Source organism: Symphalangus syndactylus, chromosome 4 (assembly GCF_028878055.3).
Source record: "Symphalangus syndactylus isolate Jambi chromosome 4, NHGRI_mSymSyn1-v2.1_pri, whole genome shotgun sequence".
Taxonomy (NCBI): Eukaryota; Metazoa; Chordata; class Mammalia; order Primates; family Hylobatidae; genus Symphalangus; species Symphalangus syndactylus.
This window is the reverse complement of record NC_072426.2, coordinates 144,867,546-145,011,724: the sequence shown is the minus strand read 5'-3', so window position 1 is coordinate 145,011,724 and position 144,179 is coordinate 144,867,546. Positions and strand designations below refer to the sequence as shown.

Genomic DNA, 144,179 nt, shown 5'->3' with positions numbered 1-144,179 from the left:
ACTGGGGTTATTTCTATTTAAATGCTTGGTAGAGTTGTCCAGTAAAATCATCTGACCAGAAGATTTTTTGGAGGTAATTTCAAAATTATGATTTAATTTCCTTAAGATTTAGAAGGCTACAAAAATTATCTGTTTCATATTGTGTGAGTTTCATTAGTCCCCCATTATTCATGGGGAAAACATTCTATGCTGCAAGTTGATGCCTGAAACTACAGATAGTACTGGACCAAATATATACTGCATGTTTTCTATCTAATAACCTAGACAGCTACTAAGGGACTAGTGGGTAAGTAACCTATATAGCATAGGTATGCTAGACAAAGGCATGATTCACGTCCTGGGTGGGATGATGTGGGACTGACTGTGCAAGATTTTGTTTTGCAACTCAGAAAGGTGTACAATTTAGAACTTATGAATTGTTTATTTTATTAATTACCCACTTAATATTTTGGGACTGTGGCTGATCGTGGGCAACTGAAACTAAAGAAATCAACACCACTGTATTTTAGTTCGTGGTTTATGAGGAAGTCTAAATTGGCAAATTCCTGCAGTAGAAACATTATTATTCTTTTGATTTCTGCAGGTTCTGTGCTGATATTTGCTGTTTCATTCCTAGTATTGATAATTTGTATTTTTATTTACTTCATCAGTCTTGATGGAGGCTCTTTCATTTTATTGATATTTTAAAAGAACCAGCTATGTATTCATTGATTTTTTTACTGTTTTCAATTTTATTAGTCTCAACCCTTACCTTTAATATTTCTTTTAATAGTATGTATCTCTTAAATTACTTGACTGCAGGTTTTTTGTACATTAATGGATTATAAATTCATTTAAATTGGGAACCATATTTTTAAACGTTTTATGTTTCCTCAGAACTTAGTCCAGTGTTATGCATGCAAAGAAACTTGATACATATTTTGATGTATGATTTATAAAATAAATAGCTAATTAATCAGTAATTTTTGGAAATTCTATATATTCATAAATTTTGTTTGATGACAATTAAAAAGGGTACATCTCACTTAGACTAACACTTTTTTAATCATTTAGTTCTTCTCTAAGGCAATTTTTAAATTAATAAACTATTTTAGAACAATTTTAGGCTTACAGAAAAACTGAGCAGAAAGGTTCAGAGGGCTCCCACATGCCACCTCTTACCACACACGTAATTTACAGTACAATTAGGATCTTGCATGAAGGTGGTTCATTTATTCAATTGGTGAATGAACATGTTGCTTTCTGTTTTTTAAATTTACATGCATAACGAATTATTTTATTCATAATATTTTCAACTTGCTTTTGTTTCTCAACACTAGATGTTAGAAATTCATCTATGCTAAAATAAGTAGATTTAGTGTATTTATTTTAACAATTGTGTAGTAGTTAAAATATATCCCCAATTTGTTTATCCACTACCAATGAATAAACATTTTGATGGTATTTTAAAGTAAAAAAAAAAAAAAAAAAAAAAGGAACATGTGTATATTACTATTAACTGAAGTCCATTGTTTGCTTTAGAGTTGACTCTGTGTTATCCCTTTTTATGAGTTTTAACACATGTATAATGCATATATGCACTTTTCAGTATAGTTAAGAATAGTTTCATTGGCCCCAAAATTCACTGTTTCCACCAATTCATGTCTCTCCATCCCTCCAAATCCCTTATAACCAGTGATCTTTTTACTCTCTCTGTAATTTGGGCATTTTCCAAAATGTCATATAGGCAATGGGACCATACAATATGTGGCCTTTCCAGATTGACTTCTTGCACATGGGAACATGCATTTAAAGTTCCTCCTTGTTTTTTTGTGGCTTAATAGCTCATTTGTTTTTATTGATGAACAATATTCCATTTTATGGATAGACCAAAAATTGTTAGTCATTCATCTTGAAAGGACAAGTTGGTTACTTCCAAATTTAGGCAATGATAAATGCAGCTGATTTAAACATTCTTATGCAGGCTTTGTGTGGGCATACATTTTCAACTACATTTATCCTTTGGACAAATACCAAAGAATGTGATTACTGGGTTGTATGGTAAGGCTGTATGTTTAGCTTTGTAAGAAACTGCCAAATGTTCTTCCAAAGTGGCTATACCACTTTGTATTCTCATGAGCAATGAATGAGACTTCCGGTTGCTCCACATTTTGCTAGCATTTGGTTTTGCTGGTGTCTTGCATTTTCACTACTCTAATAGGTGTGTTGTAATATCTCATTGTGTGATTTTTAAAAATTTTATTTCCGTAGTTTTTTGGGAACAGGTGGTTTTTGGTTACATGGAAAAGTTCTTTAATGGTGATTTCTGAGATTTTGGTGCAACCCTCACTTGAGCAGTGTACATGTTACCCAATGTGTAGTCTTTTATCCCTCACCCACCTGCCACCCTTCCCTCAGGTCTCCAAAGTCTATTATGTCATTCTTATGCCTTCGTGTCCTCATTGCTTAGCCTCCACTTTTAAGTGAGAACATACAATATTTGATTTTCCATTCCTGACTTACTTCACTTAGAATAATGGCCTCTAGCGCTATCCAAGTTGCTGTGAATGCCATAATTTCATTTCTTTTTATAACTGAGTAGTATTCCACATTTTCTTTATCCACTTGTTGGTTGATGGGCATTTAGGCTGTTTCCATATTTTTGTGATTGCCAATTATGCTGCTATAAATATGCATGTACAAGTGTCTTTTCCATACAATGACTTCTTTTCCTCCAGGTAGATAACCAGTAGTGGGATTTCTGGATAAAATGACAGTTCTACATTTAGTTCTTTAAGGAATCTCCATGCTGTTCTCCATAGTGGTACTAGTTTACATTCCCACCAGCAGTGTAAAAGTATCCCCTTTTCACCACATCCACACAAACATCTATTATTTTTTGATTTTTTAATTATGACCATTCTTGCAGGAGTAAGGTGGTATCTCATTATGATTTTAATTTGGATTTCCTTGCTAATTAGTTATGTTGAGCATTTTTTCATGTTTGTTTTTCATTTGTATATCTTCTTTTGAGAATTGTCTACTAGTGTACTTTGCCAACTTTTTGATGGGATTATAAGTTTTTTCTTGCCGATTTGTTTGAATTCCTTGTAGATTTGGGATATTAGTCCCTTTGTCAGATTCATAGTTTGCAAATATTTTCTGCCACTCTGTGGGTTGTCTGTTTACTCTGCTGATTATTTCCTTTGCTGCACAGAACTTTTTAGTTTAAGTAGGTCCCATCTCTTTAATTTTGTTTTTGTTGCATTTGCTTTTGGGTTCTTGGTCATGAACTCTTTGCCTAAGCCAATGAGTAGAAAAGTTTTTCTGATGTTATATTCTAGAATTTTTATGTTGTCATGCCTTATATTTGAGTATTTGATACACCTTGAGTTGATTTTTTTATAATGTGAAGGATGAGGATCCAGTTTTATTCTTCTACATGTGGCTTTACAGTTATCTCCACACCATTTGTTGAATAGAGTGACCTTTCCCTACTTACTGTTTCTGTTTACTTTGTTGAAGATCAGTTGTCTGTAAGTATTTGGCTTTATTTCTGGATTCTTTATTCTGTTCCATTGGTTTACATGACTATTTGCATACCAATACCATACTGTTTTGGTAACTGTAGCCTTTATGTAAAGTTTGAGTCAGGCAATGTGAAGCCTCCAGATTTGTTTTTTGTTGTTTTTGTTTTGTTTTGTTTTACTTAGCATTGCTTTCATTACACGGGCTCTTCTTTGGTTCACATAAATTTTAGAATTTTTTTTTCTAGTTTTGTGAAGAATGATGATGGTACTTTGAAGGAAATTGCATTGAATGTGTAAATTCCTTTGGGCAGCACAGTTATTTTCGTAATATTGATTCTACCCTTCAATGAGCATGGAGTGTATTTCCATTTGTTTGTGTCATTGATGATTTCTTTCAGCAGTATTTTGTAGTTTTCCTTGTAGAGATCTTTCACGTCCTTGGTTAGGTATATTCATAAGTATGTTTTAGGTTTTTGTTTGTTTTTGCAGCTCTTGTAAAGGTATTGAGTTCTTGATTTGATTCTCAACTTGATCCTTATTGGTGTATGGCAGTGCTAATGATTTGTGTACATTGATTTTGTATCCTGAAATTTTATTGAATTAATTTATCAGATCTAGAACTTTTTGGATAAATCTTTAGGGTTTCTAGATATACAATCATATCATTTGCAAACAGGAGAAGTTTGACTTCCTTTTTACCTATTTGAATGCACTTTATTTCTTTCTTTTGCCTGACTGCTCTGGCTAGGACTTCAGTACTATATTGAATAGAAGTGGCGAACAAAAAACCAAACACCGCATGTTCTCACTCATAGGTGAGAATTTAACCAAGAGAACACTTGGACACAGGAAGGGGAACATCACACACCGGGGCCTGTGGTGGGGTGGGGGGAGGGGGGAAGGATAGCATTAGGAGATATACCTAATGCAAATGACGAGTTAATGGGTGCAGCACACCAACATGGCACATGTATACATATGTAACAAACCTGCACGTTGTGTACATGTACCCTAGAACTTAAAGTATAATAAAAATATAAATAAATAAATAAATAAATAAAAAGTAATAAACCACACACACACGAAAAAAAGAAATGGCAAAAGTGAGGATTCTTGTCTGTTCCAGTTCTCAGGGGGAATACTTTCAATTTTTCCCCATTCAGTATAATGTTAGCCGTGGGTTTGTCCTAGATGGCATTTATTACCTTGAGGTATGTCCTTCTATGGCGGTTGTCCTGAGGGTTTTAATCATGAAGGGATGCTGGATTTTGTCAAGTGCTGTTTCTATATCTATTGAGATGATCATATGATGTTTGTTTTTAAGTTTGTTTATGTGATGTATCACATTTATTGACTTGTGTGGGTTAAAACACCCCTGCATCCCTGGTATGACACCCACTTGATCATGGTGTATTACCTTTTTGATATGCTGTTGAACTTGGTTAGATCATGTTTAGTTAAGGAATTTTGCATCTATATTCAAAGGGATATTGGTCTATGGTGTTCTTCTTTTGTTATCTCCTTTCTTGGTTTTGGTATTAGGGTGATACTGGCTTCATGCAATAATTTAGGGAGAATTCCCTCTTTCTCTCTCTTTTGAAATAGTTTTATTAAGATGAGTATCAATTCTATTTTGAAAGCCTGATAGAATTCGGCTCTGAATCCATCTGGTCCTAGAATTTTGTTGTTGTTGTTGTTGGCAATTTTTTTTATTACTGTTTCAAACTTACTACCTGTTATTTGTCTGTTCAGAGTTTCTACTTCTTCATGATTTAGTCTAGGAGGATTGTATATTTCCAGGAATTTATCCATCTCCATCAGATTTTCTAGTTTGTGCACATAAAGATGTTTATAGTATCCTTAAATTATCTTTTGTATTTCTATGGTCTTGGTTGTAATGTCTCTCATTTTGTTTCTATTTGACTTTATATGGATCTTCTTTCTTCTTTTCCTGGATCTTGCTAATGGTCTGTCAATTTTGTTTAACTTTTCAAAGAAACAGCTTTTTATTTCATTTATTTTTGTATTGTTATTTTTGTTTTAATTTCATTTAGCTCTGCTCTGATCTTTGCTATTTCTTTTCTTCTGCTGGGTTTGGGTTTGGTTTGTTCTTGTTTCTCTAGTTCCTTGAGGTGTGACCTGAGATTGTCTATTTCTTTCAGAAGTGAAAGGCTTTTTGATGTAGGCATTTAATGCTATAAGCTTTCCTCTTAGCAGTGCTTTTGTTGTATCCCAGAGGTTTTGACAAGTTGTGTCACTATTATTGTTCAATTCAAATAATTTTTTTAAATTTTCTTCTGGACTTTGTTGTTGACCCCAAATCATTTAAGAGCATCATATATTTCTATAGTTTTGAGAGTCCTTTTTAAAGTTAATTTCCAGGTTTGTTCTATTGTGGTCTGAAAGGACACTTGATATAATTTAAATTTTCTTAAATTTATTGATACTTGTTTAGTGACCTATCATATAGTCTATCTTGGAGAATGTTTTATGCACTGATTAAGATTGTATATTCTATAATGGTTGGGTAGAATGTTGTGTAAATATGTTAAGTCCATTTATTCTAGGGTATGCTTTAAGTCCATTTTTTCTTTGCTGACTTTCTGTCTTGATGACCTGTCTAGTGCTGTCAGTGGAGCACTGAAGTCTACCTCATTATTGTGTTGCCATCTTCTCATTTCTTAGGTCTAGTAGTCATTGTTTTATAAATTTGGGAACTCCAGTGTTAGGTGCATATATATTTAGGATTGTGATATTTTCCTGTTTGATTAATCCACGTATCATGATTCCTCTGATGAATCTGGACAAAGTAAATTAAAAGTCTTTTGAAAAGGAATTATTGTTCTAGATGCCATTAAGAACATTCATGATTCATAGAAAGAGGATAAAATATCAACATTAACAGCAGTTTTAAATAAATTGATTCTAACCCTCATGAATGCCTTTGATAGGTTCAAGACTTCAGGCAAGGAAGTAACTGCAGATGGGGTGGAAATAGTAAGAGAACTAGAATTAGAATTGTAGCCTTGAGGTGTGACTGAATTACTGCAATCTCATGCTAAAACTTGAACAGATAAGGAATTGCTTTATATGAAAGAGCAAAGAAAGCAGTTTCCTGAGATGGAATCTGCTGGTGAAGATGCTATGAATTTTGTTGAAATGGCAAAGAAAGTACTTAGAATATTACATAAAGTTAATAAAACAGTAGCAGAGTTTGAGAGAAGAATTAGGAAGAAGTTCTATTGTGGACAAAATCCTATCAAACAGTGTCACATACTGCAGAGTAATCTTTCATGAAAGAAAAAATCAATTGATAAGGCGAACTTCATTGTTGTTTTATTTAAGAAATTTCCACAGCCACCCGAATATTCAGCAACCAACTCTCTGATTAGTCAGCAGCCATGAACATTGAGGCATGACCATCTGCCAGCAAAAATATTGTGACTTGCCAAAAGCTCAAATGATGATTTGCATTTTTAGCAATAATATTTTATTAATTAAGGTATATAGTAGTTTAGACATAATGCGTTCACACAGTTAATAGACTCAGTATAGTGTACACATACACATAATATTTATATGCTCTATGAAACAAAATATTTATGTGACTCACTTTATTGTGATATTTGCTTTATTATGGTGGTCTGAAATCAAACCCTCAATATCTCTGAGGTATGCCTATTCTTAGTTTGAGAAGTATTTTTGTTGATTCTTTGGAATTTTCTACATATACATTCACAGTATCTGCAGAAAAACTTTATTTTTCCCTTCCCAAACCATTTGCCTCATTTTCCTTTTCTTTTCTTATTGCATTAGCTAAAACTTCTAGTATGATTCTGAACAGAAACGGTAAATGAAACAACCTTGCTTTGCTTCTGATGTTAGTGAAAATGCTTCCATTTTTATACCATTAATTATAACATTATCTTTAGTTTCTTTGTAGTTATTTTATATGAAATTGACAAAGTTCTTCTTCATTGTTACATTCCTGAGAGTTGTTATCGGGAATGGGTGTTCAATTTGTCTAATACACTGTACACTGTCTGCATCTATAGATATGATTGTATAACTTTTTCGTTATTAGCCTATTGATGTTCTAGATAACATTGATTTTTGAATATTTAACCACCTTTGCACATCTAAAATATATCCCACTTAATTGCGGTGTATAATTCTTTTTAGGTGTACATTGTTATAGTCAATATCCTAATATTTTGTTAAGAATTTTTGCTTCTGTGTTCATGAAAAATATTGGTCTGTAGTTTTCCTGTTTAAAATATTTTTATCCGTTTTTGACATTAAATTAATGTTAGTCTTATGAAATTAGGAAGTATTCCTTCTGCTTCTATTTTCTGGAAGGACTTATAAAAAGTTAATATAATTTCTTCCTTAAATGATAAGTAGAATTCATCAGTTAGCCCATCTGGACCTGAGGTATTTAATAATAATTGTTTCAAATTCTTTATTAGCTATTAGCCTGTTTAGATAATTTATTCCTCTTTCTGTGAGATTTGTAGATTGTATTTCCAGGTTTATTAGTCCATTCACATGCTATAAATAGCTAACTAAGACTGGGTAATTTATGAAAAAAAAAAGATTTATACAGTTCCACAGGCTGTATAGGAAGCATGGCTGGGAGGCCTCAAGAAACTTATAATCATGGAGGAGGGCAAAGGGGAAGCGAGCACATTTTACCATGGTGGAGCAGAAAAGAGACAGGGAAGGGGAAGTGCTACACACTTTTAAACAATAAGATCTTGTCTGAATTCACTCACTGTGATGAGAACAGCAAGGTGGAAATCCACCCTTATGATCCAGCTTCCCACTAGGTCTCTTTCCCAATATTGGGAATTGCAATCTGACATGAGATTTGGATGGGGACACAAAGGCAAACCATATCATTCCACCACTAGTGCCTCCCAAATCTCGTATCCTTCTCACATTTCAAAACAGAATCATGCCTTCTCAAGAGTCCCTCAAAGTCTTTACTCATTCCAGCATTAACTTAAATGTCCAAGTCCGATGTCTCATCTGAGAAAAGGCAAGTCCCTTCTGCCTATGAGCCTATTAAACAAAAAAAAAGGCTTTGGTCAAATTCTCCCATTACAAGAGGGAGAAATCAGCCAAAACAAAAGGTCTACAGGCCCCATGAAAGTCTGAAACCCAACAGAGCTTAAAGCTCCAAAATAATCTCCTTTGACTCCATGTCTCACATCCAGGTTACAATGATACAAGCAGTGGGCTCCTAAGGTCTTGGGCAGCTCCACCCCTGTGGCTCTACAGGATACAGCCCCCACTTCTAGTTTCACAGGCTGGCATTGAGTGCCTACAGCTTTTTCAGGCACATAGTGCAACTTGTCAGTGGATCTATCATTCTGGGGTCTGGAGGATGATGGCCCTCTTCTCACAACTCCACTAGGCAGTACCCCAGTGGGGGCTTTATGTGGGGCTCCAACCCCATATTTCCCCTCTGCACTGTCCTAGTAGAGTTTCTCCATGAGGGCTCTACCCGTGCAGCATTTTCTGCCTGTACATTCAGGCATTTCCATACCTCCTCTGAAATCTTTGTAGAGGTTCTCAAACCTCAATTCTTGCCTTCTGTGCACCTGCAGGCCCAACACCACATGGAGGCCACCACGGCCTGGGGTTTGAGCTTTCTGAAGCAATAGTCTGAGCTGTACCTTGGCCTCTTTTAACCATGGCTGGAGCTGGAGTAGCTAGGACACAGGATACCATGTCCCAAGGCTGCACAGAATAGTAGGGCCTTGGGCCTAGCACAGAAACCATTTTTCCCTCCTAGGCCTCCAGGCCTTTGATAGGAGACGTGGCCACGAAGGTATCTGAAATGCCATGGAAGCACTTTATCTTTTCCCCCTTGTCTGGGCTATTAACATTTGGTTCTTCTTTACTTATGCAAATTTCTGCAGCTGGGTTGAATTTCTCCTCAGATTTTCTTTTTCCTACCACATGGTTGGGCTGCAAATTTTCCAAACTTTTATGTTCTGCTTCATTTTAAAATATAAGTTCTAGTTTCCGATCATTTATTTGTTTATTCAGATGTGCTTATCTTGATATGCCAGGCCATCTCTTAAATTCTTTGCTGTTTAGAAATTTCAAGATATGCTAGACCATAGCTTGAATGCTTTGCTGCTTAGAAATTTCTTCTGTCAGGTTTCCTAAATCATCTGTCCCAAGTTCAAAGACCCACAGATCTCTAGAGCAGGAGCACAATGTTGCCAGTCTCTTTGCTAAAGCATAACACGAGTGACCTTTTCCTCACTTTCCAGTAAGTTGTATCATCTCTATTGGAGAACACCTCAGCCTGGACTTCACTGTATATATCACTATGAGCATTTTCGTCACAATCATTCAACAATGAAACAGTTTGAAACTTTCCCTCATCTTCCTTCTTCTTCTGATCCCTCCAAACTGTTCCAGCCTCTGCCCATTACCCAGTTCCAAAGTCACTTCCACATTTTCAGGTATCTTTATAGTAATGCCCCAATCCTGGTGCCATTTTTTTTTTATATTAGTCCATTTTTACACTGCTATAAAGAACTACCTGAGACTGAGTAATTTATAAAAAGATGTTTAATTGACATTTCCTCAGGTTGTACAGGAAGCATAGCTGAGAGGCCTCAGGAAACTTATAATCATGGCAGAAGGGTGAAGGGAAAGCAAGCATATCTTACCATGGTGGAGCAGGACAGAGAGAGAGTGAAGGGGGAAGTGTCACACACTTTTAAATGACAAGATTTATGAGAATTCACTCACTATCATGAGAACAGCAAGGGGAAAATCCACCCACATGATTGAATCACCTTCCACCTGCCCCCTTTCATAACATTGGGAATTACAATCCAACATGAGATTTGGGTGGGGACAGAGAGACAAATCATGTCACCAGGAATTGTTCTTTTTCATGAAATTTGTCAGCTTAGAGTTTTCCATGTTTATTATTAGTTTATGATCCATGGGACTTATAGTGATTGTTGGGGTTTTCTTCTAATAGCAATTTTTGTCCTTGCTCTTGCTTTAACTTTATTTCTTTTATGTTTTTTGGAATAGCCTAGCTAGATTTTTATCATTGTATTCATCTTTTTAGAGAATCAACTTTGGGATTCATTAATTTTCTCTACTGATTTCCTGTTTTCCATTTAGTTGGCTACTGGTCAAATTTTTATTATTTCTTTTATTCTTACATTTGATTTAATTTGCTTCACTTTTTCTAGTTTTCTGAAGACAAGTTCAATGTAACTATTATCCTTATTCTTCTATAGCAACGTAATTTTCTTTCTGGTTTCTTTCAAACTTTTCCTTTGTGTTGGATTTTCTGCGGTTTGAATAAAATATGCCTAGGTGTAATTTTTTATTGTTTATCATGTTTGATGTTTTCTGAGCTTCTTGTATCTGCTGTTTTGTATCTGTCAACAATTTTGGGAAATTCTCAGCCATTATTGCTGCAAATATTTTCTGTTCCTTATTTCTGTTTCCTTTTCTCTGCTATTCCCATTATGCATATATTACAACTTTTGTAATTATCCCATAGGTCTTGGATTTTCTATTTCATTTTTCTTTTATCTTTTCTCTCTTTGCTTTTCAGTTTGGGAAATTTCTATTAACATATTTTGAAGCTCACTGATTCTTTCTTCATCTGTGACAATTCTACTGATGAGTCCATCAAAGCCATCCTTCATTTATGTACATTGCTTTTGTATTCTATTATTTCCTTTTACTTTTTTCTTAGGTTTATTGGAGGCAAAAATCACCAATAATATTTATATTACCTATATGTTCTTGCATGGTGTCTGCTTTTTCCATGATATCTTTTAGTATATTAAAGACAATTATTTTAAACTTATGGTTTTATAATAACAAAGTCTCTGCTATATTGAAGTATGATTCTGACTCTTGATTTGTCTGTTTAAACTGTGTTTTGTCTTTTAGTAAGCCTTGTAATTTTTTGTTGATAGCTGAATATGACTTATCAGGAGAAAGGAACTGAATTAAAGAGGACATTAGAGTGTAATTTTATTTTTATTTAGCTAGTGGTTATGCTTGTTTACTGTTTATTTTATCTGTCAATAGCAGAGGCTAAAGCTTTCCTCTAATGTTTTTCTTTTTACCTCTTCTGTTGGCTTTAGTTTCCCCTAGAGACCCCTATTTAGTAGTATCTGAGACTTGCAGTTCTTTGCATTGTAATCCCCCGTTATTATTCCAGAGCTTTATTGGTGTGGAAGGAAAGGCAGTGTTCTGTAGTCCTATGATTAGCTTTCAGTCTGTTAGTGACAATTGGCCCTTGGAATGTGACCTTTGCTACTCCTTCTAGGCATCTCCACCACCCTGAGATGAGACAGAAGGATTGGAAGGGTCTGACATTGTGTATTTTCCTTCCCTCAAGTCAGTTAAGCTCTGATAATTTCCATGTGGGTTAGACTTTGGCAACATAGTTTACGATAAATGCAGGTTTTGCTAAGGAGAAGAGAAGGCTTTGTACCTTTTTCAAAATGACCACTTTTATTCCTCTTCCTACCAGAAACACTGGGGAACTTTTCTTTGAAAATATAAATGGGCTCCCAGAAGTAAAAGATACAAAACTGTGGTATCCCCCTTAATGCAATATCCCTACCCTGGGAATTTTTTAACTCTCAAGCTCTTCCACACTGAGCTTCCAACAGCAATTTGCCAGTCAGAGTTTATATTACATCTTAATGCTGGACCCAGCAGCTGGCTTCTGCTCCCAGGAAGCTACAATTTTTCGATATTTGCCTGTTTTATTCAATTTGTGACCTCAACTTTACAAAGAATCTAAGAAGAGCTGTTGTTTTTCTGTTTGTTGATACTTTTTTCTTTTTGGGATGAGAGTGATGAGTTTCAGGTTCTTCATTTGTTGGAATGAAAACTAAGCCACATTTTCAATACAGAAACTATTCTTTTGAGAAAATTATTTCCTAGTAAAAATAATTATTCAATATAAAAATTTTGAGATGTAGAAAAATATAACAATGAAAGTAAGAATTTTTCATTATTATGTTACATTGATAAAAATGCAGTTACTTTTTGTACATAGTTTCTGTTTGTCTTTTTCTTTACATATCAGTGTAATCACAAGGTTATTCTTTTATAACTTGTTTCTTTTTATTTCATAATATACCTTCTGTTTCCAAAACATGACTTTAAACAACTACATACTAACCCCTCATATGGCTATCATAGAATTCTATTTAACAAAATACCTATTGTTGAACCTTTATATCATTCCATTTTTGCACTATTACAAGTTGGTGGGCAATGAATAGACTTGCAAATGCTCTAACAATCTCTGATTATTTCCTTACAGTGAATTCTCAATACAAAAGAATTTGTGGGTTAAAGGGAATATATACTTTTAAAGGTTTTCATTATCTTTGCTAAATCATTTTCTAGTAAAGTTTTGCTATTTATACTCCAAAAATATGTGGCTGTAAATATCAATTTGTTTGCAAACACATCTGAATCTGGTCAATGAGGCCAAATGTACTGAATTACCAGGTGAGGAATCTACTTAGAGATAATAGATTGGGCATCTCCTTCTACATTATGCCCTATTTATCTGTCATTGATGTACCTGAAACACATTACTGGCCCTTGCCCAAACCAATTTTCAGCAAGGATGTAAGACCAACATGATTTGTTTAGGTCATCTCAATTGTTTCTTCCAAGATTAAATATGGGATCTGCTTTCTGTGAAACGTATGACCACACAAAGAAAGTGAGTGACTACACAGGATTAGTGTTGGGTGAAATAAGGAAGAGAGGAAAGGACGTGTTGGGTGGCACTGATTTGTGTGCTTTACACTATTTGTCACCTCTGCAAAATAGTTCTTTGTAAGGTACAAGTTCTTTACAACATTGTCTTCCAGTGGTGAAATTGACCATTTCTAATGAGATGAGCTTTTATTCTCTTGACTAGAAAATGCAATCATGATATGGATGAGTTGGAAAATATATATGTGATTTATAAATGTGTTTTAACATATAAATAAAAGTGGATTAAAAATAATTTATATAATAAAATATTTTTTCTTAACAGTGAAAGCATGGTTAGTAGATCACTAGGTTGTGTTCGTAGCCCACAACAAATCTTAGTTATAATGAATGGAATGTCTATTGCATCAATAATTGTCACAAACATGTATCAATTGTTTGTTAAACAATTTATTTGTGCACCAAAAATAAAATTCTAAGTCCCAAAACCTACTGAATGGACCCCTCTCTCAGCTGTGGGCACTCCAAAATAAACCTGAAAAACTAGTTCAGGCCATGAGGGGAAAGGAGGGTTGGAAATGCCTCATTATACCCTCTTCCCTTTGGAATTCGTGAGCAAGTGACCAGCATTAACATTAAAATAAGATCTTAGGACTGACAAAACAGACTCTTTGTAGGAATAATATATCAACTTCCAAGCTGACTCTAGTATAGCATCACATGACAGCAGGCCCTGAAAGAAACTGTAGTATTTTACTTCAAAATATATTTCCTTGACATATTTTGAAATGGCCCTGTGAAGCTGTTTCTTGTGGGGAAAAATCGACATCTTGTAGAGAACACTCTTCCCTTCCCAGATCTTTCCCTGATCCAGGAGATATTTGACAGTGTGGCATTGTTTTCAGTCTGATAGAAGACATATACCACCTATTCTCTCTGAAGTCTGTTACCTGAAGGATTTATCTACATAATGAGAACCTTGGTCTCTACAATCCCTTATCTTAAACTCGTTATTTCTTTTTATTAATTCCAGGTCTTTAGATAATAACTTAACTCTTTCAACCAATTGGCAATCAGAAAATATTTGAATGTAGCTATGACCTGGAAGCTTCCACTGCAAGTTGTCCTGCCTTTCTGGACAGGACCATTGTACACCTTACATGTATTGATTGATGTCTGCCTGTAACTTCTGTCCCTCTCAAATGTACAAAAATCAAGCTGTATGCCAACCACCTTCGGCACATATTCTCAGAACCTCTTGAGACTGTTCCTCGAGCCCTGGTAACTCATTTGTGTTAGAATTAATCCTTTCAAATATTTTACAGAGTTTGACTCTTTTTTGTCAACAACTTTAATTCATTATCATCATCTTTTATGTTATTATTATTACTTTTTTTTTGAGACAGAGTCTCGCTCTATTGCCCAGGCTGGAGTGCAGTGGCGCAATCTCTGCTCACTGCAAGCTCTGCCTCCTGGGTTCGCGCCATTCTCCTGCCTCAGCCTCCTGAGTGTTTGGGACTACAGGCGGCTGCCGCCATGCCAGGCTAATTTTTTTGTATGTTTTTAGTAGAGAAGGGGTTTCTCCATGTTAACCAGGATGGTCTCAATCTCCTGATCTTGTGATCCGCCCGCCTCGGCCTCCCAAAGTGCTGGGATTACAGGCATGAACCACCGCGCCTGGCCCATCTTTATTTTTATAAAAAATTTAGTTGCCTTTTTGAAAAGATTATCTCAAAGTTTCACAGATTTTATCTTATATTACAAAATGGAAAACAGCTGAGAACCACAACTGATAAGAAATTTTGCAACCTCTCCTCCTGTGAGGATGGGATTCAACCCAGCCTTTTTTGAAACTTCTGCTTTCCCATTTCTCTGTTTTCATAAATTTGATTCACATTTTACTGAGTCTAGGGAATTTTTAAAACTTATAAAAAAACACTGTGTCAACTTGGATTTGAGTTGCTATAAAACTTCAATGGGTCTGATCCTTTTATTTCACCTCTCTAAATATAAAGCAAAACAAAAATATAGTGCAATGCAATGGCACTTTAGTTAGCATACATTTTTATCTCATTTAATTTTATTGCAATTTTTTGAACACTCTAAATTTTATAGAGCAATTAAACTATGTTCTCAGTCAGGAAAAAAATACACACATAAAAGAGCAATAAGCTAAGTAGTAATTTCCAGATACCAGACTCATTTTTACTACTACTTATTCACACTGACTGTGTGTTTGTTCTGTAAAATAAGATGTAGCTCCTGCTGCAAACGAAAATTGATTTTTGTTTGTCAAAGAAATGTTAATATTTTTGTTATAACAGAGAATGAGAGAGCAGCTTTATCAGATCAATTAATGAATTAAATTGATTGTGAATTTAAATGATCTTTTACCATTATTTTTCATTTGAATTCCTGCTGATTTTGCAACATAGAACATTAAATCAGATTTAATAAAATACATCATTATTAACAATGTCTTTAAGTGAAAATATAGTAATACCTAAGAAATCTAATCAAATATTGAATCGGTTGGAATTGATTTTGTCTTGTAATATACTTGATAAAACCTTCAGAGATTACTAAGTAGATGAAAGTATTAAAATTATTTTAATCTATAATTTAAACATGTTAGTATGAATTCTATATGTATAACTACAGACATTTATATGAAACCAGCACAAACATTTCCAGTGATTTCTTTTTCAAAAAAATTCCAGCAAAATTACCAGGATGTCTTTTGTATGATATATGGAATTATACATAAAATATGTATGCATTTATTTATAGAAATAGATAAATCAAAGTTACAATTATCATCTACATAAAAATTCAGATCTCCTTGAAAATCAATGAGAATTATTATTTTATATCATTATTACTATCAACTGGAAACATATTTTAAAAATTTGTGTATTTGAAGCTGGGAGAGAGGAGACTAGTGAAATTTTTCTGTTTCCAAAGTATAACTACGTAAGTACCTATTTTTGTAGCCTTCTTTCCAAAACACTTTGACTTTTTTTCATAAAATGAATACAGTGTAAAGTTTCTTTCATCAAAGGTCAGTATTATAAATACTATAATCAGTTTGGCACAACAATAAATAATGTCTGATTAAAGCTAAGCCCACACTCAAACAAAATGCATTAGAAAAATACCTAATATAAGTTTTCTTGAAATATATTTGTCTATTTTCCCAGAAATTAGAAGGAAGGAATTCAGTTGTGCGATATCTAGTAAAATGTCTAACCTTATTTTAAAAGAAGTGTCTAATATTATTATAATAAAGTAAAACATTTAAGAAAATTTTAATACTATCAAATTTTCAAGTAAAATATATTTTTTGAAAACCCCAGTTGCAACTATGATTTGTCCATTTTCCCATTGCTGATAAATACATACTGGAGCCCAGTCAATTTACCAAAGAAAGAGGTTTAATGGACTCACAGCTCCACATGGCTGGGAGGCTTCACAATCATGGCAGAAGGAAGGAGGAGAAAGTCACATCTTACATGGATGGCAGCAGGCAAAGAGAGAGAGCTTGTGCATGGAAACTCGTTTTTAAAACCATCAGATCTTGTGGGACTTATTCACTATCAAGAGAACAGCATGGTAAAGACCCACCCTTATGATTCAATTATCTCCCACCAGGTTCCTCTTACAACACTTGGGAATTATGGGAGCTACAAGATGAGATTTGGGTGGGTCACAGAGGCAAACCATATCATTCTGACTCTGGTCCCTCCCAAATCTCATGTCTTTCCAACAAATCATATTTTTAAATCAACCTTTCCAACAGTCCCCCAAAGTCTCAACTCATTTCAGCATTAACTCAAAAGTCCACAGTCCAAAGTCTCATCTGAGACAAGACAAATCCTGCTCACCTATGAACCTGTAAAATCAAAAGCAAGTTAGTTATTTCTTAGATACAATGGGGATACAGGCATTGGGTAAATACAGCCATTCCAAATGGGAGAAACTGGCCAAAACAGAGGGGCTAGAGGCCCCATGAAAGTCCAAAATCCAGCAGTCCAGTCAAATCTTAAAGTTCTAAAATGATCTCCTTTGACTCCATGTCTCACATCAAGGTGATGCTGATGCAAGAGATGGGTTCCCATGGTCTTGGGCACCTCCACTCCTGTGGCTTTGCAGGGTACAGCCTCATTCCCAGCTGCTTTCATGGACTAGCACTGAGGGTCTGTGGCTTTTCCAAACACACGGTGCAAGCTGTCAGTGGATCTACCATTCTGGGGTTTGGAGGATGGTGGCCCTCTTCTCACAGCTCCACTAGGCAGTGCCCCAATAGGGACTCTGTGTGAGGACTCCAAGCCTACATTTCCTTTCTGTGCTGCCACAGCAGAAATTCTCTATGAGGACCCTGCCCCTACAGCAAACTTCTGCTTGGGCATCCAGGCATTTCTATATACCTTCTGAAATCTAGGTGGAGCATCCCAAACCTCAATTCTTAACTTCTGTGCACTCATAGGCTCAACACCACATGGAAGCTGCCAAGGCTTGGGGCTTGCACCCTCTGAAGCCATGGACCAAGCTCTAAATTAGCGCTTTTCAGCCATGGCGAAGCTGCTGGGACATAGGGCACCAATTCCCTAGGCTGCACACAGCACACTAGTCCCTAGGCTGCACACAGCACAGGGACCTTGGTCCCGGCCCACAAAACCACTTTTTCCTCCTAGGCCTCCAGGACTATGATGGGAGGGGCTGCCATGAAGTCCTCTGATGATACCCTGGAGATATTTACCCCATTGCCTTCAGGCACAACAGTTGGCTCCTCATTACCTCAGCAAATTCCTGCAGCAGGCTTGAATTTCTTCTCAGAAAATGGGATTTTCTTTTCTATTGCATTGTCAGGCTTCAAATTTTCTGAACATTTGTGCTCTGTTTCCCTTATAGAACTGAATGCCTTTAACAGCACCCACGTCACATCTTGAATGCTTTGCTGCTTAGAAATTTCTTCTGCCAGATACCCTAAATTATCTCTCTCAAGTTCAAAATTCCACAGATCCCTAGGGGAGGGGTGAAATGCCACCAGTCTTTTGCTAAAACATAACAAGAGTCACCTTTGCTCCAGTTCCCAACAAGTTCCTCATTTCCATCTGAGACCACCTCAGCCTGGACTCTATTGTCCATATTACCATCAGGATTTTGGGCAAAGCCATTCAACAAGTATCTAGGGGGTTCCAAACTTTCCCACATTTTTCTATCTTCTGAGCCCTCCAAACTGTTCCAACCTCTGTTACCCTATTCCAAAGTCACTTCCACATTTTTGGGTATCTTTTGAGCAGTGCCTCACTCTACTAGTACCAATTTACTTTGTTAGTCCATTTTCACATTGCTGATAAAGACATATCCAAGACTGGACAATTTATAAAAGAAAGAGGTTTAATGGACTCACAGTTCCACATGGCTGGGAAGACATCACAATCATAGCAAAGGCAAGGAGGAACAAGTCACGCCTTACATGGATGGAGCAGCCAAAGAGAGAGAGAGCTTGTGCAGAGAAATTCTCATTTTTAAAACCACCAGATCTTGTGAGACTTATTAACTCTCAGGAGAAGAGCAAGGGAAAGACCCACCCCCATGATTCAGTTATTTTCCACTGAGTCCCTCCCACAACATTTGAGAATTATGGGAGCTACAAAATGAGATTTGGGTGGGGACACAGAGCCAAACCATATCAAACTACAAACCTCAATTTTAGAGACATCTACTCCTGTACATTTGCATTCTTACAGATGGTTGAGTCTGTAATTATAATTAATATTTTTATACATATATTTTTAAATTTATCAACATAAATATTTGTTTTCCCCCTGCTATAAAAGAAAAAAATTACCTCAATATCTTCACCTTCCTTTATTCTCTTTCAAGATTTGTTATTTTTAAAGTCTCTGTCAGTTTTCTTTTAAACATTAATTTCCAGTTGTAAACCACTATTTCCACTCCATAAATTTAAGAAGTAGACTTTCTTTTTCTCATTTTTTTAAATATGAAAAACTTCCCAATTGCCTTCTTTCCTTTATCTAACTTCTTTTTTTTTTTTTAACTTTTAAGTTCAGGGGTACAAGTACATGTTTGTTACATAGGTTAGCTTGTGTCAAGGGGGTTGTTTATATATTATTTCATCCCCAAGGTATTAAGCCTAGTATGCATTAGTTATTTTCCTAATCCTCTCTCTTCTCCCAACCTCCAACCTTTTAGAGGCCCCAATGTGTATTGTTCCCTTCTATGCGTACACGTATTCTCATCATTTAGGTACTACTTACAAGTGAAAACATGAGATATTTGGTTTTCTGTCCCTGTGTTAGTTTGCTAAGGATATTGGCCTACAGCTCCATCCATGTCCCTGAAAATGACATGATTTTATTCTTTTTCATGGCTGCATAGTATTCCATGATGTATATGTACCACATTTTCTCTATCCAGTTTATTATTGATGGGCATTTAGGTGGATTCCATGTCTTTGCTATTGTGAATAGTACTACAATGAATGTATGTGTGCATGCATCTTTATAATAGAATAATTTATATTTCTTTGGGTATATACCCAGTAATGGGACTGCTGAGTAAAATGATATTTGTGGACCGCTTGTTTTCCTCAATGGCTGAACTACTTTATACTTCCACTAACAGTGTACAAGCATTCCTTTTTCCCCACAACCTTGCCAGTATCTGCTATTTTTTGCCTTTTTAATAATCGCCATTCTGACTGGTGTGAGATGGTATCTCATTGTGCTTTTGATTTGCATTTCTCTAATGATCAGTGATGTTGAGCTTCTTTCCATGTGATTGTTTACATATGTGTATGTCTGTTTTTGAAAAGTGTCTGTTCATATCCTTTGCCTACTTTTTTATGGGGCTGTTTGTTTGTTTCTTGTAAATTTATTTAAGTTCTGATGATATCCAGTGACCAGAATTTTTACATTTTAAGGTCTATAGTATTTGAAATCTGGACACTATAGTTTTTCCAACTTTTTCTAGTTGGTGATTAGGAATATCTTAATAATATAAAGGGCATTTATATTTATGATTACTTAAATATTAGCCTTTACAGAATTAGTGAATCTGATTATATCTATTAAAAAGGGAACATAATAATGGGATTAATCCCTCCAAATCCCAAAGGGATTCAGGAAGAGGAAGACCAGTGGTTACAGAAATAATAGAGCCTGGGCACAGCAGCTCATGCCTGTAACCCTAGCATTTTGGGAGGCTGAGGTGGGTGAATCACTTGAACTCAGCAGTTCAAGACTGGCCCAGGCAACATAGTAAGGCCTCATCTCTTCTACAAATACAAAAAAATTAGGTAGGCATGTTGGTTCTTGCTTGTAGTCCTAGCTGGTTTCTAGGCTGAAGCAGGAGGATCCCTTGAACCTGAGAGGTCAAAGCTTCAGTGAACCGAGATCATGCCACTGCTCAATGCTTCAGTGAACCGAGATCATGCCACTGCACTCCAGACTGGGCAACAAAGTGAGGCCCTGTCTAAACAAACAACCAAAAAAAAAAAAAAAAAGAAATGAGAAGAACCCTGGAAAGCTTTAGATATAATTCAATAATTCAGATTACCATTGAGTAGCATTTTTTTACTAGCAATGTAAGAGTAAAATGTAGCTAATGTAGGACACATGTGATAGTTTTAAAAGTCTCATAATATTGTAAAAGAGATAAACATAGTTAGAAATATACAGGTCTTACATTGAATTACTAGTCTTGTTATAGTATGTCTCAAATTAAAAAGTCTTAATAAAAAACATGCAACATTGTAAATTCCTCACTTAACTTATTCAATTAACTCTACTCAATATGGAGTCAAGAAATATGGTTTTTAGAATATGGAGTAGAGAGATATGTTTTTTAGAAGATACTGGATCTTTGATTTTTTTCTTCCAATTTTTATTTGGGATTCAAGGGGTACATGTGCAGTTTTGTTACATGGATAAATTGTGTGTCATGGAGGTTTAGTGTACAAATTATTTTGTCACTCAGGTAATAAGCATAGTAATCAATAGGTAGCTTGTTGATCCTTACCCTCCTCCCAACTTCCACCCTCAAGGATGCCCTGGTGTCTATTGCTACCCTCTTTGTGTTCATGAGTATTTCATGTTTAGCTCCCAATTATAGGTATTTGGTTTTTGATTCCTGCATTAATTTGCTTAGGATGATGGGCTCCAGGTCCATCCATGCTGCTTCAAAGAACATGTTCTCATTCTTTTTTTATGCCTATGTAGCATCCTGTGGTGTATATGTACCACATTTTCTTTATCCAGTACACCTTTCATGGGCATTTACTGTTGATTCCATGTCTTTGCTATTAGGAGTAGTGTGTGCATGTGTCTTTATGGTAGAACAATTTATTTTCCTTTGGTTATATACCTAGTAATAGGATTGCTGGATTGAATAGTAGCTCTGTTTTAAGTACTTTGAGGAATCTTCAAACTGCATTCCACAGTGGTTAAACTGGTTTACATTCCAGAAGCAATGTTTAAATATTCCCTTTCCTTCAAAGCCTCACCAGTATCCTCTATTTTTTGACTTTTTAATAGTAACTACCCTGAGTGGTGTGAGATGGTATTTCGTTGTGGTTTTGATTTGCATTTCTCTAGTGATTAGTGATATTGAACAGCTTTTCATATGCTTGTTGGCTGTATGTATATCTTCCTTCACAAAATATCTGTTCATGTCTTTTGTTCATTTTTTAATGGAGTTGTTTACTATTTGCTTGTTGATTTATGTTTTATATAAATTCTGGATATTAGACCTTTGCCAGACGCATAGTTTGCAAATATTTTCTCTCATTCTGTAAGTTGTCTGTTTACTTGTTGATAGTTTCTTTTGTTGTGCAGAAGCTTTTTAGTTTAATTAGATCCCATTTGTCAATTTTTGTTTTTGTTGCAATTGCTTTTGGTGTCTTTTTCATAAAATTTTCATCAGGGCCTATGTCCAGAATGGTATTTCCTATGTTATCTTCTAGAGTGTTTATAGTTTCAGATTTACATTTGTCTTTAATCCATCTTGAGTTGATTTTTGTATACAGTGAAAATAAAGGTTTCAGTTTCAGTCTTCTGCATATAGCTAGTGAGTTATCTCACCATCATTTATCGAATAAGGAGTCCTTTCCTCATTACTTGTTTTTGTTGATTTCATCAAAGATCAGGTAATTGCAGATGTGTGGCTTTATTACTGGGTTATCTAATCTGTTCCATTTATCTATGTGTCTATTTTTATTTATATTTTATACCAGTGTCATGCTGTTTTAGTTACTGTAGCCTTGGAGTAGAGTTTGAAGTTGGGTCATGTGATGCCTTTGGCTTTGTTCTTTTTACTTAGGATTGCTTTGGCTCTTGGGGCTCTTTTTTGGTTCCATGTGAAACTTAGGACAGATTTTTCTTATTCTTTGTAAAATGTCCTTGGTAGTTTGAGGGAAATATCATTTAATCTATAAATTGCTTTGGACACCACAGCCATTTAACGATGTTGATTCTTCTTATCTGTGAGCATGGAATTTTTTTCATTTGTTTGTGTTGTCTTTGATTTCTTTCTGCAGTATTTTATAAATTTTGTTGTAGAGCTCTTTCATTCCATGTTTAGATGTGTTTCTAGGTATTTTATGTTTTGGGGGTCTAATATAAATGAGATTGCATTATTGATTTGGTTCTCAGATTGGATGTGGTCAATGTATAGAAATGCTACTGATATTTACACATTGATTTTATATCCTGAATCTTTACTGAAATAGTTTAACAGATTTAGAACCTTTTGAGCAGAGACTATGTGGTTTTTAGGTATTCTAGAGATTATATTATCTGCAAAGAGATCTATTTTGACTTTCTCTCTTTCCGTTTGAAGGCCTTTTATTTCTTCCTCTTGCCTAATTGCTCTGAGAAGGACTTCCAGTACTATGTTGAATAGGAATGGTAACAGTGTGGATCCTTCTCATATTCCAGTTCTCAAGAAGAATGCTTGCTCCTTTCACATGTTTGGTATGACATTGATTGTGGGTTTGTCATAGATGGCTCTTATTATTTTGTGGTATGTTCCTTCAATACCTACTTTATCGAGGGTGTTTAGCATTAATATATTGAATTTTGTTGAAAGTCTTATCTGCATCTGTTGAGATAATTATGTGGTGTTTGTTTTTAGTTCTGTTTATGTTGAATCAATCTTGCATCCCAGGATTACAGCCTACTTGACTGTGAAGGATTAGCTTTTTGCTGTGCTCCTGGATTTGGGCTGCTAGTATGTTGTTGAGGATTTTTGCATCTATTTTCATGAGGTATGTTGGCCTGAAGTTTTGTTCTTGTTGTTTTTCTGCCCGATTTTTGTATCTGAATAATGCTGTCCTCAGAGACTGAGTTAAGGCAGAGTCCCTACTCCTCAATTTTTTGGTATAGTTTCAATATTATTGATACTAATTCTTCTTCATATGTTTGGTGGAATTCAGTTTGAATCTGTCTAGTACGGGGCTTTTTTTTTTTTTTTGGCTTTTTATTGCTTAGTCAATTTTGGAGCCAATTATTGGTCTGTTTAGAGTTTCAATTTCTTTCTGGTTCAATCTTGGGAGGTTGTGTGTTTCCAGGAATTTACCCATTTCCTCTAGGTTTTCTAGTTTCTGTGCATAGAGGTGTTCATAATAGTCTCTGAGGGGTTGTTTTCTTTTGTATTTCTGTAATGTTGGTGGTAATGTCCCCTTTGTCATTTCTGATTGTGTTTATTTCAATTTTCTTTCTTTTTTCTTTATTAGTTTAGCCAGTAGTCCATCAATTTTATTCTTTCAGGGAAGCAACTTTTAGTTTCTTTGTTCTTTTATGTGGTTTTTCACATCTCAATTTCATTATATCCAGCTACAATTTGGTTATTTTCTTCTGCTAGCTTTGGAATTGGTTTGCTGGTTTGCTCTTCTTTTTCTAATTCCTTTAGGTGTGATATTAGTTTTTTTAATTTGATACCTTTCTAACTTTTTGATGTGAGCATTTAGTGCTATAAATTTTCTTCATAATACAGCTTTAGTTGTGTCCCAGAAATTCTGATATATTGTATCTTTGTTCTCATTATTGTTAAAGAATTTCTTGATTTCATTATTCATAATTCCTTAATTTCATTGTTTACCCAAAAGTCATTCAGGAGAAAGTTAATTTCCATTTAATTGTATCATTTTGAGAGATCTTGTAAGTACTGATTTCTATTTTTATTGCACTGTCTTCTGAGATTGTGGTTAGCATAATTTAATTTTTAAAAATTTTTGATAATTGTTTTATGGCTAATTGTGTGGTTGATTTAAGAGTATGTACCATGTACAGATGAGAACAATGTATATTCTGAATGTAAAAAGAGACCAAACCAACACATCATTGGCATTCTTGAAACATGGGAAAAAGAGCAAGCAATTTGGAAAATATGCTTGAGGACATTGTTCAGAATGTTTATTCTGTTGTTGTTGGGTGCACTGTTTTGTAAATGTCTGTTAGGTCCATTTGGTCAAATGTTGAGCTCAGGTCCTGAATATCTTTTTAGCTTTCTGTCTCAATGATCTGTCTAGTACTGTCAGTGGGGTGTTGAGGTTCCTGTATTAGTCCAAGAACTACCTAAGATTGGGTAATTTATGCAGAAAAAGAGGTTTAATTGACTTACAGTTCTTAAGGCTTAACAGGAAGCATGACTGGGAAGCCTGAGTAAAGTTGTAATCATGGTGGAAGGTGAAGGGAAAGCAAGAACCTTCTTCACATGGTGACAGAAGAGAGAGCAAGCAGGGGGGAAGTGCCACACTTTCAAACCATCAGATCTCATGAGAATTCACTATCACGAGAAAAGCAAGGGGAAAAGCTGCCCCCATGATCTAATCACCTCCCACCAGGCCCCTCCCTCAATTTGACATGAGATTTGGGTGGGGACAAAAATCCAAACCATATCAGTCTCCCACTATTAATGTGTGGTTATCTAAGCTTATTCCTAGGTCTCTAATAACTTGCTTTGTGAATCTGGATGTTCCAGTGTTGGGTACACATATATTTAGAATACTTAAGTCCCCTTGTTGAATTCGGCCTTTTACCATTAAGTAATGACCTTCTTTGTCTTTTTTCATCATTGTTGCTTTAAATTCTGTTTTATCTGAAATTAGAAAGGCAACCCCTGCTGTGATGGTTAGCATCTAGTGTCAACTTGATTGGATTGAGGGATACAAAGTATTAATCCTGGTTGTGTCTATGTGGGTGCTGCTGAAAAGAGATTAACATTTGAGTCAGTGGGCTGGGGAAGGCAGATCCACCCTTAATCTTGTGGGCACAATCTAATCAGCTGCTAGTTAATATAAAGCAGGCAGTAAAACATGAAAAAGAGAGACATCTTAGTATACATCTTTCTCCCATGCTGGATGCTTCCTGCCGTGAACCTTGAACTCCAAGTTCTTCAGTTTTGGAACTCAGACTGGCTCTCCTTGCTCCTCAGCTTGCAGCTAATCACAACTATAGCTAAAACATTCACAGGCTACATGCTCCCATGAGGCCAGATACCATTCTGAGGCACTACAGTAATTATAAATCTACTATCAACCATCCCATATGTTGAAACTGACCTTGTACAATGAATCTGAGGTGGATTCTTAGTTGACAAAGCCACCCTTACACAGTTTTTCACCTCCCATTTTATCTGACCCTTCATCATTACAGCTCTAGCAGCTGTTCACCTTTTATTCCTACATGAAACAGGGTCTAACAACCCTTCAGGGATTTCATCTGACCCTGACAAAATTACCTTCCACCCCTACCACACAACCAAAGATATTATAGGTTTAATCTTTCTCCTCCTCCTTCTAATAACTCTAGTACTATTTTTGCCTGACCTCCTGAGTGACCCAGATAGCTACGCTTAAGCCAACCCCCTCAACACCCCACCCCACATTAAGCCAGAGTGGTACTTTTTGTTTGTCTACACAATCTTATGATCCATCCCTAACAAATTAGGGGGCGTACTGGCCCTTGTATCCTCCATTCTCATTCTAGCAGTTATTCCTGTATTTCACACTTCTAAACAACAAAGCATAATATTCTGACCATTAAGTCAATGACTATTCTGAATCTGAATTCTGAATTCTGAATGTCTATTTCGGGACCTTATGATCATGTATGTTAATACTTAATAAACTCCATATATATGTATATATCTCTCCTATTAGTTCTGTCCCTCTAAGAGAACCCTGACTAATACAGATTTTGGTACCGGGGTGGTTCTAGATGGAGTTCTTTCATTGGTTTTGGGGTTTCTGCAGTTGACTGTTTAATATGATTGGACCCAAAAATACTAACTACTCTACTTCTAATAGTATGGAGAACATTGATAGTCCTTGGCATGAACTGTTTAGAGAGTTATGCAAAATAATGCATTTGACACTCCTGTTTCACTGCTCTTGAGGGGCAAAGAATTTAGTGACTCCATACATAATACCTTTGACCATTTGTGGAGAACTAAGGGACATAATGAAGCTGGTTGGTTGCTTCTAATTTCAATGGACAAAGTGATGAAAGAAAATGATGAACCCAAGGATTCTGTCTCAAGGCTTCAGAAGCAGATACTGAACCTCAAATCTGCTAAGATTGCCCTGAGTGACAGTCTTATCTCCTGTAGAGAAAGAGATGGATTTGTGGAAAAAGAGACAAACTCTTATCATGAGAGTGGCTGACCTGAACGAAAGACGCATGCACAGCCTCACCAGGTGTCTACTGTTAAAGCGAGGGCATTCATTGGAAAAGAATGGGACCCTGAAACTTGGAATGGGGATGTGTGGGAGGACCCTGATGAAGCTGCGGATACTGAGTTTGTAAACTCTGATGAATCTTCTTTGCCAGGAGGAACATCCCCATCCCCAGTAGTGGCAACATCCCCTCCCTAACTCATGCTGCCATCAGCCTTTCCATCTTTGTCTGAGAAGAAAAACCCTGCACTGCCTCAGGCAACAGTGACGGCCTCTCCAAAGGCAATTGCCAGGCAAGATAATGTTGATTCTCCTCAGAAGTCACACCCAACACCTCTGTTTGCTTCTGACCTGTAACTAGACTAAAGTCCCGGTGGGCCCCCAGAGGTGAGGTTAAGAGTGTGACTACATTCAAAAAGAATTGTTTGAGTTCTCTAATTTATATAAACAGCAATCTGGAGAACAGGCATGGGAATGGATATTAAGGTCAATGGGAAAGTACAACAGCCAAATCCAGGCAGGACTACAAATATTCCAGACCCTTCAGACCAGGCTGAAATGGCTGAAATAACAAACATACAAACCTTCAGGAATGAAGGTTTGGGTCACTCCACCAGGAAGAAAACCACGACCTGCTGAGGTGCTTGCTGAAGGCAAAGGGGATACAGAATGGGTAGTAGAAGAAGGTAGTCATCAGTACCAGCTATGACCACATGACCAGCTGCAGAAACAAGGACTGTAATTGTCGTGAGCATTTCCTCCTTCTTTTGTTAAAAACATGTTTGTGCATGTGTACACTTGTACTAAGGAAATAGCTTCATTATTTCCTTTTCCTTTATCATGTGACATAAGATTTATTGACTTCATATCAGCATTTAAGTATTGTAAACTTTATGTAACAGTATTTGGGTTGGGGATTGGTGCATTTCCCCTTGTATGAAGGATAGTTGTATTATGTTAAGCATAATTATGACCTCAATATTGTCTTTATTTGAAGATTATGTATGATCTCAGGAGATGCAGGGGTGGACTTGCATGGTTAATACTGTCAATTTGATTGGATTGAAGGATACAGAGTGTTAATCCTGAGTGTTTCTATGTGGGTGTTGACCAAAAGGACTAACATTTGAGTCAGTGGGCAGAGGAAGGCAGATCTACCCTTAATCTGGTGGGCACAGTCTAATCAGCTGCCAGCAAATATAAAACAGGCAGAAAAACATGAAAAAGAGAGACGGGCCTAGCCTCCCAGCCTACATCTTTCTCCCATGCTGTGTCTTTTGTGGGGCATTTAGCTCATCTACTTTCTAGGTTAATATTGATATGTTCAGATTTGGTCCTATCTTTGTGTTGTTAGGTGGTTATTTTGCAGAACCGTTTGTGTAATTGCTTTATAGTGTCAATGGTTGTACTACTAAGAGTTCTCCAGAGGGACAGAACTAATAGGATATATGTATATATAAAAGGGAGTTTATTAAAGAGTATTGACTCACACGATCATATGGTGAATTCCCATAATAGGCCATTTGTAAGCTGAGGAACAAGGAAGCCAGTCTGAGTCCCAAAACCTCAAAAGTAAGGAAGCCAGCAGTGCAGCTTTCAGTCTGGCTGAACGCCCAAGAGCCCATGGCAAACCACTGGTGTAAGTCCAAGGGTCTGAAAGCCAAAGAACTTGGAGTCTGATGTTGGAGGGCAGGAAGCATCCAGCACAGGAGAAAAATGAAGGCCAAGAAACTCAGCAGGTCTGTTCTTTCCAACTCCTGCCTGCTTTATTCTAGCCACATTGGAAGCTGATTTGATGGTGTCCACCTAGATTGAGGGTGGATCTGCGTCTCCCAATCCACTGACTCAAATGTTAATCTCCTTTGGTAACACCCCCACAGACATACCCAGGAACGATACTTTGCATCCTTCAATCCAATCAAGTTGACACTCAGTATTAACCATCACAATGGTCTATGTGCATAAACATGTGTGTGTGTGATAATGGCCTTTCATTTCCACGTTTAGCACTCCATTAAGAACTACTTGTAAGTTAGGTCTTGTGGTAACAAATTCTCTTAGCATTTTCTTGTCTGTAAAGAATCTTATTTTCCCTTCATTTAGTTTAGCTGGATATGAAATTCTTGTTTGGAATTTCTTTTCTTAAGAATGTTAAAAATAGGCCTTCAATCTCTTCTGGCTTGTAGGGTTTCTGCTGAAAGGTCTGCTGTTAACCTATTGGGGTTCCCTTTGTAGATGTTCTGCCCTTTCTCTCTAGCTTCCTTTAATATTTTTTCTTTGACATCGTCCTTGGAGAATCTAATGACTATGTATCTTGGCAATGCATGTCTTGTATATTATTTCTTAGGGCTTCTCTGCGTTTCCTAAATTTGAATGCTGACCTCTCTAGTGAATTGGAGAAATTTTCATGAACAATATTCTCAAGTGTTTTCCAGTTGCTTGCTCTTTCCTCCCATGTTTCAAGGATGCCAGTGATTCATAGGTTTGGTCTCTTTTCACAATCTCATATTTCTCAGAAGTTTTTTTCATCCTTGTAATTATTATTTCTTTATTTTTATCTGAGTTCATTTGAATAACCTGTCTTTGAGCTCTGAGATCCATTCCTCACCTTGGTCTATTCTGCTGTTAATACTTCTGATTGTATTACAAAACTCTTATAGTGCATTTTTTTCAGCTCTATTAGTATGGTTTGGTTCTTAAAAATGGCTATTTTATCTTTCAGCTCTTGTGTTATTTTATTGAATTCTTGAGATATTTTCGCATATGTTTTGACTTTCTCCTGAATCTTTTTTTTTTTTTTGAGACAGAGTCTCGCTCTGTCGCCCAGGCTGGAGTGCAGTGGCGCAATCTTGGCTCACTGCAAGCTCCGCCTCCCAGGTTCACGCCATTCTCCTGCCTCAGCCTCTGCGAGTAGCTGGGACTACAGGCGCCCACCACCACGCCCGGCTAATTTTTTGTATTCTTAGTAGAGACGGGGTTTCACCGTGGTCTCGATCTCCTGACCTCGTGATCCACCCGCCTCGGCCTCCCAAAGTGCTGGGATTACAAGCGTGAGCCACTGCACCCGGCCTCTCCTGAATCTTGATGATCTTTGTTCCTATCCAGATTCTAAATTGTATGTTTGTTATTTCAGCCATTTCAGCTTGGTTCAGAACCATTTCTGGGGAGCGAGTGTGGTCATTTGGAGGTAAGAAAACAGTCTGATTTTTTGAGTTGCCAGAGTTCTTGATCTGGTTCTTTCTCATCTACATAGGCTGATGATTTTCCTTTAATGTTTGAATGTTTGAAATTGCCATCTTTTGGATAGTTTTTTTTTTTCTTGCCTTTATATTCCTTGATGCCCTTGAGGGTTTGACTGTGGTATAAGGTGGGTTTGGCCAACTGATTTCATTTAGGGAAGATTTCAGGGGGCAAGTCTCAGCTCAACACACCTGGGCTGTGTGCTCAAACCCTGTGGGCCTGCCACCAGGCTCACAGCTTTGTTCTCTATTTCCCTAATATTAAGCACCTGCTGTGCTGGAAGGGCTAATGTGTTCCCAATCTGCTGGCAACAATACTCTGATGAAGGCTGCCAGCCAAGGTACTTTGTTGGGGCAGTGGCAATGGGATCCAAGCTTGCACATGCATGAGAGCAGCAGAAATGTGCAGCAGGGTACACACATGTCAGTGGGGATGGGGTGGTGGGGTGCATACAGGGATGGAGTGCTGGTGTCCGCATGTGCTCATGCTGACAGGAGTAGGGTGGTGGGTTGTTTGTGCATGCACAAGCAGAAGCAGAGCAGTGAGGTCTGCCTTTGTGCATATACCATCAAAGTGGTGGGGTTGGGGGCTGTGGGTGCATGTGCACCAGCAAATTGGTGGGCAGAAGTTGTGGTGGGGGAAAGCTGCAGGTTAATGGGTATGCATTGATGAGGGGTGGCTGGCTGAAGCTCCTTGACGGTCAAGTGTAGTATGCCAGCAAAGGAGCTATGATGGTAGCTGCCAGGAAGTACCCTGGTTGGGCACCTGAGGCTGCACTGCAAGTGGGTGCAGACAGGCAGGAACTCTGGGAGTGGCCAGCAGACAGGGCAGTGCTCAGATAAGACTAGCCCCATTATATTGGCAAGACTGTTCTGGCCTGTCAAGGTCTGTCAGATCAAAGGCCAAAATCACCTGGGGGAGCATGGCAAGCCTTAGGAGACAGACATTCTGGCCGTGCTTCACTGCATCTATTCCCATGCCAAACCCTCTGGGCTCTGCTCAGGCTGGAGTTCTGTCCCTGCCACCTCTCCCTGCAGCTGTCCCTGTCAGCTCAAATGTCTGTGGGTGGTTGTGTGGTCTCCTGCAGATAGGATTCCAGAAGTCTGTGGTGAGAATAGGCCACTCCTCACCTATTTAACTCACCCCTTTCCCAGGAGCCACTTGGGACCAGGAGCTAGTCCTAGTGCTCAGCAGCCCTGTGCAGAGTTCCCAGCTTTCTCCCACTTCAGCCCAGAGTCTGCATCCACTGCCTGTTTATTCTCAGTGCCTTCCTTCTGAAGATCTGATTGGAGTGTGCCAGTCTTCTTTACGATCTGCTGTTTCAGTGGTAGATACTCTTCCTGGTTGCATCTAGTTGGTCATCTTGGCTCCCCCTTAAAACCCTTTTTTTGAATTTTGAAGTTTCCCATAAGGACACACTCCGCATTATAGTTTTATTGTCTGTATAGTATGAGTGCTTAGCTAAAAATCACTCACAAATCCACTCTCAAAATGATCAGTTGGATCTGTCTTTATATCTACATATTTATATATCTATGCATTTATAATCCTATATATTAATATAACTTCATATATATCCATCTATTTCTATATATATATCTTATTTATCTATTAATCTATCTATATTACTATATATGTGTCTCTAACCTCCAGCTCTATCTCTAGCTCTATTTTTATATTAGCTTATGTTTCCCAGGGCACAATTATGTAGGGAAATATATCAAGTCAAAATAATGATAATAAATTAAATCTCTACTTCTCTGGCTTTAACTGTATTCACCCTGCTAGAGCTACAGCTTCCTCTAATTTCTCTCAATTACTTCAGGCATCCTCTGGGAGTATATCATATTTACACAAGGAATGTACCTATTATGACAGTGGCATTTGTGATTTTCTTCTGCTTCTAGAGCTGTAGAGAAATATCACTTATTGCTGCTGACACTTCAAGCTGCCAACAAAACCATTTCAAAGCCAGATGTCCTTGCCCACTGTAATTTTTCCACTCTAGATATAGGATATTTATGCCATTGTGAGAGTATTGTATCTTTTGTAGAATTTATGGTCATCCTGTAGAAATCCTAAACAGAGAACAAGTATTCTGTTTCTCATTTAGGGAATGCAATTTAATATATAAACCATTCAGTGTAGTGCTCTTTTTGTCATTCCTTAAGGAGGTTTTATAAATCAACTTTAGTGAGATATAATTTACATTCAGTGAATTGCTCCCATCTTAAATGTATAGTTTGATGAGTTTTGGCAGATGCTTAGAGCCGTGCGTATTAGTCAGCTAGGGCTGCCATAACAAAATAGCACAGACTGGGTGGCTTACACTGCAGACATGTGTTTCCTACAGTCAAGATTGGAAGTCTAAGGTCAAGCTGTCAGCAAGGTTGGCTTCCCCTGAGGGTTCTTTTCCTGGATTTAAGATGGCCACCTTCTTGCTATCCTCACATAGCCCTTTCTCTGTGTACTGCACTCCTAGTGTGTCTCTTTCTTCTTATAAGAACAGCAGTCCTATTGCATTTAGGACCCACACTTGTGAACTCATGTTATCTGAATTACTGCTTTAATGGCCCTGTCTCCAAATACTGTCACATTGTAGATTATTGATTCAGCCTAAGAATTCTGGAAAACATAATTCAGTCCATAACTCCATGGAAGCACCATTACAATGTAAAGAATAATTTTATCAACCTAAAATGTTTTCCCACTCAGATTTGTGGTTATTCACACCAAACTATCATCTATTGCTGACCCCAGATAATCACTGCCATTTTTAGAATGTCATACAAAGAAATCACTGAGTATATACTCTCTTGGTCTAGTTTCTCCAAGTCAGCAGTCACCTATGTTTTTGAGATTTACCCATGATTTTACTTACATTAGTAGTTTATTGATTTTTGTGACTTAATGTTACAGGATCCTTGAGGTGTCACTTTTCTGGGCAGAAACCTCTGTGGCCACTAGCACCTTTGCCCAAGGAAAGCTTGGGTCCACTGGGCTTGTTTCACCCACTCAGCCTGGCAGGCTGTGCTTGGCTAACACTACCAGCCTGGATCCCACACCTGCCAAGGGCTTGGATCCCATGCCTGCCAAGGGTGAGTCAGGTGTGGAGCGGAGAGGGGTGCGTGAGTGAGTATGGGGTTCAGCCACTGCACACAGTCAGACAAGGCAGGCAACTCCAGGTGATGGCACAGGCGCTGGCTCTCTGTGAGGCTGTGGCCAGACCAGGCACGCCACAAGCAGCTTCCACAGCTGGCACGGGGGAATCTGGTGGTGCCCAGAAGCTTGGAGATGCCAGGGACCATGGGGCCCCAAACAGGGAATCTCAGCCCTGGTTCAGGGTGTTCCCAGGTCTGGGCTTCCCAAAGTGCCACAGCTCTTCTCTCCTTCTCTTTGCCTGCAATGTGGTGAGCAATGGGCATGTTTCAGCCCTGTTTGTTTTATAGCTCTTTTAGCCTCGCCATTCAGCGTATCTGGAGTTCTTGTCCTGCAACCAGGAGGGATAAGATACACAGGCAAGTGAAGAGTGAGCAAGATGAAGAGAAGCTTTATTCAGCAATAGAACAGCTCAGAGGAGACCTGCAGGGGGAAGCTCCTTTCCACAGCAGGGCGTTCAGCTCCTAGCAGAGAGAGTAGCTCCTCTCTGCAGCTGGTCATCTCGATGAGTGTTCAGTTCCGGCTGAACCTAGGGCTTTTATGGGCTTCAGAGGGGAGGAAGTGTGCACTGATTGGTCCTTGGGTGGCCATGGTGTGCCTGGAAAAGGCACCACAAGTTCTCACTCCAGTCTGTGGGACTGGCAGCCTGGCCCCCAGCCTTGAGGCACTCCCTGGCCTGAAGGAACCACCTTTTTCTGGCCAGGATCCTGTCTGCCTCCTGCTACTCTTCATGATGCCCAGGCTGCTTGTGCCAAGGGGCACCTGCAGGCCAGCACTGAGCTGCCCTCAGCTCCTCCTCAACTTCCCCCACTGCTCGTAGGCTTTTAAAGTCTGGAGGGGGCTAATGTGGTAGGAAGCTGTTGTGTCAGTACTGCCCTGAGTGTGTGCACACCCAGCCATGCTGTGACAGTGTTCGGGTTTGGCCCCAACCCTGCTCCAAGGTCAGAGTGGGCACCGGGATTGGGGAGAGGTGAGACAGTGGGAGCAGCAGACACTCCAGAGCCTTCGGGGGCAGGGGGTCCTTCCCAGGCCCCAAGGGTGCAGATTGCAGAGATGCCTGGGCCCTGCACTTGGGAAGGCAGGGTTCCTGCCCATTCCATGGAGCATGCAGACAGCCCTGGCCATATCTCCTTGCAGCCTGGGGTGATGATCCTGGTCCTTACTGGGCCCCTCTCTGCCCATCCTTCTGTGCCTGACCACACTGCTTCCCTGCCTTCAGGCTGCTCCACTCAGCCCCATGGCAATGGCCCCCAGGGCAGCAGCCTTAAGGAGGGCTCCTGCTTGTCCCTGGCTCCCGCTGGCTCTGTGGAGTGCAGGCCCAGCTCTGCCTCCTCCCTGCACCCTCCCTGAAGTGATGGCACAATGGCAGCAGCTGCTCCAGATAGCCTGCCACTGCCATCATTAACAGTATTCTAATATATGAATATGTCACAATTTGCTTATCTCTTTACCTATTGGTGGATATTTGGAGAGTTTCCAGTTTTGGCAAATATTGCTAAAGCTTCTATGAATATTTATGTGTAAGTTTTTGTCTAGATATAAGTTTTTATGTCTCTTGTGTAAATACCTTGAATTTGTAGTTCAAATGACTAGTATATATTTAATGTATAGATAATGTCAGTTGAGTACCTGGTTAATTCATGCTTACATTTACATATTTAAAAAGCTTCCAAAATGCTTTTAGAAGTAATTGTAACATTTTATTTTTTTAAAAAGACTCATTTTCTCACAAAATTAATGATATATTTATTAAAAATCTATTGACTGTATATGTATTAATTTATGTCCTCTTTTTTTATTGATCTGTTTTTTATCCTAGTACTGCTATGGCTTAATTGTTCATTTTTATAATAAATCTTTTAATATGATAGTGTAGATTCTTTAGATTTTTCTTTATTCAAATTTTTTTGACTATTTTAGATGATTTGCTTTACTATGGAAATGTTCCATTTAGATTGTCAACTTTTATTTAAAAAGTCTGATAACAATTCTGATTGGAATTGTGTTAAACTTTTATCTTATTTATATGGTAAAAATATATAAATAAAATTTATCAGCCAGGCGCAGTGGCTCACACCTGTAATCCTAACACTTTGGGAGGCTGAGGTGGGTGAATCACCTGTGGTCAGGAGTTCAAGATCAGACTGGCTAACGTGGTGAAACTCTGTCTCTGCTAAAAATACAAAAATTGACCAGGCGTGGTGGTGCACGCCTGTAATCCTAGCTACTCAGGAAGTTGAGGTATGAGAATTACTTGAACCCAAGAGGCAGAGGTTGCAGTGAGCTGAGATCATACTACTGAACTCCAGCCTGGGAGACAAAGAGAGACTCTGTCTCAAAAAAAATGTATATCTTAAAAATACTGGGTTTTTGAATCTAGAGATATGTATTTTTCCATTTATTTAGGTCTTTTAAAATTTTCCTCACAAATAGGTAGTTGGGAAAGAGAGGAGTATTTTAATAGCCTTATCAGATAATTATGGCTGAGTTTCTTTGATGCACAGCAAAACTAAACAAGTGGTAATTATTTACAGCTTAGAGTTAATGTGTAATATGAAAACATATAAGGTAATATTTTAAACTCAGCTCTGTTAAAATTCATTGATCTATTTTGCAGTTTGAATAGATTGTTTTATGTATGCATTGGTCACTTAGGAAATGTTGGTTCACAGAGTAATGCAAATGTTGGGAGAAGCTGTAAGGCCTTGAGAGCTCAGAGAAAGGGGGAATGTCATCAATGTAATGCCATTCCTGAATTCTTAAAATAAGCTGCATAGAGTTGATACCCTTCCTGTAAAGATTACATGAAATGGCTGGGCTATTGAGATACTCCATGGGGAGGCCAAAGAACTATAGTGTGTATTCTTACATAATACAAACATTTGCTTGAGCTGTCAAAAATTTTTCAAACTATTAGCAGTTTTTATTTCATGATATTATTGAGAGGCAGTCTTCCATGAACCTCATATACTCCTATGCATTTTTTCTGAGTGTGTAAAAATTGCAAAGCTATGACCTCAGCTTCTTTCATACAAGCCACTTTTCAGGATTGTTTATGCAGATGGAAACCTGAGAGGTGAGATAATGCATCAGGAGAACGTACCTCTTAGTATCACATTAATATTTAGGAAATGTATTACAGTGGATTTCATAAACCCATTTTTTTTCCCGTGGTGAACCCTGTCCATACACTGGCGGCTCCCTGACACACTGACACACTGCATCATCAGGTGGGGGTTGGGACACAAAAAACACGTGTGACTATGCTGATATTCTTGCTACTGTTTTTTCTTGAGTGATACTCTACTGTGGCTGAGACAGTAATCTCTTGTCTTTTGTCAACATCCATAGAATGTTCAGGGGTAATTTACTGGCTGATATAATTATTGTGGTAGGAGAGATTCTGCTTCTAGATCCTCTTCACATTGCTGAACTTACTCAAATAGGGTAAAATCCAAATAGTTCTGGCCACAAGAATAGGATGCTGATATAACCATGGCTTTCTGGTAAGTGCAGAGAAGAGGCTGCTCAGTGGAGGAAGATTTGAAGGAAGTCTCGGGGACTCAGTAGCAGACATTTTGACCAAACTGTATGTTCAATTGGCAATAAACAGTTTTCTATTTCTTGCCTATTATTGAGGACATGTTTGTAAGACAAGAGTCAGGGAGTAGGCTCAACAACAGCTGCCCAGAGTTGGACTGGTGGGGCAAATGAAATATTCTAAATTATTTGCTATAAATGTGCTCTATTACAGGACATCTTAACCTGGTATCACAGAATTCAGGGGAAATTTATGGATGAGCTTCATAGGCTATGAAACCATGAAATTACATATAAAATTTCTTGATGATTCTGTTTTTTTTTTGATAGAATACAATCTATAAATTTTATGACATTAGCAAAGAGGTCCATGATCCCAAAAAGATTCAACAAAGCATTGACTCTTTATATGGAACACAAAACAATTTGCAGCACTTTTATGAATATACTTGAAATTTGTTTAACTTCATCAAAGAGTGTTGCCCTTACATATAAAAAAAACCACAAGAACCCCAAAACTCCTCTTCTTCTACATACCTCAATTTCATTCTCATATGTGCATAATGTAACACAGTTTCTCCTAAAAATCTAGTAATTTTAGTGAGTGTGGGAAATCAGAATATTAAGTATTTATTTCTTATTTTACTATAAGCGAGTAGACAGCCCCATGAGTGAGCCCTATAAGTGAGTAAAAAGTAAGTAAAGACTTACTTTCAAAATTTTTAAAGCAGACTTTTACTTTTCCAAATTATCATTAACTTACTAATATTGGAAGCTGGAGTGAGGGTCTTATTGTCTATGATAGCTTCCATGGGAGCTCTGGGGCCCCCTCTAAAGAATTTATATGTCTGCTTTCCAAATCATTTGAAAGCGTTCCTCCTCTAAATAATTTATATGTCTGCTTTCCAAATCATTTGAAAATCTCTACATGATAACAGTACTCATGCAAGGATAAAACACTTTTAAAACTTGCGAGCAGAAAAAAAGAATACTGGCATAATAAAGAATTCTAGAGTCCTCTATTCTTACAGTAGTCATTTATTCCTTTCTCTATGCTCACCCTCATAAATCTCTCATTTTTGCTAAATTTATTAACTAATATTTATCTATTTATCTAATATTCCCTTTTTTATCCTAATGTCTCCCAATTTAGGCGCATTGCTAATAATTCAACATTGAACTTCATTTTGATAAATAATGGCTGTTTGCACAGTTGGTTCTATCAAGGGCTAAGATAAAGTGTATTGGATGGTAAGGCATAGGAAGAGAAACTGTGTGTTCAAGTTCAAATGTCTGTATACATAAACTTGAAAATAATTTGAAATGTCTATGTTAATTTTTAAAGTTAAAGGTAATGCTTATATTTCCATGTTTCAAATGAAATCTCTCTGTGTCTGTTGACATTTATTCAAATATTGTGAGAAAAGTATTCTACGTAAATGTTCATCAAGATTGTGAAGTGGCAATTTTGGTCACTTTCCTCACAGTTTGTGACTGAGCTCTGCCAACATTATTTGGATCAAATTCAATTGTGTTTGTGGATCCAGTGGCTGACCATTTGCTCTCCAGATTTCTAGTGCTAATGCAGTTGAACAAAGAATTAGCCCCTGTACAAGGCAGCATCCTGGTCAGTAGCTTTTAAGTGGGAGGTGAGAAACTGCTGTGAAATCTTTGTAGAGGGAGAACAATGGGGCACCTGCTGCCCTATGTGCTGTCATGGCAACCTCTCACCCAAGGTGTTCTTACTATTTTGAGATGCAGGCATTTCCCATGGGGTTGGAACACCCTGGAAGGCATGTGAAAGAGTGTCTTTAGTTTTAATCCCAGTGTTTCATAATTTCTGTGTGAAAGTATTTGTTTTACTTGTTTTTAATTCTTTTTCAAGTGTAACGTTTAAAAATCTAGTATAATTCAAAAAAATTCAGGTTCCCATATTCCACTATCAGAACTCTTCCAACATTCTTTTGATATTATTGTGCTCTGATTTTTCCATACTAGAAAAAATGTCTACTAACATATCAATAAGATATCTAAGGTTGTTGTTATTATAGATTAAAGTTGCTTTTACATGCATAATGCATCCATCCATCACAATAAGCTGGTATTGGTATTAATCTGACAGAATATATTATTTTTGCTGAAATAAAACATCTTAATGTTAAATTAGAATTGTGCATATTGAAATGTCTTTTTGGTAGCTTCTTCAGACTTCCCGCTAAAATACCTATAAAGATATGAAGTGATCAAAATTCACAGTGATATGGAAAACCAAGACTTAGGAAAAAAAAAAACTACTAAAACCAGAATTGTGAAAAACTTTTGGCCGGATGCGGTGGCTCACGCCAGCACTTTGGGAGGCCGAGACGGGCGGATCACGAGGTCAGGAGATCAAGACCATCCTGGCTAACACGGTGAAACCCCGTCTCTACTAAAAATACAAAAAAATAGCAGGGCATGGTGGCGGGCGCCTGTAGTCCCAGCTACTCGGGAGGCTGAGGCAGGAGAATGGTGTGAACCCAGGAGGCGGAGCTTGCAGTGAGCTGAGATCGCCACTGCACTCCAGCCTGGGGAACAGAGCGAGGCTCCGTCTCAAAAAAAAAAAAAAGAAAAAAAAAAGAAAAGAAAAAAAAATATTTTACTAATTTCAAGTTGATGGATAGGAAGAACAATTTGGGAACCACACCATGCCATGCCCATTCCTGGAAAACCATCAGCCCAGCTTCATGAAAGTGAATAGAAAAGCCCAGACGGATCTGCAGAGAACTGGGGTAGAGCAGAGTGCTACCCTCCACCTGTTTATCCCACCCTTCCCCAGTCAGTGACTTAAACATTACAAAAAAGTTTCTCCAGCCATTTTCAGAATTAAACTCTTATTGATTATTAAACAAAATTATTACCTTCTAAGAGCCAGGCTCTTCTGGGAATAAATTATGTTCAGAAAAAAAAAAAAGTCTTTTGCAATGCATTCTGGTGTATGTAGCTCCCACAAATAAAGTGACATCAGTAGTTTTGAAGCAATAAAAGTTTTCTTTGCAGTGCAATATATGGAGTAGAGATTTTCATGTATACTTACGTTGAGTAAAGGAAATGACAATGGTTAGGATGATCTTATTGTAGTACTGTGGAATCAGTTGGATGAAAGGTTGTGTTTCACCGAACTCGGCTAGAAGCTGGAGATTTCCACTGGCATGTGAGATGAAGACTTGAGTAGGTAGTTATGCTAGCCCTGCTGAGACAAGAGCAACTGTGTTGGCAGGAACTGGCTTACCTTCAACTGAGAATGAATACAGGAAAAAAAGAACGTGTAAAATATAAATTAAGCAAAATACTAAGGTTTCAGCGGAAAAGTCGATTTGAAAAGTGTGTGTATGATTGCAAATTTGACTGTAATAAAAATCACCATATTGGTACATTTCATTATTCAGCTTAAGGTACTTTTTTTTTATTATTAGAAATCCGTTCGCTTATTTATCCGTATCTTTGACACTTAAAAAAATATGTTAATCTTAACTGGTTCCCAGCTCCCTTACCTTGTAATTGTGTAATCTTGAGAGCATTCATTTATTTTAATGTAGCTAACTATATGCCAGGGTTTAGATATACTAGCTAATTTAATATTCATTTAATATAAATATTAGTATTCATAATATTCATTTAGATATCTAGCTAATTTAACATTCATAAGCATTTGAAGTATTTTGAGATATACTAGCTAATTTAATCTTCGCAAATATTTGAAGTACTTTTCTATTTAACCTATGAACAAACGAAGGCACAGACATGATACGTAACTTGCGCAGGGTCACACAGCTAGTGAAAAGTGGAGTCTGGCTCCAAATTTCGGTGTAACAATGATGATACGCTGCTTCTTACATCAGTTATACTTATGTGTGTCATAGAGACTATGTGAGCATTGAAAAGGTACACAACTGTTGTGGGTTATATCTTGTTTACTGTAAATTTGCAATGAATGCTAGCTTTAAAAATAAACACATTTTAGAATAAAAACTTAATTTTAAAGTCAGCATAATATTACACGAGTGATAGAATAAAATTTATGTAAATGTAAGTGCAGCAAAACTAATTGAATGAGCTTTATCACAATATGTGATAGGAATATAGGTGATAGATGTGAATAAGCATGTGTGTATGTATATATACACACATTTGGAGTTTGTTTTCCTTCTAGATTTGTGACAAGTTGAATAGGGAGAGCTGGATTATTAAAGAAGATGGCCAGAGAATAATGCTTTTGACATTTAGTTTCTGTACAGACTTTTCTGTATATAATTAATAGAACTAATAGCATAAAATTTATTGTTTAGAATACATGAAATAACAAAGGAGTTGACGCTCCTGCTCTGCTCTCTGTTTTTTCTATCATCTATCTCTCCATCTATCATCTACCTACCTACCTACTTACCTATCTAATAACACATCTGAAACATTTTGTTGAACAATGAAAAAAATACACAAATAGATTGATAGGTGCATGAATGGAGTGGATAGATGAAGGATGGATGGATGGATGGATGGGTAGACCAAACTGAATTGTAAATTATTAAGTTTTTCTTTTTACCATGTCCTAATGTACACCTAAATAAAATGAAAAACTTCCAAATAGCAAATTGTATTTCTGAAAATATAAAATTACTCTATAAGTGTAAATCTTTTTTTTTTTTTTTGAGACGGAGTCTTGCTCTGTCGCCCAGGCTGGAGTACAGTGGCACGATCTCAGCTCACTGCCAACTCCACCTCCCGGGTTCAAGTGATTCTCCTGCCTCAGCCTCCCAAGTAACTGGGACTACAGGTGCCTGCCACCACGCCCGGCTAATTTTTTTTTGTATTTTTAGTAGAGACGGAGTTTCACCGTATTAGCCAGGATGGTCTCGATCTCATGACCTCGTGATCCGCCAAGTGTAAATCTTAAAGTAAGAGACATTTAAGTTAGAAAGAAAGTCCCAGGAAGGGCCTGAACTCTTTTTATTTTTAAATTATTTTTTGTGATATTCCAGTTGATACTTTGTTCCTATTATAAATCGACCATTTGTAATTATATAATTTTTGTGGCATACAAAGTGAGGTAATAATTAATCAACAAGATGTGAAATAATTAAAAATCAAACCAGCTAATATATTCATCACCTCAAATATGTAACATTTCTGTGATTAGAACCTTTGAAACTTACTCTCTTATCAATTTTGAAATTTACAGCTCTCTTACTATTAGCTATATTCACCAAATTGGGCAATAGAACCTCCAAAAAGGGGGAAAAAAAACACCATGTTCCTCTTGTCTAGGATTTTGTACCTTTTGAGCATCATCTCTCCATTCTCCCACCCGCAGCCTCTAAAACCATCATTCTACTCTCTGCTTCTATTAGTTAAATTATTTTTGATTCCACACATTCTCAAGAGGAAGACATACAAATGCCCTATGGATACATGAAAATAATCCTCAACATTGCTAATCATCAGAGAAATGCAAATGAAAACCACAATGAGATACCATATTACACCTGTTAGAATGGCTTTTATCAAAAATGCAAAAGGTAATAAGTTTTGGTGAGGGTGTGGAGAAAAGGGAATCTGATACACTGTTGGTGTAAATGTAAATTAGCACAGCCATTCTGGAAAATGATACAGAGGTCCCTCAAAAAACTAACAATATAGAATGTAATAGTTTTTATTAATATGTGGGAATACTTATGTGACTATTCATGTAGAAGAAAGATTCTTTAGTTGTTCCCAAAATAAGTCAACCAGATAGAAACTGGGAGCAGTAAGATTCTCTCATTTGAGGAAATATTTCGGTCTTTTATCACTAGGGACTTAGGCATTCATCGAATGAATGATCTCTTGTCAGGAATATGGTAGAACTACCAGGTACTTGTGGTGGCTGAACTTTAAGTTTCCTTTAAATGTTGTCATCCTATAGTTCTGTAAGAAAATGGAGAAGGTGAGAAAACATGTTCTGGTCACTCCCAGACTCATTACTTGTATTTTTGGCTTCATTGTCCTCTGCTACTGTACTTTGTCAGGAATTACAAAGACTTTTACCGCAGATAATCCAACATCTTAAATCTGGAATACAATTGAGATATTATTCAACCAACCACTTTATTTAATAGCGAAAAATGCTTGGAAAATTTTATTTTCAAAAATTAATCAGCAAGTGACCAATTCATGAATAGAGTCTATGTATCCTGCGTGTCTGTGATTTTCATTCTGTTCTGCTCCTGGCTAAAAGCCGTTTCTGACTCTGTTCATGACACCTTCATATGATGCCTAGAAGTGCAAAAGTTATCTTGGCTCCCTTTAGTTAAAAAGCAAAAGGTTTAAATGGTAGGAATAAAAAGAGGATAAAGATGAGCAAATACGTGAGCTATCAGATCAATTGTACATGGTTCACTGCATGTCATGAGAAAAAGGAAGACTCAAGCCTGATTCGAATTTCTGGTTTGTGTAGTGAAATTTAGAATTAGGGGAAGAATAGTAGGACGAATTTCACGAAATATTTTAAGGGCACATGAGGATGGTCATTCTGGATGTATTTAGTTTAAAATGTTGATGAAAAAATCCAAATCAGGTTATCATGTTGTGGTTTAAATAGATGAATCTGAAACTCATGGTGGAAACTAGCTTTGGAAGTAATTGTTTGATAGCTATAAGCATATCAATAATAGGAAAAACTATGGGTCCAGCCCTGACTACCCCAGAAAAGTAGCATGGAGGGAGAAGAACAGTGGATTGAAAACCTGGGGAACTCTCTTAGTAGGGGGCAAGTGGAAGAAATTTTTCTCTCTGCTGATGTTTTCTTTCACGTGGAAGGAGTTCTTCTGGCCTAGCACTCCCTCCTCTTTCTGCCCTCTTCACTCTTCCTTCATCAGATTGGTGACTTTGGAAAGAGAAGTGAGTAAGATGTTTGGTCTCTTTTTCTCTTTCTTTTGGGTGCAAGACTAGCTGTAAAGGACATATATTTTGTCCTGTTCTATGCATGGGATGGCAGAGTCCTGACTGTACAGGCAGTGTCTACTGATAAGAAGCCACACCTTCCAAGACTACATTTATCAGTAATAAATGTTTGATTGTTTTTCTTATGTCTGCTTGAAACTTAATATTTTTTGTCACAACAGTGTCATAATTTAGAAAAGATAGAGTAGGGCAATTGCTATGTTATATATATATATAAAAAGAGGCCGGCGCGGTGGCTCACGCCTGTAATCCCAGTACTTTGGGAGGCCGAGGCGGGTGGATCACGAGGTCAGGAGATCGAGACCATCCTGGCTAACACGGTGAAACCCCGTCTCTACTAAAAATACAAAAAATTAGCCGGGCATGGTGGCGGGCGCCTGTAGTCCCAGCTACATGCGAGGCTGAGGCAGGAGAATGGCGTGAACCCGGGAGGCGGAGCTTGCAGTGAGCCGAGATTGCGCCACTGCACTCCGCACTCCAGCCTGGGCGACAGAGCGAGACTCCGTCTCAAAAAAAAAAAAAAGAAAGAAAAGCCTAAGTAAATTTTCTTATAACTAGAAAATTGATACTGTCCAAAATTACTTAAAATTCAAAGTCAGAAAGTCAAAATATTGATAAATACTACTAAATACAAGTTTAATAAATGTCTAAAAATAACGTCAAAAGACAAACTAGGAAATGATTATAGCAACTGTATCACAGAAAATGCACCAATATATCTAATAGGAAAATACATGAAGAGAAGTCTCATGAGAAAATAAAAGAAAATTTGAAAGAGAAAGTTCACATAAAAAGAGACAAATAACTCTTGATTATAAAAACTAAATCCAAATGGGGTCTCACTATGTTACCCAGACTTGCCTCAATCTCCTGGGCTCAAGTCATTCTCCCGCCTCAGCCTCCTAAGTAGTTGGGACTACAGGCACACACTGTCACGCCAGACTCAAACTGGCTTTTAATGAGAAAATGAAAATTAAGTGTGTGCGATGATACCATGTGTCACTTACTGAATTTAAACAATATACATTTTAATTTGAAATAACTTTTCATCTAAAAAGTGCAAGTAAATTAAAAATAACTTTTGTTCTGAACCATTTCAGAATAAGTGTCTAATCTGTTGCCTCATTATCCCTTGATACTTTAGTATGTATGTCCCATAAAGACCTTCTCCTATATAACAGTAATGCATGAATCAAATCAGGAAACTGACATTGATAAATTACTGCCATCAAATTATCAGAAGATCCTTTGAATTTTCATCAAATGTGTCAATAATGTTAACTATGTAGTAAAAATAAAAAAGAAAGTCCTGTTCACAATCACATGTGTGACTAGTTGTCATGTCCCTGTAGGCACTTTCATTCTGAAACAGTTTCTCATTCTTTTTCTGATTTTTATCATCCTGATAATTTATAAGTTACAAGTTAGGTATTTTGTAGAATATCTCTGATTTGGCTTAATGATGTTTTCTCACAAGTGCATTGAGGTTATTCATCATTATCAGGAATATCACAGAAGAGGTGCTGTTTTCTTTTCATCCCATCTTACTAGATGGTACATGATTTGATTTGTGCCATTATTGGTTATATTAACTTTGATCACCTAAGATGGTTTCTGTGAGGATTTTCATTTGTGAATTAACTCTTTGAAATAATGTCAATATTTGTTCTCATTTAAAATTGAAGCTTTCAATTTACTTATTAAGCATAAATATGGATTCATGGATTTCTATTTTATTCAAAGAATTAAAACATATTATTCTCATTCTTTGCTTTGTACACAAATTGTCCCAGGTTTCTCTAGTTCTTTAAGACATACTCCATTTTTTTGTTGTTTTTTTGACATGCGCCTGTGTTTTGAGCACATTTTTATTTTCTATCTCAAAGTGTTTCCATACTTATTTTGTCTTTTCTCTTCTCCAGTTTAGAAGCAGCCATTTCCCCAAGAATCAGACATATTTAGAAACCAAGATAAATGTGCTAGCTGTGCTGCTAGGTATTGAGGTGTCACTAATTCTAGGCCCTCTGACTGAACAGAGCTAAGGAATATATTTATTCGTACACACACAGAGACATACAAATTTGAACCTTTATTTATTTGTATATCTGTTCTTGTTTTCTAAAATCATGAATGTTCTAATTCAACACCAGGAGATTTATTCTAGATTTTCCCTGTCAATGTTTGTAAATGAGAAACCTTCTCTCGTTATTCTTAGTATCTGTACCTATTTGATCAATTGCCCTGATGTAAATAATTTGACATTGCCACACCGTCGTGTCTCTTGCACAGCTGTTCTACTTAACACATCATGGTCAGAAAATCCTGGTATGACGGCCCTACTCAATAGTCTCAGACACTGACAATCTCACTGAGTCTGGCCTGAATATTGATACCTCTCTCAATCTGTTGTCTTCATATGACTTGCACTGGGTCATCCTCTTCATGGAAGTCCTTCCCCTCACTCAGCTCTGACTCCACGCTAGGTGGCTCTCCCATGTGAACCTGTTTTCCATTCTGCCTGGGCTCTCATCATTCTGGGCCATCACAGCTCCCCGTCACCCAACCAGATGTGGATGCCCACCTAACCCTGACAGAATGGCTTTAGAATCTAAGTGTTCAAGAAAAGAAGAAAACTAAACAAGGTGAAGTCAGGAGCAGGAGAGGGAGAAAAGGAAGAGTAAGTGTCAGAATTTGCAGTATCAAAAATAAGTATGAGAGAAAGACTTCATTATAGTATGTAATTTACTTATATAGAGTTTGATTTTAAAAGTTAAAATTACAAATCCTGACCCATACTCTAGAATTCTGGTAAAGCAATGGCTTCAGAGATATAGTATATGTATCATGCAATGACTACGGAATTCTTCTTGTAGTATTATTACTCAAATATCATGCTAATTATTCATAGAAAAAGGTTGATATAGTTTCCTTCATCCTCTTCTTTTTCACCTTCTCTTCGAAACTGGTCTTCTTTAAACATTTTCTGATTTTCTCCCTTAAAATTTGTATTTAGGTTTAATTTATTGTTAACAATGACCTAACATGTAAAACTGGTGCTAAATGTATTTACTCAAGTATCAATCTATTGATTCAACAGTTGCAAGGCCAAGAGTAAACTAGCCTAGAACAAATCTAAAATCTCCAAGTGTGTCCTTTCAATTGCTATTTGAGAGAAATTTAAGAAAATCAATCTTGAGAAAAAAAACAAGTAAATAACTTTACTTTCTTAGAAGTGTTTAAAGGGGTATTGAAGAACTCTTCAAGGCACATTAGTTTTCTACTTAGAAAGTAGATTTGATTGTTTGTAAATGTAGGTTTTTATATTCTCTCAACAACACAAGATTTCTGGATTATGTGGTTGCATCTTGGAGAGTAAAAAATAAAACTGGTCTATAGTTTACTCAGGAGAATAAATCTAAGTTCTAAGCAGTAACTAAGCAGTGCTATCAGAAAATCTTCCACCCCAATACTTTAAGAAATAATATGAAGGCAATGGCAGAAAAAACAATGAATGGAAAGTTTAAAAATAGTATCTAAGACACACACTAAATGCCAGATGTTGATGATTGCTTCATCAAATATGATGAATATTTTTGATGTTTAATTTTGCTTATTTTCTTTATTCTAAGAATTAGGAAGTCAATCTTTTATTTAAAAAAAGAAATATTTAATCAGAACAAATATAAATGTCCATGTCCTATCATAACTTGTTCAAGAGCTGAATGAAATGAAATGAAATGTATATTACTTCCGCTCTATGAACTCCTCTTAGCTATCTCATAGACTTGTTATAAAGATTAAATAACTTCCATATATGGAACATATATAATATAATTGTATATGTATATAACATATAATTATATAGGATGTATATAATTCTTATATATATGGGTGATATATATATATTGCTATATATATTGCCATATATATATATATAAAGTATTGGGGTGGAAGGTTTTCTGATAGCACTGCTTAGTTACTGCTTAGAACTTAGATTTATTCTCCTGAGTAAACATATATATATATATTGCACTTAGAACAGTGCTGGGGTGCTGGGGCAGGACAAGCATTGTCTATTATTATCTTCCCTGTCAAAACAGCTGACTTCTGCCTTTCATTTTATTTTCTTTCCTTTGGCAAATACAAATTTTCCAACTGCCCAGTACCCTACAGCATAGTTGGTTCATCCTTCTGGATTCCAATAATTATCCCATTCAGAGTGAATTCTCAAAACGTTTAAAGTTTAAATAATATTGAAACACTAAAAGATGTAGACATTCGAAAGATTTTGGTGGTAAATGAAGCCACTCTGTTTTCTTGTGAAAACACCATGATTCAGGTGATGAATTCTTCTTCCCTTCCACCTGTTTCTTTCTTCTTCTCTTTCTTCTCCACGTTCTCTCACTCCACCTTCAAGAAATTCTTATAATTTTTCATTATGTCTCAAAAAATATTTTTGTCAGCTTGAAGACAAGACAGAGCCTGCTTTCTAATTGTGCTAGGCTTTAGGAAGAGCCTAGAAAAGAGGCTGAGATAATCTACAGGCTCATGTCCCGCAAAAGGGAGATGAAAACCAGTTCACAAGAGAGAACAAAGAACTGCCTGAATAACTAGGCTTTCTGTGAGTATGCAAAGTTTAGAAAAAGACATAGAAGCCAAAAACCAAGGCAGAGATACTTTTAAATATAGCCTAAATTAGTGCTTACATATAAAATTTGTTTGCATCCCTTCATCTAGGAAAGGTAGAAGTTGGCCTGGATAATTGGCCCTCTTCCCACTTTGGAATCCTATAATTATGTGATCATAAACATGCTAGTTTTTTATTAATTCTTAGCAAAGAAGACAGTAAGTCTAGCTCTGAAGCACAAAATTAATGTCATTATTACAAGCAGCATGGCCATAATTAAAGAAAAATTATAATCTTTCTTTCCCTTTGTAAAAAATTATAGATTGGGTGATGAAAAAATAGAAGATTAGCTTTTGAAAAGTCTTAGTACTGATCTATCCTGCAAATTTCAAATTAGAAGCTTTTGAATAATTTTGAATAGGGATATTTGAAAGTAGCCATTTTATAATAAAATGCTCTTGTCTTAATTAATGATAAAGTTAAACATTATTCCATTTTCTATCATACTGAGATGCTTAAAATCTTTAGAGCAATGGCATATAATGTAGATTTGATTGGATTATTTTGAATTCAAAAGTTACTAACTGAAACCCCCAAGGGAAAATTGTAATTTTAGTTATCCCTTGGGTCCAATTTTGTGTTTGTCTTACACACTAAACTTGATTGGTCTTGATGTTTAGCTAAGCAATTGTATGTGAGAAATAAATACTCAATGTCAAGCCAGAGAAACCATGACAAATCCATTAGTATTTATCTTTTGAAAATATTTGTTCACATAATTTTCTGTTTTATTGCTTTTCATTTTAGAATAAATTAAAATTAATATGAAAACTCCTTGAGAATGTGTAACAGTTCTTATCATTCGACTTCACATAGTCAATAAAAATTCTTGCAAATATATATGGCAATTTTATCATAGTCTTAGAAATATCTATGCAAACAATGACACTTGCTTACTCTTTTAATCACTAATTATATCTTGTCTCATTTTAAAATAAACAAGATGTAGGCAATCTCATGTAGAAGTTACATGAACCCATCAAGATAGTTGCCTCCTATTTTCTATTTATTTTGTATGTATATTTTACAGTGAGGTTCTTTGAAGTGAAGAATATTTCTTCTGTATTTACTAGAAACAATAAGATGCATATGCTAAGTATTGAGGAGAGTAAGAAGTCATTTTTAAATAATAGTACAGTTTTATTGCAATGAAGAGCTACAAAAGCCACCACATCCTCCTTGTTCCTACCTATCTCCACCAAACAAAAAGGATATGCTGAATTAGAATTTACAACAATGCACTTTTTAATATTAGACTTAGCATACAAAACCCTATGAAGAAGTAATAGGCCTTTATTTGAGCAGTTGAGATGGACTGAGATGAGATATAATTTTTAATACTCTATCCCTGTGGAATGCTGAGATTATATGTGGTTAAAAATTCAACTTTATGCAGTTGTGAATATCTAGACGTCTATCCTTGTATTTCCTTCTATCACATCAATAAGGATTGTTTTTAACTATTTCAAATCCAGGGCAACTCAAAATAGCACTATGCATCCATAACATTTACCTCTCTGTAGCAGAGGACCACACTTGAAATTGTATTCTGAAAGCAATCTTGGTTTGAAAAAATGACAATTCCATGTTGTCTGGCAGAAAATGACCCTCAATGAAATTAATACATTCATTGTCATATGACTTCTTATTGCAGAGGTTCATAAGTTTATCTTAATCATTTTGCTGTGGTTGACTAATCTAATGTTTTACAAATTTGAAATGCTTCTGTGAACACTTCTCTGATCTCTCCTGTGCATTTCTTAAGGCCATTCTTAATTTCATGCAAATTAAGGCAATGGACAGATTGGAATGAAGTGTTAGTGGTTTACATTTGTAAACCTTGTGGAAGCATTATTTGAATAAGCTGAAAAATTCTGGAATTTGGGCCTTCATGAAGATATTGCCTATTGATTGATTATAGGTATTTTTTTCTTTTTTGAGATGAATTTTCATTCTTCCTGTCCAGGCTGGAGTGCAGTGGTGCGATCTGAGCTTACTGCAACCTCTGCCTCCCGGGTTCAAGCGATTCTCCTCAGCCTCCTGAGTAGCTGGGATTACAGGTGCCTGCCACCATGCCTGGTTAATTTTTTGTATTTTTAGTAGAGATGGGGTTTCACCATATAGGCCAGGCTGGTCTCGAAACTCCTGACCTCAGGTAATCCACCCGCCTCAGCCTCTCAAAGTATTGGGATTACAGGTGTGAGCAACTGCTCCTGGCATGATTATTGGTTATTTTAAAAAAGATTTTCCCCTGATAATTGTTTTTGAGTCTTATTTTTGAAAGCATGAATTTATTTGACAATAAAATTTTAAGTTAGCAAATAAATTTTGTTCTTATAATCCTAGAAATTGATTATTGTCAAATAACCCTTTAAACAATATTCAGAAGACTCAAATGACTCCCACTTTTTTCTCTATGCGATTAAGTATTATTTCAGATACTATGGTTTCCAGAGGTCTAATTCTGGAGACACTGAGTATGCTATAATTTTTTTTCTTCGATTCTACGTGCAGAATGGAGATATCTTATTGACTGTTTATGTAGGTGTGTAAGACAGAAAAATAGTTACACCCCCATAAGTTGTCAACTTATCTTGTACAATATACTCTTCATGTCATAGATATTCAAATATATAACACAATAATACTTTGTTAGATATGAAATGACATGTAGATTTAATGAGCTTTTCTATTTTGTGCTCTATTGACCGCATTAATGTTGTTTGCTTTCTTAATGTGAAAAACATCGCGTGCGGATGTGCTTCTTTGGTTTCTGAGTGACACAATAATATAATCTTACATTCTATTGTATTTCCTTGAACTCACCAAAATGGTAAATGTGTTTCATTTAAAAGGAATCATCTTATGTCTTTCTAATTAGCTACATAGAAGTGATGATGAATCGTTTTAATATCACATGTTCTAAAACTGAAACAATCCATAATTACTCATTACATTTCCTAAAACCCTTTTATTTTCTCAGTGGTACATGAAAGAATTCTTCATAGTATATTGGTGAAACCCTTTAGTTTTAATAATCATATTTATTTTAATAATCACATTAATTTTATGTATGCATGGAAAATATAACTTGTACAAAATACTAATGACTAAATTGATGTTAATATTTAGGACAAATCTATGAAAAAGTGGTTCATTTAAGATTGATTAAAAGAAAAACATTAAGTAAACTAGTGGTACGCATTCGAATTGTATGTGAAAACATTTTTGAAGATAAAATGAAAATAACAGAAACTTGAAAAATCACTGAACTAAATAAAAAAAGATTTTGGAAGATAAATGTAATATTCTAATGAATGCAATATTGGCCTTACCAGATTATTAAGTTTTAAAGTGTTTTGGTCAAGATTAATCAGAATTAATGGTAAACTGTATGAACTATTAACTATAATTTAGAAAACAGTACCCATTTGGACAGGGTTTTATACATAAACACACACACATATAAATGCTCTCAGGGTATGTAGGCTAAGCATTAGTGTCAGTGTGAACATTCTTGTTGGAGATAATTGTTCTACTTTTATCATTTTAATGAGTTCTCTTTCTCTTCACAAAATCGAAGGCCTGCTTTTAGTGACAACTTCATACTATACAAAAATAACACATTTTTATTTCTCCTGTCTTACCAATATATTTATCAAAAATCACAGAGAAAATGAGCTTATCAAGATTAAATAGGAGCATTTTCTAATATACATGTTATTAAACCTTGTTTCTTCTGTATTTTTATAGTACAGTGGATTAGAAGGGAACTATAGTGCATTAAAGCAGATTTCATCATTTGTGGTGAAAGCTTCATAAAGACATAATCTACCACACTTGGGAATATCTTCATTGGTGGATATATAGTAATCAAGTCAACACTCCAAATGAAAGATATACAAAACACAGGACAGATATGAAGTTGAGATTTCTAAATAAACTACATTCTTGAAGCCACATAAGGGAATTCCCCGAAGGACACAGGATAAGTCTAAGCAAGTGGGGACTCTATCTCAACCGAGAAAAGACTGCTTAGCATTATATCTGGTTGTCCCAATTAGGTAGGCACTTCTTCATGCAATTAATTTGTGAGGAAGTAAATAACATTTGAAACAGAGAGACGGTACTTAGGGAGACAAATTGCAGTAGAATTTGGGAGGGTTTTGAGACGATGGCAGTGAATAAACTCCATGTCTAAGGACTTTAGTAGTACAAAAAGAATGTCCTATGGTCCTATGTTTTATGTTTGTGATTTTCTTGAACACTGATTAACTTCAACAATCTGCTCTTTCTTCCACTTTTGTGAGCCAATGTAAGTAAACAAAGTGTTCATAAATTTGCCACCTCTTCTGTTCTGTTTATGATAATCAATTCATGCGAGAAACATTGAATAAAGCAAAAAAAGCAAAACTCAACTTCTGAATTTCTGGATCAATTTATTATTTGTTTGACAATTTATGATTCATCCCAAAATGCAGTACTATAAATGCTCCTCTTGTCCCTTGAAGCTGCCAAACAAAGTCCAGTTTTCCCAGTTGCAGCAGAAGTTGCATCAGGGCATGTTTCTCTGTGTGTGTGTGTGTGTGTGTGTTTGTACGCACATGCACGCGCACGCGTGTGTGTAGTTCAACATATAGTAGATACTTTTTCAAAACACGTTATTTTGGTAATAATTATACATTTTTCTCTGCTTCCTTTGTTGTTTTTCTATGTTATAAAAGACTACTCAGTGGTGAAACACTACAAGTCAGCCATATTCTATAAGGCTTTGAATGATTTCATACCAGGAAACAGTAATGGTAAGTGTAATCATTTAATTTTTGTACAAACTTGAACATTTTTGAAAGCAATAGAGATCACTAATAATTATACTTGTACAATAGGCATGAACTGAAGCTATCACAGGTAAAGTATAACACTCACGTTGTGAGTCTGATGACATTTTCCATTATGTTTAATCATATCAGATCTGTATAAAATGTTTACTGCACATAATGAAATATCCTACTTTAGTGCAAAATAGTTCCTTTATAATCAATTATCCTATCAAAAATGCAAAAGAACTAGATTTTAATAACATACATGTTAGGAGAAGTTCTTCGCGCTTCCTGTTCTTTCAGCACAGAATGACTTTCTTTGATACATGCATAGTTTTATTCCAAATTTTTGCTGTGGGGGTGTGTGGTGTGTGTGTGTGTGTGTGACTTTAGAAAAAATATGCATTTTCAAAAGTAGTAGAACTGACTTCACCTATTTTCTTTTTACTCTCTGTCATCTATTAGAATACGTGCTCTATAAGAACACACACTTTTAAGCTAATTTTTCTTTTTTTTGCTGCTGTGGCACATAATAGGCACACGGTATGTATTTGTTGAATAAGGTTGCTTAAAAGCTCCTCAATAACCTGAGTCCTGCTTACTTGCTGAATCTCAATTCTCATCATCCTTCTTTGGATGATATGTGAGAGTTAAATTAATTAACTTAATATTTATACAATGACAATGATGTGCGCTCACCTGAAATCTGGGAGTCATCATTGACTCCATTAATATCTCATCTCCAAGCCTTCATTCATGGTATTCCCCTTCCCTAGGACATTTATTATCACCCCATCAAACATTTAAGTCCTAGGTATTCTATAACTAGTTTCTTAAAAATAAAGTTCTTTTCAGACAGTTTGAACTAAATCCACATACTCTTCATGTGTCTTCTCATCCTTTCCTGTGTTTTCCACTCACAATATATAGTAATTGCTAATTTAATAATGTCTGCTTTGCTAAACTGTGCAAAGACAACAACACCTTTTCTTTCTCACCACTGCATCCTTAGCTTCTAGTGCAGCACCTGCTATCAGGTGGATTCTTAATAGATGGTTGCAGAGGCGGGCGGATCATAAGGTCAAGAGTTCAAGACCAGCCTGGCCAACATGGTGAAACCCTGTCTCTACTAAAAATACAAACATTAGCTGGGCGTGGTGGTGAGCACCTGTAATCCCAGCTACTCGGGAGGCTGAGGCAGAAGAATCGCTTGAACCCAGGAGGCAGAGGTTGCCGTGAGCTGAGATCGTGCCACTGTACTCCAGCCTGATGACAGAGTAAGACTCTGTCTCAATAAATAAATAAGTAAATAAATAAATAAATAAATAAGTAGTTGCAGAATGTTTGAAGGTACGTTTTTATGCTATAAGCCAAAATGTAGACACTAGGGTAAAAGATTAGGGATCAAATATTCAATTTGTGAAAAAAAAAAGGTTTTGAGCAATACTGCTCATTCTATGACTTTCATGTTATCAAGAGAACAGCATCAGTTTCTCCAATGTCCTGAGTACAATTTGACTTCTTTATTGGTTATTAGTATTGTTTTCCTATAATTGGTAAATTTATCTTTCCTTTGAAATTATGCAATCTTTCATTTTCCTTGCTACTTGCTAAATACATGTCGTTGAGCTTTTAAAAGATCAATTTATTCATTCTCAAAATAGGAATATAAATAGGTACGGACTGTGAAAGTCAAACGAACAGACAATGTGAAGCACAGAATGGAGACCTTGGTACACGGTAAATGCACAATAAATGTTAGATGTTATTAGAAATAACAGTGATATTTATTTAAGAAGATTAGATTAGAAATAGTAAACAGAACTCTCCACACTCTTCAGTATAGTCCTCAAGGCTGCCTCTAAGAAACCATACAATTGGCATTCAAAGAGAAATCTCTTTTGTCAGTCCTAGATTTAAAATCCTGTTTAAATGTTCACATGCCATTCGTTTAAACCTCCTAGGATAGAAAACTAGAAAAATGGGCTGGAATATTTCGTCTCTTATTCTGACCTTCCTGAAGAAGGGGTTCTTCAGCCCAGCACCGATCAGATGTTTACCTTTGTTCCAAACAACTATGTTTACAGAAGGGATGATGCTTTATTGTCATGACATTTAGCAGCTAGCTATATAATCTACAAGACCATAATGAGTCAGAGGAAGCAAAGCTAATGTCTGCATTGCAATACTTAATAATTTCAAGTCAGTAGTTTCCCAATATTTATACAAATATACATGTGATTTATAAAACACAAAACAGCCTACTGATATAGACAAACTAATGATTACAAGGATTTGAACAATATACTATACAACATAAGAATTCTAAATGGCCAGCACTCAGGAGTTACACCTGATTCCTATTAATCATTTTTCTCTAATGTTATTTTAATTTTAAACCCTTCATACTATTTACTTTCTTCTTTTCTTAACTTGCATTTTCAACTGTAATCCCTGAGCAAAGAATACAATATATGCAGGATTTAACATGACAAACTAACCAGAGAACAGGGATAAGTCAAACCTCTACTGTAGGCTTTCCTGAATGTGCAATAAGTTCTTTAGTAATCAAATTAGCTCATTGAAATGACATTGGGCAATGATTTGTGAAAGTTCTTGAAGGGATTTTATCAAAATTTGCGGCTCTCCACTGCCACTATCAGCCTCATACTTGGCAATTGCCTTCCAAAAGAGTTTGTCCTGAAGTTGACTCTGCTGTCCTGCTGAAATGTGTCACTACTGTTGCTAAGGGGGCAAATCACATGCTTCAGATGTGTTGGAATAAAAAAGAGAGTTAAGAACTTTGAAACTAGGAATGCTACAGAATACCACAGTTTATTCTTGCTGCTGTGATATACCTTTTAAACCTACCAAAAAAAAAAAAAAAGAATTAATAAGCATAGCTGTCCAATCCGTGCATACAAAGATATATGCACAAAACAGTGCTAGTTCTTGATTGAATAAAACAAAAACAGGAAATCAGCCATTCTAAGGAAAGAGACCAGGGATATAATTTTTTTACTTTTTTGACAAAGTCTTGCCCAGTCGCCCATGTTGGAGTGCAGTGGCGCAATCTCAACTCACTGCAACCTCTGCCTCCCAGGTTCAAGCAATCCTCCCACCTCTGCCTCCTGACAAGCTGGGACTACAGGAAAGTGCCACCACACCCAGCTAATTTTTGTATTTTTTGTAGAGATGAGGTTTTGCCATGCTGCCCAGGCTGATCTCGAACTCCTGGGCTCAAGTGATCCTCCCGACTCTGCCTCTCAAAGTGCTGGGATTACAGGCATGAGCCACCACACCCCAGCCAGAAAACTCTCTTTGGGACAAGTGAAAGGTGAAACTCTGAGTCCCTTCCACCATTAGAGAAACAAATTATTTTCAGTGAATAACATCCAGGCTGGGGGTCTGTACTCTGTAACTTCTGTCATTCCTCCTTTGAGTGCTTTTAAGTGATTTATTGAAAAGAAATATTTACTTTGATTTTGCCATCCGTATTATAGCTCTGCTGTTAGAAAAAATATTTAGCTATCTTGTTTTCTTTCAAGAATGGAGTATTTTCTACTTTCACATTTATAATGTTTTACAGTATGTTTCCTATTTTCCCTATATGTCCTATATCCTATTCCATGAATACAGGGAAAACTATTCAAATGTTGAATAGGTTCTATGGTAAAGAAGTTTATAATATTTAATAACATTCCATTATTAATCACTCTACTTTGGTATTCTAGTGGGAAGAGTTTTGAGTATAAATAATGTAACACACAGCCTTAAATTTTTCTTTATTCCTGAATAGCATTAAACATCAGGATCCTTCAAAAGTAATAGTGAATTTTTTAATGATTTCTAAAATGACCCTAGGAAGAAGTAAATGGGGGAAAAATGTGTAGCAGATACTTTTCTGACATGTTTCAATCCTTAGGCTACATATCAGACACATACACACACACACACACACACACACACACACCTGCCACACACACACACACACACACACAGAGACAGAAATGAGCATATCAGTGTAATATTGAGGGATGAAGGATGAACAAAAAAAGGATTTTGAAGAAATATACTATACAAAGCAAATATCATTAGTTTGTCAAGAATCACAAAATATTGATAAAAAATAATAAAAGTCAGAGTCTGTCTTGATATTAAGTTTTAAAAAATTGCTTCAAAACGGTTGACAAATGTTTCAAAAAGATTTTACAGACTGTTTAAAATATGACTTGAAAACTGAATTCAGTTCATCCTGGATTTATACTCAGTAATAAATTTAGAAAACTGGTAAAGGGATATAAAAAATTTATATTTGTAAATGGAAACTCTTAAGATATGCTGAGGACCTTGTAGGAAATCACGAATAACCCCACTTACCTCTCTTTCATTTTAAAAATGTGTACCCTAAATATTAACATATCAAGGATTTTAAATTTATAAGCTTTAAACAAGTAAATATCTCAAGTAACAGCAGCTTAAAATTTTTTCACTCCCTCGTGCACTGATAGAAATCATGACTTCTCAGAAGGGAAACTAAATTTTCTGCCTCAGCTCTGCTCAATTTGGGAGTAGAGAATACATTTGCTTATAATTGCTTATTACCACTGGCCTTACCGTTCTAGATTGTTGGCTTAGGGAAAGTGAGAGAGCAAATCCACAGTGGCACAAATGAAGTGAATTTGTAAAGAGATAAGTTTTGTTCTCATTTTCTATTTTGTAACTTCTAATTTTAGCACATAAAGAAACAGTGTAGATAAGTTTTACAGAGGGAAATCCTTGGTTTACTGTAAGATTATTCACCGGGTAAAAATAAGTGCTTCGCTTTGCAGAAGCAAAAATAGAGAAATGGTTTTTGAATTTATAAGGTTTTAGAGTTTATTCTGATTACATGTACTGCCGACTGTTGATAAAATTGATGTGGGTTTCATGGATAGAATTTACATTAACATTTACATTAGTGCTATGAAAATATAAAGATTAAAGTATTTCTATGGTTTTGCTGAAGTTCATTACCATTAGTTATTAATGAAAGAAGCACACTTAGTTCTTCCTAATGTTAATAACTTTGCATCATTTTAATAACTTTAGACATTCAAAGAGGAGATAATATAGTTTTAAAATGAAACGTAAAAATCCTTAAATAATGGGTATTGGTGGCTTACATAAGGAAAATGGCTCTCAATATGTGGACTGATCCTCTAACCTCACGTTTCTCTCTGTGGAGGAATCTGCCCAGAGGTCAACTTTTCTAACTTTCTGACCTACTCCATGTGACCCACATCTTCCTCACTTCTCCTTACAGAGGAAAAAAAAAATGAGTTATCTGATTGGTGGGTGATAGTCATTTGCCCCCATGTTAATTGAGCATGAATAAAAACACAAAAAAACAAACAAACAAAAAAATCTGTAAATTGTTAGTCACTGGGGCATCACTTCTCTCTCCATTTCTTCCCCAGACACTATAAGAAAGATATACTTAATACCGGTCTATTGAGAAGCATCAAATCTTCTCCTGGGTGGGCCGCACCAATCTCCACAAAGGGAGGCTGAGTACAATGGGTGAGCACATTCAGCCACAGATTTAAAGCTACAGTCTCCAGTTGGTGTTCATAAAAATATTTGGTATTTTTCTTTTCTGAGCTTGATTTTTCTTTTTTCTGTGTCTTAGTTATCAATTAATAGTAATTTTTCAAAAGAAAGAAATGAATGTTATTTATTAGCCCTTAATATCCAAATGTATAAAAGAGACCCCTTAAAATTTATACTGTTGTTTTTGTTTGCAAACAAAAAGAAATTAGCTGTCCTAAGTATGTCTGCATCTTTAGCAATTTTATTAATCAGAAAATTCCTGATGAGTTTTTTGCAACGTTAAACTACTTGTTATACAAAATATAACCAAATTTGCCATCTGACTACAATCCTTGCATTTAAAAAATAGAAAAATACGAAACATTTGTTTTGTGCAAAACATTCAGTAAATATACCCCAAGGATTGAACACAGCCATGTATATAGTTAAGGAAGGAAATAAAACTTCTAATTTTTATCTTAAAGGTAAAATGAATTATGATTTATGAATATATGAATCAACACTGGTATTCTCAGTTATTCTATTTGTCAGACATTCTTAACCTGCTCATGTGAAGAAAAGTGAGAGATCCAAAAACTTGGGGGATTAGGAAGATAGCTTTGCTCCATTATTCATTTTTAGCCTATGCTTATGTATTATTTTTAAAGCACATTTGGATAGGTGTTTTTAGGTCTAGTATGTATTATTAATTAACAAATATATTCAAAATAGACAAGTGCAAAGAAAGTGACAATAGTGCTAATAAAAAGTGGAACTAACACTTTTATTTCTAGAATTTTAATCTGATTTTATCATATTCAGCTAAATAAAATGTTTAATTAATACAGAATTTGTTATATGGAAGTGGGATGCTGTGAAAAATATAATAAGAAAACTGTGACATTGGCTGAAGGAAAGAACTTCACTGTGGGCCATAAGGATATAAATACTGGGGTCTGGAAAGCTGGTAACCTTTGTGATGCTGCAGCAAAACATTTGGTCTAAATGTTAAATTTTGTATCTTGGGAAAGAGCTGACTAATAACAATATGGTTAGTATAGGTGGAAAGAAAATAAATATTGGGGGTATTGGCATGTTTTGCTTTCAGTATGGCTCTGAATATTAGAGGATGAACATAGGCTCGATATAGACAATGTGCAAGCAGAGGTGAAAAGAATATTTCATCTCTGCTGTCTTCAAGTTTATTTGACTGAGGGTCATCTCTGCTGTCTTCAAGTTTATTTGACTGAGGGTCAACTTGAAGGATTGAAAAAACTGCTCCTGTGCTCCAGATGAAATGTTATCTAATTATTATAATATCTGCAAGATGATAACCTTAGAAGGATAAAAGTCTCTTGCCATGGGCCTTTTCAAAATCTCCCCTTAAGAATTGTCTGCTATTCAGAGGCCAGTAACTGCCTGCTTGCTGGTGAAAAAGATTGTCTTCATAACTTAAGCCTTTTAGGTTTTTATTTTATTTATTTATTTATTTATTTATTTATGTATGACAGAGTCTAGCTCTGTTGCCCAGGCTGGATTGCAGTAGCATGATCTCGGCTCCCTGCAAACTCTGCCACCTGGGTTCAAGCAATTTTCCTGCCTCAGCCTTCTGAGTAACTGAGATTAGAGGCATGTGCTACCACACACGGCTAATTTTTGTATTTTCAGTAAAGGCAGGGTTTTACCATGTTGGTCAGGCTAGTCTTGAACTCTTAACCTCCAGTGATCCACCTGCTTCGGCCTCCCAAAGTGCTGGTATTACAGGGATGAGACACCACGCCCAGTGTAAGACTTATATTTTAAATTTCTTTAAAGCATTGACAATTAAGCTAAAACCTTTAGGATTTTTCAGAGCAGAGAAATCATTAGTTAAAATAGGAGAACTCACAGGCTTAAAGATACTTCTAAACAAGATATTTGGTTGTGGAAGTTCATACCAGGAATTGACTGAAAGAAAATACACTGCAAACTCAGGTTTTAAGAAAACTGTACTGCCTGAGAAATATCTTGCTGAATTGTCAACAACCTGTAACCATTTTTATGGAAGACCATCTCCAGCTTTGCAAAATCACACCAACAAAAAATTGGCTGTGAAAGCCGTGTAGCCACTAGGAAATATATTTCCTCAAGATTCACCATAGACTTCCACAGATTAAATAGACAAAGAAGCCCACGTAGGGCAGAAATAGAAACTGTGGGAGATAATAGATAATGCAATGTCTCCAAAAATCAGCACTAGAAATGTGCTATTTTAATATGGCAAAGGGTCCTCACTATTTTATCTACCGGGATTAAATAATTGTTTTAGACCAGTGACAATTACATATTTTCTATTATCTTTCTGCCTGATTTAGAGCTTTTAATGCTAATTCTTATTGTAAGCAAAAACAAAATTTGAAGGCACCCACAGCCATCTGAATGGACTTTCTCCTCCTCCACCAGCACACTCTAAAATTGAACCTGAAAGACTGGTTCAGGCCACGGCAGGAAGTGGGGTTTGGATATGCTTCACTGCATCCCTCCAGCATTAATGTCAATACAAACTTTAAGTCTAATAAGAAACATTTACAGTCTATTCTCTCTAAGGCCTGCTAACTTGAAGGCTTCATTTGCATGATAAAACCTAGGTCTCCACAATTCCTATCTTAACCCAGACATTCCTTTCTATTGATAATAACGCTTTCAACCAATTACCAATCAGAATATGCTTAAATTTACGTATGACCTGGAACACCATCCCCTCTCGAGTTGTCCTGCCCTTCCAGATTGAACCAATGTAAATCTTACACGCACTGATTGATGTATTATATCTCCCTAAAATGTTTAAAAGCAAGCTGTACCCTGGCTACCTTGGACACATGTTGTCAGAACCTCCTGAGGCTGTCAGGGGTGTGTCCTTAACCTTGGCAAAATCAGCATTCTAAATTAAGACCTGTCTCGGATATTTGGGGTTCATGCTATCATTCTATTTTTTTTTTTTTACCTTTCACTTAATATTGTTATGTTTAGGGAAAGAAAATTGTGTTTTAGATTATCTCTATTATTTACAAAAGCCACATCAGGTATAATAGAGAGAAAAATTTATCACCTGGAAAATCTGGATTTTAAAGTCATAAATTAGCTACCTGGTCTTTGGACTGTCTTCCTAGGGAGAATAATGATTGTTCTACACATTGGAAGAAGTGTGCAAATTTTGAGTATCCATGGAAGCCCAGAGCCCCATGACGTGTTATGAATTAGTAGAAATACAACCCTTAGAAAACTGCATACAGATGTCCAATCCCCTTTACTTGGCTTAAACAATGGATATAGTTTATAATGAAGCTTGAACAAAGACTAAATGTAATGTCAAAGCAACTGTGGTCCTCCAGTCCTTCCATAGTCCCTCATGAAATGTCCTGTGTGAGTGACCTTATGTCCCAGTAAAGTGGGCTCCTGTCAGATCAGAAGTTTTCACATCTCTGAAATTAGCTTTTTATACTTTTACAATTTAATGTTCCATACCATCAATGTCTTTTCCTTAATTATAGCATTGCACAAGACCAGCTATGCACTACAATAACCCCCTTTTAATGATTTCTGTGCTTCAGGTCTTACAATTCCTACCCAGTGTAGATAAGCAATTAATTATAATCTGCATTTCAAAGCCTAGGGTTTTTCCAGAGCACAGGCTCTGGAAACATACAGGCTTTGAGATAAACTAGCTTCAGTATTTTAAAACAATTCTAAATAGGTGATTTTACATAGGGTTTTACAATAGCAGGGTTGGCGTGACATAAAAAATGAGTCAAAGGTATATACTGTAACAGGCATTTCTAATTGCTTGCCCAAATATCTATGTTTCTTCCTGTACAGCACCGTTTCTTCTCTGTTTTTGCACATAGGAGAGTTATCCTACAGTTTTTTATATTTAAGGTTAAAGCTGTTGGTACTTTCTGGAAGAATTTGGTATTATTTTTACAGAAGGTAGCTAGTCAGACATGAACAGGGCAGGAGAGCCCCTCTCCCCCACATCCCCCCAGGAATGTCAGGCGACCATCAGGTGATGGTCAGGCTGTTGTTAAACTATCTCTCTGAAATGGAAGAGTTCCCTGACCCCCCCTCACAGGCCATGCAACACGGTGCGGCTCGTCTGTTTGGTCACCGCTGCTACTCAAACCCCTTAAGGGAGGGGTAGCACGCAGACAGGTGCAGGCGAAGGGGTGCTAGGCTTCGGCCCCACGGCAGCCTCGAGGGGTGGGAGCCTGTGACTCCCAGAGCCCAAGTGGGCGTGTGTTACAGTGCGCTATTTTAGCCTTGCTGTCTGTGGATGGCTTAAGTGTTAACCAGCTCAGTGGACCCCTCTGCCTTTTTGCAGGGGCAGAGGGCCAGTGTGACAGCTTTCTGTGTCTCGAGCTCTTGTCCAGCATCCTGGAAGAACTGGGTCACACATGGACTTGAAGGATGAGTGCAGGGGTTTTACTGAGTGATGGAGGTGGCTCTCAGCGGGATGGATGTGGAGTCGGAAGGGGGCTGGGGTGGGCAGATGATCTTCCCTGGAGTTTGGCCATCCAGTGGCTGATCTCCTCTCTGATCATCCCTAGCCAAACTCCTCTCAGCATTCAATTGCTCCTTCTCTTCTCTCCTTCTCTGCTGCTCAGTTCTGCCATTTAACTGTTCATCTCCTGCTTCTGGAGCCTGGGTTTCAGGGTTTATATGGGTACAGGATAGGGAGCACCATGGACCCAAAGGCAACTTTTTGGGCACAAAAGCAGAACTGCCTGTTCTGACTTAGGGCCGCGGGTATCCAGGCTTGAGGGTGGGGCCTTTGATGGGGAACCACCCTCTTCTACCCGATATTTCCCTGTCTCCTGTCCATACCTATCCATCTCTAAAATAATAACTGGTCCCAGCCAGTGCCAGAGAAAGGCAGTCTCCCAGTAACCAGAAACACCTGAAACTGGTGTTCATCAGCTTCCAGATAAGATCTCAGCAGTTGGGTGAGTGGGTTCAAGTTTATGCATTAAGAGTCAAAATGGCAGATTTTAACTGGTACATAACCTCCTAGAGACATTCGACTGGTAAGGGAAGAATGCCTCAAGTGAGCAAGCATGCAAATCCAGTAAACACGCTGCGCATGCTCCCCTTCCAAGGGCTAGCAGGCCACTGTGCATGCAGACAGCCCAACCCAAGGGAATAATCAGGGAAGAAGGGATCTCAAACCCTTCACCCACTTGGCCCTCTTCCAATTGTACTTCACTTCCTTTTATTCCTGCTCTAACGCTTTTTTATCAACTTTCACTCCTGCTGTAAAACCTACCTTGGTCTCTCCTTCTACATTATGACCCTCAATCAAAGTCTTTCTTCTGAGGAGGCAAGAATTAAGACTGCTCTAGACCCATTCAGATACACATTTACTGCCACTAACATTATGAGTTAGCTCATTGTGCACCACTATTTACCTTCCAAAAAGTTATATGTTAATAAAATCACCTTTGCAAAAATTGTATCAGTGAGAAAATTATGACAATGAAAGAGAGCTGAGCTAACCCACACCCCATCTTGCCTTTTCTTTAATTATTCCTGGGCTATTGGGCCAAGCTAACTTTGGAAGAATTTAGGCTATAGTTTAAATGGTAATAGGCTTTGCCAAAAACTTAACTACTTTTGTAAAGCTAATGAAAGGCCATCAAGCTGGTGGGAGGAGAGAAGCCTTAGTCCTGCTAAGGCATAGACATAAATGATTGTCAGCCATTATTCTGGAGGTTATAAGATATGCAATTTCCCCAATTATTCCTGCAAATAATATCACTATTGTAGAATTTAAGGCTGGCCTTTTGAGATATCTCTTCAGGTTTTTTGCATGTCTGACACCCATGGCTCCACTTGGACCTGATGGCTCTACTACTTGGATCTGCCAACCCTGCTCCTGTGGCCAGGAAAAATTCAACCTGCAGGAGGACAGCTTCAACCCCCTGTTATCTTATCTCCTCCCCAGTCAATAAGCAGCAAGCACCTGTTACCTGGCCACCCCCACTTCTTCCCCTAAAATGCCTTTGAAAAACTTCTAACCTACAAGCTTTGGAAGAGATTGAGTATTAACTCCATCTCTCATGTTGCATGGCTGGCCTTGTGTCTATTAAACTCTCTCTACTACAATGTCATGGTCATTCTTTGTAAGGAGGCAGGAATAAACCCTCAGGCAGTTAGCATTCTAGCCCCACTGTTCCTCAGAATGTGACTATGTTTGGAGGTGGGATATTTAAAATGGTAATTAAGGTTACATGAGGTAATATGGATGGAACTTAATCCAGTCTGGCTGGTTTCCTTACAAGAAGAGGCAATTAGAACACAGACCTACAAGGAGAGAAGAATATGTAAAGAAAAAATAGAACAGCCATCTATCAGCCGAAGGGAGAGGTCTCCAGAAGTAACCAACCCTACCTGCACATTGATTTTGGATTTCTAATCTCTAGAACTGTGATAAATATATATACATGTTTTGTTTAAGCCACCTAGAGTATAGCACTTTGTTATGGCAGCCCTAGGAAATGAAGACATTGGACTTTGTTGATTGCATTGCACCACCTCTTTCTGTTTGTTCTTCATGATGGTTCATTCTGCATGGAACATGAGCAGGTGGCCAGAGAGGAAACAACCATCTTGTTCTCACAGGATGGCAGAGTGGAAGTATGCATGGATATTGGGTTTTGGTTAACACTGTGGAGCTACAAGGTAGGACTGTGTCACTACTGATGGATATTGTGGCCAGACTGCCTAAGTATGAATCCTCGATGTATTACTTAGGTCCAAGTCAATTTACTTAACTTCTTCCTGTGTCTTTGTTTTGCCATGTATAAAATGTGAAAAATAATATCTAATTCACAGGGTAAACATGAGGATGAAAGGAAATGACATGGGGGAATGTATTTAGGACAGTACTTTGTATCTAATAAGTGCTAAAAAAATTATTAGCTATCATTACTTATTTTGTTATTATTACCATTCTCTGTAATTGACTCCTTACTCATGTGTCTTATGTAATCCCTGAATAATAAACATTAAAAACAATAAAAATTTAATCACATATAACCATAAGAGAGAGAAATGCTGAAATCACTAAGAACACTCATTGAAATATGATATAATCTAATATATTATTTATATACTTAGCACATATGATATATTTTTATATCTAATGTGATAGCATTATGTTACATATTATATGCTATAGCATTAAAATATTTTCAAATGAATCTACATATGTTATGTCTAATTTTGTTATTTTTCTGTTAGGCATGCAGCATTTGTTTACTCATTATTAAGTTGTACAACCACTAGTATGGACACTGTAATATTATGATAATGGTAACCTTTTACAAACATGAAAATTCAAGTAATTTCTGCTGTTTATTCAGTAACTTGATGGATCTTTTTTCTCCATGACAAAGATTTGAAGCTCTCTATGCAGTTTTTTCCAGCACTCTCAGCCTAACCCCAGTCTAAACCAGGTATTTTAAATCTAAATAGACTATTTCAAGCTAAAAGCATTACTTTAAGCAATTACTATAATACTATACATTAGCAAAATAATTTAAATTCACAGCATACTTCTCAATGTATAAAGTATATTTATACTTTGGACAAAATCTGTATTCGAAAGGTGAGACATGTCTACATGTTGTTCTATTTTAAATTTTTAAATTGGTATATAAATTATGTCTTCCTTGTAGACAATTTATAACATGTATTTCCACAGTAGAAAAAAAATTTTCTTGTAATATAAATATATAGAGAAACCATTACCTGCTGAACTTTTGCAAAGGCAAATGTATTAAATGAATTCAAGACTGAGTCAAGAAAACCAAATGCTTTCTTACATTAAAGACAAGAAAAATTATTTACAAAGGAAACATGTGAATTGCATTTTACTTCCAGTTAATTATCACAACTAAAATTTGTCCTTCAAATTATTAGTTGCTTTGCTAGAGTATTTTTTTAATATTCTATGTTGAATGGCAGTGCTCGTGATTTCAATGGCTATAAGAAGCATCTGCTATTTGACATATAATTCAACATTTTTTGAGATGTAAATGAAGTTGTTATGGCAACTAAAGCTCCAAAATAACAATGTCACTAAGAAGACTTCTTAACACTCACTTCAACATGGCTCTCAGCTGGAATATGCAATACAAAAATGTTCAATTCGGAAAAAAATCAAGGTGATTTAAGAAAAATCTGATGTGATGTTTAAATATTTAACACGTTCATTTTTAAGCTTAACTTTCATTTCATATTATGTATAGAAAGACATCAAGTGCAATGTAAAATTTTGTGATTTAGATTTAGTCATTGTATCTTCTATCACAAAAATGTTTTTGATGAAGCAAAATCTAAAATGGGTAAAGTTTATATTTTGCACTTGTTCACTTTCCTTTCTTCTTCATATTCTGTACTTACCATATGTGTGTTTCTCCTCCCTCAGAAACTGAGTGGTCTTATGCTGCCTGAATCAGTCAGGGTCAGTCTGGGTCTTGACAATCAAAAGATAATATATTACCAGAGATAAATAAAGACATTTCACAAGTGGACTATTAAGAGCAGTGTGGACAGAGTCAAAAGAATAGTAAAGGATGATGAAGCAAGAATCACCGGGGACTAGCAATAGTGAGAAGTTGTTGCCACCCCAGGTCTGCACTGGTAAGAGAAAGAAATGGTATTCCAGGGCCTAATGAGATATGGTGTCATAAAGGAAAGTCCACTGAGCAGTATCTATGACCATAATTAAAGGAGCACAAACTCTGCCAAATCATGGCCTGCCACAGAGGTAGAAAGGGGAAAAATACTCTGACTTCTGAATTCTCCTGTTCTATTATTTGCGCTGAGGCTACTCATTGCCAAAAAAACAGAAGACAAGAGTCCAGTGATTGAGGCTCTAGGGACTAGTTTCCTGGTGCAGCAGAAAATTGCTGAAGTTCTGTGAACACAAATGAAGAGGCAAACAGAACAAACCTAGGAAAGTCTATTCTTTTTTCTCTTTCATATAGTGAAAAAACAAACAGTAACAACAAACTATTGCCAACACTGGTGAATCACAAAATCATATTCAAAATGTTACTGAGAGGTGATGCCAATTTAGTCATAATCCTCCAAGAATCGAAGTCAAAACATTGGTTATCTCAAGGGTTTTGATTATGAGGTATCTGGGACGAAAACATAGAATGAGGAAATAATTAATGTTTAAAAAGACAATGAACCCTTCCAATTTCAGTTATTGTTCCTACCCTTACGAAAAGAAAAACCTCAGCAAACTAAAAATCAGTAACCTTCCTTAAATACCTCAAAGAATTGAGGTCACGAGGCAAATGCACACCCCAGAATCTGGACAGACAGATGACTACAGAGAATCACAGCTGAGATCAGCTAACCTGACACAGAGCCAGTAGGGCCAGTAGCTAATAAAAACATTTAAATGGCAATGTTAATGAGATACTGGAGTCTGAATAAAAAAATAGCTTAGAGGCCAGGCGCAGTGGCTCATGCCTGTAATCCCAGCATTTTGGGAGGCCGAGGCGGGTGGATCACCTGAGGTCAGGAGTTTGAGACTGGCCTGGCCAACATGGCAAAACCCTGTCTCCACTAAAAAAAAAGAAAAAAAAAAGTTAGCCGGGTGTGGTGGCAGGCGCCTATAATCCCAGCTACTTGGGACACTGAGGTGGGAGAATCGCCTGGACCAGGAAGGCTGGGGTTGAAGTGAGCCAAGATCATGCCACTGCACTCCAGCCTGGGCAACAGAGCGAGACTCCACCTCAAAAAAAAAGTAGCTTAGAGCTAAAAATTCCTAGGAGCTCAGCCTACAGTAGTCCCTGGTGCCTTTGCACTTTCCTTGGTTTTATTTTTGGGAGACACACCCCATCTTGATGGTAAATATAAGAGAAAAAAATTCCTCTTGTTTTGGCCAGAGTATGGGGAAAATAATAATTTTGAAATAGGCCCAAAGAAATCTCCATAACAAAACCCTGTCCTACAAAGGAAATCACTGTGCATTTAGGAGACCTTTCTCTGACTCTGGGAAAGACAACTAGCCAACTGAAGGCCACTCCAGTCTAAGCATCTCACATAAGGAGAAAAAGGCTAAGGAGTGCATCCAAGGTCACAGGCCAACTAAAAAATTTAGATTTAAACATAAGGTTATAAAATGTCTCTACTCCACAAAACCTTGCCACCGTAACAATAGTGCTCCAGTATGACAGTGCATTACAACTAACAGAGCAGCAAGACACCAGCGCTATTAAAGATGGAGTTTCTAGGGAAAACCAAGACAAGAAGGGAAAGAGAGAAAATAAACCAGAAAAATTAGAAACAATAGTCCCCGGCACCTAGAGCTTCAGCACCAGCCCAGCTCCTAGCCAAACTAACACAAAATCTCACCCTAAAAACTTTATTTCCTGAGTTCCTACAATCTGAGACATAACATCCAGCTTTCAACAAAAAATTACAACTCTACAAAACATCCCTACCTGTCACAGACACTTTCAGTACTTTAATATCCATGGATATTAAAGTAACCCTTTTGACCACCTGATTGTTGAAGGCCTCTCCTTTGGCAGATGCTTTTGGGTGGACATTTACACAAAATATGAGTATGTTCATAATTTTTACCCATTGTAATAAGACCATTTACGTATTTTTTTCTGTCCTTTTCTGTCATCAGTTTTTCAATCTTTTTTTTTCAGGCTTAGGTCAAGATTCTATATATCACCTGACCCCCCCTAAGTACCTACCCTTATCTTAATGGTGATTTGTGCCCCCAGGAACTTGTGGAGTCCATTGACAGTATGAAATAACCCTGGAAATATTTGAGAAAATTATTTTCCCCAGGTCTCTGAGTGAGCTGTGAGAATTATTCATAGTGCATTCTTATTATTACTGGCTGAGAATCCACACTAGTTTAATTCAAGTTGAGTTTTGGCCAAACAGACCTAGACATTATGAGATACATTGGCCAAACAACCCTTTAGAAGGCTATCCAGCTATCTCATTCATAGGGACCTTGTCATCAATTATCCATGGATTGCAGCATGCCAGGGCCATCTGGTTACCACAGTTTTGCAGTAGCATATCATGCTAATTATGTTAGATTTATTCCTGTTGGGATCTTATTATCCCCACTAAAATAATAAAATCCAATTCCATTGAGACTTCTTTCACCATTGTCACAGGCCTCAGAGGACAGTCACCAAATTGTGTATTCAAGGATGTGTGTGCTTCCCTCACTAACACATGTTAACATTTTCATAAACCTATAGCATACAAATGAATAAACATACCAATCAAAATATACAGCTTGTTGAATTATCAATAGTGTAGTGACTACTTGAATAGAGAAGCAAACTCATCTTGGGCTCACTCCCCTCCCTGCCTCTTAATATCTTGATAAATGGAATGTCCTCTGAGTATCTCCAGTTAGAACAGTAAATGGTGTCTGAGAGTTTGCACATAACAGAGTCACTTGCTAGGCTTACCTCCCTGAGCCTTTTGTATGCTTTCTTTAAGTGTGCTAGAAAAGTAAGAGGATTTCTATTTCATTAATTGTAGAACACAGTTGAATTCAGGCTTTAATTGATCAACCTGGCAGACTTATAACACCATTCTCAGGTGCCCAAGCCAAATTACTAGATTTCATATTCTGAGAGAAAATACACGTATCAATAACTTCAGCTTGATCAAATCTTCATGGTTCAATATTTGTCCTGATTTAACACTCTTAAAAATCCATCCATACCTGTTCCTCATAAACTTTGTGCTGTAAATTGGCAAGATATGGCAACTCCTATTGAATAAAAGCTATCTCCTCCCAGAACAAGCCTGTACTTCTCCATGTGGATCTACCTTTTATCTATCCTTTTATCAAGTACACATATCAATAACTTCAGCTTGATCAAATCTTCATGGTTCAACATTTGTCCTGATCTAACACTCTTAAAAATCCATCCATATCTGTTCCTCACAAACTTCGTGCTATAAATTGGCAGGATATGGCAACTCCTTTTGAATAAAAGCTATCTCCTCCCAGAACAAGCCTGTATTCTCCATATGGATCTACCTTTTATCATGGTCTTGAAGAGAAAGAACGATGGTGATGGTACATCCTGAGGAGTATCCTTATCCCCTTGGGTGGCACCAGGCCCTCTTGAAGGTATTGGTAAATCTCATGAAAGTTAAAGAGTATTGATTAGAGGAACTGCAATTCTGTCAGGGAAGCTTCTGGAGAATGTGAAAGTTTAAAATTTTCAGTCTCTTTTATTTCTATTCGCATGTGCCTTGCTCATTCCCAAGAGCGTATATCTTAGCATAAGAGAGTAGTTGAGGTGGTACATTCAATTAATGTTTTAACTGTGTAGTTCTTGAAACAGGCATCTTCTAGATCTCAGATGAAAAAAAATTTATTTAAAACAACAATTGAGGATTTTTAAGTTTTCCATCTGCTCATGGTTGGCAATTCAAGTGTTTTGATTAGTCTTTGTGCATTTTTGAAAGTTATATTCAGGGAACTGGAATTATCCAGCCTACCCCACAATGATTGTAATTGCCAAGTTCCACAAGTCACTTGACAACCTCAACCTGCAGTTCAACTCATGCTACCACTGAGGAATTGCTGTGCTACCAAATGCCATAGATTACCAGTGCCTCATTTCTTTCTGATTAGGAGGTTGTATTAGTCTGTTCTTGCACTCTTATAAATACCTCAGACTGGATAATTGATAAAGAAAAGGGGTTTAATTGGCTTATAGTTTCACAGGCTGTACAAGAAGCATGATGGCTTCTGATCAGCTTCTGGAGAGGCCTCAGGAAACTTATTATCATGGTGGAAGGCAAAGGGTAAGTGGGCACTGCACATGGCAGGAGCAGGAGAAAGAAAAAGGGAGGAGGTGCCACACACACTTTTTTTTTTTTCCAGACAGGGTGTCACTCTCTTGCCCAGGCTGGAGTGCAGTAGTGCCATCTTGGCTCATTGCAACCTCCACCTCCTGGATTCAAGTGATCCCCCTTCCTCAGCCTTCTGAGTATCTAGGTCTACAGGCATGCATCACCATACCCAGCTAACTTTTGTGTTTTTTGTAGAGATAGGGTTTCACCATGTTTCCCAGTTTGGTCTAGAACTCCTGGGCTCCAATAATCCACCCACTTCGGCCTTCCAAAGTGCTGGGATTACAAGCATGAAGCCAGCAAGGTACTACACACTTTTAAACAACCAAATTTCATGAGAACTCACTCACTATACAGTACCAAGGCGGGGATGGTGCTAAACCATTCATAAGAACTCCACTCCCATGACCCAATCACCTCCCACCAGGCCCCCCTCCAACACTGGGGATTGCAACTGAACATGAGATTTAGGTGGGGACACAGATCCCAACCATATCAGAGGTTATAGGTACACTTGACATATGTGACTAACCGAACACCAGAATATTGGTTTGAGGGTATGTTTCTTGGGATCTCTGCTAGTACCAGTTACTGTATCTTGCAGACTTTCAGCATGAAATAGTCCATTTGCGAAAATGAATGAAAAATGTTTAACAAAGGAGCTATTTCCAGAGGTAGAGGAATAATTAAATGAAACAACAAATGATGGTGAGGTATCTAGGGTTTACACCAGCGTAGTGATTACAAGCTATTACAAGATTATTAAGAATCTGGCAAGAGCCACAGTTGAGGGTGTGAGGATACCGAACCAGAGCTGGAGCCACAGTTAAGAAATAGAATGTTCTCTGTTTTCTAGCTAGTGATCTCCATTGGCCAAACTTCATGAAAAGTGAAATGCAAGGAAGCCTGAATGACGCCGCATACAGATATCAGCGTCCCAGGGCACAGGACAGCAGAGAATAGAAGTAAGAAGAAAAACTATCTTCGCTCTCTCCAAAGCCCCACAGCCCCCACCAGTGGCACTGCTTAAGACCCATGTATACAAATGCATTATCGCTACTATAATCCTTTGACCATCAGCTTATCTCTCACAATTGCTGTGTTCAGCTCTATACAAGGAAAATGATCACATGTACTGAATTTCCAGCTAAGAGTAAAAACTAACAATCTCAAAGGGATTGTATCCTAAAGAAGAGCAAAGTGCAGAAATGGAGTAATGACTCTGAAATTGACAAAATTACAGAAAAGTTTTCTTCTTTCTTTGCAATATTAGAATGTTGTTTATAGATCAGGGGATTAATAAAGTGTATTGTAAGTTTGTGTTTGAGTGGCAGTGTAGGGGTTGAGGGGTGAGGAGCAATATTATCCTGAATCATCAGTATTCTCTAGAGTATATGTGCTTCCTTTGGTGTTATTGTAAAACTAAAAATAGTTATCCCCAAAATAATGGTTACAGTCAGAATATAAAATCACTGAGATGTGTAAAAAGCAGTGTGTCTGAAGCAACACAAAGTTGTACAGTGCCAGCTCGTTCATGTCTACAGTCAAGAAAAGCACCTGCTGCAGATTCTGCGATAGTATTATGATCATTTGAGTTATTCTGAACTGCTCATATTTTTTAATTCTTAAATTTTGTATCTTGAAAATTGTGCTGCTTTACACTATTGCAGAAGAACAAACCAAAATATATGCCATACAGTCTTCAGATGGAGCCTATTTGTGTATTTTTGAAAGGTGTCATGATTCTCACATTTCAACTCTCCACGCCCTGTGAATAGATTTGGTAGCAAATGCCTGTGGCCTGTTTATGTTCAAACTAAGTTGGTAGTTTTAAATATGTTTGTATTTAAAACTAGCTAGCCTTTCTTATTTGTTTTACTGATTCTTTGTTTAGTCATTTTCTTTCTTCTCTGTGTTTAAACGGCCATTATTTCCTATTTCATTGTTTTTTTTTTTTGTTTGTTTGTTTTTGAGACAGAATCTCACTCTGTCGCCCAGGCTGGAATGCAGTGGCGCAATCTCGGCTCACTGCAAGCTCCGCCTCCTGGGTTCACGCCATTCTCCTGCCTCAGCCTCTCCGAATAGCTGGGACTACAGGCGCCCGCCACTACGCCCGGCTAATTTTTTTTTTGTATTTTTAGTAGAGACGGGGTTTCACCATGGTCTCGATCTCCTGACCTCGTGATCCGCCCGCCTCGGCCTCTCAAAGTGCTGGGATTACAAGCGTGAGCCACCGCGCCCGGCCTTCATTGTATTTTTTCTATTGCCTATGTGTTAGTCATTTCTCCTGTGCTTTAAAATGTGCATTTAAAAATGGTCTGAGCCCCTTTTGAATAATATTATATGGCTTCATGTGTAAGGCAATATGTTTCCAATTTCTTCATCTCTTCTTTTGTGGAATCATGGCCATACATTCCCCTTTGATATCTTCTATAAGCATACAATGCATGGTTACTATTATTATATTGCTTTAAATACTCAGTCATCTTTAAAAAATTATTAATAACAAAACAACTTATTTACCTCTATTTATTCCATTTTCAATGCTCTATATTTCTTTCTGTATTTCTAAGTTTCTGACGTATATCAGAATCTCCATGCAAAAAGCTTTCTGAATATTTCTTGTAGAATAGGTTGGGCTGGCTGCAGTGAATTTTTTGTTTTTGATTGACAAATTATATTTCATTTTTACTTCATATTTTTAGGCTCGATTCTTTTCTAATATGTATACTTTAAAAGATTGAAGTATAATTAACAAATGAACATTATTATATATATTTTTAGTATACAACATGATGTTTTGATACATGTATATATTGTGAAATTCTTACCATAATCAAGCTAATCAACGTTATCTATCACCTTACATTGCTATCTCTTATTTTTGTGGTGAGAACATTTAAAGTCTACTGTCTTAGCAATTTTCAGACATATAATACAATCTTATTAATTATAGTCACCAGAGGCTTTCAATTTCTCTAGTGATAGCTTATGTTTATTTCTAACTTTGAGTTTGACTTCAACTTCTGATCTTTTCTTTGTTTTTGTCTCCAGAGAGCCTATTCTTGCTGGTTTCCCACCTGTGTGATTCTGTTATTTTTACTCAACCCTGGTGTGGTGGGGGAATATGGGAAATGGGTATTTTTTAATGTTCTTGTTAACCTCAGTTTCAAGAAGGAACGGTGAACACTGGCCGAGTGGCCTACCTTCCACATGCATCCGGTCGGAGTGCTGGCCCTGGACTGCTTTCCTTCCCCACTCACATTGGTAGTTTCTAGCTTCCCTCCCCTTGCCTTCCACACCTATTTCCCTTCCTCAGCTTCGGTGGGTTTCCGCTAGTGTGCTCTGGTGCTACAGGTTTTTTGTTTCTTGTTTGTTTTTACCAACTCCCTGCAAATTAGGTTTTGTTTTCACTGTATAGGAGATGAGGGAGATGAGCCTGGGTGTTTTGAGAGGGAAGGTAGGGCTCTCCCTTTGCTAGCTACACAATGGAAGCTTTCTCAGGATACTCCCTCATCTTCCTGTGAGTGTCTGGGAGGGCTCCTGGAAGAAAAGCCTACAAGAAACTGAACACTCCTATTTCTGCAACCTCTGGGGGTTCATAGTCTCATGCAAACCCACATTCAGCCTTTAGCAATTCATAACAATTCTCCAATAGACAGTACTGAGTTTGGCAATGCCTGTCCCAGGTAAGCAATGGATCTAGTCCTATTTCTCCCCGTAGCCATGTCTCTTTCTCTAGAACTGTGGAAAGTTGTTTTCCCTTTGACCTTAGTTCTATAATGCTTTCAAGGAAAATTTAATTTTCTGTTTATCTAGTTTTTCTCTAGATTTAAGCATGAAAGTCATGCCCTGTCCAGCTCTCCACATCGCCAGGCTAACACTGGAACTCAGAAAATGTTTAAGAGGAAAACCAAGTACCTAAGAAACTACCAAGTGAGCTATCACTTGTGATTTTGAGATGGAGTGAGTGAGACAGAATATAGATAATTTTATATTCAAATTATACATATTATATAGGCTAGAGAAACCCTGAAAAAATACAAAAGAAAACTGTTTTTGAAAAGCACCCCTGAAAGATACACCAGAAAATGGCAAAAACATTAAGAACTGTTGAATAAGGACAGATGTAGAGTTGAGATATCTCTTTAATAACTTTGTATAGTTTTTTAAACTATGTGAATATCTTACCTAAACAAGTAAATGAATTAGCTTTTAAAATAATATGATAAAGACTTAATAGCAGTAATGGGTTTTGCTAAAGATTATGCTTTCATATAAGTACTGGCTGATAAATTAAGGCATACTATTTACTTGGGTTAACAATCAACACTGAAAATAATAAATGTGGCTGGGCGTGGTGACTCATACCTGTAATATGTAATACCAGCACTTTGGGAGGCCGAGGCAGGTGGATTAGCTGGGGTCAGGAGTTCAAGACCAGCCTGGCCAACAAGGTGAAACCCTGTCTCTACTAAAAAAAAAAAATTAGCCAGGTGTGGTGGCACGTGCCTGTAGTCCCAGCTACTTGGAAGGCAGGAGAATTGCTTGAACCCGGGAGGCTGCAGTGAGCCCAGAGGGTGTCAGTGCACTACAGCCTGGGTGACAGAGTAAGACTCTGTCTCAAAAAAGAAAAGAAAAGAAAAGAATATATGTAAAACCACATTTTTTGTAGCAGACTAAAACATTTCTCATATTAGAAAAATTTTTGACTTTATCATCAGGTTTCCTTTTTGGCTTGCATTATTAGTATAGCTTATAATTCATGTAAATTAAATTCATAGGAATTTAATGAAATTCATAAAATTTCATAGGAAATTTTATAACATTTAATTTGATGAGGGATAGTTTTGATAAATCTAGATTGTTTCATAATTAACCACACATGTATAAGTTGCTCTATGGTAAAATGTGTTAAAAGTTGAGTATATAAAAATACTATTTTCATTCTTTCATACTATTCTTTTTTTTTTTTTTTTTTTTTTGAGACAGAGTCTCACTCTGTCACCCAGGCTGGAGTGCAGTAGTGCGGTGGCAGGATCTCGGCTAGCTGCAACCTCTGCCTCTTGGGTTCAAGCGATTCTCCTGCCTCAGCCTCCTGAGTAGCTGGGACTACAGGCTCCTGCCATCATGCCCAGCTAATTTTTTGTATTTTTAGTAGAGATGGGGTTTCACTGTGTTAACCAGGATGGTCTCGATCTCCTGACCTTGTGATCTGCCGGCCTTGGCCTCCCAAAGTACTGGGATTACAGGCATGAGCCACCACGCCCCACTTTCATACGATTCTTATAATATTCTATGTATAATGATAATAAATGAATATCCTGTCATCCTAAGTAATCCATATATTTAATATAAGTGAGGCTAAATTTCTCATAATCTATTAATAAGTATAAAGAAGAGAAATGTTAAAGTTTGATATTTTGAATCTAAATTTTTAAGACTTTTAAGAAAATTTGCCTACCCGTTCTCATCATTTAGCTCCCACTTACAGGTGATAACATGCAGTATTTGGTTTTCTGTTTCTGTGTTAATTTTCTAAGGACAGTGGCCTCCAGCTCCATCCGCATTCTTGCAAAGGATATGATCTCATTCTTTTTTATGATTGCATAGTATTCCATGATGTATATGTGCAACATTTTCTTTATCCAGTCTTGATGGATATTTAGGTGGATTCCATGTCTTTGCTATTGTGAAAAGTGCTGCAATGAACATATGCGTGCATGTGTGTTTATAGTAGCATAATTGGTATTCCTTTGGGTATATACCCAGTAATGAGATTGCTGGGTCGAATGGTTTTTCTGTCTTTAGGTCTTTGAGAAATCACCACACTGCCTTCCACATGGCTGAACTAATTTACCCTCCCACCAACAGTATATAAGCTTTCCATTTTCTCTGCAACCTCGCCAGCACCTGCTGTGTTTTGAATTTTTAATAATAACCATTCTGACTTGTGTGAGATGGCATCTTACTGTGGTTTTGAATATATTCTTAAGTTGCCGTTAGTTTACATACTAAGTTAAGTTGTAGTTCACTACATATAGAGGCCACTTTAGGTCAAATTCAATTGAATTTAATAACCACTACATAACGTAAGGCGACTACTTTAAATCTAGCAGTTACATAATGTAAGCTATCTACTTTAAATCAAGTAGAGAATATAGGTCAGCATACAAAGAAGACTAATATGAGGAAATCCTGATGTAACTGAAAATGAAGGAAGGCAAGTCAGCACGATATAGGTGTCATTACTTATTCAAATGATGTTGATTTTTATCTTCCTAGTTCAGAGTCTTCAAAAAGCACAGCTTAAAAATTTAAAAATTGGAGAGCAATAATAAAGGTAACTTCCTTCCTTCACAAAAATCTCTGTCTTATTTAACGTTTTACCATTTTATGCATTCTATTTTTGGGAGTCTTTTCTCTTACTGAAGTTTAGTACAAGTACTAGGAGCCTAAATAATGTTAAACAACTTGAAACTTCTTTATTTCATTTCAAATAGTGATGCAGGGGGCCTGAGTTGCTTAGAGATTTTCTAATCTCTTCTAAAGAAAATAGATTGGATTTTTAGCTGGCTAAGCCTCCTGAGACATTCATTACACGTAGGGTGTTCTCTGATGAATTTTTTGAATTGTCTTACTTTTATTTCATCTTGGAAAATCACTCTTTCAAGAGGCTGTTTGGGGGCCCCATGATCTTGATTCTGTCATAAATCAATTTTCAGTAATGCTATTGAGAAACCTTCACACATATCATGTTCCCCAATGTATAGAATACCTTATCAGAGAAAGAAAATTAATTGAGAAATATCCTACATGCTGTCACAGTTGCACTGCTTAATAAGATGAGCCCCTTTCTCTGGAGAATCAGCAGCTTTCTGACATTCCCTGGTTTTATGTTACCTGAGTTAAATCTATTGCTGGAAATGAAGCATAGCAATTTTATCAGGAAAATTACATCTCAAATAAAGAAATCTATTGTATTACATGTTGTTTTTGCTCTGTCTGTGCTACTTGATTTATATATAATTCTAACACAATATATACCACATTTGTGCTTAAGCAGTGTTAGTTGATCTTTATAAAAAAAATCAAGCTACATGGAACGTAGAGGATCCTGGCAATATGAGTTTTCTATGAAAAAAAGCTTTCCTGTCCACATTACCAATTGAGTGATAACTTTTTCTTTCTTTTTTTTTTTTTTTGAGACGGAGTCTTGCTCTGTCGCCCAGGCTGGAATGCAGTGGCGCAATCTCGGCTCACTGCAAGCTCCGCCTCCCGGGTTCACGCCATTCTCCTGCCTCAGCCTCTCCGAGTAGCTGGGACTACAGGCGCCCGCCACCACGCCCGGCTAATTTTTTGTATTTTTAGTAGAGATGGGGTTTCACCGTGGTCTCGATCTCCTGACCTCGTGATCCGCCCGCCTCGGCCTCCCAAAGTGCTGGGATTACAAGCGTGAGCCACCGCGCCGGGCAATAACTTTTTCTATTGCATCGAATTTTTCAACAGAGGCTGTGAACTGTGCATTCAACAATAAACTATGTACAAATATAAAACCTGCTTTCTTTTAGTAACTGAAGCACTTTTCTTTGACATAAAAATACAAGCTCATTCTTTCTTGTCAGAGGTAAGAAAAATTAAGATAATCAGAAAATTTAGGTATAGTGTTTGATTTATTCATTTATTTTCTAGCCTGACTCAAATTGTTATATTCACGGTCACTGTTTGGTTCAAGGTAACTTCAACAAGATGTCCCTTCTCTCTTCAACTATCTTTTTGCTCCTTTTCCTCCAGTTCCTAAATTTAATTTCACTGGCCTATCGGAATTTTTTTTATATGGCAAAAGAGGTAGGGATTGGGATTATCTTATGTGAATAAGTATTCTGTATGGGAAACGCACGACGGGAGAAGAAAAGACACAAACACAACACCTTTAAGGGTAAACAATCTTTATCCCATATAAATGGCAATGCAGGTATAATAAGCAAATGACATAATATATAATAAGTAGATTGATATAATAAGCAAATTGCAATGGGAAGGGGAGAAGGGAAAAGATATTTACACTCACCAGACAATGGAGGATTCACCACTAGACCAGGAAGCAACAACCTGGGCTCCAGAGGCGGCCACTCGTCCGTTTACAGATGAGGAGAGGTGTCGTGAAGCTTTGGCACAGTCTGGGACCCTATCTCTTTTTGTAACGAGTTGTTTGGCATGAGGTCCAGTTACGAGGGCCCTTTGTGACTGGGCTCAAGGAACACAAAAAGTCAACTTGTTTTTCGTGATTGTCTATTGTTTTTCAATAACTAACATATAGGAATAGATTGAAATAGAGATTTCTCCAAAACAGTGCTGAATGAACACCTCAAGGTGTTCACACAACCTGTTCTGGGACTTGGTAACCATTGTTTGTGTGCATGTTCAATTGAGTTCAAATCCAATATTTAACTTTTCCTCCACATTAAGATAGTGCAGATGGTCACGGATCACTTCCTCTGTGTGATACAGGTGTTGTGTGATTGCTGATGTTAGTGACAGGTAAATCTTAGCTATTGTTTCTTCATACGACAATTACAACTCTGGTGCTGAGCTGACCTCCCCGTCAACCTCCTGGTGAGATATTGCCTCACATCTGTTATTATTAATAGAATAGTTACTATCAAAAGGACAAAAGGTAAGTGTTGGCAAAATGTAAAGAAACCGGAAGGCATGCGCACTGTTGGTAGAAATGCAAATTGGTGCAGCCATGATGGATAACAGTATGGAATTCTTCACAAATTAAAAACAGAACTACCATACGGTCTAGCAGTCTCATTTCTGGTATACATCCAAGGGAAATAAAATCAGCATGTCAAAGAGATATCTGCACTTTGTGTTTATTGAAGCACTATTCACAACAGTTGAGTTATGTAACCAACCTAAGTGCGTTGATGGATGATGAACAGATAAAGAAAATATGGTGTATGCATACTATATATGTGTGTGTATATATTATATATAATATATTGTATATTATATATACAGTCACATGCCACATAATGATGTTTCTGTTAACAATGAACCACATACACGATGGTGGTCCCATCAGATCATAATGAAGCTGAAAAATTCCTATCGCCTAGGAACATCATAGTTGTGTTAACGTCAGAACACAACATATTCCTCATGTGTTTGTGGTGAAGCTGATATAAACAACCTACTACAGACCTACCAGTCATAAAAAGCATATAACATACAGTACATAACACTTAATAATGATAACAAATGAAATGTTACTTGTTTGTTTATTGACCATACTATAACTTTTTGTTGTTGTTTTAGAGTATACTCCTTCTACTTAAAAAACAAGAAAAGATTAATGGTACAACAATCTCAGGCAGGTCCCTTGGTGGTATTCCAAAAGAAGGCATTGTTAGCATAGGAGACGACAGCCTATGCCTGTTATTGTCCCTGAAGAACTTCCAGGGAGACCAGCCCTGGAGGTGGAAGGCAGTGACACTGATGATCCTGACCGGTATTGGCCTAGGCTCATGTGTGTATTTGTGTCTTAGTTTTTACCAAAATAAGTTTAAAAACTGAAAAAGAGAAATTGAAAATTTAAAAATAATGAAAAGCCTATAAAATAGGGATATAAAGAAAGAAAAATATACTTGCACAGCTGTAAAATATTTTTGTTTTAAGCTGTGTTATTATTAAAGAGTCAAAAAGTTGAAAATTATTAAAAAGTTTATAAAGTAAAAAGTCAAAGTAAGCTAAGTTTAATTTATCACTAAAGAAAATGTTTAAAAACAAATTTAGTACAGCCTAAACGTACAATGCTTATAATGTCTATAATGGTGTACAATAATGTCCTAGACCTTCACATTCACTCACCACTCACTCATGGATTCACTCAGAGTCAAATTCCAGTCCTCCAAGCTCCATTCAAGGAAGTTATCTATAAAAGTATACTTTATCTTTTATGCTTTATGTTTACTGTACTTTTTCTACTTTTATATGTTGGGATACATTAGTACTTACCACTGTGTTATAATTGCCTGTAGTATTTGGTATAATGACATGCTGTACATGTTAGTTGTCTAGGAACAATAGAATATACCGCATAGCCTAGGGATTTAGTAGGCTATATATTTGTGTCAGTATACTTTATGATTTCTGTACAATGATGAAATTTCCTAACTATACTTTTCTCTGAAAATATCCCTGTCATTAAGTGATGTACACACATACACACATATGTGTATATTTACACATGCACAATGGAATACTATTCAGCCTTCAAACAGTAAAGAAGAAAATACTGTCATTTTCAACAACATGGATGAACCCGGAGGACATTATGCTAAATGAAATAAAGCAGACACAAAAAAAGAAATACTGCATTATCTCACTTATATGTAGAGTCGGAAAAATTTGAAATCATAGAAACAGAGAATAAAATGGTAGTTGCCAGGGGCTGGCAGAGGATGGGATGAGGAGGTGTTGGTCAAAGAATATAAATGTTGGACAAAGAAAATAAGTTCTGGAGATGTATTGTACAGCATGGTGACTATAGTTAATGATGATATATTGTAGTCTTGAAAACTGCAAGAGAGTAGATCTTAAATGTTCTCACCACAAAAAATAATAATTGTATGAGATGAGGGATATGTTAATTATCTTAATTTAATTATTTCACAGTATGTACTTGCATATATCAAAACATCAAGTTGTATACTGTAAATGTATATAATTTTTATTTCTCCATTATACCTTAATAGAGCTGGGGGGGGAAGGAAATTAAACATGTACGTATTAAAATAAAAAATTAAATTAATGGTTAAATAGCATATTAAATATAGCTTAAAAGAGAATTGCTGATCTGGAAGAGAGACAAAAATAATTCCTCAGTATGTAACTTAAGTACTTTGATCTGTAGCCTTCTAGTTATTGAAGAAGACTGGTGCATTTGGCCATTTTTAGGTTATTAGAGCTATGTACTATTCAAGTACACTGCTCTATGATAGTAAAAATATTATATGATATCAATGAAGAGTGCCTTTTAGAGATAAATTATTTTCATATAAACGTAAGATGTATATGATCTGTAATAATAAATACTTGCAGACTCTTCAATAAAACAAGGTTTTCAGTAGCATCCCTCCCCCATGCCACCTCTACTTGGGACAACTGGGATGCTTCATGACTAGAATGATGAGAAGCAGCTTTTAAAAAGGGACCTTCAATTATGCCATAATTCTGATTTTCTTCAATAGCTTTTTATTATTTATGTCAATTTACTTTTACAGAGATAATTGGAAGTGTTAACATCACTGCAACAACATTTTAAGGAGACTATGAGTTGAAGTGTGCAAAAAGGAAATTAAGAGTCATAGAAAACATATAATGATTTGATGCTACATACGTTTGTCTGAGTCTCCAGGAGAAGAGAAGCGCAATAATGAAGATGAGAGCATATTTAACCAGATAATAGATGAAAATATTCTAGACCTACAAAACAAACGAAACCACACAGAGAAGAAGATTCCCACCCCATGTATGGCACATATTATTCAGTCAAAGACTAATCTATGCGCTGCTCTGAAGGGAATTTGCAGATGTTATTAAGGTTCCAATTCAGTTGACCTTAAAAGAGGGAGATTATCCTGGGTGAATCCAACCAAATCAGGTAAACTTATAACAGGGACTGGATTTTTCCTGGCAAAATAAATTTTAAAAAGTGAGACGAATTTGATGAGAAGAAGATTCTCCCCTGCTGGCTTTGACAATGGAAGACATATGGCAAGGAACGTGGGGGATCTCTACTAGCCGAAGCAGCCCCCATCTGACAACCAGCAAGGAAATAAGTACCTTAGTATTACAATTTCCAGGAACTGAATTTTGTCAACAACCTGAGTAAATTTGGAAACAGAATATTTCCCAGAGCCTTCAAATGGGAGCTCAGCCTGGATAACATCTTGATGTCACTTTAACTAGACCTGGAGCAGAAAACCCAGTCATGCAGTGCCTGGACTTCTGACCCACTGAAACTGGAAGCAAATACATTTGTATTGTTTTAAGCTGGTAAATTTGTGGTAATGTGTTATGCATCAGTAGAAAATAAATACATTGTACCAGTAAGGTGACTAAAATATCAAAAATTTAAAAATGACCTTGAAAGCTGACAGAGAGAAGACATGTGTAGGTAACACTGATGTTAGATTCCTTATAAACAACAAAGGATTCCTGTAGAGAGTAAAATGACATCTGAAATTGATGAAAAAATAATAATTTGAAACCTAGAATTTTATACAGAACACGACTTTCTTACAAGAATGAAAGCCAAAAAGAAGCAAACATCTTCAGTTAAACTCAGATCAGAGAGCATTTTTAGTCATCAACTTTCAGTTATGTAATTTTAAAAGATGAATTCTTGAAAGAAGGTTAATAGTCCCAGCAGTATGATCTTAAATTAAAAAAAACAAATAAATGGATAAACATAAAGTTAAATCTAAACAAAGATATGTTAAGATAATTACAACAAAATAATATTGAATTTGTAGGATAAAAAAGAACAGAACTAAAGTGAACAACTAGCCACTTGTTCCTGGGAAAGGGTTAGCAAAGGTAAAGCTCATAAGGGAAAGGCAGAGAGAGAAAGAGAGAGAGTGAGAGAGAGAAAGAGAGAGAGTGAGAGAGAGAAAGAAAGAGAGACAATGAAAATGGGCAATCTTTATTGAATGTCTAATATGTACCAGACACTATGCATACATTTTACACATTTTACTAAATACTCAAAACAGTCCTATGAATAGTACTATTTATATTATTGTCATTTTAAAGAAGACAGCAAAAAAAGGTGAAACAATTTTTCAAGTTTACCCAGTAAATGAATGGCAGAGTTGGAATTCAGAATTGGGCAGTTTGATCACAAACACTAAGCTTTTGATCCTTAAACACTATGACATTTCAGACAGACATTTTAAAATATAATTCAAAACATTACATAAGAACTTTTTTTTGTAATTGGAAGAGAATAAAACACATTCTTAGTGGAAGTATGGAAAGAAAGAAATGACAATATCTTTTTAAAAATTATTAAGTGTAACTAAACTAGCCATTTAATTTTTTAATCACTTGGACTTTTAAATATTTACTTGTACTACCCAAAACCAAATATTTAGTGGAAGTCACTATGATATTATTGTACAGAGCACAGTCATTGTCAATATGGAAATGTATTTCAGCTTTATCATACCATATTTAAGTGATTTTGGTTCTTTCTGAGTATATAAATATTTTTAATGGGGTGAAGTATGTCTTATCTCACAGAAGGGTTTTTCTTTTCTTTTTTTTTCTTTTTGAGACGGAGTCCCCTCGCTCTGTTGCCCAGGCTGGAGTGCAGTGGCATGATCTCAGCTCAATGCAAGCTCCACCTCTCGGGTTCACACCATTCTCCTGCCTCAGCCTCCCGAGTAGCTGGGACTACAGGCGCCCGCCACCATGCCCAGCTAATTTTGTGTGTGTGTGTGTGTGTGTGTTTTTAGTAGAGACGGGGTTTCACCATGTTAGCCAGGATGGTCTCGATCTCCTGACCTCGTGATCAGCCTGTCTCGGCCTCCCAAAGTGCTAGGATTACAGGTGTGAGCCACTGCGCTCAGCCACAGAAGGGTTTTCGTATATGTGACTAGACACTTTTCTCTCACTCTTTTTAGGATTCTCTCTGTTTTTAATTTTGACATTTTGTCTATTACATGTCAGGAAAAAAAACAAAGGTGTATCTATTTGGGGGTCTCTGAGTTTCCCGCACCTGAATGTCTAAATCTCTTGCTAGATTTAAAAGTTTTCAGCTACCATTTTGTTAAATATCTTTTCTATGCCATTGGTCTTCTCTTCATCTTCTGGAACACCCAAATTTGTAATATTTTCTAACTTTATGGTGTCCCGTATAACACATAGGCTTTCTTCATTCTTTTTATTCATTTTCTTTCTTTTCTTTTTTCTTTTTTGTCAGACTGGGCTATTTCCAAAGACCTGTCTTCAAGTTCTGAAATTCTTTCTTCTCCATGATTTAGTCTATTGTTGAAGCTCTTGATTGTATTTTTTTATTTGATTCATTAAGTTCTTCCTTTCCAGAACACCTGTTTGATTCTTCTTCATGATTATCTGTCTATTCCTTTGAGAAATTTCTTATCCATATCTTGAGTTGTTTTTCTGATTTCTTTGTATTATCTGTGTTCTCTTATATCTCACTGAGCTTCCTTAATATCATTATTTTAAATTCATTTTTCACCATTTCATAATTTTCTTTTTCATTGGAATCTGTTGCTGGAGAATTATTGTTTCTTTGGAGGTGTCATCTTTCTTTGCTTTTTTACATTTCTGTCATCCTTACATTGATACCTGTACATCTGGTATAACCATTGCTTCTTCCAATTTTGAGGGTTGACTGTCATAGGGGAAGACTTTTTCCTGTGGCTTTATCTATGTTGTTGGTTGGGTAGGGCACTTTAGCTTTGGTTCTGGGTGTATGAGGTAGTGTAGTCTCCATATGATGTTTCTCAGCTGTAAACAGGAACAGTAGTGTTTGTGATTTCCTCGGTGGCTTACGCTGTAGTTGTTAGTGGAGGCTATGGCGAGGTTTTGCTGAGAATAAGGATGCCACATGGGCCACTCCTCGGGCCCCAGTGTTAGGATCACTAGGCTGAGTTTGCCTGTCCTTGGGTCCCCAGGGTGGTGTCTATGGGAACTGATGTTACTGGTTTCAGGCAGGCTGATTTTTGGGCCTCCAGTTAGTTTGCTTTTGTGCTGGTAGCAGCAGCGGTGACCTGGGCAGGAGGGTGAGTCTTCAGGCCCCTAAGCAATGTGCATGGCATGTGTAATGTCAGTAGCTGGACAAGCCTCAGGCTCCCAGGCACTATGCACTGGTGTTAGTGGTGGCTGCAACCAGCTGGACAGGCCAGTCCTCAGGCTTCCAGGTAGAGCTTGTGCAGGTGGGTGCTAGCAGCAGTGGTGGGAGCAGGTTGGATGGGCCTGTCCTCAGGCTCCTGAGAGGGGTGCACAGATGCCAGTCGTGGTGGACCGGCCAGAGAGGTTCCCAGACCTGACAGCATGCTTGACCACTGCCAGAAGGTTTTCTGGGTGTGTTGCTAGATTCCCTGGTGCATACACATGCACTGTGGTGTCCAAAAACATTGATCAATTCCCAGATCCCCAAGGTGGCAGGCTTGGGCACCAGAGGAAGAGTGCCAAACTAGGCAGTCCTGTCCTTAGGCATCTCCTACCCCCCTATCCGATGTTTGTGGGCATAGGCTATGGTGAACAAGAATGGGGAAATTTCCAGGGTCCTGGGTGGTATGCTTGGGCACAGGGAGAGAGCTCAGTGCCAGGCCACATGGGCCTGTCAGTCTTGAGGCCTGCAGGTCATGCACAAGGGCTCAGGCTATGGTGGGCAGGGTGGGGCAATCATCAGTCCCTAAGTGGTGAGCTCTGCTGGTCAGACGGCTGTGGCCGTGTGCAAGAGTGGGAATGTGAACCACCAGGGGTCACTCACTTATCATTTTCTCTCACTGGGAAGCCTCTTTGGGCTCCCAGCTGCTCCTGGCCAGGCCCTCTGCCTTACCTCCTCCTTCAGAGCTGTAGGTGTTTCCTGTCACTTCTCTGCTGAGCTCCAGCATTCTCTCTTAGTTGCTCTAGTCAAAGTGTGATTATCTACACTGGCTATCTTGTTTCTTCTTTGTGGAGGAGGGGAGTGTCCTGTGCTTCTGGTCAGCCATCTTTAAGTCTCCCTGTAAACATTAATTTTGATCACTAGTAAATACGAATGTGTTAAATGTCTCCATTCCAGAAGCGTACTTCAAGTTTTCATATGAGGTATGGAATGTCCAGCTTTTCCTGTTACTTCTTAGAGGCGGCATCTTGTGCATATGGACTTCTGCAGGGAAAATGTTTTCTCCCTAGAGAAAAAGATTTCTCTCATTTTGGATTCAGTGTGAAGTCAAAGCTTGCTTTTGACTTGTGCAAACTTTATTATTAATATTATTAAATAGTTTGGTTTTCACTGACAGCAGGGCAGTGAGGATGCAGAAAATCCGAGAAACTTAGATGCAAAAAATAAGAGAAGGCACTACCTGCAGAGACTTCAGCATCAATAATAAAACAGACTAAAAGTTGATCTGCTCTTATTATTACTATGTGTCAGGACTTACAGCAATGCCACTGATAATGTACTTGTCCCTACCAAGGCAAGCTGCTCTCACCGACCTCACCCTGAGTTGCTTTGTGAACTGATGAGACGCATGATCAATATAATGCATTCAGATTTGGTAATCTTGTCATTCTTTCAGATTAATGTCAACAAAATGGCAGCAGATTAAAATGTGCAATAAAATACAAGTAAGAAGTAAAATTATGATGTAATTATTTAAATTGTAAATAAATAAAAGTATGCTTTCTTCAGAAAAAATTCTCTGGCCCAAAATGAAAATTACAGTTACTGCCCTGTGGAATCAAAGCATCTACTGAGGATGATGGCTTTCTTGTATTGAGGCTGCTGTAAAATAGCTAAATATTCAGATAACTCAAAAATTATACTATTTCCTTATATTCTATTTGCATGTGTTTATAATGCAAAGTATTACTTTATTTCAAAAATGTAAACATATGTGTTGCTCTTTTATTGTTCATTCTGCAAATGGCTATTTTTATTTTATAGCTGCTTGGAATATTTTCAAGAATCTCTATTATCTTAAGTACTTTAAGAATATTTTGGAAACTGGAGTAAAGTGCTGAAAGCCTGGGGCATCTGGGCGCTGCCTGAAGAGGGATTCCAAGGTGAAGAATTTGCATGGGTATTTTAAATTAATTACCATGTAAAATGTAATTAAAAGGCATCACTTATCGTTTGAAGAGCAGTTGGCAAAAAAATATACATGCATCCTTTCTACAGCTCAACCTGAACAGGGAATCCCAGAGGCTGAAGTTAGAAATCATCAGCCCCTTTGAATTGGCTGTTTTTAAATACTTAAAAGAGTCTTCAATGCTTATTTATTTTTCTTCTTTTTCTTTTTTTGAGATAGAATTTCACTCTGTCACCCAGGCTGGAATGCAGTGGCACCGTCTCAGCTCACAGTTGTCTACGCCTCCTGGGTTCAAGCAGTCCTCCTGCCTGAGCCTCCCAAGTAGCTGGGATTCCAGGCATGTGCCACCATGCCCAGCTAATTTGTGTATTTTTAGTAGAGGAGGAGTTCTGCTATGTTGACCAGGCTAGTCTCAAACTCAAGTGATCTGCCAGCCTTGCCTTCCCAAAGTGCTGGTATTACAGGCATGAGCCCAGCCTATAATGTTTAACTTCTTAAGAGAAATAGAAATCATATAATGCATCAGAGTCTGTTGTTGGTTTTGAATGGCATATATCTTACTAAATTCTGTGCACAAACATTATTTTTGTTATATTTAAAAAACATAACTGCACCTAGATAAGGATTTTATATGTACATTCAATTTGAATCAGAAAAAAACTTTTAAAAATATTTTAGGTCACTGTAGGAACTTCATTGATATTAAGATATTTTAGTAGAGGAATAGATTTATAAATTATTTGTTATTTTATTTATCTCATCACTGCTTTATTATATAATTCTATTAATTAGAATTTTTCTTTCTCTTTTAAAATTCTCTTCAATCAACATGTTTTTATATTTATTCATTTTGCATTTCCTTTTGCTTTTTTGTGCTTTATTTTCATATACAGCTTTTAAATCTCTTTTCCTGAGATGTTGGTGGATCAAGAGAAAGAGGATAGAGCTTAAACAAGTTTAATCACTTATTATTTTAAACAGGTTTAAAAACTTTTTTAAGAAAATTTTATTACACATTGACAATTTATATTTTTATATATTGATGGATTACAAAGTAATACGATTTATGACTACAACATGAAATAATTAAATCAAGCTAATTAATATATTCATCCCCTCAAATACTTTTCATTTTTTTGTGGTGAGAACATTTGAAATTTACTCTCTTAGCAATTTGGAAACGTACTCTATTATTAATATTCACCATGCTGTGCAATAGATAAGTTGAATCACTTCGTAAAGAAAAAAAAAGATAACCTCAAAAGCACTTCTACAGTATAAAATTACTAAAACAAAAAATACAAATAAAGAAAACACAACAATAAATAAACAATATTTCTCTTTTGTGATATACATCAGGTTTTTTATTCTAATACCTTTCTTATGCAGTAGGCAAACATCAGAAATTGATATTTCATTGCGTGCAATGTATTTTATTTGTTTTAGTTTCTTGGCGATAATCCATGATCTCTTCTTAGAGATATACTTGTAATTAAAACTCTTATTGCTTGCTATATCCATTTTCTGCCTTCTGGAATAATGTTCTTTACCTGCTTGTATTTCTATAATTTTGAGAACAGTTTTATGATTGTACTCATTTTAATAATGTTTTCTCATTCAAGTAGTACAACAAGCCAAAACTTGTTTTGATTCTTCATAAAAGACAGAAAACAAATAAAAGTATATTACAGATTTAATTATTCAACTTTTGAATTAAAGTTTCTAGTTTTATTTTCTTTTATATGAAGACTTGAAAATAATATTACTAAGTAATTATAGTCTTTACACACTGCATACATGTGTAAATTCTGTATTGCCGATTTATTATTTTAAAATACATTGCAAAATGTGTTGAAGATAAGACTTGTTTTTAATCAATGAATTCCATTATAGACAGTGACCAATAGATTTTCAGTCGGGTGGGGTGCACAGCTTTCTAATGATATCCCAGGAGGAAAAGTCCCCAGTTGGGTGTACTTAGCTAACCCAAATCTTCCCTCTCTTGCTTGCGTTTCTCAGGCAGAATGTACTGAGAGTGAAACATGGGGAAACGAGGAGGAAATGTCCAGAACAACCTGGGCTGTGTCCTCATTTTCTTAGAATAAGATGTTCTATGGTGCTTGCACTTAGTGAGCCCGGTGGCACCTTACAGTGGCTGGAGTGCTTTCAGTGTCCCTCAGCTGCGGTGGAACATGGGAAGCATGCAATGAGGCTCTCTATGCCCTCAGCAGCTTTCTCGGGAAACCAGCTCACCGTGGGTTCTACGCTTCCGGTTATCTGTGCCGCCTATCCTTGAGTAATAAATCTGCTTTGCCTGACATGTGTGGACATTCTGTCGCATCAAACTCATGCACTTGGTAGAGAACCTCTGCATATAGTAAGGCAGTAAAACCAGCCTGTGAGGTGCAATATTATCTCAAAGGATCCTAACACCCCGGCTGTTTAAATTATTCTCAGTTTATCTCACATTTGGATGAAGTTAGAGACAGTTGGCTATTTCAGAATTGCAGCTATCAGACATCTGTTAAACCTAAACCTTTATATCAAAGTCTTAATAAATATAAATCTGTTTCTCTAGTTGGGATTGTAATAGATGACTAGAGAATAGACATTGGTTAGAGGCTTACAGTGTACTAAATCTTAAGCTGGATGTTTCCTTGCATTGTTTAATTTATCTTAAAAACTTTTGAAAAAAATGTATACTATCTCATATTTACAAAAGATGGAGATGAGGTAGGCATTAAGAAATCTCATTCCTACTTTGCTATTTGAAGTAGTAGTATATAAGAAAGTCAAATGCATTTAATCACAATTTTTTTATTGCATTTGGTGGAATAATGCAAATATTTTTATAATTGATGCAATTTTTAAAAGATTCATACTGGAACAACTATTATAGTGCATAGGAAATAGTCTGGTCAGCCTTTTAAAGGTCCTAAAGTCTCTGGCATAGGGAAATGTCCTACCCATAGTTTAGATGGCCTGGGTAAATAAAATGAATTGATCACCACCAGTTGTTTTTCTCTTTTAAAATGCCAATAAAATAACAGGAAGCCACTGAAAGTTATAAACTTCTGATGAACAAAACTATCAGGCAAAGGACCACATAAGCAATTTCAATTTAATTTTGGATCATGGTAATTGGATTTAAAAGTAGTGAGTACTGTGCCAGGCAGTCAAAGAAGTAGCTTAGAATGTTTCTAAAGTGTGATGAAACTCAGAAAGAAGCTGATTTTACCTGTGGAAATCTAGAATGTAAACACTCAAGGATGCAAAGTATGAGGAGAAATAAAACATGGAGCTAAATTCAAAGGGATTAACTGAAACTTTTCATAAGAGAGTTTACCTTCCTGTCTCTGAGATTCACACACTACATGATATCCCAGCATTAGCCCCCAAGCTGGTATCTTAAGAGTTCATCTAGGAGAATATGCAGGTCCCAGGGGAACGTGATGCCCAAAGGCATTTGGCCTTCCTTCTCTTAACCCTGGCTTCTAGTCCGATTCCATTAATGCAAAGATTAACAAGACATGAGCACAGTAGCATACCCAGAGTTGCCAAGCAGCATTTTATTTCCTCATTCTTAGACATGAATGGAGAACAAAATATTCTCTCAACATCTTAAGCCGTCACAATGAAAAATTGCCCCAGAACACAAGCAATACAAGTGACAAAAAAGAATGTAGAACAAAAGCAAAATACATAAAGACATTCCAATGTGTATGCCCAGAGAAATTTAAGACATATGTCATCCATTTTTTAAATAGAAGAGAAAAATCATGTAATAAACCAAAGATCCAGAAAATTATAAATAAGTGTCTAAAATAAAAGATTGTGAGGGAGTTTAGAAAACATAACCACAGAATGTTCCCAAAACACCAAATAAAATCAGAGAAATGAGAAAATGTGAAAGATAAGAGACAAACAGTATTTTTTTATTTTATTTTATTTTATTATTATACTTTAAGTTTTAGGGTACATGTGCACAATGTGCAGGTTTGTTACATATGTATACCTGACACAGTATTGATAAATGATGCCAAATATCTAAATAAAATGAGTTCAAGAAAGATAAAATATGATACATAAAAATAAAATTCTAAGCCCCCAATCAACTGAACAGACCATCTTTTGTCCAAGGGGAGCCCTTAGATACCGCACCTAGCCAAGAAAAAATACTGAGTTCCAGCCCCGACAGGAGGAAGGGTTGAATATGCCTCGTTGTACTCCTCTCTCACTAACTGCCATTATTAGTTTTGTTTGTTCACCTAAGGGCTAAACAGAAACCAACCCCTTGAAAAAGATTCCACTACGAATATCAACCAGCCTTTCTTGGTTGGGCACTGACCCTGCCTTTCCCTTTCTGTGGTTGGACACAACAACTGATCAGTATTTCTTCCCTGTAAGAGAGCACTGGCCAGGAAGTGGTTCTGGCAGTCAGCTCACAGAGCACAGAGACTGCACCCAGAGGGCTTTACAAGTAAACGACCTAATAGTAATACATTTAAATGTTAAGTCTCTGTCCCCAAGGTGAACATGGGATGCATATTGCATACATGTTAGCCTACTATGCATGTGCACGCCACCCTCTGTGAATATTCATAGTACCTCCTATAATCTGTTGAATATGTAAACTTAGCTACCTCGCTCAACATAAATTCCTGTTCCTTTTGCCCCTCCCTTGAAGCGCTTGCTTTTCAGTTTCAGCTGGAGGCTCCTCTTCCTGCCTTCAGGCTATGATACCCACTTTTAGAAATAAAACCCTTCTTTCCAAATTTATAGATTTGTGACTTTTTAATTCAGCTGTTGATAAAAGCAAACTCTGTAAAATATTTAAAGAGGTTTATTCTGAGCCAAATATGAATGACCAAGGCCCAAGGCAAAGTCTCAAGAGGTCCTGAGAACATATGCCCAAGGTGGTTAGGTTTTATATATATATATGTGTGTATATATATATATATATATGTGTATATATATATATATATATATTTTTTTTTTATTGAGATGGAGTCTCGCTGTGTCGCCCAGGCTGGAGTGCAGTGGCGCAATCTCGGCTCACTGCAAGCTCCACCTCCCAGGTTCACACCATTCTCCTGCCTCAGCCTCCCGAGTAGCTGGGACTACAGGTGCCCATCACCACGCCAGCTAATTTTTATATTTTTAGTAGATACGGGGTTTCACCATGTTAGCCAGGATGGTCTGGATCTACTGACTTCGTGAGGTTACAGTTTGGTTTTATATGTTTTAGGAAGACATATGATATCAATCAATACATGTGAGCTCAGTCTGGAAAGGCAGGACAACTTGAAGTGGGGGCCTCCAGGTTGTAAGGGGATTCAAAGATTTTCTGATTGGTTGAAAGAGTTAAGTTATTATCTAAAGACCTGGAATCAATAGAAAGTAGTATCTGGGTTAAGATAAGGGGTTGTAGAGACCAACATTTTTGTTATATAGATGAAATCTCACAGGTTGCCACTTTTAGTTTCAAGTACTAAAGTTTGAAGTACTAAATGTTATATGAATCATTTTATGTATTACAATGTGAATTATGATATGAATCATCATAAGCACTAAGACCAATTGACAAGTAGCGTTTGATGATGGTAGAGTAGGTGATTCTGCTCTTGTAATCACCTGATAGGTTCTTTGTGCCCACTGCACAGGCAAAATCAGTTAACTGAGACCATGGCATTGTGGTAGAGAAAGAGTTTAATTGACAGGAAGCTGGCCATGTGGGAGATGGAGCTATCACTCAAATCTGCCTCCCTAAAGGTTCAGAGCTTAGGGGAGCAAAGTTTTCTATTTAGAGCAAATGTTTCCTATTCAGATATTTAAAGGGTGCCAGTCTCTCCACAAGTGAGCTAGTAAGTGAAGGAGATTCTCAACAGAATGCAAAGTTCCCCCACAAGAGACAGCTGTGCAGGGTCATACCAAAATAGGTCAAAGAAATATATTTTGATGTAAATACTGTGATTTCCTTCAGGGCCTGCTATCTGTCATGTGATGCTCTGCTGGAGTCAGGTTGAAATTTGCTAGCTTATTGCTACAAAGAATCTGTTTTGTCAGTCTGAAGGCTCTATTTCAATGGTAGTGCTGGTCAGATGTGCCTGAGCTGCTAAAAGAGGAGGGTTTAATGAGATATGCCTGGCCTCCATTTCTGTCATGGCCTGAACTAGTTTTTCAGGTTTCTTTGGGTCCTCTTGCCCAAGAGGGGGGTCCATTCAGTTGCTTGAGGCACTTAGAATTTTATTCTTGGTTTACATAATAAAAGTCTGGAAATTATCCACTCTTCCTACCACCAAAAGGAAGAAATTTTTTGAGTTTCGGTATAGGAATCCCCTCACTGGAAGAGCCCAGTTAATGGCTGAAAAATAAACCCACCTGCTAGATCCCGGGGTCCAGGTCCAGCCTATGCTGAAGTTTGAGGGGAGTGGGTGGATGGGCAGAAAGAACACTTGGAGGGCCGTAGGCAGGTGAATATGGTTTTTATTTAGCAGCAGCTTTCATTAACAGCTTTCTCATTAGCTCTTTTCACATTGTCCACCTTTATCTTGGCCGTTTGCTCTGGCTCTGCGGCTCCTGCCACCCCCACACCTACAGCTGCGTGGCCAGCTCTCCCTTGCCTTCTGGGTCAGCAGCTTAACTCTTTCTCTCTCTGGGCACCAGCATGAGCCATGCTGTGGCTTCCCTATGTCCATCTGCAAGATGGACAGCTCTGGTTCTCTCTCTCTCTCTCTGGGCACCAGCGAGCCCAACATGTCAAGCCATGTTGAGCCCAGCTGAGCCCCAAGAGCCCCTGTACAGCGTTAGCAGGGCAATTACACCTTTTACAAACAACAGTGGCTCAGAGCCAATTATAAACTCACACAGGTTATATAACAAGTGGAGGTGTGCACCTGCGTGCCAAACTTGATAAGTCATGAAGGCCTGGATATCTGCCTCTGCCTATTGCTTGACCAAAGCACATCCATGTACCTTACACCACCAAAGTATGTAACTGCAAAATTTGAAAACCTTAACTATAAAGGAAAGTAACTAAAACTTTCAGAGAAGAAAACCAAGGTAATTTAGGAAGTTTAACAGCGGAATAAAGACAAGGAAGGATTTATAAAATGTATAACTTTGATGGCAAACTTTTTGGATATTATTTGAACTTTTTAAAAAAATAGAAGAAAAGGAATACAAATTTACTTAACATGTATACACAGGAGCCATCAGGATGAAGACGCAACTTCCTAATGAGGTACAGGAGCTTATACATCATCTTGAGGTTACAGAAAGAATGGGCGCTTGGATCATTGTAAAACAAGTTATGGGAGAAGGACAAAGAAGAATTCTGTTGGGAGGCAATAAATGATTACTAGAGAGAAAGATAGGATCCAGAACCTAAATTGATTGTAAATAATGTTCTTTGGATTTTAAATAATTGGAGGCAATCACTATCTTGAAAAAGGGTCTGTTCATCTGTGGTTCCTGTAAAGGATAATGAGATAACAGGGAGGGGAACAGGAATATTTGTTGTCCTTGGTGGGCCAGTTCTGTCTTTATGTACATAGTGGAAAAGTCTCTTGCAGTTCTTGTTGATCGCTAAGGATTACAAAAAACAAAAATTTGGGATCTGAAAAGAGTTTGACCTACTAAATAATTTGCCTAAGGCTACACAGCTACCTGAGAGGCAGAACTGGGCTTCAGGGCCCGACAGCGACTCCAGAGCTTGGGTCCTTAGCCTCCAAACTATAGTACCTCTTACAGAAATGATCAGCATTTATTCAGTGTTCACTGTCTTCCAGGCATTGTGCTAAAGGCTTCACATATATCAACTCATATGCCTTCACCATAACTCAAGGTAGGCATGATAATCATAGTTGAAAAAACTAAGACGCAGGGAGCCTTAGTGAATTTCCAAAGGTCACACGTGTAATAAATGACTGAGTCAGGATTTGCACACAAACCAGCTGGCTCCAGAGCTGGGGCCCCATGTTTTGTGCCTCTTACATGTTTATGAGTATGGCAGAATTTGGACTGAGACAAGCTTTCATTGTAGTTCAGAGAGTTTGGAAGGGGGACTCTTGTGTGTGTTTTTTATTTTATTTTAATTTTATTTTTCTGTCAAACCTCAAAGCAGACGCTAAAGGCATTACATTTGGTAGGACACACGAAAGAAGACAATATTATTTTCTGGCCTACTCAAGATGACAGCTACTCTCATTTAGGTAAAATTGGAGATTAACCTAATGATTTCTTCAAAAATAAGCAAGGAAGTGAAAAAGAGAAAGGAAGACAGTGGTGTAAAAGGATATAGGTAGCCTGTGTGAAAGACAGGAAGAGAGACTATAAATGGTATTTCAGCCGTACCAACTCTAGAGATTTTAAAACCGGCATCCCCAAGCTGTGTGAGCAGTGAAAGGGCACACTTCTCCCACAATACAGCTTGCTCTTTTCTTTCAGCCACATTGATAGAGACATATAGTTGGTGTCTTACTAGGTTCTTTAAAGTTTCAAATACTAAATGTTATATGAGTCATTTTATAATTGCTAGGTGAATTATGGTATAAATCACGGTGAGCACTAAAACCAATTGACGAGTAGCATTTGATGATGGTAGAGTAGGAGATTCTGCTCTTGTAGTCACCTGATAGGTTGTTTGCTGCACAGGCAAAATCAATTAACTGAGATCATGGCATTGCAGTAGAGAAAGAGTTTGATTGACAGGAAACTGGCCATGTGGGAGAAGGAGTTATTACTGAAATCTGCCTCTGCACAGGTTCAGAGCTGAGGGATTTTATGAACATTTTGGTGGGTAGGGGGCTAGGAATGGGTGGTGTTGATTGGTTGGGGATGAAATCATAGGGTTGTGGAAAGTGGTCCTCTGCACTGAGTCCACTTCTGGGTAGGACCACAGGACAAGTTGGGTCATGAGTCATGGGTGCAGGCGGGGTCAGTCTGAAAAATATCTCAAAACAACAACAACAAAAAAGAAATCTTAGATTCTACAATAGTGATGTTATCAGTAGAAACAATTGAGAAAGTCACAAGTCTTGTGACCTCTAGCTAGATAACTCCTGAGAAGCAGAGGATTATAGAATCCTCTGGATTATAGAAACTATTTAGCAGAATTCAGGCCTCTCCCATAATCCTATTCTTATGGCCTTTCATTAATCTTACAAAGGCAGTTTTTCGTTCCTGAGCAAAGAGGGAGCTCATTTTAGGAAGGGACTATTATCACCCTTGCTTTCAAGTTAAACTATGAACTAAATTCCTCCCAAAGCTAGCATGGCCAAACCCAGGAATGACCAAGAACAGCTTGGAGGTCAGAAATAAGATGGAGCCAAGCATGTCAGATTTCTCTTACTGTCATAATTTTGCAAAGGTGGTTTTGCGTGCACACACACAGTCTCTCTCTCTCTCTTTCACTTTCTTGTTCTCTTGCTAACTCTCTCTTACTCTTTCTCATTGAGTAAAACTGAAAAACTAGACTAAATACATATTTAAACTTGCCAGGAAGTATCAAAGAGCTAGCAGGACAGTGATGAATTATGGAGCAAGATCCAGGTTGCATGCTTTGTGGTCATAAACAACGTGGTAAAATAGTAATATGTAGGTGAATAAATTTGATGTGGTTAGAAAATACAGATGCATTGTCCACTTAAGGTCAACAATGTTCACTTTTGACCCTTTTGAGGTTTTCATTTTCCTGATTTCATTTAGCAAGGTCTCTGAGCTATTGATTTCCAGCCACTCTCTGTAACTCTAAAAGCTGTTTCTTAAACTTGAGAGAAAAGCAGCTCAATTTACCAGAAAATTATTTAGGCATATCAAAGAGGTTTTTGTTTGTTTTCTTTTCATATATCCTCTCTAATAATGGTTCCTCCTTGGATTTGTAAAATTGACAATCTTAAATCATAGGACAGTTTATTCCTAGAATAGAAAAGGAATGAAAAAGAAAAGAAAATATATTACCCACTCTTTCTTATTTTTTGTTCCTAGCTTCATTTGTCCTCCATCTCATTTTCAGAGAATCACCTCCACTATTGTTTTGGGAAATATGTCCCCACAGCTGCCTCCTTCCTTATGAAATTGGTTGAAGTGCCAGCATTCTTCAGTCGAGCCAATCAGAATCCTTCTCAGTCTGGTTAGGAAGGCTCCTTAGTTTGGATCCCATTAAAATTTCAACTCAACTTCTTACCTATTTTTAAGTAATGAAATGTAAACGTGTACACTCTTGACTATCATATTCTGATTTGGGTGCTAGAAATAAACAAATATGATTGACTACATGAAAGTACAGTGAGTTAAATGTTCGGAGAGACAGAAAGTAGGAAGTTGGAAAGGGAATTCTGATAGTGATCCATTCCTTGATTCCAATTTTTCCAGAGTCCTAACTTGAGACTTTTATCCCCTTGGACTTTGACTCAGCAAGATGCTTTGGTGCATTGTTAATATCTTTGCTTCCTTCTTCAGCTAAGTTTACTTGGCCTATTTAAGGACAGTCACAAAAGAGAGTTAATGGATACCAAAGTTTAGAAGAGACAACACTATCTCACTGTAACTTGGAACTGAACCGTAAGTGGAAATTAATATTCTATAGGGAATGAAAATTCTTCAGGAGTATGCAAAGCTTTTCCCCCTAAGCCTTGGAAGTACAATATGACATATAAGTTTAATTCACTTATAGAAAAATTAAATGACCTCTATAATTATTAATATTGTTAATAGTTTTTCCTTTAGGATGTTTGGCAGGTGTCTTCATTACAACTTATGTTCTTTTTCTCTAGTCAAGGTTTGTTTTATTAGATTTAAAGAAATGAGCAAAATATATGCATTCCATAAAATAATTAAAAATAACTACCCTTGAGATTTCAGACCCTGAATATTGGCTTCAAATGTTCCAGATTACAAATTGATTCACCAAATCTGAGATGAAATGTCAAAGGTACATGACCAATTATTTATGACATTTCATTTGTAGTTAAGGCTATAAATTGTTCATGATGAAGTCTTGAGAGAGATGCTTAAATGTCAAATACTAGAGTGCTGGGTTCTATATTAATTGCTACTTTTATGATCTGTACTTTTTCATACTTGTTATCTTTCTACCATTTAACACTAAGTACATTTGACTCTGTACACTTTTAATTCAAATTTGGATATAGAAAAAAAAAGAGAAAAGAATAGTGCTTGTAGTGGTAATTGACTTAAAAAAAAAGGTTAAGATGAATGCATTCATTGATAACATTGACCATAATTTAATTCATTCAATCTCACTGTCAAAGAATATGAGAACTAATCAATTAGGTTTTAAATATATAATGAAAACAAACTGCAGACTTCTATTCATGTTCACATTTGAATTGGAATCTGACTTTTCACTTGTGCCTTTAGTTTTAAGCATTCATCATGAAAGTCTGACATTTCAATTGATACATAAAATTTAGTACAATTAATTCCTATTCAAATGTTAAATATCCCAAACAATTAACATCTGATGTGTTTCTCACACAAATTGGCATGCTTAGCTAATTTTTGGATACCTAAATTCATTCTTTCTAAAGAGTTATGTTAAAAATGTTTTGCCGGGAGTGGTGGCTCATGCCTGCAATCCCAGCACTTTGGGAGGTCGAGGTGGGTGGATCATCTGAGGTCAAGAGTTTGGGGCCAATATGGTGGAACCCCATTTCTACTAAAAACACAAAAATTAACTGGAGAGTGGTGGCGGGTGCCTGTAATCCCAGCTACTCAAGGGAGGCTGAAGCAGGAGAATCGCTTGAAACTGAGAGGTGGAGGTTGTAGTGAGCTGAGATGGTGCCACTGCACTCCAGCCTGGGTGACAGAGTGAGACTCTGTCTCAAAAATAAAAAATAATAATGAAAAATAATGTTTTAAGTTAAATAATGGAGAGGCTTATAATGTTCCAGAATTTTAAAACTTAACTTTTTGTTTTTGCACATTGCAAAATTTATTGTAAATATTTATTTAATTCAAAATAAATCAGAATTCCATATTGGAAGGCATTAAAATGTTTTGTAAGATTTTATGGCAGAATAAAGGTGAGATACTTCAATATAACTTTATAATAGAATTCTAGGATCAAGAGCTTGTGATTCAATATAATAAAAAGACATTAATCTGCTATAATTAAAATTATTTTATAGGATAAATAAAAAATTAAAAAGATAACTTACATGATCTCAGAACATATCTAAGAATATGGGGAATATGACATATATTAAAGGGATATTTCAATGCAGTGGTTAAGATTGTTTTTTAAATTAATAATGTTTGCTTAACAGGCTTTCCACTTAGAAAACTAAAGCTTGTTTTATCAACTATGATTTCCAAAGAGATTAAGGTGCTAAATATAGAAACAAAAATACGAGCAGCAGCCTCAAAATTTATGAGTCATTTTTAAGCAAGACAGAAAACCTGTCATAAAGGAAAAAATGACAGGATAGACTGCATGAATGTTAGAAATTTTAGGATATTAATATCCATTATAAGCAGGTCAAAAGATGATAGACTGCAGGGAAGTCTTTGCTTCATGTGAATGAAGCAACAGAGGTTTCAAGTCACCATTGCAAAGAAATTATTCAAATTAATAAAGCAACAAGAAATATTATAGAAAAACCCGGAAAATTGTTACCACCATGGCACGGAATCTTTAAGCTTCAATTTCAGGAATAAACATCTAAAATGTTCAATACATTTAAATGCAGATACGAAATCTACACAAACACATATTTTTAGAATAATTTGTCATTTTCTTAGAGGTCTCAGATTTTGCTATCTTCAGTTTTTCCTTATCTTTCTTACCATTCTGCTCTTCAACACTAGAAATCCTTTGTTTAAGCAACAGAGCAGAATGTTATCCACTGACTTACATCAATGCTTGCCTAATTTCCCATTCTTATAAAGAACAAATTACCGTTTTTCTTACATTAAATTACTATTTTTTTTTTTTTTTTTTTTGAGACGGAGTCTCGCTCTGTCGCCCAGGCTGGAGTGCAGTGGCACAATCTCGGCTCACTGCAAGCTCCGCCTCCTGGGTTCACGCCATTCTCCTGCCTCAGCCTCTCCGAGTAGCTGGGACTACAGGCGCCCGCCACCACGCCCGGCTAATTTTTTTGTATTTTTAGTAGAGACAGGGTTTCACCGTGGTCTCGATCTCCTGACCTCGTGATCCGCCCGCCTCGGCCTCCCAAAGTGCTGGGATTACAAGCGTGAGCCACCGCGCCCGGCCAAATTACTATTATTGTTTTTATTTATTATTTGTACTTGAGGTCTTGCTCTTTCACACAGGCTGGAGCACAGTGGTATGACTATAGCTCACTGCAGCCTTAAACTCCTGGGCTCAAGCAATCCTTCTGCCTCAGCTTCCTGAGTAGCTGGGACTACAGACACTCCACCATGCCCAGCTAATTCACTTTTACTTTTGTTTTCAGAGATGGGGTCTCATTGTGCTGCCCAGGTCGCTCTTAAACTACTGATCTCAAGCAATCCTCCCACCTCTGGCTCTCAAGTAGCTGGGATTACAGGCACTTGCCACTGTGCCCAGCTGTCTTGCATTAAATTATATAATGAACAGTAATTGAGATGATTTAGATAACTGCACTAGTCTCCATTATAATATTTCACACAATAGTAAATTATTATTTTTAATTGACTATCAAATTATTGGAACTAAAGTGTCTGCTAGGGCTTTGAATCTATGCAAGCCTCTATTATTGTGCTACTTGATATTCTGATATATGTGGCCCTATCAAGAACACTGTTCTGCCAATGGAAACTCAGTTCAATCAAATGATAGGGAGCTCTGGACTTTCCCTTATTTCTATTTCCCCAATTTCTTCCCCCAGTCTGCTTAGCTCTCTGAGTTAATGATGGAGTCATTAGGGCTTATTTCAGCTTGAGTCACACAAACACACACATACATACAGGCAACAAACATACATTATTTTCCTCAGAATGAAATCATGCTTTTCTGCTAGTTTGTAATTAAGGCTAAAATTATATGTATGGGCATGCTATTTAATACAGTTGCAAATATTTAAGTAGTGGTACGTATATTTTTCCCAACTATTATCTTTGGGGGAATTTTAGTATTGGATATAGAAATTTAGAAATAAAATATAGAAAGTTTCTCTAAATTAAGATTTTATTTAGCTTACAGAATTTTATGGATGTTGGAAACTATGTGTATATATATATATATATTCATGACACCTTTAGAGAATATATGGAAGACATGTTGATAGTATTTGTAACTTTCTCAATTTTCTTTAGAAATGGTATAATCAATTCTGCTTTAAGGAGATCAATTTTTGTAGTAATTTTTCAAAATATCATCAATCATATTAACAATCTCAAATATATAACTAGAGTTTGGCCTAATATGATCTTATCATTTTAATTGCTTATTTACCTTATACCTGTAGCTATAATCTTTTTTTTAGTTTCACATTAAAAAGTGTTTTATTCTTTGGTGGCTATTGTGAATGGGATTGAATGTTTAATTTTGCTCTCAGCTTGGACGTTATTGGTGGATAAAAACGTTACTGATTTTTGCACATTGATTTTGTATCCTGAAACTTTGCTGAAATTGTTTATCAGATCTAGGAGCCCTTGGGCACAGACTATGGGGTTTTCTAGTATAGTATTATATTGCCTGTGAAGACAGATATTTTGACTTCCTCGCTTCCTATTTGGATACCTTTTCTTTCTTTCTTTTTTCTGATTGCTCTGGCTAGGACTTCCAGTATTATGTTGAATAGGAGTGGTGTGAGTGGGCATCATTGTCTTGTTATGGTTCTCAAGGGGAATGCTTCTAGCTTTTGCCCATTCAGTATGATGATGGCTATGGGTTTGTTGTAGATGGCTCTTACTATTTTGAAGTATGTACCTTCAATGCCTTAAAATGCCTCTGTATACAGCTAACTAGGGAGGTGAAAGACCTCTACAATGAGAATCACAAAGCACTGCTGAAAAAAATCAAAGAAAACACAAACAACTCAAAAAAATTCCATATTCATGGATAGGAAGAATCAATATTGTTAAACTGGCCGTACTCCTCAAAGCTATTTACAGATTCCATGCTATTTCTATCAAACTTCCTATGACATTTTTTCACATAATTAGAAAAAAGTCATTCTAAAATTCATTTGGAACCAAAAAACAGCCTGAATAGCCAAAGCAATCCTAAGCCAAAAGAACAAAGCTGGAGGCATCACACAACCCAACTTCACCCTATACTACTAGACTATAGTAACTAAAACAGCACAGTACTGGTACAAAAACAGACAGAGACCAATGGAACAGATTAGATTACCCAGAAATAAAGCTGCACACCTACAACCATCTGATATTTGACAGCATCACCAAAAACAAGCAATGGGGAAAGAACTCCCTGTTCAATAAATGCTGCTGGGATAGCTGGTTAGCCATATGGAGAATATTGAAAACTGAGCCCTTACTTTACACAAAAACCAAAAAGCAACTCAAGGTGGATTAAAGATTTAAAAGTAAAACCTAAAATGAAAAAGATTCTAGAAGAATATCTAGGCTATACCATTCTGGACATCTCAGCTTGGCAAAGACTGATGATGAAGACTTCTAAAGCAGCTGCAACCAAAACAAAGATGGAGCAGTGAGACCTAATTAAAGCAACCAGCTTTTGCACAGCAAAAGAAAGTATCAACAGAGTAAACAGATAACCTACAGAAAGGGAGAAAATATTTGTAATCTATGCATCTGACAAAGATCTAATATTCAGAAGCTATAAGGAACTCAACAAGCGGAAAACAAACAACCCCATTTAAAAATGGGCAAAGGACAGGAACAGACACTTCTCAAAAGAAGACATCACGTGGCCAACAAGTTTATGAAAAAATATTCAATATCACTAATCATTAGGGAAACGCAAATCAAAACCACAATGAGACACCATTCAAACCAGTCAGAATGGCTAATACTAAACAGTCAAAAAAGAACAGATGCTGGGTGAAGTTGAGGAGAAAAGGAAAGGCTTATACACTGCTGGTGGGAATGTAAATTAGTTCAGCCACTGTGGAAAGCAGTCTGGAGATTTTTCAAAGGACTTAAAGCAGAACTACCATTTGACCTAGCAATCCCATTACTGTGTATATACCCAAAAGAAAATAAGTTGTTCTACCATAAAGACATATATATATATATGTCTTTAAAAAGAAAAAAAAAAAATATATATATATATATATAGAGAGAGAGAGACAGTCTCACTCTGTCACCCAGGCTGGAGTGCAGTGGCACAACCTTGGCTCATTGCAACTTTCCACCTTCCGGGTTCAAGCCATTCTCCTGCCTCAGCCTCCCAAGTAGCCAGGACTACAGGCATGCACCACCACACCCAGCTAATTTTTGTATTTTTAGTAGAGACGGGGTTTTGCCATGTTGGCAAGGCTGGTCTCAAACTCCTGACCTCAGGTGATCTGCCCGCCTCAGCCTCCCAAAGTGCTGGGGTTACAGGTGTGAGCCACCACATGAACATGGAAACATCTATGATATTTCTGCTAAAGATAAATAACCTGAATCAATCATAAGGAAACAATAGACAAAACAAAACTAAATGGCACTCTAATTGTACCCACCTGAAACCCTCAAGATTGTCAAGGTCATGATAGCCAAGGAAAGGTTGAGGAACTGTTTCAGATAAAAGGAGATTGGAATAACATGTGACTCTGAACTTGATTCTTTTGCTAAAATGGACATCAGTAGACAAATGGTGAAATTTGAGGACCTGAGGATTAGCAGGAATAGATAATGGTAATGTTTCTATGTTAATTGCCTGGTCTTCATGTTTTTGCTGTGGTTAGATAGCATATTCTTGTTTGTTGAGTGTGATGGAGCATCATGTCTACAACTTACTCTCAAATAGTTTAGAAAAAATTATTTATATTATACTTGAAAGATTTTGTAAGATTGTTTCTAAAAATAATAAAGAAAAAGGTTTTGTAATGTTTATCGTAACCTATTTCCCATAAACCACAAGAAGATTTATATTTTATTTTTTCATAACATTTTGCTCATTAAAGCTTAGATCTTGATTTTAAAAACTATTGTTGCTCAAGTAACTCTGAGACATCTATGAAATATTAGATAAGATTCCAATGCTCTTGCTATCAGAGACCAAAAAGAAAAAAAAATGGAGCTTAGATAAGACCCACGTTAAATTATTTCCTTTTAGGAGGACTTTATATTTCTTGATTCAATAAAATAGGTTTGCATATTTGGGTAGTAAAACTGTGTCAACTGTCTCTTTCGTCTTCCAAATACACACACACACACACACACACACACACACTTTGCTTTTGCTATAAGAGTTTTTTTCCTTTTTTTTGACAAAGTCTCACTCTGTCCCCACCTCGGCCTCCCAAAGTGCTGGGATTACAGGCGTGAGCCACTGCACCAGGCCCATTATTTTTCTTAGATTAAAATCATGTTTTCTTTCTATTTTGTCCTAAAATCATATTTATAGATAATGCTATTTAATACATTTGCAAATCTTTAAGTAGTGATCTTTTCCCCATCAAATACCTTTGGGGAATTTGGATTTGAAAGCATTAGGAGATATTTGGCAAGATTCAGGATAGAAGGAGGCTAAAGAATATTTGAAATTATGGAAAGAAAGCAGTTTTCATGGGATAAAATATTTCTGGATGTGGCAGTGCTGTATATCTTAGAGATAAGTGGAAGAAAATATTCCAGTAAAATACTGTGGAAATAGATGAAGGAGCTAGAACATTCACGTCTCACCTTCCCAATTTTGGCTACAGGTTTATATAGAAGATAATTTAAGGGACAAGAAAAACAAAAGACTATAAATTTGGTTCAATGTACACTGCTCAGGTGAAGGATGCACCAAAATCTCACAAATCACCACCAAAAAACTTACACATGTGACCAAATACCACCTGTTTCCCGAAAACCTATAGAAAGGAGAAAATTTTAAAAATGGGCAAATTTATTTATCATTCTAGCATCTGATATTAGTTCCCTGAGGAAGAAGTATTTCTGACCATAATGTGAGCTCAATGTGAAAAAATAACTCATTAAGATCTAATCAGCTAATCACATCTTAGTGTAGTTGTATTGTTTTAGAGCTCAATTCCTGAAGGTTTTTAGTGAAAGGCAAAGTGTCAGTCTGTTTCATCTGTGAGAAGATCTGGAACAAGTCAATTTTAGATACATTTCTAAGATTCCTTGAGCCTGATCCACCATCAATCAATTTTTCTCACTTTCCTTTCTTTAAGAGGTAAAATCGGGTAACTGTAACTTTCTAGCCCAGAGGGAGATAAATGAACCTTTTTATTTTAAACTGCCTCCCAGCACATCCTTTTTAATGTAGAGAAATCAAACTAACAAGAAATGAAATTTTAAAAGCTTTCATATACGTCAGCTGCAATGGTGGTCACCAGGGTCTTCTCTACCATTAGTCTGAATGCATTAATCTGTTTTAGTTCTTGCCTGGTGCTGTTGAAATTTCACTCTGATTTCTCTGGACACTCTGGTACCCATATGCCTTATTAGTAGGGCATGTGCTTGCAAAGAGATGCAACTGTACTATTCAATTCACAGTTAAAATGACTCATCCATTTACATTTTTGGAAGTTTTGAGATAACACTTTCTAAAATACAATAGTTTGATTATTTGTAAGCACATTAAACAGATGTCAAGAGGAAGGATCATTTTACATTCCTGTATTTAAATGTCTAGTTCAGAAAAGAATTTATACTCTTCAAAAGGAAGAAGTTTCATCTCAGAAGTAATTCATATGCAGTCATATAAAGTTCACAAAAATATTTCTCTGAGTACTTTTCCAAATGAAAAGACTATTTTAAAATTTAATAGAGTGGATTCAAATTAATTTTAACTCTTTAAAATTTATTGGATCTTTACTATGAACACTAAACATGTATACAAAACTGAACAAACAAAATTACGGCTCACTTTACAGTTTTATATTTGAAATATTTGGGGTTACTGAAATTAAGTTTTAGTCTGACCAAGGTTTGAACATACTGTTAATCACATTTGCTCATAATTTAATAAGGCATAAGAATAATCTGGCAATAGGAAGAAAATAGATTGTATAATTGAGTCAATAAATTTGAATTATCATTATCTTAAGCAATTTTAACACCAATGTGAAATAAAAAATACCTTGGTAAGGTATTATTGAATTTCCTCATATACTTTTCCCAGTTTACTTCTAGACTCCAAATCTGTGCTGTGTGATGTTCATTTTCGAGCTCATACTGTTACCAGGGGGTCCTTGCTCCCAGAGCTCCCAAGATGGTGGTGGGCTGCTTCCAAGATGGCAGCAAGCCTCGTGTCCTCTGACCTGGGGTTCTTGGCCTCACGGATTCCAAGGAATGGAATCTTGGGCCACGTGATGAGTGTTATAGCTCTATTAGAAGCCGTGGGTCACAGAAGAGAACCGTGGAACCCAGTGACTAGTGTTCAGCTCAGTTAGGATGAACCAGGGCACTTACCCGTGCGGGAACAATGGCAAGCCTCTAGCCTGATAGAGAGCGGCAATGGGCACCTTGCTGGGTCAGGAGCACAGTGGACACCCTGCCGGATCGAGAGGGATGTAAGTCAGCAACGGGTCTGCGACAGCGGCAAACAGCAGTGGTGAACAGCAAGCGAAAGCTCAGCTGGAGCCGTAACAAACGCTGACCAGAAGAGAGTTCAGTTCCAAGATTTTATAGAGTGAAAACAGAGCTCCCATACAAACGGAGGGGACCCAAAGAGGGTAGCCATTGCCAGCTCGAATGCCTGGGTTTATATCCCGATCATTGTCCCTCCCCCTGTGCTCTCAGGTAATAGATGATTGGCTATTTCTTTACCTCCTGTTTTTGCCTAATTAGCGTTTTAGTGAGCTCTCTGATTGGTCGGGTGTGAGCTAAGTTGCAAGCCCCGTGTTTAAAGGTGGATGCGGTCACCTTCCCAGCTAGGCTTAAGGATTCTTAGTTGGCCTAGGAAATCCAGCTAGTCCTGTCTCTCAATACCAACTGCCTTAGCAGGCTTCGACAGATACTGCGAGTGGTGCTATGATGGAGAGAAATGATGCTTTGGTGTGGAAATCTGAACCAAATCATCAAGAATCAATAACTGTAATATAGGAGAAATGAGAGAGTTGCACTATTATATATGATCATCATGTTGTGGTTAAAGTTTTTCTAAATAGGACACTGTTTCTGGGATGAGAAGAGGAAATGAGTACTCTAGTTAGCTTGTTGCCTATGCATTCATATTTATTGACTTATTTGTTTTAAAGTGAAATACAGATTCAGAAAGCCACCTAAAGAAATATATAGTTTAATTAATTACCAAAGGGAAAAACAAAACAAAACAAAAAACAAACAAAAAAATAACAAAAAACCAGCCTTTTAATGACCCTTCTCCCTGACTCCCTGACAGCCAGGTCGAGAAACACAACTTTGACTCCCAAAGCCATCCATGAGACCTTCCTCATCCCGAATCTCCCCTTTCCACAAAAGTTACCACCATCCCTACTTTACAGTAATCTCTTCTTGGTATTTATTTATTAATTTATGTTTTACTCCTTTTTTCATCGTTTCATTGTAATTATTTGACTATTTTAGCAGACTACCCTGTGCCAAGTAACACTGCTATATTTTTAAGGAAAGCTACTCAAATGTATGAAAACATTTAACTTATTTAAACTTGCTAATCTAAATTGTTTTCGTTATTAAGAGCAACAAAGGCATTTTCTAGAAATTATTCACCTCAGAAGGTAACAAGCCAGTGACCTTCAAACCCAAGGAGTGTTTTTGTTGTTGGAAACTCTTCATGACTCAGTCGACACAATGGAGGAATATTTCTATACGTCACATGAAATACTAATTAACACTGCTGATTATAAAAGTCAATATTTGTCTTGTCAAAAAATATCACCAAGTAGGAAATGTGCATTTTAGGCCAGGTGCAGAGGTTCATGTCTGTAACCCCAGCCAAGGTGGGCAGACCACTTGAGGTCAGGAGTTCGAGACCAGCCTGGTAGACATGGTGAAAATCTATCTCTACTAAAAATGTGACAACAACAAAAATTAGCCAGGCATGGTGGCAGACATCTGTAGTCCCAGCTACTTAGGATGACAGTTTAGAAGCTAAGAAAGGAAGTTAACTAGTCATCTATAACATAAAATATAGTTTATAATAGGAAATATTAAATATAAAATATAACACAGACTTCCTGTTAACTTCCAAATAAGCCTAGAACAAGTAAATTTAATACATTTACTTCTAACCTGAGATTTAGACATAGAAGTTGTGGAAACAAAATTTAGCAGATTAACTGGTGTCTATTTCCTCCAGAATTATAATGGGAGGAAAGTGGCCTCAAGGTTTATAGGCCGTATGTAGACCTTATGCTTCTTTCAATCTGGGACCTGATAATTCTGTCATGTAATTAAATGTCTTATGTGTAATAACATAATGGAGATGGCATTTTATTAACCATAACTGTTTAAGGCCTCTTTCTACAGGTACACAATTCAGTACAAAATAAAATAATGCCTCAGATCTATTCTACTTAAAATAATTCAAAAGTTTTTCAAAGCTGTATACTAACCTCCTGCATACTTCTAGGTTTATGGTATTTATCCACACTCCTTCAAAACTTTACAACAGTTTTACTTTTTTCTCTCTATAAAAAAATTTTTGAGTTTTTTAAATTTTATTTTTTTAGACACAGAGTCTTCCTCAGTTGCCCAGACTGTAGTTGTCTAAGGTTAGGGGTTAGCGTTTGTTAGGAGTAGGGTTAGGGATCATAGCTTACTGCAGCCTTGCACCTCTGGGCTCAAACAATCTTACTGCCTCAGGCTCTGGAGTCACTGGGAGTACAGGTGTACGCCACCAGGCCCAGCATTTTTTTTTTTTTTGGTGGAGATGGGGTCTTACTATGTTGCCCAGGCTGGTTTTGAACCCTTGGCCTTAAGGGATTCTCCTGCCTCAGGCTCTCAAAGTGTTGGGATTATACACATAAGCCATTGCTTCTGGCTCCTTCTTTTAATTTTATTTTAGGTTCAGTTGGTACATGTGCAGGTATATTACAAGGGTATATTTTGTGATGCTCAAGTTTAGGCTTCTATTCATCCCATCATCAAATAGTGAACATAATACATGGTAGAAATTTTCTCAGCCCTTTCTCCCCTCACGCCCTACCCACTATGGTATTCCCCAGTGTCTACTTTTCCCATCTTTATGTCCATGCGTATCCAATGTTTAGCTCCCACTTGTAACTGAGAATATACAATATTTGGTTTTCTGTTTCTGTATTATTCACTGCAGATAATGGCCTCCAGCTGCATCCCTGTTGCTACAAGATTTCATTCTTTTATATGGCTGTGTAGTATTCCACGGTGTATACACTGTTGATGGGCACCTAGGTTGATTCCATGTCTTTGCTATTGTGAACAGTGCTGTGATAAACATGTGAATACAAGTGTCTTTTCAGTAGAACAATTTATTTTCCTCTGGGTATATACTCAGTAATGGGATTGTTGTGTCAAATGGTAGTTCTATTTTTAATTCTTTGAGAAATCTCCCAACTGCTTTCCACAGGGGTTGAACTAATTTACATTCCTACCAGTAATATGTAAGTGTTCTCTTTTCTCTGTATCTCCACCAACATCTGTTATTTTTTGACTTTTTAATAGTAGCCAGGGTGACTGGTGAGAGATAGTATCTCATTTTGGTTCTGATTTGCAGTTCTCCAGTGATTAGTGATGTTGCATATTTTTTCACATGTTTGTTGGCCACTTCACAGCAATTTTATTTGAAAGGAACTTTAGGTATTTATCTCTTGGCTACCAGTTAAAAGTAAAACGAACTTTGATTTAGTTTGGATAAGTAAAGACCAAGGGAGAGAAATTGTATCTGATTTTAAATTAGTAGAAGGAATTACACAAACACACACACACACACACACACACATGCCTCATCTATAATTAGCATTCGTCTTCTGTGTGTCCTAGGATAGAGTACACATGTGAAAGGGAGGCATATTTGTGTTCAGTACAATAAAGGAATCAAATAAACAAACAAACAAAAGTGATTTTTCCTCTAAAAGTAAAATAGAATAAACAAAATCAATTATATTAACCCTATAATGTAATACTGTGCTATATTATAATATAATTTCCATATATATTAGGAGTACTTTTTCTTATAACAATGTGGTCTTTTTACATGTATGCATGTGAGATTACATTATCTATTCAATTTTTTTTATAACTTTCATAACCTAACATTTAGCATGTTATTAATTGTAATAACTATCATTTTAATATCTACTATTATAGCTTGGACATGTGGCTTAACCTATTTAACCATTCTCCTACAATTACTTTATAACGTCATTATATTTTAGTGTGTATGTGAAGGTGCTCTAGTGAAGAGATCCGTCATATATTAACTAGAGCAAAACAGAAAACTGTTATGCGGCAGTTCAAAGGTATACAGGTATACCAGTCTTTTCTCAAACTGCAATAAAGAAATACCCCAAACTGGATAATTTATAAAGAAAAGAGGTTTAGGCCAGGCGTGGTGGCTCACACCTGTAATCCCAGCACTTTGGGAGGCCGAGGCAGGCGGATCATGAGGTCAGGAGATCGAGACCACGGTGAAACCCCGTCTCTACTAAAAATACAAAAAATTAGCCAGGTATGGTGGCAGGTGCCTGTAGTCCCAGCTACTCGGGAGGCTGAGGCAGGAGAATGGCGTGAAACTGGGAGGCGGAGCTTGCAAAAAATAAAGAGATTTAATTGGCTCACAGTTCCACAGGCTGTACAGGAAACATGGATGGGGAGGCCTCAGGAAACTTAACAATCATGGCAGAAGGTAAGGGAGAAGCAGGTACCTCTTACATGGCCAGGGCAGGAGCTTTCTCAATTCTGTGCCTCAGACACTTCCCCATGCTCTCTCTTGAAACGTGTGGCACCAAAACCTATTTCCTCTACTTCTTGGGCATGCAGCTAAATTTCATTTACTAGCCTGTCTTACAGTTAGGTATGCCTGAATTCCCCTGAGCTCTGGCCAAAAGTCTGGGTTTTGTACAGTAGACCAGAGAGGGGGAAGTGATACACACTTGAACAACCAAATCTCGTGATAACTCACTCACTATCACAGAACAGCAATGGAAAAATCTGCCCCCATGATCCAATCACCTCTCACCAGGCCCCACCTCCAACACTGGGGATACAATTTGACATGAGATTTTGGCAGAGACACAGACCCAAACCATATCAGCAGGAGTTATGGGGCTGGTGAGGAGCTCTGCTGCACATGCTCCACATTGAAGTTGACCCAAGCATACGTACGTTCTTATCAGAATTTCAAAAATAAGATGTCTGAAAGTATGCATATATACTAAAGAAAATATAAAATCACACTTATAAAAACAAGTCATGTTAACAAAATCTTATAGAAATTAGTTCAGAGCACAGATTATTTATTAGCTTGTGATCTTAGTTTAGTCAGGTTACTATATGTCTAGTGATTGCTTTCCTCCTCTTTAAAGTAGAGATAATAGGAGTAACTTCATTTCATGCTTTTTGTGAAGGCAAAATAAATGAATATTTGTAAAGCTTTGTGAACTTTGGCACATATGCTAATTTTTTAATAGTAAAAATTTCAGGCTTCACAGGAATATATTTCTCAATCCTATCCTTAAGACTTATTAGCAGTGAGATTTGGAGAACAGTCATTTAAACTAATGTCCATAGCTGACCTTTATCATAATACTAGTCAACCTTTATTCAATCACAAGTATTTATTAAGGAAATGTCATTATATTTCAGGCATGGTTTTAGGCACTAAAAACAAAGCTGTGAACAAAACAGACAAACATTCTGTCTTCTCAGTAAATCTGAGGGCATTTAAGAAGGTGTTAATTGCTATAAAAATAAAGTGATAAGGGATAAGGGAGTATAAGAAATTTGGGATTTTCACAATTTTAAATATGGGCTCAGAGAAAGCCTCAATGAAAGGGTATGATTTGAGTTGAGGGAGAGAACTGTAGCTAGGCTCCAGGATTACAGGAAAAGGTAAGGATAGTTTGAAAGGCCTTGACTTGCCTGGCTTGTTTGAGGAAGTGTAACCAGGACAGAATGTGGTGAAGGAGAGTCATGAGGAAGGAAGTCAGGAGGGAATAGGAAGCCAGATTGTGAAGGTGTGGTAGATGCTGAAAAAGTCCTTGGCTTTAATTTGTGGCTTGAGAGAGTGTCCTTGGAAAGTTCTGAGCAGAGGATCCACATGCTCTGACATGTTTTTTAAAGATTCACTCTGGTTGCTTGAGGTAGACTGATAAGCAAACAAATATGTCAGCAGAAAGAAAATTCAAGAGACATTAACTCAACTGAGAGAAATGGTGATTTCATCCCACTTGGTGGGTGATGTTTCCTTGGTCCAGTCTGCTGCAGAATGCAGGCTGCCATGTGCTCAGAACCCAACCTCACTTCCACTAACCCAGCCATGGGTAACCGACCCAGAGGCTAACCATCTGTTTCAGGTTGGAGCATTTTGAGACATTCACTGATTTTTTAAAAAATTGGTACCATAAAATATGTTAATCCTTCTCTGGCAATGATAGCTGCAGAATCTTGGCATTTGAAATTTATAAATTGTCAGTTGCCATGAGCTTCATCATAAAGCAGGTGATAAGGACACCTGCATTATCTTTTCTAATGTAAATGTTCCTTTATAGCTTAACATTAAGCTTATTCTCTCTGGCAAAGGACCTCCAGGCTTCCCTATGCTTGTACACAAAATTATAAAGCCTGAAAATTAGGGAAAAATAATATTGTTCCAATCCTCTGTTCTTCCCTCATGACCTGTATTCTGGGACAATGCAGCTTTCCTCATTAGGAGACTTCTGCACTTGAAGAGGCGGCGGCTGTTAAACGAGCCTTGTTGCTCATTCATAGCCTGAATCATAAATTTGACTCAAAATATAGTGACCAGATGACTTAGATCCATGTTTTGTACAGTTCCTTATTGTGTTTTGTTACATAGTTGTAATATACATTTAATGTACCAGTATGGATGTTTTTACCTTATTAAATGTTTTATAGTATTTCAATGTGTAATGGGGTCTCTATTCTACTATTATACCAGATGTCCCTAAAAAAGAGCTTTATAATACCCAAGAAGAAAGCTCTGCTAGAAAGGTAGATAAAACTCCTGTGACCACATTGATTTGAAAAAAACATCTAGATCACCATTTGACAGAGCCATTAGAGTGAAGAATAATAAATGACAAGTGGTTGAAATATCATGTTTTCAGATTCTGTCAACTTGAAATTAATACAGTACTTTGCTCATAAACTGCTTAGGAATGTTTTATACTCAATATGTGCAATGTGTGCATTCATTATTTAGGCAAATAATGATGGAAATCTGGGGATTCTTGATGGGCCATTGAGATTCTAACGGGATCTGGTATAAACACATTTTAGCAGGTAAATAATCTTTACAATGCCCTGGCTGCAAATAGAATCTGGATGCTAAGCACAGTACTTAATATGATGTTAATAGACATTTGCCTCTTAAAATTTTTCTAGGTATATGATCATGTCATCAGCGAACAGAGATAAATTTGACTTCTGTTTTTCCAATTTAGATGACTTTTATTTCTTTCTATTGCCAGATAGTTTTGACTTGGACTTCCAGTATTACGTTGAATAGGAGTGGTGAGCATGGGCATCCTTGCCTTGTTCCAGTTCTCAGGGGAAATGCTTTCAACTTTTCCCATTCAGTATAATGTTGACTGTGGGTTTCTTATATATGGCTTCTATTATTTTCAGGTATGCTCCACCTATGCCTTGTTTGTTGAGGGTTTTTATCATGAAAGTTTGTTGGATTTTATGAAATGCTTTTTCTGCATCTTTCTTTTGTTCTTAGATATTTTTATTCGGTGAATCATGTTCCATGCATCCCTAAAATATAGCCTACATGATTATGGTGAATTATCTTTTTGATGTGATTTTTGATTTGCTTTACTAGTATTTTGCTGAGAATTTTTGTATCTATGTTCATTAGGGGTACTGGACTAGAATTTTCTTTTTTGTTGTGTCCTTGCCTGATTTTGGTATCAGGGTAATACAGCATTCATAGAATGAATTAAGAAGAGATCCCTCTTTCCTGATTTTTTGGAATAGTTTCAGTAAAATTGGCACCAGCTCTTATTTGTATGTCTGGTAAAATTCAGCTCCTGGACCTGATTAGTGACTTCAGTAAAGTCTCCAAGATACAAAATCAAAATACATAAATCAGTAGCATTTATATATCTCAATAACATTTAAGCTGAGAACCAAATTAAGAACTCAATCTCATTTACAGTAGCCACACAGACACACACACTAATCTAGAAATATATGTTAACCAAGACAATGAAAGATCTCTATAACGACAACTACCAAATACTAATAAAAGTAATTGTAGACAACACAAATAAATGAAAAAATATCTCATACTTATGAAATGGAAGAATCAATGACCATACTGCCTGTAGCAATCCACAGATTCAACACAATTCCTATCAAAGTACCAATGTCGTTTTTCACAAAATTAGGAAAGACAACCCTAAAGTTCATATGGAACAATAACAAAATGCCTGAATAGCCAGAGCACTCCTACGGAAAAAAAAAACAAAAAAAAAAACAAAGAAAAACTACAGGCATCACATTACCTGACTTCAATTTACATTATAAGGCTATAAGTAACTAAAACAGTATGATACTGACAAAAATAGATACACAGATCAAGTGAACAGAACAGAGAACACAAAGATGAAGCCAAAGCCACAAACCTACAACAATTAATCTTCAGTAAAGTAAAGAAAAATAAACAATGGGGGAAGGACAGTCTATTAAATAAATAGTGCTGGAAAAACTGGCTAGCCATATGCAGAAGAATGAAAATGGACCACTATCTCTCACCATATACAAAAATTAACCCAAGGTGGATGAAAGACCTAAACATGAGACCTAAAACTACAAATGTCCCAGCAGAAAACCTAGGAAAAACTCTTCTGGCTATAAGCCTAGCACAGAATTTATGATGAAGACCTCCAACGTTTGCAGCAAAACCAAAAATATACAAATGGGACTTAATTAAAGTAAAAAGCTTCTGCAGGGCACAATAATCAACCTACAGAGTGGGAGAAAATATTTACAAATTATGTATCTGACAAGAGGGATTAATATCCAGAATTTAAAAAGAATTCAAACAACTCAGCAAACAAACAAACAAAAAACCACTATAAACTGGGCAAAGGACATGAACAGACGTTTCGCAAAAGAAGAAATACAAGTGACCAACAAACACTTGAAAAAATACTTAACATCAGAAATTATCAGAGAAATGCAAACTAAAACCACACTGAGATACCATCTTACACCAGTCAGAATGGTTTTTATTAAAAAGTCAAAAAACAAGATGTTGACATGGATGTGGAGAAGAGAGAACAATCATACACTGTCAGTGGGAATATAACTTAGATAAAACTTCATGGAAAACAGTATAGAGATATCTCTGAAAGCTAAAAATGGAACTATCATTTGACCCAGTAATTTCATTACTGGGTATCCAAAGGTTAAAAAAAGTATTATATTAAAAAGACACCTGCATTCATATATTTATTACACTATTCACAATAGCAAACTTATGGAACCAACCTAAGTGTCAGCAAAAAGTTGATTGGATAAAGACAATATTTTATATATACATGATGGAATACTATGCAGCCATAGAAAAGAATAAAATCATATCCTTTTCAGAAACATGGGTGGAGAAGAGGGCCATTATTATAAGTAAACTAATACAGAAGCAGAAAATCAAATATCACATATTTTCACTTACAAATGGAACTAAACAAAGGGTACGTATGGACATAAAGATAAGGAAAATAGACTCTCAGGACTCTAAAGGGTGTAGGGTAGGGGAGTTGAAAAATCACCTCTGGGTACAATGTCCAATATCTGCGTGATGGGTACACTAGAAACCCAGCCTCCACTATTACATGTGTAATACTCTCATATAACAAACAAGCACATGTACTCCCTGAATCTAAACTAAAAATAGAATTTAAACAAAAGAATCTTCATTTCTTCTGAATAGACTTTGGAGGATCTGGAATTAGTGACCATACACACCAAAAAAGTATATATCCCGTAAGGATAGAAATACATTAAAAATAGGCCTTAAAATTGGTGACACATGAATTAGGCAGTAATTATAAATAAGTATTGTTTTTAGTACTAAAAGAGCAGAGTCTATTTTTAAGTATGACCCATTTTAATTTCATTACTGTGCATTAATTTACTTTCTCAGTTATAATTTTATTAGTTCAGAAGATACTGTGTTTATTATATTGTTTTCAACTTGCTAAGGCATTTTAAACTGTCATTGAAGATTCTACAATTGGTGTTATGCTTTGTATAAACTTCCCTCCTATCTGCTGCTTTTCTTTTTTGACTAAATATGTCTAAAAGGTAAGGGGCCATAGAAAATACAGCCATAAGCTGCATAACACCATTTTGGTCAATGACGGATGGCATATAGGATGGTGGACTACAATGGAGCTGAAAAATTCCCATCGCCTAGTATTTACTATGCTGTGTTTTTATCGCTAATTTAGAGTGTGATCCTTCTACTTATTAAAATATAAATGAACTATGAAACAGCCTGAGGCAGGTCCTTCAGGAGGTATTCCAGAAGAAGGCATTGCTATCATAGGAGATGACAGTTCCATGCCTGTTACTGCCCCTGAAGAACTTCTAGTGGGAGAAGATGTGGAAGTTGAAGATAGTAATATTGAGGATCCTGACCCTGTGTAAGCCTCGGCTAATATGTGTGTTTGTGTCTTAGTTTTTAACCAAAAAAAGCTTAAAAAGTTAAAATAATAACAAATTAAAATAGATAAAGTTTTATGGAATAAGAATATAATGAAAGAAAATATTTTTGTACAGCTTTACAATGTGTTTCTGTTTTAAGCTAAGTGTTATTATAAAAGAGTCAAGCTGGGCATGGTGGCTCACGCCTGTAATCCCAGCACTTTGGGAGACCAAGGGGGGTGGATCATGAGGTCAGGAGTTCCAGGCCAGCCTGGCCAATATGGTGACATCCCATCTCTACTAAAAATACAAAAATTAGCCAGGCGTGGTGACGCACTCCTGTAGTCCCAGCTACTCGGGAGGCTGAGGCAGAAGAATTGCTTGAAACCGGGAGGCAGAGGTTGCAGTGAGCTGAGACCATGCCACTGTACTTTAGACTGGGTGACAGAGTGAGACTCTGTCTCAAAAAAAAATAAAAAAATAAAAAAGTCAAAGGTTAAATAAGTATATTTTTCAGAATTCTTCATTTGCTTCCACCAAGTCTGATGATGATAATGATGACAATGGTGATGAGGATGGACATAGTCATTTAAATCTCATCTGAACCTCATCTTTTTACTGGAATCTCATTTGTCAAGTGCATCCTGGCTTCACTTCTATAGAGCTGTGTTCCATACTCCTCTTCCCAGATCTCCAGGCTTCCTTCACAGGCCCATTTTCTGGCTTTTATGGAGATTCTGAAGAAATTATGCTGGGACTACTATGGCAGTTTTTCCTAAAGAGGTGGATGTGTCTGCTAGGCTCTAGGATAGCCCATTGCCAAAAGCTAACTAGCGAAGGGTCATGAAATCCCAGCTCCCTACCACAAGGCACAACAAAATCTATGATGGAATTTATGCTCCAGAGCTCCCTATACAACTAGGCAAAGAGCACGATTTCACCTAAAGTCACATTATTGTTGGCTTCTTTCTTTCTTCTTCGCTTCTTTACCAATTTCTCTTAAGTGCAATTATTTAATCAGTTATTTGCCCAGAATCTTTGTCTCAGGGTCTGTTTTTAGGAAAGTCTTGTGCCAAAACTGATGAATCACCTACCACTTTTAGATTACTATTTTTATTTTAAAGCAGTTATTGCTACTTCACACACACACACACACACACACACACACACACAAAGTTATTTTCTCTTTCTTGCGGCATGAGTAGTATGGCCTTTAAACTTAGCACCTGAGTTTTAAGTTCTCTACTATGACCCCACTCTGGCAATGTCCTTCTCCATGGGATGTGAAATCCATGAGGCTAAGGAGACGTCCCCATTAGAGCTAGCCCCACCTATACATCATGTTCCAGATGCATGGGACCTTGGAATTTCCTAATTAGATGGATAATTACTCAGTTCCAGTTCTAGAGCATACATGGGCTTCTTCCCCCCTGTCTCTTTCCCCAAGGGTAGGCTAGTGAAATGTTTTTAATTCTCTTTCTTGGTTAGAGGAGGGCCAAAGCTGTATCTGTTTGTAGCGGAGGCAGTATATAGGGAGAGGCTGAACACAGGCACATGGGGCTCCTCTTGGTAAGATGCAGTGGGAGGTTGAAGAGGGGGCTGGGAGAGAATGCAGGGTTCTACTTCAGCCATGGCCTAGGAACCTGTAGATGTAATGAGTAATTGAGAAGAAGGAAAAAGACATTACAAAATTGTGAACTATAAATAGAAAAGTACAATTTGTAAAAGCTTATAAAAGACCACTCACATTGTCTTTCCTTTAGTGTAATAATTCATTGAATATTAAACATAAAGTTTTACTTTCAATATTTATCATAATTGATTAGTAATGCAAGTTGACATTATCCACCCCCATCACCTCAGTTTTGCCGTCTTTACCATAGATTAAGTAAACGTGTGTGTTTGTGTGTGTGTGTATGTGTGTGCATATGTGTGTTTCCAAGATCTACTGGGCTATCACTTGCAGATACTAGGATTAGATTCATACCTAACTCCACCGTATAGTAAAGGCCAGGTTCCTCCATTCATGGTAAATGGCCAGTCAGGTCCTAGGTAAGTACACAAGTATCACTTCAGCTGTCTCTGGGTTTCTTTTTTTATTTATTTCCTGTCACAAGACATGACTGGCCCACCAGCATCAGAAGCTTAAGTAAATCAGGGTACAATTGCTTATTCTTCTGCTGCAGTTGAGTCACTTGAATTTTGTGATACTTTAGTAAGGCAGCTCTTTAGGAACACTGCATTGTGTGGGGGGTGGGGGGTGGGGCACCCCTCTTTTAAGGAACCAATTTAAAACTGCCCTCTGTTGTTAAATATTATATTAATTATATTCCACCTCAATCTGCCAACTGGGATTGGATAAAGAGACAAACAAATCAAAAACCCAACACACAAACAAAAACACAACACACAAACAAAGAGTAAAAACTCTTAATGTAGTGTCAATTTCATTGCCTGTGTTAAACTAGGAGTAAGTAAAGATTCAAATGAGATCTGCCAGACTATACTACAGTCTGTGTTACAGTACAGAAAGGGTGTGATTATGAGAGAATTAAAAGACAAATTGGAAAAAAGAAAGAAGACCACAGAGGCAAAAGAGTAACATTTGATATTTTGATTTTTTTTGTACCATATATAGACTTTAAAGGTATAATAACTAATAGGTTGTATGGTGTGGTACTGCCCCTTAAAAACATTGATCAGAAACTCTGTGTGTGATATCACATTTGAATAGAGTCCAAGTGTATCATTGTAAACATCTTCATAGCATGTGAAAAAAGTTCTATTCAGTTAAATATTTTAGGAATAGCAATCTAGAATTCTCTAACAGATCAATTTATTAATAGGTAATATGTTGTCTCATGCTTCTGTCAGCTTTCTGGTGAAAATTACTTAATATATAAAGCGTTACCACCACTTTTGTAGAAATATGCATTTGAATAAGAAAAGAAAACAGTACACTGATTCAAGTGCATAAAACTCTTACAGAAAAGAGATTTGAGGTATTTCTTAGTAATATGAAATATGTCCCATTTTTAAAACTTAAGAATTTTCATTTTGACAGCTTTTATATAATTAATTCTCAAACATTTTAATAGCTAATAAAGTTATAAAGAAGCTATAGTGATACTTTGGAATATTTTATATCAGTATATAAAAAACTTGAAATAGTGTTAAAGCTTAGTAGCATTCAAATAATAAAAATAAATCACCCCTAATTATAAGGAGTTTTTATCACTGTAATTAAAATTTACAAAATATTACCACTGTGTAATTATGATAATGGCAATAAAAGACAATTTTCTTCAACAATGTCATTCTTTGAAATTTAGCTACAATAATATAGTCATTATTTGAGGGAATTAGTTTCCAAAATTTCTATCAACCATGTAAGTGCTTTTACTGTCTTTTTTCTGTGTAGTTTTTTAAAGAAACATGCACTCACTTAGAAGCAAAAACATATTATCCAGTTTTAAAATTTATAATATTTATTTTCAGAGTGTTTGTACATCTATATATGCATTTTAACTTTGAATAGGGATTTTTCTGGATTTTCTTCCATGTAAAATAATCAACCAAAGCCTATCTTGGATGGCTGTGCTTTCCTTGTAATACTGTTTTATCAAAACTGCACAAATTATATCATGACTTTAAGCATTTCAAGTAAACCAATTTATCCATATACCAAATAACCCACAGGCAATTGTAAGGTTCTCTGTGTGATAGATGTGCCAACTTCCCCTTTGGTGCCCCTTCTTTTTATTCCCTTCCTCTCTGCCTCAGAATTTATTCCTACATTTGTCCTGCTTCTGAATTATTTCTAGTGACGTCTCCTGGTTTGATGTTTGGCCTTAGAACATTCAGCTTCTCCAGCTTTGTCTTTTGGGTATTCAAGCACTTAAGTTGTAGAGATCCTTAACCTCTTTCCAATCATTTCCACCCTAGGTATCAACCATGCCAGTCTAAGTTCAGGCTTCTGAGAGGCCACCCAGTTAGCAGTCTGCTCAATTGGTACTTCTACTGGTATTGCACAATCCACCTAAGAGGCTTAAGCTCAGAAGTTCAATTACTCTTTCTCAAGCCTTGATCATCTCAAAGGTGCTCACTGTTAATTTAGTGGTTTTCAAAAATTTACTACTACACACACTCTGACATCATTCCTGGTTCTTTGAAGAATGATGTTAGCATTTGGTGGGAATTGTATTCAATCTGTAGATTGCTTCTGGCAGTATGGTCATTTTCTCAATATTGTTTCTACCCATCCATGGGCATAGGATGTGTTTCCATCCATTTGTGTCATTTATGATTTTTTTTCAGCTGTATTTTGTAGTTTTTCTTTTAGAGGTCTTTCACCTCCTTGGTTAACTACATTCCTAAGTATTTTTTTTTCAGTTGTCATAGAAGAGACGGAGTTCTTGATTTTATTCTCAACTTGGTCATTGTTGGTGTATAGCAGTGGTACTGATTTGTGTACATTGATTTTGTATCCTGAGACTTTACTGAATTTGTCTGTCTGATATAGGGGCTTTTGGGATGAGTCTTCAGGGTTTTCTAGGTATAAGATTGTATCATCAGTGAATAGTGACAGTTTGACTTCCTCTTTTTCCAATTTGGATGCTCTTTGTTTTTTCTCTTGTCTGATTGCTCTGGCCAGGACTACCAGTAGTATATTGAATAGAAGTGATGAAAATGGCATCTTTGTCTTGTTCTAGTTCTCAGGGAGCCAAATAATGGTTACATTTTACTTAAAATGATAAAGCTTTCAACTTTTCCCCATTCAGTATGATGTTGGCTGTGGGTTTATCATATATGGCGGTTATTACTTTGAGGTAAGTTCTCACTATTCCTATTTTGTTGAGGGCTTTTATCATAAAGGAGTACTAGAGATTTTATCCAGTGCCTTTTCTGCACCTATTGAGATGATCATATGATTTTTAATTCTGTTTATGGGATGTATCACATTTATTGACTTGCCTATGTTAAGCCATTTCTGCGTCCCTGGTATGAAACCAACTTGATCATAATGCTGTTGGATTCAGTTAGCCAGTATTTTGTTGAGGATTTTTGCATCTATGTTCATCAAGGATACTACTCTGTAGTTTTTGTTGTTGTTGTTGTTGTTATGTCCTTTCCTTGTTTTGGTATTAGGGTGATACTGGCTTCATATAGGGAGGAATTTAGGGAAGATTCCCTCTTTATCTATCTTTTTTAATAGTTTCAGTCAAACTGGTACCGATTCTTCTTTGAATGTCTGATATAATTCAGTTGTGAATCCATCTGGTAATGGACTTTTTGTTGGCAATTGTTTAATTGCTGTTTCAATCTTGCTACTTTTTATTGGACTGTTCAGAATTTCTATTTTTTTCAGATTTAATCTAGGAAGGTTGTATATTTCTAGGAATTTTTCCATTTCCTCTACATTTTCTAGTTTGTGCATGTGAAGATGTTCATAGTAGCCTTGAATTATCTTTTGTATTTCTGTGGTATTGGTTGTAATGTCTCCAGATTTATTTCTAATTGAGCTTATTTGTATCTACACTCTTCCTTTCTTGGTTAATCTCACTAATGATCCATCAATTTTGTTTATCTTTTCAAAGAACTAGCTTTTTCTTTTATTTATCTTTTATATATTTTGTTGTTGTTGTTTCTATTTCATTTAGTTCTGTTCTGATTTTTGTTACTTCTTTTCTTCTGGGTTTGGATTACTTGTTCTTGTTTCTCTAGTTCCTTGAGGTATGACATTCGGTTGTCTCTTTGTGCTGTTTTAGACTTTTTGATGTAGGCATTTAACATTATGAACTTTCCTCTTAGCACTGCTTTTGCTGTATCCAAGAGGTTTTGATAAGTGATGTCACTATTATCATTCAGTTCAAATAACAGTTTTAAATTTCCATTTTGATTTTATTGTTAACCTAAAAGTCATTCAAAGGCAGATTATTTAATTTCCATGTATTCGTGTAGTTTTGAAGGTTCCTTTGGAGCTGATTTTCATATATATTCCACTGTGGTCTGAGAGGATACTTGATATGATTTCTAGTTTCTTAAATTTATTGAGACTTTTTTTATAGCCTATCATATGGTCTACCTTGGAGAATCTTCCATGTGCTGATGAGAAGAATTTATATTCTGCAGTTTTGGGGAAGGATGTTCTGCAAATATCTGTTAAGTGCATTTGTTCTAGGATATAGTTTAAGTCCATTGCTTCTTTGTTGACATTCTGACTTGATGACCTATCTAGTGCTGTTAGTGGATATTGAAGTCCCCTATTATGATTATGTTGTCATCTATCTCATTTCTTAGGTCTAGTAGTAATTGTTTTATATATTTGGGAGTTCCAGTGTTAGGTGCTTATATTTTAGGATTGTGATATTTTCCTGTTGGACTAACCGTTTTACCATTATATAATGTCCCTCTTTGTCTCTTTTACTGTTGTTGCTTTCAAGTCTGTTTTATCTGATATGGGAGTAATTACTCCTACTCACTTTCAGTCCATTTGCATGGAATATCTTTTTCACCTCTTTACTTTAAGTTTATGTAAGTCCTTATGTGTAAGATGTACCTCTTGAAGATAGCAGAGACTGGGAGAGCTGGGAGAAACCCCAGGTATGTCTGCAGTGGTGTACCAGGGGGGAGCAAGGACCCCTGCTCCAAGGCTTTTCACGATCCCAGAGGTTTCCTGCCTATTGGGGTAGAGGTGCACTGCGATTGTGCTTCTGCTGTAAGAAACATCTCACCAGTGGAAAGATCTGGGACTCAAAGCCTGTCATTCAGATTCTTTCGTCTCACAGGGTGTTCCCTGAATGTGGTGCTCTCCCCTTTCTCCTAAGAATGGGACTTTCTGAGAGAAAGACTGCAGTGATTATTATTGCTCTTCTGGGTCTAGCCATCCAATGGGTCTACCAAACTCCAGGCTGTTGCTTGGGAATGTCTACAAGGGATCCAGTGATGTGACCATTTTCAAGTCTCCCATCAGTGGCTACCAGCACCTGCTCTGATGGAAGTGGCAGGGGAGTAATGTAGATTCTGTGAGTTCTTGGTTGTAGATAGGCTTAGTGTGCTGGCTTTCTTGAATGCTGGTTATACTAGCAGTGAATTTTTCACCTGAACAGACTCAGGACCTCTGGCTAGCCAGGATGTTGCAGGCAATGGTATTAGCTAAGATACCACAGCTGTTTTCTCCTTCCTGGGAGCAGTGTTATTCCATGGAGAGGTGCTGTAATGGCCTGAGTTAGTTGGTTTCCAGCCAGGAGGTGGTGTTTGCAGGAGCACCAGCTGCAGTAGTAGCAGTGGGATTTGAGCTTGCCCTAAGGTGCCCATGGGAAGTATTCTGGTTTCTCAGGTGATTGGTGGGGCCATAAAGCTCCTAAAAGCTTATGTCCTTTGTGTTAAGCTACCAGGGTGAGTGGAGAAATACCACCAGGTGGGGACAGAGTTTTGCCGATCTCAGCTCAGACTCTCCTTGGGCAGGGTCTGATGTGGGAGGTCACTGTGGGAGATGAGGGCTGGTTCTCACGCCACTGGGGTAATGTTGCAGAGGCAGTATAACTGTCTTTGCTGTGCACAAGAGTTCCAAAGGGATTGAGGAGTAGCCGGCAGCAGTAAGCCTCACCCGGCTCCCATGCAGTTGGCAAGGCTGATCTTGTTCCTGCAGTGCTCAGCTGAAAGTGCCAGGTGTAGATCCAGGCAGCCAGCAGACAGAAATCAGACCTTCCTCAGGATTCCATACAAATAGCAAGCATGGCTTTCAAGCCATATACCTTCCCATCTGCTCATAAGGCCAGGTGCCCAGCTCGTGTGTGCATATCTGCAGTACTTCCTGCTTACCCCACGGTTCTATTAAAGGGAGTTTGTCCCCACTCCAAATTTATCACAAAATTCTGCTGGAGGCTTCTTTCACTCTGCAGCTTCTCCCTGAGTTCACTGGCTGCCTTCTGCAAGGACTCCTGTGAGACAGAATCAGGAATGGCTTCCCTGGTCTTGCACTGGAGACTGGGAATGCCCACAAGGCTTTTCATGCTGTTGCTTCTACTTTTTTTATTTCCCGCCACTCCCTAAATCAGTTCCAGCTTTGGGTAGGATGGAGGCCTTCTCCCATCATCTGGATTTTCATATTCCCCAGTGGGGAATGTGTGCTCAGAGACAGGCTTTACCCCTTCACACTCTGGAAACTTATAGTTTTTTGCTTATCTTAAGGAGTAGACTGTAGCCTGCTACTTCTTTCAAAGGCTCTGTGGGTTCTTTCAGTTTTTCTGGTAAGTTCCTGTGATGGTTCTTGGGAAAAATATATTCAGAGTGTGAATCTCTACCCGCTATTCTGTCCTTCCAAGTGGGAGAGGCATAACACTGCCTTCTATCTGCCATCTTGAAGAGACTAGTCCCTCAAAAGCCTGAATGCTGAGTAGCCCATATTTTACCTCTGTTTAACCTAATATCAACTGTCTATCCATTTTAAATTACTGTATTAATTTTCTTACAATTTTGAAATAATACTCGAAGATTATGATCAAAGCATGAAATTTCAGTTCCAGACAAAATGTGGTGCATTCCATTTTATTCCGTCTGCTAATCCCAACAAAATTTTTAGGATAAGAAACATAAGTTACCCACCGGAGATCTCTGAAAAATGAAGAAAATAAGGCAGATTGACTAGCGACCTTGGGTAACCTGGTAGTGAATTCTCTAATTTTTTTCTTGCCTCATATATATTTTGACCTGAGTGTCAGAAAAGGCCATAACTTATAAATGTTAGTAGATAAAAGTAATAATTCCACAAAGGACTGCTTTCTCTAGCCAAAGGAGAACAAAATTGGTAGGCCAGCTGGGGAGAAAACCTTTAGCTACATCTACTCCAGGAAATGCAATGAAAATAGCCATGCCCAGTCTCCACTCTAGCATGTGCTACAGCAGCAGAGGCCATTGGCAGAACCTAACTTTCATTCCAATCCCCCCTAAAGAGAAGGGGAAAACTATCTCTGGGGTGCCTCTGAGCTAAGTCTTGTCTTCCCTTCTTTCCTTCAGTAATCTGGTCTTTTCAGACTGGATCAGTATGGGGAGCTAAATAATGGTTTTATTTTACTTAAAATGACAAAACATTGATGCTAGTAAATTGACATAAACTATGCATGCATATGCAGTCCCTAGAATAACCACTTTAAAAATATAAAAAATGATGCTCAGTACTAAATCACTGTTTAACATGAATAAAACATATTCAAGTAACTCATAGAAAGACAAGAAAGGAGAAACAGGAAGAAAAAAAGAGGAAAGACACAGGAAGCAATTAATAAAATGGCAGACAAATTATATCAATAATTATGTTGGTTGTAGTAAGTCTAAGCCCATCAATAAAAAAGACAAAGATTGGCAGAACAGAATAAAAATGATGACAACTTTATGATGGCCAAAATAACTTTACTTCAGATTTAAAGGTTAAAGGCTGTGAAAAATTATATACTACACAAACTCTAAGAAAAAAGTGGGAATGGCAATATTGACATCAGATAAAGTATACTTCAGAGAAAAAGAAGCATTGGGGTGAAAAAAGAGGTTACATATTGATAAGAGAGTCAATTCACCAAGAAGATATAACAATCTTGAATATGCACCAAACCATGCCACTCTAAAATAAATGAAGCAGGCCAGGCGCGGTGGCTCATGCCTGTAATCCCAGCACTTTGGAGGCCGAGGCGCATGGATCACCTAAGGCCAGGATTTTAAGACCAGCCTGACCAACATGGTGAAACTGCATCTCCACTAAAAATACAATATTAGCTAGGCATGGTGGCAGGTGCCTGTAATCCCAGCTACTTGGGAGGCTGAGGCAGGAGAATCACTTGATCCCGGGAGGTGGAGGCTCAATCACGGGAATTCAATTTAAATTCAAACAAGTTATCTTTGACAATATCACCAAATAATATTGCAAATACACGTTTGTTTAGAGGACTACTACATTAATTAGTCCTGTGGTTGGTATTCTCTTGCTGTTTCTGAATTCTTTAACAGAGAAAACGAACAAACAATCAGAGAGAGAGAGAATGGGACTTTTATTACTGCTGCTGAGCTTTTAACTGAATGTAGCTGTATAAGCACAATAGCAAGGGGGACCTACTCTGAATGATTCTTAGATAGTTATTATACGGAATGACCCCATGTCAGGTCAGTGCAAATAAGGGAAAGCTTGGCTAGTCTTAACCTAGAAGGCTATAAAGTATGTCAAATGGATGCCTCTCAAGTGTGCAATAAAAATGCATCTTCACTGCTGCTAGGAATATTGTCCCTGACCTCAGAGCATTATTGAAGAGCGACCCACTGAATGTTTTAATTTCCACATAAACTGCTGATCATGATGGTTCAGACATGCCAGATGGCAGCAGAAGTGATAAATGATGTTGATGCCTCAGGAGAAATGAGCTACTAAAATTACATTATATTCAGCTGCAATTTTAAAAATTGCGATATAATTAAAAGTGTTATCCATAGTAAATGCTACACCTCTTTATTTAATGGTGTTAGATGAGGAGACTAATGTGTGCATTTGTTTTGTAGAGGATGCTCTTTTCTATCCCTTAGATATCACTCCAGTGGAAGAGTTCATCAGATAGTGAGAATCTCACCTGTAAAATCTCAAACATGCCTGCCGTGGAGTCTCGAGTCAGGAACAGAGGAGAAAATAGCCATCAAATAGGGGCGTATTGTCAGTATTATTCAAATGTAATAGAAAATCAAATTATAATAAAACATTTAACATACCAAGAAACATTCTATGGGAAATGCTGAGACAGCTTCTTCCTGAATTAGTATTGTGAGATCATAATGTTCACATCATTTAAGGATCTGGTTGATCTGATAAGATTCTATCTGATGAGCAGATTCTTATTTTTAAATGAATGAAATAATGTACTTTGTATGTTTACTGTTGTTTAATTGAAAGCATGCAGTGGCTAGCATCGCTATTTCATTTTAGTTCCTTACTCAGCAAATGAGTATAGAACTGACTTTTTCTTTCTCTAATTCCCTTCTTAGAAGATGCTCCTATCCCCATCACAAATATGTGAGTATGTTAAGCAAATGTGCATGGTACAGATTAATGTTTCTAGGATTATGAGAATGATGCCCAGTAAATCAATAGCTGGCACTTTGAAAAACAATTTCTTCTTAGATTTTTTAAAACTGTGGTCAAATGCTGTTGGTTACTTAGGATTGGCTACTTAATTTTCCAGGTCTAATGCAAACGAAAAATGTCGTCCTCTTATTCAGAAAGCAGGGATGATGTTCTGCTAAATGTAATAAGAAATACAACTTTTTCCTTTCTTCCATGATCTCTCTCTGTTACTACGTTTTTAAAGATTTGCTACTTAGCATTGTTTCCCTTGGGCAGCTGCCAGGTTCTCCTCCCTCCAGCCTCCAGGCCCAAATTTTCCAGTCCAGAGGACAGACAGGCCATGGCAGTCTTGTCCAATTCTCTCAAGCCCTGGATTAGTGCTTATTGTACCATCAGACTTCACTTACTTGATTGCAGAGCATTAATCCCCAAGCATGTGGTCCTTCCAGGTTGGGAGCCTGAGAGACTGTCCTGGTCCTTTGTCCAGATTCTTTGGCTCTGTGGGTGCTCCCTTAAGATAATTAGAGACATGTAATAGTTTGAGTGAATTTATCAAATTCAAAAACTTACACCAAGCTATGAAATTTTACAAGCCTAAAATTTTCATTTTAGTAGCATGGAAGATTCATATTTTAAGATATAATTTTTATATTTTATATTTTACTATATGTTATTTTTCACTATTCAACAAAATCAAATTTTTGTACTATTTGGGAAAAAAATATATTCATTCATTTGGCAAGTATTAATAGTCCAGACCCTACAATTTAAACATTTTGAGGAAGATAGCAGTCATAATAATTAGCATTTAACCTGTATTAAATATCAAAGCTCAAAAACAGACCTAACATTGTGGTTAGATTCCACTTACGTAATTAACACAATATCCTGAGTATAAGAGTCCTAAAAATGAACACAACAGTAAGCAAACCACTAATGAATCACGTTAAGAAAGACAAAGGCTTCAATTTGTTTAATCATGAACTTGTCCTGCTCTTTGTTCATCAGGCTGTGACCAAGCCTTAATGCGCATCCTAAGCAGGCTAAGTTCTATTTCAAGTGAAGATTCCACCTGGCTGCTGATCTTCACCTTCACCGCACTACTGCCTCATTGATATGAATCATGGGAATGAGCAGTGCAATATAACTGAAATGCAACTGAGAGTTATCTCAAAAGCAAATTACTGACTCCAAAGAAATGTCGCTTAATCCTTGGAAGTACCCCTTAAAACCATTGAGAAAACAGCTATAGAATCCCCTAAACTGGAGATCAGTTAACCTAAAGATTTAGTAGCCCTCAGCAAAAGTATAGAAGAGCATTTAGGCTTTTAATGCATATAATACCATGCTCCTATGAGTGTCTTGACGTTGCACATTTAAGTAAGCAGACAATTAAAAAATCAAAACATGCATTGAAGAAGGTATAAAACTAAATTCAATAATAAAATATTGTTCCTGGAAGATTAATGCTCATTAAGTTTGTAGGAACCTCTTCTTTAGGAAAAAAAAAAAGTTGTTTCTAAGCTAATGAGTAATATGAATACATGCCACATCTTCTTTATCCATTCTTCTGTTGATGGGCACGTAGGTCAATTCCATAACTTGGCTATTGTGAATAGTGCTACAATGGACAAGCAAGAGCAGACATCTCTGACATAGTGATTTTAAGTAAAATTATATGAATACAGAAATGAATTGCTGGATCATAAGGTAATTCTAGTTTTAGGGTTTTTTGAGGAAGCTCTATACAGTTTTCCATAATGGCTGTACTAATTTACATTCCCACCAATAGTGTGCAAGGAAAAAAGTTATCTATTCTGATAGTAAACTTTCAATTCAGAGCTAAACTTTTAGAGAACTATCTGATAGAACACATTTATTGGCCATCTGCCTCAACTGCCTTCTATTTTGAATGAGAAGTTCTATCGGATGTTTTGGAAACATTAAGAGAATTTGTTATGATTACTTTTTTTTTTCTGTTTCTGTGAAATATTAGTCACAATCATGAAAAAATAGTACTTCCATGCTTAGAACTTCAGAGACTAATACGATGTATGTAATAGATTTACAATACTATTAAAGGATAACCATGGCAAACAACTGCACAGGAGGTATGATTCTCCATATAGAACATATATGCCATTTGAGAAAAGGTTAGCCATTTATTCCCAGAATCAGGTATTTAGAGCCTTATAACTATGCAAAAATACTAAGTTGCTGAAAAATGCACAATTAGTCCATTTTCATGCTGCTGATAAAGACATACCCAAGATAAGGAATAAAAATAGGTTTAATGGACTCACATTTCCACATGGCTGCAGACAATCATGGCGAAGGTGAAAGGCACTTCTTCCATGGCAGCGGCAAGAGTAAATGAGAAAGAAGTGAAAGGAGAAACCCCTTATAAAACCATCAGATCTCCTGAGACTTATTCACTACTATGAGAACAGTATAGGGGAAAACACCCCCATGATTCAATTATCTCCTACCAGGCCCCTCTCACAACACATGGGAATTATGGGAGTATAATTCAAGGTGAGATCTGGGTGGGGACACAGAGCACACAGCCAAACTATATCAGTTATATCAATTAGTTCAGATTTGAGTGGGGTTTTTTTTTTTTATTTGCATCTCTTGGATACTGAAACAATTTTGTTGTAATCCCTTCCAAGCAGAATAAAGTGAATCACTCCTTTCCATTCCCAGTGTCTTTTTACATTTTAGCATTTTAAATGAGAAACTATTCATGAAATCAATCACATGAAAAGGTTTTACATTTTAGCATTTTAAATGAGAAACTACTCATGAAATCAATCACATGAAAAGGTTTTACATTTTAGCATTTTAAATGAGAAACTACTCATGAAATCAATCACATGAAAAGGTTTTACATTTTAGCATTTTAAATGAGAAACTACTCATGAAATCAATCACATGAAAAGGTTTTCCTTGAAACATGTATGGAAATGTCTGGAATAAAAATTAAATAATCTGCCCCTTAATACTAGCTTTCCCTTTATCCTACTTGAGTGAAAAATTTACTCAAAACAATATGGAGTTATTAAATATCACAAAATCTGTGGGATATAACAAATATCCCACCAACTGACACTGTTGTACATCCTGTCACTGCTTTTATTTTTATTGTAACTTCTCTCACATGTCCATCCTTCCACTCCACCTATTCTTAAAGGTAGCATAATTGGAATTACTTGAGAATCACCACATGCCACTCTTCTAAGCAGCATGAAATATTAATCTATATTAATGCTGATTGAATAAATATTTGACTAAAAAATGAAAAAATGCTATAAAATATTTTATTAATAAGCAAGCATTTTTCTATGCATTTGTGATTTCCTATTTATTTCAGATATTCTTTCTTATTCATTTTATAGCACTCAGGGCTCTTAAATGCATCAAAATGCTAAATTTTCATGTTTTTTTTCCTCTATGTTTTTAACTTGAAAAGTCTGGGTTGATTTCTACAAATGGTGGCATGTTAGATTGGGTTATACTTTGTAAAAGTAAGAACGACTATACCTTTTGAGGTCCTTATTTCTTCCCAATAACTGTGATAATTTTCTGTCTCCTAATATGAGGAAATCATTCTTCATGGGTTCTTATGTCTTTGCATATCTTCTGAGCAAAAATCTTGATAGCATTTTTGGTTAGACTATCTTTTCAAGAATGTTTGTATAATGTATCTCGAAAGACAGAGGTAGCTTCTCCCTATAGGGCAGAGAGTAGATTTGTTTCAGGATAATAAAGATAATACATATAATCTGTCTGGACAAAATTTGGGCAGGTTTGCTACCCCTTCATAAGATGAAGGGTTTTCTTCATACAAGGTTTCTTAGCTGTGACAAAGACCCACTGTTTGCACAGCATGTACTTGGGTCAACCTGCATCACCCATGGGACTTGGGGGGCAAGAGGAACTAATGGAAACATGAAGCTTATACCATCAGAAATCATATCCTTTGTCTATGACCCAATGACATAGGAGTTATTAAGAAATTATTTTAGGCAGATAGAGAGGGAAAAAGGAGTCCTTGGAAGATTTTTCACAGCTCTTGTCTGGCATGAAAGTCCTGGGCCTTAGACCCTGGGGGCAACCTTTGATATGCAAATGCAAGCCATTAGAAATTGGGTCCATCCAACATGGGGATTCCCATTGTTGTCCTCTTGCCCTCGCCCCTACATGTGTCTGGCAGCATGGCTGCTCCCACATATCCCCATGTGTGTGGAACATCATGGTGCCCTGTATTTGCATATTAAAAGGCTAGGGTGGGAGGGCCATTTTTTTGGGGGGCTACGTGAATGAAATGCCTGGTCAAACCAATCCCCTGAGTGCTATGCAAATCAGACACCTCCTCCTCCAGCCATTGAATATAGTTGGCTGATATTAGCTAAGTGTGGGGTTCCCTCTCTCAGCTTTGGAGCTCCCCTCCCTCTGTCTTTGCACAGGGGAACCTCTTCTTTCTTTCTTCCCCCTTCTTTCTTGCCTATTAAACTCCCTGCTCCTTAAAACTACTCTAAGTGTGTCCATGTCATTTTTTTCTAATTTGACTCGAGAAGAAGAACCTGGTGTTCTCCACTCATCAGAGCTGTATCACCAGGAGTCTCTTGTCTTCTACCAGCATTGATGAAACTGAGGCAGGCTAACTTGTTAGCGTGCAGGTAGGTAAAATCTCTGACTCTTGCAGTCCTTGCCACTTCTACCATTCTACTAGTCTCCCAGGCAATTTTAAGATCAAAATATAATTAAAAAGATGAAAGAGATTATACAAAAGTAGAAATTAAAAAGTTAGTGAATTATTTTTTAAATGAAAAGAATATAATTTAGTGATCCATTATTAAAATTAGGAAGATATTTTGCAACTCTAATCCAGGCATTTTATAATACAGATAAGTAAATTTAAAACTAGAGAGGTCATATAAGTGTCATAAAGCTAGTTCATCAAAGAGTTTCGAATAAACAAGTCACCTAACTTACAGTCTGATGCTTTCTAAGATTACACCAGTAACACAGGAGCTTTTGGCTGAAGATTAAAAATGACCACAATTATTTGCTACTCTTTTGACTTAGAGAAGTCTAATTCTGTTTTTTCTGAATCTGAGCTGGTCTTACTGACTTGCTTGACCAAGTGCATGTTGGGGAGTGAGTTTAGGAACTTCCAAGGCTGGGTCAAAAGAAGTCTTGAATCCTCTGCCTGGATGTCTTGGGACACTTGCTTCAGGTGCCCTGAATTACCATAAGATATGTGACTACCATACTAGATAGATCACGTGGAAATATCTAAGAATACAGAGAGAGATAGGAGGTGTCTGCTGAATTTTCCTTCCAGCCAGAACTGCCAAGCCCTGAGAAATGTGAATGGAGCTGCTTGGACTTTCCAGATCAGCTCAGCCACCTGATACCAGGAAAAGACCTCAGTCAGCAACGTGGTATTCTGAATATTCACCATGGGACTGCATCTGTGTCCAGCTGAGTCACATCAGTATTCCTGACCCACAATATAATGAGACAGAATAAATCCTTGTTTCTTGAAGCAAACATTTTAGCATAGTTTTGTTACACAATAATAGATCAATAGAACAGCTTCTAAATGTCTTTAAACATGCTGCACTTGGTGTAAACCATGTTTGTTTAAAATGTTAAATATAAAAAGTAATATTGTTTGTCCTCTTTCCATCCCCCTTTCTCTCCTTGAAGTGTTTTTTTTAGAATAGTCAGATATTATATTTTAGAATGGTATTTAGAAATAATTTCTCTCAGTGCTAAATTGTTCCTTGAGTCAATTTTTACAGCAGTTGTAAACCTCTGAATAATAGGTTTTATAAAAAACTGACAGTGAAACCTTAAATTTATCAGAAGTCCTTAGCAGTATTTTTACATTTATAAATAGATTCTTATTAATTAAAACAAATGGTGTCTGAAATGTGTCTCACTTCTCATTTGGGCACCAGAATAATGGCCAAAACTATACATAGTATTTAGTTGAGTATTTTTACTCAAATAAATTTTAATTTGAATATTGGAGTATTTTGAATTTTGATCTCTAAGCTAAATATATTGCCTATATTTTAATATTAAAATGACATGACCTTAGCCATTATTTTTTGAACGTAGTTTTGTAGCTAATTGTGACCTTCTTAAGACAATGACCAAAGTTGAAATTGGCTAATATCACTAGACAAAGGTAGTATCTTCATGAGGGCAGCCTGAATTAAAAAATGATTTTCTTTAATTTGTCTTTTTGTTAAGAGATCATACTTAGGAAGTGAAATATATGAAATACGAAAACATTTTAGAAATTTTAGAAAGATAGCTAGTTGACCTATATTTCCTTGGTATGCATAGTCGACATACTTGGACTGTCATTACAATGAGACAGAATGTATTCAAGGTCAGCTGAAGGTTTGGATAGTAGAAGGGAAGCCTTTACGAATGGATTTGTGACTTCTCCTTGAGCCTCAGGGATACTGGGGAGATTTACTCCGTGGTCAATTCACCCTAAATGTTAATTCGAAGAATTCTTAGGAGCGCCCTTCTACCAGATCCAATATAAATGTGAATCTAGCTGAGGACTTTCTACTGAAACAAACACATATACCCCCTTGTTGAGGTTATTTATTGAGAAATAAATACTCAGTACTGATGAGTCGCAGCTATTCCTGTGGATGGTATATAAGCCATGCATATCTGAATAGGCTATGCAACTAGCTACTGATGTCTATATGGCAGTGTGGCTATTACTTTTTAGGAAGCCTGAGAAGACTTCAGGCTGAAGTCTTCACTGAATTGGCTCATGAATGCTCAGATTCTTCTTTATCAGTCAGGCATATCCTGAGTGCAGAATGTCTGCAAAAATCAAAAGGAATTAGGGACTAGGAACAGCTACAGTTGGAGGCTCTCACTGAGAAGAATGTAAATGGCAAGTAAATCCTGCACCAGCAAGGTATCCAGGTTCTCTCATTGGGACTAACTAGGTGTTTGCCATGACCCATGAAGAGTGAAGAACAGCAGGGTGGTGTGATGGCCCACCTAGGAGCCACATGGGGGAAAGGGAGCTCCCAACGCCAGCCAAGGAAGCCTGAGTGATTGTGCTACTCTGCCCTGGAAACCACACTTTTTCCACGTGTCTGTGCAACCTGAGGATCAGGAGATCCTCCTCGAGAGCCCACATCAGTAGGGACTTGGGTCCCAAGCACAGGGATGTGCAGATTCTCATCAGCCACTTGGCTGGAAACTGCCTAAGGCTACTGAGTTCCCAGGATGAGGGGTGGCTATCATCATTGTGGCTGCCTGCTGCCTAAGACAACTGTCCTCCCAAGGGAGGGATGGCAACCATCACTGCAGCTCTAGTCTTCCCTTTTTCCCCTGCTGCTGCCAGGGAGCCTGGATGGTTTGGGCCCAGGAAGAATTCCCCACAGAACAGCATAGCAGCTGTGGCAGACCATGGCCAGACTGCCTCTTTAGGCCTGACCCTGACCCATCCCTCCTCACCAGGCAGGGCCTCCCTGAAGGAGTTTAAGCAACTTCAGCCAGGAGTTTAGGAACAGAACTATGATTTCCCTGGGACTGAGTCACTGGTGGGGAAAGGCAGCTGTGGTCTTTGTGAATAAGCAGATTTATTCTATCCCCCTGCTGACTCTGAGGAATCGGGGCAGTCCAGATAAGTGGGATTCCTCCCAGTGCAGGATGCTCCCTCCACCAAGGGGCAGCCAGAGCGCTTCCTTAAGTGTGTCCTAGATCTCATGCTTCCTGACTTGGTGAGAACCACCACCCCCAACAGGGGTCACCAGACACCTTACAGAGGAGCGTTCCCACTGGTATCAGGTAAGTGCCCCTCTGGGATGGAGATCCCAGAGGAAGGGGCAGGCTGCCATCTTTACTGTTCTGTAGCCTCCACTGGTGACACGTCCAGGTGCAGGAGGAACCCAGGCAAAAAGAGTCTGTAGTAGACCCCCAGCAAACTGCAGCAGCCCTACAGAGGAGCCTGACTGTTAAAAGAAAAACAAACTAACAGAAAGCAACAACAGCAACAATATCAACAAAAAGTCTCCCCCAAAAACCCCATCCAAAGGCCAGCAGCCTCAAAGATTAAAGCTAGATAAACTCACAAAGATGAGAAAAAAATCAATGCAAAAACACTAAAAACTCAAAAAGCCAGAGTGCCTCTTCTCCAAATGATCGCAATACCTCTCTAGCAAGGGCATGGAACTGGGCAGATGCTGAGATGGATGAATTGTCAGAAGTAGTCTCCAGAAGGTGGGTAATAACAAACTTTGCTGAGCTAAAGGAGCATGTTCTAACCCAATGCGAAGAAGCTAAGAACCATGCTAAAACATTATAGGAGCCATTTACCAGGATAACCAGTTTAGAGAGGAACATAAATAACCTGATGGAGCTGAAAAACATAACAGAAGACCTTCATGATGAAAACACAATTATCAATAGCTGAATAGACCAAGTGGAGAAAAGAATTTAAGAACTTGAAGGCTATATTCCTGAAATAAGACTGGCAGAGAAGACTGGAGGAAGAGAATGAACAAAACCTCTGAGAAATACTAAACCTATGACTGATTAGGGTACCTGAAAGAGACAGAAAGAATGGAACCAAGTTGGAAAACATACATCAAGATATCATCCAGGAGAACTTCGCCAACTTAACAAGACAGGCCAACATTCAAATTCAGGAAATTCAGAGAATCCATTAAGATATTCCATGAGAAGATCAACCCCAAGATACATACTCATCAGATTCTCCAAGGTCAAAATGAAGGAAATAATGTTAAGGGCAGCCGGAGAGAAAGGCCAGGACACCTACAAAGGGAAGCCCATCAGACTAACAGTGGACCTCTCAGCAGACACCCTATAAACCAGAAGAGATTGGGAACCAATAGTCAACATTCTCAAAGGAAATAATTTTTAACCCAAATCTCATATCCAGACAAACTAAGCTTCATCAGCAAAAGAGAAATAAAATCCTCTTCAGACAAGCAGATGCTGAGGGAATTAATTTCCACCAGGCCTACCTTGCAAGAATTCCTGAAAGAAGCATGAAATATAGAAGGAAAAACAATTACTAGCCACTACAAAAACACAGTAAAGTACAAAGACCAATGAAACCATGAAACAACTACATAAACAAGTCTGCAAAATAACCAGCTAGCATCATGAGGACAGGATCAAACTCACACATAACAATATTAACCTTATATGTAAATGTGCTAAATGCCCCAATTAAAAGAAACAGAATGGCAAGCTGGATAAAGAGTCAAGACCTACTGATGTGCTGTATTCAAAAGACCCATCTCACATGCAAAGACACACATAGGCTCAAAATAAAGGGATGAAGGAAAATTTACCAAGCAATGAGAAGCAGGAAAAAGCAAGGGTTGCAATCCTAGTTTCTGACAAAACAGACTTTAAAACAACAGAGATCAAAAAAGTCCAAAAAGAGCATTACATAATGGTAAAGGAATAAATTCAACAAGAAAAGTTAACTATTGTAAATATATGCAACCCCATACAGGAGGACTCAGATTCATCAAAGAAGTTCTTAGAGACCTACAAAGAGACTTAAACTCCCACACAATAATAATGGGAGACTTTAACATCCCACTGTCAATACCAGATCATTGAGACAGAAAATTAATAAGGATATTCAGGACTTCAACTCAGCGCTGGATCAAGTGGACCTGATAGATATCTGCAGAATTCCCCACATAAAAACAACAGAATATATATCCTTCTCAGCAACACAAGGCACTTAGTCTAAAATCTATCACATAATTGGAAGTAAAACACTCCTCAGCAAATGCAAAAGAACTGAAATCATAACAAACAGTCTCTCAGACCATAGCACAATCAAATTAGAATTCAAGATTAAGAAACTCATTCAAAACCACACAACTACATGGAAATTGAACAACCTGCTCCTGAATGACTCCTGGGTAAATAACAAAATTAAGATAGAAATCAAGAAGTTCTTTGAAACCAATGAGAAAAAAGAGACAATGTATCACATAGCTAAAGCAGTGTTAAGAGGGAAATTTATAGCATTAAATGCCCACATTAAAAAGCTAGAAAGATCTCCAATTGACACCTTAACTTCACAACTAAAAGAACTAGAGAACCAAGAGCAAAGAAACCTTAAAGTTAGCAGAAGACAAGAAATAACCAAGATCAGAGCAGAACCGAAGGAGATACAGACACAAAAAGCACTTCAAAAAATAAATGAATCCAGGAGCTGTTTTTTGAAAAAAATTAATTAGACTGCTAGCTAGACTAATAAAGAAGAAAAGAGGGAAGAATCAAATAGACACAATAAAAAATCATAAAGGGGATCTCACCCCTGTCCCCACAGAAATACAAACTACCATCAGAGAATACTATAAACACCTCTGTGCAAATAAACTACAGCATCTAGAAGTAATGAATAAATTCCTGGACACATACACCTTCCCAAGACTGAACCAGGAAGAAACTGGACCCCTGAATAGACCAATAACAAGTTCTGAAACTGAGGCAGTAAGAAATAGCCTACCAACCAAAAAAAAGGTCCAGATGAATTTACATCTGAATTCTATCAGAGGTACAAAGGGAGTTGGTACCATTCTGAAACTATTTCTTTTTCTTTTTTTACATATGCTTTTATTTTTCCGTGATTACAAACACAACTGAATATCAAATGCACAAAGTAAGAATTATACGGGGAAAAAAAATCAGATACGCTCATATATATATCACCTTTTCAAGGCTATTTCCATCCAGAATAACCTTGGTTTGCCAGGGCCAATAGAAAGAAGTCACAAAATCGCCTTTAGTCAAATTTCTGTGTTTGCTTTTTTCTATAATTCCAATACCTCCACCATCAACGACTTGAGATAGCTGCCAAGGTATTATATAATCAGTGCCAGTGTCTTCATTCATTCTACAATGAAGGCTGTCACTTCACACTTGGAAGGTTGCACAGCGGCCAGGCAGAGGAGAGAATATTCCCAAACTCATTTTATGAGACCAGCATTATCCTGATACCAAAACCTCGCAGACATGCAAAAAAGGAAAAAAAAGAAAGAAAAGAAAACTACAGACCAATATCCCTGATAGACATCAATTCAAATACCCTCAATAAAATGCTAGCAAAACAAATCCAGCAGCACATCAAAAAGCTTATCCACCATGAACAAGTCAGCTTCACCCCAGGATGTAAAGCTGGTTTAACATATGCAAATCAATAAACATAATTCATCACATAAACAGACCTAAAACCAAAAACCACATGATTATCTCAATAGATGCAGAAAAGTGTTTTGATAAATTTCAACCTTCCTTTATGTTAAAAACTCTCAATAAACTAGGTATTGGTGAAACATACCTAAAAATAAAAATAGAACTACCATATGATACAGCAATCACACTTCCGGTTATATATCCAAAGGAATTGAATTCAGTGAGAAGCAATACCTGCACTCCCATGTTCACTGCAGCATTATTCAGAATACCTGAGATCTGGAAGCAACCTGAGTCCACCAATGGATGAATGGATAAAGATAATGTGACATATTGGGATACAGTTGAATACGATTCCATTAAATACTATTCAGCATTTAAAAAAAAAGAAAATTCTGTCAATCGGCACAACAAGGATGAATCTGAAGAACACTATGCCAAGGGAAATAAGCCAGGCACAGAAACACAAGCACTGCATGATCTCATTTATATGTAAAACCTGAAAAAACCAAACGCACAGAAGCCATGAGTAGAATGGTAGTTACCAGAGTCTGGAGTTGTGGGGGAGGTGGACAGGAAAAGAGGAAACGTTGGTCAAAGGGTACAAAGTTTCAGTTGGACAGAGGAAATAATTTTTAGTGATTTGTTGCACAGCATGGTGACTGTAGTTAATAGTGATATGTTACTTATTTCAAAATTGCTATAAAAGTAGATTTTAAATATTCTCGTCACAAATAAATAATAAGTATTTGATGTGATGGATACGTTAATTAGCTTGATTTAAATTATTCCACAATGTGTACATGCACTGAACTTTCATATTGTACCCTATTAATATATAGTTATTATTTTTCAATGAAAAATAATTAAACTAAATTTGAAACTATCATGCAATGTGGTGTAATTGAGGCAGTCTCTCACTATGCACACACGCAAACACAAACACACACATAATTATTGATTGATGGCTTCTTTAGATAAGGTAGTGTACTTGGTACTTTTGTCATTTTCATATTTTCTACAGTGAGCATATATTATTTTAATTATTCAGAAAATTTTAATGAGTGTTGCTTTAAATATCATATGATAGGTCATTGAAAAGAGAGGCTTCATTGATGAGATAGTATTTTGATTAACCTAGAAGATGTAAGTTTTGGATAGAAATTTTAGAAAGAAGAACATTGTGCATAGATAGAAAAGCTGGCGAAAATATGTGCAAACAATAGAGCACACAGAGATAAATATAAATATTTCACTAGGATCAATTATTACAACTGATCCACTCCACAAACTAAAGAACAAAACACAGCCATCATATCATGTGGTTTGCTAAATTTTTTTCTATTTTAAAAATAATTGAATTAGCCTGTTATGATAAACTTCAGGTAGCTGTTTATAAATCATACACCTAGAAAGCTACCAGAAGTCAAAATCATTGATTTTCCTTCTTATTCATTGAAAAAAAAATAGGAAAACAATAATAGATTCCTACTGTTTATTTTAGTATTGACACATGTAAAATGTTAGATTTGTTCAAGACCCAATACACCATCATTACATTTTGCACTTTTTCTTCATGTCACTTACAACAAAGTTAATGAGATAATATTTTTAAATGATTGTTTAATGCTTTTTCTTCCACCAAACCATAAGCTCCCTGTAATACAGGGACCTCATTCATCTCCGCATTGATGTGTTATCTGTATTCTCTTGTATCTGCCTGGTATATGTGCAATAATTGTTTATTTAATGAATGTTTATTTAGTAATGAAGAAGTGAAGTCCTGAATTCTATGTCTACCTAGAAATCTGTATACCAGATAACTTGCTTCTACCCTGCTACCTAGGTGAGGCTCAGCTGTTGTTTGATACCTTATTGCTTGCTTAACATATTTGCAAGTGTACTCTTGCCAACTTCAATCACTGAGGTAATAACATTCTTTTGCTATTGAACAATGTAACCAATACTCTGGCTGATTTACTTTCATAATGCTAAGTATCCTTTAATTTGTAACATTTGAGAATTGTCTTGGGAAAAAAATAAAACTGAAGATTTTATCTCTTTGCATTGAGTTTTGTTTAGAGTACTTAAGTTTGCCAGATAGGAGTTTCTCAGAAAAATTGAACCAATTTTTCTACATGAATTCACATAAAATTGGCAGACTCATACCGAATCTACTATTTGTGAAAGTATAGAAATTAGTAGACTACTTGACAATATAAATAAAATCAGGCAATCATGCAAAACAGAATAAGCTGAAAAATAAACTATACTGCCATTTGTGGTCATTTCTCATTATAGTCATCGAGTTTCTTATAAAGATGCCTGTTTTCAGAATTACAGTGTGGTTGCTATAGTGATACACACTTTATAAATCATGTACAAAGCATGTCTTCATTTCCACTGTGCTCTGAAATAATAAAGATTATTAAAGTCACAAGAGTCTGTAAAGAACTGTGGTGAGAGCAAGTGAAACAACGAAGATATTAAACATTAAAAACAAAATTTCAAAAGATTCTTCGAAGATCTCATTAAGTATTTGTGGTAGCCTTGGGGTCATTCAACGATATTTTGGATAGTTTTCAGAGCCTTCCTGAGAGATAAAATGTTGATGATTGATGATTGATGATGAGTTACTCATTGATATTCAACAGCACTGACAGTTTACCTGTGTGATTTGGGATTATTTTCTTTCATAAGAGATGAATGGGTTAGAATCTCTGTGTTAGAATTTCAAACACAGAGTATCCCTTGAGGGGTTCAGTACTTTTCACATTTTCTTTCAATCTTTACCATTTTAGAGCCATATATAGTATATTTTTATTTCTTTACATATAAAAAGAAATGATTTCTACTCTGCTCTACAGTCAAAATTGTACTGGCTGCCACAGGTTGGAGAGGAATTATACAACATGTTATCACTTCAAAAGCAATTTTCTCTTATATGCATATTTGCCTCATGACTGTTTTTGTTTTTCACTGTGTTCGTTGGGAGAGCAAGGTTTCAGATTATAGTTGTTAGATCCATTCTACTAGGAGAAGCTGAAAAGCATTACAGAAAAGACCCTGGAAAATTAATAGCAAGATTGTCCTCTGTCAAGAGCTTTCATCAGAGGGAGCCCCTGTTCAATTAACATTGCTTCAACTGGGACAGAGTTTCTCTTTCAACTGGCATTTTAAATTGGATGGTTCTGCTATCGCTCTATTTTCTATCATCTGTTTGTCTACTCTGTGGAATAAGC

The 144,179-nt window shown here is 36.9% G+C and overlaps 2 long non-coding RNA genes across 2 annotated transcripts; both read right to left on the bottom strand.

Annotated features, from left to right (window-relative positions):
• Window positions 1-42,571: 42,571 nt before the first annotated feature.
• On the bottom strand, window positions 42,572-108,004 carry LOC129480350 (uncharacterized). Its single transcript, XR_008657004.2, has 2 exons — window positions 107,893-108,004; window positions 42,572-42,837 (listed from the first exon to the last, which is right to left on the bottom strand). It is a non-coding gene; the product is annotated as an uncharacterized lncRNA (long non-coding RNA).
• Window positions 108,005-130,129: 22,125 nt separating this feature from the next.
• On the bottom strand, window positions 130,130-132,013 carry LOC129480349 (uncharacterized). Its single transcript, XR_008657003.1, has 3 exons — window positions 131,997-132,013; window positions 131,238-131,314; window positions 130,130-130,200 (listed from the first exon to the last, which is right to left on the bottom strand). It is a non-coding gene; the product is annotated as an uncharacterized lncRNA (long non-coding RNA).
• Between the last annotated feature and the right edge of the window lie 12,166 nt (window positions 132,014-144,179).